Source organism: Anolis sagrei, chromosome 2 (assembly GCF_037176765.1).
Source record: "Anolis sagrei isolate rAnoSag1 chromosome 2, rAnoSag1.mat, whole genome shotgun sequence".
Lineage (NCBI taxonomy): Eukaryota > Metazoa > Chordata > Lepidosauria > Squamata > Dactyloidae > Anolis > Anolis sagrei.
Genome location: NC_090022.1, coordinates 259,905,656 through 260,015,899, shown reverse-complemented (window position 1 = coordinate 260,015,899; position 110,244 = coordinate 259,905,656). Strand labels below are relative to the sequence as shown.

The 110,244-nt window shown below is 39.1% G+C and overlaps 1 protein-coding gene and 1 long non-coding RNA gene across 4 annotated transcripts; one reads left to right on the top strand and one right to left on the bottom strand.

The window, feature by feature from the left end:
- Positions 1–3,644: 3,644 nt before the first annotated feature.
- Positions 3,645–82,090, bottom strand: HAPLN1 (hyaluronan and proteoglycan link protein 1). Of its 3 annotated transcripts, none has more exons than XM_060761737.2 (5): positions 81,446–82,090; positions 38,101–38,226; positions 28,042–28,410; positions 14,044–14,346; positions 3,645–11,257 (listed from the first exon to the last, which is right to left on the bottom strand). In XM_060761737.2, the coding sequence occupies exons 2-5, from the start codon at positions 38,198–38,200 to the stop codon at positions 10,968–10,970; spliced, it is 1,062 nt and encodes a 353-aa protein (XP_060617720.2). In that variant the 5' UTR covers positions 38,201–38,226; positions 81,446–82,090; the 3' UTR covers positions 3,645–10,967. The 3 variants fall into 3 exon arrangements, with proteins under 3 accessions (XP_060617720.2, XP_060617722.2, XP_060617721.2); XM_060761739.2 differs by lacking the exon at positions 81,446–82,090 and adding an exon at positions 47,051–47,140; XM_060761738.2 differs by lacking the exon at positions 81,446–82,090 and adding an exon at positions 38,827–38,972.
- Positions 37,306–52,708, top strand: LOC132767124 (uncharacterized). The gene is made up of 4 exons (XR_009630600.2): positions 37,306–37,409; positions 37,563–37,725; positions 39,436–39,543; positions 48,599–52,708. It is a non-coding gene; the product is annotated as an uncharacterized lncRNA (long non-coding RNA).
- Positions 82,091–110,244: the final 28,154 nt, after the last annotated feature.

Sequence of the window (110,244 nt, the reverse complement as noted above, 5' to 3'; positions counted from 1 at the left end):
GTCAAGGTCTATTTCCCCCAAACTCCATCTGTGTTCACATTTGGGCATATGGTGTATTCATGCCAAGTTTGGTCCAGATCCATCATTGTTTGAGTCCACAGTGCTTTCTGAAGGCAGGTGAACTACAACTCCAAAACTGAAGGTCAATGCCCACCAACCCCTTCTAGTGTTTTCTATTGGTCATGGGAGTCCTGTGTGCCAAGTTTGGTTCAATTCCATTGCTGGTGGAGTCCAGAATGCTCTTTGATTATAGGTGAACTATAAATCCCAGCAACTACAACTCCCAAATGACAAAATCATAATTTTTTTGAGTGACAGTCACTCCTTGTGTTGTCAGACGTTTCCTTGGCAAAGACGTTTTCTTGGCAAAAGTACATGATTTCGTTCATGTACTCATTATGCACAGAGCATATATATATATATATATATATATATATATATATATATACTGCCCTTCTCACCCTGAAGGGGACTCAGAGCGGCTTACTATATATACATACTATATATTATATTATCAACATAGCACAACATTACAAGAATAAGATGGAATTGTCCTTCTGGTCCCTTCTCTCTTCACTCTGGCCCAGAGCAGCAGTAGGTGCTGGGGGCTCCCAACTGATGACACAGGCAGGAGACAAGATGGAACTGTCCTCCACTTGTCTCATTCAGATCAGTAGGCTTAATTGTACACAGTTTAGTGTTGGATTGGGTGGAGATACAGTCTGTAACCAACTCGGCTCTCTAACAAAGAGGTTGAATCATAAACCATATTTATGGAATATTGTCAGCTTAGTTCAAAGATGGCCCAAGGGGTGGTTCACAATTAATTAATATTTCCCATTGTATTGTCGAAGGTGTTCGTGGCCAGAATCACTGGGTTGTTGTAAGTTTTTTGGGCTATATAGCAATGTTGGCTGTATGGCCATGTTGGTGTATGGAACATGGTCATACAGTCTGAAAAATTTATAACAACCCAATTCTGCCCATGTTGGGTTGGATAAGAGTAACAGCCCATAATTCAGTCTTCACTTGACCAATCCACATACTAGAATTGCAGAGAACAGATGGGCAGAAAAACTGCTCTAGTAACTGCTGCTTTGTTTGTGTCAAAGAAGGGATGGGAGAAGGAACCCGTGGGGAAAATGTTACCAAGGCTCACTGTTGCTTATTGAGCAGAAGATCAATCAGGCCCAGCTTCCACAACCTTCATGCATGTAATTTTGAGTTATCTGTATTTGCATAATGCCCTTGACAAAAATGGGATGTGATATTTTGCCAAAGAATGAAATCTATCATGAGAAAGAAATCATTCCATGTCACAATTGCTCCTTTCTTTGTTGCATATCAACAAATCCAATAACAAATACTAAGAAGAAAATGTTTGGTCCATTTGACCTTTCCCAATGTAATTTACCTTTAACAACTGTCAATTTTATGTTTTTATTACCAGGGTGCTATGAAGCATCCCAGTAAATGGATAGACAATTACATTAATAGGCACCTCAGTCAGTAACCCTCAAATAAGTCAAAATGGCAGTGACTCAGACTGTTCTATAATAATGTATTTCAATAATTTGACAAGAAATCAGTAGCTGGGGAAAATAAATACTGCATTAATAAATGCAGGTTTGTAAAATAACAAAGCATTTATTTAGTTTTTTATTTTCTTGTAGTTCTATTAAAATATTGCTTCAAGCAGCTTAACATGAAACTTTCTGTTATTTGTAAGGACCTAATAATAAAAGACTATTTTAATTTACATTTCTGGGGAGCATTATTTCCCTCTGTGGAAAGTAGAAAAAGGGGCAGGGACAATGTCTTGGAAGAGGAAGTGGGTGAGCTGTCCTAAACGCTGTGTGTGATAATGTTTTAGTGCAAATGGATGCTGTTATCCCATAATGGTTCTGAAGATGCACAAGCAAGGAAAGAAATCCTGACTTAATAGCATTTCTAGAAATAATGCTATTGCTGTGAGAAAAAACCTTACTCATGCAACAAACTTCTGAGTTAATCAAACCTATCAGTTCTATTGATGGAATAGAACCAGAGATGACAACCTTGCCATATACTTTGAAGAGCTTCTGAGAGTTGCTGGTAAATAAGGTCTTTCTAGAGCTTTTTGGTAAATGAAGTTTTTCCTTACTAGGATTTTACTGTGCCATGCTGGTACCAAATGAGAGAACCCCCCCCCTGGGCACACAGAGGACTGGGCGACTTGGAAGGTGCTGAACAGACTGCGCTCTGGCACCACAAGATGCAGAGCCAACCTTCAGAAATGGGGCTACAAAGTGGAATCCTCGACATGCAAGTGTGGAGAGGAGCAAACCACTGACCACTGCAATGCAACCTGAGCCCTGCCACATGAACAACGGAGGACCTTCTTGCAGCAACACCAGAAGCACTCCAAGTGACCAGATACTGGTCAAAGGACATTTAATCAACTACCAAACTCACAAATTTTATATTTTGTCTGTTTGTTTGCTTTGTTTTGTTAAAAATGTAATATAACTGACTGGTTGCCCTGACACAACAAATAAATAACTGTGCCATTACTTAATTAATATCATTTTCTGGTGTGTATATGGGTGTTTCTGTATCTAAATTTTGTGGGCCCCACCCCTCCCCAACACCATCATATTTGGCATGTAAATTTTCCTGAAAATTAAAAATGAAACTCAGAAAAACATATTCCCATAACCACAACCTCCAGTCTGCTTTTCTCACCCGCATATCAACTTCCAGGTGCCTGGAAGTGAGAGTGCATCACTTTTCGTTATCATTTTGGCTGATATTTACAGGGTAAGTGGAGAAGTGCAGCCGTGGCAGAAGAAAGGAGAAATTGCCCCTTGATTATTATGTAGTTGATCCCTGCCTAGTTGGGAAATGTGGAAAGATTGCCTTCGATCAGTAACTTTGTTCTTCTTCACTCTGCTTTTCTTGAATCCATAACACTGGCCAACAGAACTTAAATGCAGGTTTCAGGGTTAGTTAGACATCCAAGAATGGCAGGAAAAGGTAAGGAAGAACAGAGAAAAAAAATCTGCATTATAGAGGAGCCCAGAAAATGGTGCTAGCTACTAATGCTATAAAAAGTGCTTAAATGTTTACATCTTGTTCTATGTGTAATGAGTAACATTATATCAAGGGCTCAAACCATAGCATGTATTAAAGCATCACAAGAAATACACATAGCCACCCAGACTTTTTGTCTGTACAACAGTTTCCAGATATTAAAGAAAAGGACAATTTTAGAATGTGTCCAGAATCCAGTTGATTAATCTGAATTAGAATAGACCAATTGAATTAATTGTTGAATTGTGAGGCTAGATAGATAGATAGATAGATAGATAGATAGATAGATAGATAGATAGATAGATGGCTCTAATTGATTGAATGGGTGTGCTCTGGTCAGGACTGACAGTAGGGTTTTGGCTGAAGTCTATTGGTTATTCCCAGTTAAGAGTGGATCTATTGAATGAAATGCTGAATGATCAGTAAAACATAAATCAGCTCCTTACGCATCTTCTCCACATGGTAGAAATAAGATGACCATCAATATTGGTTATTTATCTTACCCATAAACCTAATGAGAGACAAGCCCGACACAGATGAAAAGAGCTTTCCCACTTTTTTGAAAAACAATATTGTTTGTCCAGAAAGAAAGAAGTTCTTTATTTTGAAAAAGATCAACATGATGTAATTGTTGCCATTTAAGGACATTAAAATTTAGATACATGTGAAATACAAGAAAAATGACACAGCGCATTAATTCATTCTTATATGATCATCGTTTTTGTCTTTTTTAGAACAGTAGCACTGACATAAACCAGTTCTAAAGCATTCCCTTCAGACCCTATCCAAGCACAATTTCCTCATAGAAGAATGCTCTGTAAATACCAGTTATGTCATAAAGCTTATGAGTTGTTATTCATTTTAGTAACTGTATAAAATAAATATCATTTAGCTTACTTTGTTTTCATTTTCTTTGTAATGACAACTTTATATTATTTTTCCTACTTACCATGTAAGAAGTTGCTTTTTGCAAACTTATTTAGAAGTACTATGATATCTCTGGAGATATGCGGTTACTCTCACTTCAGTTAGAATATTTATGAGAAAATCAATCCTCTCTTAAATGACATGTTATTTTCAGAGCACAGAAACCCTGTAGTTGTGTTATTTGGATGGGCTATGATTTTGGAAACTTTATCTAATTAACCATATCTAAAACAGGGGTGGAAACAGTAAGGCCTTCCAGCTGTTGTTGGACTAAATCTCCCAGAAGTCCTAGCTGGCATAGAAACAACATATGTCTGCACTTTCCCCATGTCTGATATGACAGATGGAACCCAAACAAAATGGACTACATTATTGGCCAAGATGATTTTTTTCAATGTTTATTTTATGATCCTTTGCCCTAGAAGACTGGAAGATTTGATCTGAAGATTAGTCTGATGATGCAGTATTGATTAGCCCAGATTTGTGGTTTCCAAACTTTCTCCAGATGTTTCAGACTTCAACTCCCAGAAGCCCCAGCCAATTTGGTCAACTGTCAGGAATTCTGGGGCGAAATCCAAAACACATGGCGGACCCATAGATGGGAACCACTGGCTTATATTTTCCCCTTAAAGTCCTGTCTTTGTGCCATAGCCAGTGAAAATGCTATGTTTGGTTATGGCTATATATTGGAGTAGCTCTGAGTTCAATCTAGAAGCTGGCTGGCTTTAGAATTTAGGACATTCTGTGCTAGTGACAGGTTGACAATTCCAGAGAAAATCAATTTCAAGAATTTTTCTAAGTATCGTGTATCTCATTATTGGAACAATTAATTCAGATCAGATAATTCTACACTATAAAATAAATAAACAACATTTTAGTGAGAGATGCTGAAAAAGATTATTAAGACTTCCCCAAAAGTTACTTAAATGTAAAAACACCACATGAGATTGGACGATTTAGAATTTAGGGAGAGATCAAAGTTTAGATGACACTCTACATCAGAAATATCAGGGAAATTAGCTAGTAGGACCCCTTTTCTGATAACACTGGCCTTCTGTGAGCACCTGAAGACATAGCAGGACATTCAAACATATTTTCTAAGTGACACAATCAAAGCCATCTGGATTGTATGTTATTGTCCAGCATCTGAGTGTATACCCCAACAGCATGAATAAAAAGCACGCCATTTTTTCTCCCAGAGTAGCAGTCTTACAAGAGTGTCCAATTTAATTTTCGTTCTGTAAACTTGGAAAAAAGAAAGACTGCAGGGAAGATAAGAGGAACACACTGAGTGTGCAAACACTCTGACAGAAACTGTAACCCCATTCGCTTTTAGCTAAAGTATTTTATTGCCCAGGAGACTCTTTCACTGAGGCATGTTAAAGCTTCTAGTGATGCCCACTACTTGCAGGGCACATGGGTACTATACCTACCATTTGAACTCAAAACAATATTGACACATACACATATACAATCTCATAAAGATATAAAAGTAATACAGTACTCTATGGGAATTGGATACTTTGTTCAGCCCTGAATATTTAAATGGATATACAGGGTGGGAAATGTCCAGCAGTCCTAAGGCCTCATTGTTCTTCCCTGCATCACCTGGAGTTGTATAGTTCCACTGTTGCCACTATACTGGTTCAGTTATACAGAACATGTACCTTGTTTTAAAGCTGAATTGGGATTCTAGGACCAAATATCAACTTCAAAACAAGGACTGAGATCCTGCATCACAGGCTGCAATGCTTATATTTGCAATGACAGTGCAAAATCACTGACATAATATGCAATAGTGTTACAGAAATCCATACAAGATGTCCTGTTGTACAAAAGTGTTCCAATAACATAATAGGGCACCATAAATGGTAGAGACTTTTTTCTGGTAAGGTGTTGGATATCCATGACCTTTCAATGCCCTCCTTTCTGGATCCACCCATATTTCTAGGGTGATAGAAGCACAACCTCATTGGGCAACTTCGTTGGGCCAGGGCAGCCATTCTTGCAAAATGCTTTTCTGTTGCATATCACAACTGTTGAGTAATGGCCATGCTGCTTGCTCCATTTGCACAATGCTCTCAAAAGCACAGCTCTAACAACTCTTTCCCTTCTGGAAATATGATGGTTACACAACACTGCCATTCTAAACATTTGCAACCTGGTAAATTGGTTAATGACATCATTTGTTTCCAAAAGGATGTTAGCCATAGAATAAACTCCCAACAGATCTGCTTTATAAATTAATCACAAACCACACCAGTAATTTTAATTTAAATCAGGCATGCAAGATGCCTGATTTAGGATCAAACCTTCTTTCCATGAGGATTTCAGGGAAATGCTTTAGTTTAAGATGCTGCACACTCTTCACAGTACTTGTTTTAAAGTGAAATCACTCTGTTGTTAAGCAACCTAAATTTGGCAATAGTGGGGACTGAATCTTTTAGGCCATATGTTGCCAGTTCCTGTTGTAATCCTGTATCCATTGTTTAATTTAATGGGACTCATTCCGACACTCAAATTGCACAATATACCCAGTTCATAGCATGTAGCTAAGGTCTTTTTTTCTTTTCTAAGAAAGAATTATGAGCAAAAATTAAGTAGTAGACCCTAGACTGAAAAGGGAACAAAACACAAATGTAGGGAGATCAAAATCTCTTCCTCCAGCTGCATTTTGTCCTGAATCTCCACCTTCCCATAATGTAGAAGTTGAGAAACAAAAACAAAACTCATATGTATATTTAAACTTTCCATCTGGGGTGTGCACTAGAAAATATGAAGGAAAAAGTTTCACTTGCATGCTGTGTATCTAATGCATTATCTTTGGCCCTGATAACCCTGAAGAGACATGTTTAGGATTGCATGTTTATTTACAGGATGGGACCGAGCAACACTGAGTTCAATGAGACTAAATCCTAGGTAAATGCACATAGAACTATAGACAAAGGGCCATGAGCTTTTGCTTTTGCAGTTAACAACAAAACGACAAGAGTATTTCATTGTACCTGCAAAAGATTGAGCAAAACAAACAAATGACCTGAATATAAAAATATGTGTCAAAAATATGTGTGAAATTGAACATGAATGTGTCTTAAATTGAAGGTGACCTTATAGTGCCCTCCATGACCTGGGCAAGATAATTAAAAAAATCCAAATCTAGGATAACATTTGCAGAGGATATTTCAGTCAGATGAACCATTAATACAGGGCACAATCTGGAACTGCTGTTCTTAAGGAAGTAATGTACCATTTTCTTTCATATGATATTGTTATAAATGCATGCATATTTAATGTTCAAGCTGATGCAGAGATTTGGTAGTAATAGACAGTCTCCAAGTAAAAAACAAGATAGGTTTGTTCTTAAGTTGAATTTGTATGTAAGTCAGAACAGATACATTTTTAAAGTATAACTCCAGCCACACGCACAAACACACACACAAAAGCTTTGGATAGCATAGGGAATGCTAGAATCTCATATGATCCCATTTAACTGTGGCACTATTGTCAAAAGAAAATGTTGATCCTCTTGAGGCATTTGAAGTCACCAAGGAAGGCACCAAGCTAACAGCATGAAATTTGAAATGACATTTTTTCAACAGGCTTTTGAAATTATTGTTCCAATTAGTTAATTTTCCAATGAGTTGAGAATCTCCACTCAGGAAATATCTTTTAGACACATTACCTTTTGTGGCAGTACTAGTGCCCCCATACTAGTAAGCTGTGATTTTGGAAAACTAAATATGCATTGATCTGTTTGTGAAATGCACACCCATGCACAGCTGGGTGAAAATCATGTATACATAATCGTGAAACCATATGCAATACACATGCACATCTATGAACAAGGCATATCCATGCACACTTGTAGCATAAATATGGAACTCTGCTTTCTCAATCTTGAATTGAAAGTGGCTGCTACAAATGGTAAGATACCAACAGGATTTCAGCTATTGTATTTATGATGAATGCTTTATTTAGAATGTATCCCATTGTATCCACTGAGCTCTGTTTTCAGGTAAATTATCATAGGGTTCACACTAGCAGTGCTTAAATAAAAGTTACTCCAAGTAGAGTAACAATCTTCAAAATTCAACAAGGACCATCTATTTTCCTTCATCAACAGAAGCCTTTCACACCTAAGTCTCATTTTTTTCGATCATGGTTTGAATCCAAAGACAAAGTAGCAAAACTCTGTGGAAATATCAAAACTTTGCTGGGCTTTTAGCACCACACCTCCCAAAACCGTCACACCACCCACAGCCACACATGTGGTCTGAGAATGATGCATTATGGAGGAAATGAGTAGTAGTTGAACAATTCTGAAGGAATCTTTTGTGAAGGCCATGCAAACTATCTCTGGATCTAAGGTCCTAAACCTTTCTGATCCAATTTTCTTCATTTTTTTTGTAAAAAAAAATATCTACATATGTCAAATTATAAGTTTTTCTTCTTATTAAAAGCAATCAGTCAACATGGCTACTAAATAGAACAGTGCAGAAAGGAATTCAGAATCATATTAAGGCTTATGTTTATACTGTATATTAATCAATGCAAATGCATGTATCATTTCTTTTGTCTTTCCTTCTCTTCTTGCTTTATTCATAAGTCATTTAAAATAACAGTATTGTTGACACTGTTGTCAAGAAGTACTAATATACTGTTATTTTTACTAATAAGGTTAGAGAAAGAATATTTCTCATTAGTGTGCCAGCGTCCTCCTGTGAAAATAATAAAGTTTGCAATCAATCGTCCGCATTCCTTCCACGTAGTAAAAGATTCATTAGATTGAAAGAAGAAAGAAGCTCTTCTAATTACTGAGATCTGCATGCAAGGACCTTAATCTAGATCAGTGGTTCTCAACTTGGGGTCCCCAGATGCTTTTGGCCTTCAGCTTCCAGAAATCCTAACAGCTGGTAAACTGGCTGGGATTTCTGGGAGTTGTAGGCCAAAACACCTGGGGACCCACAGGTTGAGAACCACTGATCTAGATAAAGATAGTGATATAAAAGAATGCCATTTCTTAGCCAATTATCTAAGAGCAAGTCTCCTCTGAACTCACTTCTGAATAGATATTTAGAGGATTTCAATGTGTCCCACTGAAAGCAGAAATATGATAATCAAAATAGAGGAAAGGAGAATGCTGATAACTTGCTTTATCCGCTTTCCCAGCAAACTAACTTAGCCTAGATCTGTATATGTGGCCACAAAAATGGAAATTTTAAGAAGCGTGGAGGCTGGTGAAATTTGAAGAGCCATCCTTAGATGCATTCGGAAGAAGCTTTCAGGTAATATCTAGAAGGTCCGAAATGTTTTTGTTTGTTTCTGCAATGATCACCTGGCCTGATTATTTCATAGTCTAAAAACTGAACTCTTCAAAGATCTGCAGAACCTTAACAGTAATATTTCAAGGAGTCAAGATCAAGAATGTTGGCATAGTTGTTTTTACTTTTTTTGAAAAAATGAATGCTTATAGGCATGAAGACTTCAGTGTGGGCAAAGAGCTCCATGACTTGCAAAGACAATCCCATTCACTTCTGTGGTTGCATAGATCCATAGGTACAAAGGGATTTATGTAAAAGAGTGGCTGCCTCCACTAAAATGAATGGGAACACTCACAGAAGTAGTTGAGGGTGCATCTACACTCTGGAATTAATGCAGTTTGACACCACTTTAATTGGCATGATTCAATGTGATGGAATCCTGGGGGTAGTAGTTTGGTGAAGCACCAGCACTCTTTGGCAAAAAAGAAAGGCTAAAGACCTTTTAAAACAGTAACTCCTATGATTCCATAGCATTGGGTATGGTAATTAAAATGGCGTTAAACTCTATTAATGGTGCAGTGCAGATGGGCCCTGAGTGAAACTGGAGTTATACAGGTAGTATTGGATCATGGGCCACTGAATATACAGATATTTACCCCATCAGTTTTCTTCTTTTGTTTTTTAATCATAGGATAGATATTATGTTTCAAGATTAATCAAATGCTTATCTCCCACACGAGTAACTAAGGAAAAAATATTAAATATTTAAATGTTTCATTTATAAAGACAGTAATATTTTAAAAGCTATCATGAAATCAAGCTGCTATATTTAATACATTTGTGTGTGATTCTGTCCAGCAGTTCATTTATATATAACTGCCCTGAGTAGATGCTAAATGCTGCTTAGCAAAATGGCCTTTAGGAATACTCCCATAAAGCTACTCAAAGTAATGCAATACATCGCAGGTATATTTACTTTGTGTTAAAGACTAGAAGAAATTAGAGTCCATTCTTTAATTATTCATACACACATTTCTACTGCATACATAATAAAACCAGGAATGATATTGAGAAGACTTAACTGTGCTTGTTGGAATGTTATGGGATTATGAGCAGAACCTTGCTGAAGGCATGATTTTAAATAGTGAAACAATTCACATACTGTAGACTATAAAAGACTATTGGTTTGAATTGTGTCCACGTCATTGTTTTTAACTGCTCACAAAACCACAAGGGATGGCAGTTAAAAAGAGATCACTGCAATAAGAACATGGAGATCTCAGTTATTATTCACTGGTCCATTTTAACACGATGCAAATATGTAAACTTATTACCCTTGAGAAAGGTTTTTTGCTTTGAGTAGCCTTACATTCCTTAACTTAGTCCTAGCAATCATCAAGCTATTGCATGCCCCATTCACGGAAGAAAAAGAAATGCTTTGTCAGAATGATGTAGCTTAATAGGTATTCTTCAAGCACATCTTTACCTAGAGCTTCCTTTAAATTATATTAATTTAAAATATCTATGGAATGACTTTTTTCCTTAAAAAATAACCAAAACAAATCAATGGGTTGGTTTTATGAAAATGACTCTTTACAGTAAGTAAAAAAGATTTATCACAGTTTTGGTAATTTGCATGAGTTCATACTGAAACAAAATCCTTCACATGTTCTTGATGAATTGGACATTATTGTGCTCTAGGTACATTCATTGGTATGACCTGTAGCAGTAGACACCATAGAGCTTGTGCTTTTTATCTGGAAAGCCCACAAAGCGGACCGCTGCTTCAGTAGGACTGCAGCGTTTTCTTGGCCTGGAGATCGGGTACCGGACACTGCCATCAGCCAGCCAGCCAGCATCACAGCGGTCATATCCTAGGAGTTTCCAGGCGGCAAACATTTGGCCTACTTTAGCAATCTGTGCACCGTCTTTGAGGCAAGCGTGCACTGCTTCATCATAGGTCAGCTTGGTCGGGTGAATTAGGTAGTAAAAACGGCCTAATAAACACAGAGAAAATAACATAAAGAGCATGAAAAGATAACCAAGGCAAAACTAAAATGATTGGTAAAGGAATCTTCAATGTATAATTCCTACTGTTTTCCTACTATTGCAAATCATATTGATCATTTAAATATATTGTCCTTTGATAAATTGTGAACTTGCACTAAAATATAAACCACACCCCTATTCATGTACAACAGTGGTTCTCAACCTGCGGTCCCCAGATGTTTTTGGCCTTCAACTCCCAGAAATCCTAACAGCTGGTAAACTGGCTGGGATTTCTGGGAGTTGTAGGCCAAAAACATCTGGGGACCCCAAGTTGAGAACCACTGATGTACAATGATGGGACTGAATGAAGAAATTCAGAACGATGCAAATATTAACTGCTGTTAATTAAATATCATGTTTCATCTGATTTGTTGTACTCCCCCTTGGTACCTTTGTTAAATGGTGGTTTAAAGTATACCAAAGAAGAATAAGAAAAATAAGTATTTGTTATATACATACAGTTCCATAAATCAAGTTTTATTCCCATGTGCCACTACATGCTTTGTTTGCTCAATAACTTTATTCATCTTAATGTTACTATTATATTTCAAACATTGTTGCACTTTTATTTGACCCTCACTACTAAAACTCAAGAAAATTATCTCCTGGTATGATTTTTGCTATTTTTAAGTCAGTAATTTGCTGTTTTGATTTGACATAAATTCTGAGAAAACCTCTATTAACTATGATTGATTCATTGACTGAAATGTTTATGTTTTATTTTAGAATTGGTTTTATTGTTATATGTATGGTTGATTTGTATTGTTTTTAAAATGTTGTGAGACACATTGGGTCCTGTTTAGGGAGAAAAGTGGGAGATAAAGAATTATTATTATTATTATTATTGACTATACATGTGGAGAAGGACAGTGGTGGTGATATAATGACTATTAACTCAAATTTCTCTTGTCAAGAAGCTGAAATTCATGATGGGATGGTGAGAGAGTGCACATAAATGCACATAATTAGAAATATCCAGTCAATGGGTAGTCAATGGGGGTTCCCAGCCAGGGGGGCAACAAATTTACTCCAGGCTTTTGTGTGTAGTTATGGGATGATCCAGAGTGCAGAACCAATATTTGGAATTCATTTCAGAATTTCAGATAGCTATTTTAAGTTTGGATAAAAACCGAACACATATTCAATATTCTGTCACATTTCACTATGTCCAATGTTGTTTTCTTCTATTATATAATACTTATACAGCAACATAACATATATGCATGAGAATGAGGCATGAAAAACACAGCAGTTAATGAGATGAAAGCAAATTTCATCATAAGAAGTGAAAAGCCAATATTGGAGAAAAAATTGCACCATACACCCCAGAACCTGCAACAATCATGGCTGGAGTAAATGCTGGATGGGGGCTTCTGAGAGCTGCAGCACAGCATGACAGTGTCTCCATGCTATGGCAATTGGCTAGCCCTTTTTGATCCCACTATATTTATTTATTTTCCACAAATTACACAAAACTGCTGAAATGGCATAGGATGTATATGCATCAGTTTAATCAGCCCCATTTGCAAGAATTTAGCTGGATCAGGATCTGAAAAACATTTGCTCAATGTTTTAAAGTCTGTTTGTTTTGGAAATGCAAACTCAGATTTGTCCAAAGCAAAAGAGATGTTTACTTTTTGCATGTTTTAAGGCAAATAAATTTTGTTGTGCATAATGCCTAGAGCATAAGCAGAGAATGGGAGTATCTCAGTCTGTGGGCTAGAGGCCAAACATCTGCTCTGTAAATGCATTCAACTTAAGACACATGCGAGAGACCCACATCTCAGTGAGTGATAAACCAGTCTGTTGCTGAAAAGCAACGTCTGCTGAACAATGGTCCTGATCTTTTCTTTTGTGTAGTTATTTCCAGGCATTAAAGCAGTTTAGTTTGCCAAATGACAACTTGGCTATTATTGCATTCTAACACCAGGAAAAAAAATGTAATTTCCCATCTCTTTATGCCCCACCTCTTCTCATTAAAGGCAAACCTTCTGTTCAACTTGTATGACATTTCCAATTTCAGTAAAAATATTTCAGAACACACACAGTATTTTTATAGACACTACTTCTGCTTCTTGACCTGCTCTACCCATAAGTCTATAGAAACCTTTTTGGGGAAACTTTAAAAAAACTTTTTTAAAATAAATAAATAAAATAGAAGCCCTGTTGATCTTTGATCTATTTTATACAACCTGGACAGAATCGGAAGAAGTTGTCTTTTTGACAACAATTCCTAAAATGCCCAAACTATCATGCAGGATTTGGAGAATTGCAGACCAAAAAGCATCTGTTCTCAGCTTTGGTTCTGGGAACATTACAAAATAGGTTATGTCTGCCAGACTGTTATTTTATTTCTAGAGAAAGATATTATGGAACACAAATCTTCTTGAGGATGCTCTGATCTGCTGTCACATCTCCATAATCCGCAAGGATATTCGCAACCACCCAAGAGAATGCTGGTTGCTTGTGTTAATTTAAAATGCTACAGATTGAATCTGAAGCCTTCTCCATACAAAGCACATACTTTACATTTACTTAAGACCAGATCTTGCAAAAGTTACTTTGCTGGATTACAACCACTAGAATATGTTTTTGTAGTCCAATTCCCCCACCCCTCCACACATCAAGCTATGATTTTTCTTAAGTAAGTAAATAACACTGAATTCTGCTCTTCCTTCCCTAAAACATTTTCTTTAAAAAAACGGAGGGGGGGGGGGGGATCAGAATTCCTTACCATTAAACTTGGATGTAAAACAGAAAACATCATATCTGCTTAGGTCCTTATCTGAAAAGCCATAATTTCTGATTCCAGGCACTGTGTTCTTCCCACCACAAGGTTCCCTGGGATTTGTGATAGGATATTGCACTGATCCATCACTGAGCCAGCCTGCATTGCACCAGTCCAGACCTAATCGCCATGCTTCATATAACTGGTCAAAAGAAGCTATAACTGCATCTTGCTCCAGGCAGGCTTGCTGAGCTTCATGGAAGTTAAAGTTGTAGCGACCCAGTCGTGGAAAGTAAGGAAATACCATGCCTAAAAGAGAAAACACATGGGTGAATGGGGTGCAAAAGGCTATTAATTACTTGGAAATACATTGAGTCTATTTGCACAACTTATGTCAGAAAAGATGAAAATTACATTTATTATAAGCAGAAACAGAGTTTGAATTGTTACTCTCTACATCTCAGTTGCCTACCTAGCAATAGAAATGTGATGCAGTCCAAAATGTATTTTTGTGCAGTCAGAAAGTAAACTTACTAACTCTGAGTGGAGCTGGGGAAAACATAGAGGTCATCTGCATGCAATGGCAAAAAATAGCCAATTAAAGTTTAATATCTGGGAATATAGGCTGTCAGTAAGCCAGCTGTTTAGTCTGAGAGTTTCGCCTGACTGTCTTCAGCAGCAGGCTTCTTTCCCAGATAGGATCACACCCTTTTCCTGTTGGAATGCCACCAGTTCTTCATGCTGTTCTCAAACGTGGCCTTATTGCCATTTGAAACATATTCTTATTCTTCAAGCCAACTGTTTTTTAAAAAAAAAGATTGGAAAGTATTTATGGATTTTTGAGCAATAAGAAATCTAATGATGCAATGATTTGTGGTTAGAGTTATTAGTAATTTTAGTAGGATTATTTTGCTGAATTTGTAATGGTAAAATAATATGTTTTCTTTTTTCCTTTTTATTACAGAGGGAGTGGGAGGTTAGAACTCTGCTGCATTTTAGTCACATGTCCTTTTTGCTTTGTTTCTCTCTCACTTTTTCTTTCTTATGTTTCCTTTCTTCAATGCATATAATGGTGAATGTATAGTATATTGTTAGTATCAGAAATCAATTAATAGGAAACATGTTCTTATTTTTTGGTTCTGTTGAATGTAAGATAAACACACCTATGCAGGACAAGAGAGCTGAGAAAAACCAGAATGATCAAATAGAGACCATCATCTTGATTGGTAAGAGTTTGAATCAATAGTAATTAAATGAAACATTATTTAAATTCAGTCACATCTTTTGAATCATCTTTACAACAGCAAATATATAATAGCAATTAATTCTAATAGTTACATGAAACCGACATAGTCCACTAGACACCAGGTGTTAGGGACAAGCAACATGGTTTTTTTTGTATGTTTGTGATGTATTTTTGCTCTACTAATAAGTTTTCAGAACCCAAGCCTCACATTTTTGGTATCATTGGCATTATTATTATTTTCTTTTTTAGGACTCAAATACAGAGGTAAAATTGGAAACAAAATTCCTGAGGAGAAGTTTAACTTTCCCCCATCAGTGCATAGTGACTTTAATTCAAATCATGACCACGACACCGTTATCATGTGCCTCCATGTCAAGGATTTATTTATTTAAACTTTTATATCCCAATCTTCTCTACCTCCGCAGAGGGACTCAGTCTGGCTGTCACTGATTTTTATGATGGCTGTCACTGATTTTTCTGGCAGGATATCTGCTACTTTGGCATTGCTTTTCTGAAAAAGTATGAATTGTCCAATGGATTTCCATAGAAATTTGAACTCTTGTATCCAAAAGCCCTAGCCCATCATTCAAATTATTACAACACACTGATTCTCTTACACATGTGGCAATGTAAGAAATCAAGGCTTACCAGCATGCTCTCTCTCTCTCTCTCTCTCTCTCTCTCTCTCTCTCTCTCTATATATATATATATAACGAGTACTGCTGCAAAATTTCTTTCATCACAACCTTTTCTTTCTAAGCAAATACAACCAGTCCCCAAGTTATGAACAAGATAGGTTCTGTAGGTTTGTCTTAAGTTGAATATGTATGGAAATCAGAACAAGTATATTTTTAAGTGTAAGTCCAACCAAGGATTGGTAATACAGCTTCAGTGAAGACACCTTTCCACCATGATAACCCTTCCTGGAGTGAATTTTCCCTATGAGGGGTAGATTTTTCTCACTTCCTATTGTCTCACTCCCATTCTTAACTATGAGTTGTTTGTAAGTCAGATGTTTGTAGCTTGAGGATTGCCTGTAGTTTAGTTTTTACAGGATCTATTCTTTCCATTTATTCAAAATGGCTTTTGAAAAACACACTACTTTAGGCATATAATTTTAGCAGTCACAGCTAATCACTCAAATTTCAAGAACTAAAAATAAAAAAATGCTTAATTCTTTCCAATTCCTGAAAAGTAATCCTGCAATCTTTCATGTTTGATCCTTTTTGCATGCAGAGCTTATGACAATACATACTTCTGTGAACACAGGTTTTGTACAGTTCAGCTTTTGATACCTTACTGGAAGAAATTCTAGAAACAGAAAAACTCCTATTTAAAAGCTTTTCTATTTTTTTAAAAAGAGAGGTACATATAACATATTTTTTGAGAAAATGTGTTCACAACTTAGTATCTGAACTGATTTGGTGCCTGTCACTTACAGATTAGAGAACAAAGGCGGCTTTGGTTTGTACAAGAAACAGCATTACACTGTTTTTGAAATAATGAATGCCCACTTTAAGATCTAATAAAAGTTGTTTCCTGTGCAGTGAGCATTCAAAATGTGGATGTTCAAATCTGAAATCCTACTCCTTCATGTTCCCATTTTGAACCAGGACTCTATGAGCAGGGCTGAATTTAAATAGAGATTCACATGGCGCCTTATTGACTTCCATAGACTCTCTACCTGCCTGAATTTTCCCATAAATTAAAATCTTACATTGGAGAAGAACATAACAAACTTCGAAGGGCAGAATAAGAACCATGTTTAACTACAGATGATATACACCATGCCACATTCTGTACCAGAGGATCATAACCCCCCCCCCCTCAAATGCAAATGAATCGAACTATCCCCCACTCCCTTGTGGACTTTAACGTTAGGGATAAACAAATTCCTTCTGGTGCAGACAACAAGCAATGTGATATGTGTATACCTCACTTTCAATTTTGAGGTGAAGAGATACCTCCACAAGCACTTTGTCCATGAACCAGCACTGATCAATGTCCTGCCTCCCTAGCACTGTTGTCCCAATCTCAACTCCAATTACACTCAGTGAAGCTGCTAAAACAGATAAGGATTACTGTCATCTTGTTAAATTTGGTCTTAACTAACATTGCTGTTGATATATTTGAATTTCTGAAGTCTATTTTATTTATTTATTTCTGCAATCTGTTTTTTGGTTTTATGTTATTTAAAGCATGATGATTGTGACACTTGTCCCTTCATATCTGCAAGTTTAACTTTTACAAATTTGCAAATTTGATTGTTTATTAACTGATTTGATTAATATGTTCTCCCTAGAAATTTAAATGTCTACCATGGTGAGTCTATGGGCAACTTCTACCAGAACCTAGAGATTCCTAAAGAAATATATTTTCAGATAAAGATGCATGACTGATTGCAGACATACCTGAATGAAATTGTTTACCTAGGGCCATTTCAGTTATATTCAATTGAGTCAACAATTAATACAATGGATCTACTGAAGATGAGGCTAGCAACATGATATAGGGAAATGCATTGAAGTAACATGCAGTATAGCTAGAGGGTAAAAAGGTATCAGATAGAATATGTAGTGCTTACAATTACTTGCAAAATGAAAACATTTTCTATCTTTGGGAAACTAATATGCCTCTAAGCCTTTTGTAAAAACTGTGTTGCCCTATAGCTTTTTTTTTTTTTTTTTTTTTTGAACAGGAATCACTTGATCAGGGACCACTCTCCAACATTTGTACCAAAAGGGTTACGAATCAGTTTTTGGTCAACTTTAAATTTTGGTATTGCTATTTGGGGTGCTGATTCGGAAAACTGCATTAGATAGATCACATCAGCTCTAGTTTCTGTTACAGAACATATGCCATCCAGTAATCATCATCTGCTCACCCACATTTAATAAGCCTTGGCACTACAAGAGGGTTTCATGAGAACAATCACTCTTGTTGGAACGGTGTGGCCATGGACCATATTTTAGTTCTTGCAGACCACTGGTGATCCATGGACCACAGGTTGGGAACCACCACCCCAAAGAAACCTGCCTATAGTCTGTGAGGGAAGGCTATCTCTCAGTCCTACCACCATAACAGTCATGCTTAGAGAGGACATGAGATAGGGATAGATGGTAAATGAAGAAATATCTGGCCACTCAATGACTTATCCAAGGGAATTGCTAATTGCAGATGATCTGCTATTTTATATTGTTTTTACATGCAAATGATCGCTGACAGTTAAATAATGTTAAGTACAACTGGAAAGCAGAATCAAACATCTGTTTTGCAATATAGAATGAACACAGACTTATGCAGATAAAGACTTGGCTTATAAATATTAATGCGTCCTGTCCAAAGACATGCCAAGATTTGAACACTGAGGGACACTGATTTTCAATTTGGAAAATCCAGCAAACACAATGGGTTATTTTCCCCATAATCATGTAATTCTATCTTTATTCCTTTAGAGACTGCAGTTACCAGCTGCATGCCCTGACATCCATGTATGCTTTCCAGCATACTGGCAGAAAAGAGCTTAGAGACAAAAATTGTGGGGGGTTTTTTGGTTGAAGAATTGGATGAATTGCTCTCCTCAAACATTTTTGAAAACATTTTCCATATAAATTTCTGATGGGGAAAGGATTTGGTGAAATCCATATGGTTTGCTCAATAGTTTTCCAGCGACTAGTTTTGCTTTTATTGTAACCAAGATTCAAATAGTAACTGTAATTCTTGCAAAGTGTCCTTGAATTGTGACAGTAACACTGTAGTCAAGTATTACGTTTAAGAGTAACCACACTGTATTTACAGTGGGACTTAAATTTCCTGTACCCTAAGTCCAAGTGGAAAAAAGAAACTAACTTTAGCCAGAGTAAAGAAATTGGCTTCCTTAAGTACTAGTCTAAACAAAAAAGTCAGACTTCTTATAGCCAGAGTCAACAGTAGCACTTGCTATACACTCCACCATAGTGGAACCATCTTATGCTGGCACAGATATTTGCCTTGACAAGCATTTTTTCCAACTGATGTTTCTGTAATTCTGGCAAAGAAAATTATCTAACTTCTTCAGAATATATCACTGTCTCCTGTTATCCCCTACCTATATTCATAAATGATATTAGGGGCATAGGAAGCTGTTTTACATTAGGTCAGGCAATTGGATGGTTAGAAATGGAATGAAATTTGTAAATGTGTCATTCGTGATGTGAGAAGGCAATACATCCTGTAGGGAGAATGGTTAAATGCAGTGCAATTTTTGTCTTTTAGGAAAAGCAAAAAGAGCAGTCCTTTTCTTTGTTTTTCTGTGCAAAAGCATACTGTATTTTATGCAAACATACAAAAATATGTTCTGCTCAAACCATTGCATTTTGCACAAAATAGATTCCAGAAAAGAAAAATATCTTTGATATTTTTTATAAAAAAGAATCCGCTTGCAAGCTCACAGAGGGGAGAGTACACTTTTGAACATTTTTATTTTAGAGAGATGGGCCAAAACTAACAAAATGAAGTTCAACAGTGACAAATGCAAGATACTCCACTTTGGCAGGAAAAACGAAATGCAAAGATACAGAATGGGGGATGCCTGGCTCGAGAGCTGTACGTGTGAAAAAGATCTTGGAGTCCTCGTGGACAACAAGTTAAACATGAGCCAACAATGTGATGTGGCGGCAAAAAAAGCCAATGGGATTTTGGCCTGCATCAATAGGAGCATAGTGTCTAGATCTAGGGAAGTAATGCTACCCCTCTATTCTGTTTTGGTTAGACCACATCTGGAATATTGTGTCCAGTTCTGGGCACCACAATTCAAGAGAGATATTGACAAGCTGGAATGTGTCCAGAGGAGAGCGACTAAAATGATAAAAGGTCTGGAGAACAAGCCCTATGAGGAGCGGCTTAGGGAACTGGGCATGTTTAGCCTGAAGAAGAGAAGGCTGAGAGGGGATATGATAGCCATGTATAAATATGTGAGAGGAAGCCACAGGGAGGAGGGAGCAAGCTTGTTTTCTGCTTCCCTGGAGACTAGGACGCGGAACAATGGCTTCAATCTACAAGAGAGGAGATTCCATCTGAACATGAGGAAGAACTTCCTGACTGTGAGAGCCGTTCAGCAGTGGAACTCTCTGCCCCGGAGTGTGGTGGAGGCTCCTTCTTTGGAAGCTTTTAAACAGAGGCTGGATGGCCATCTGTCAGGGGTGATTTGAATGCAATATTCCTGCTTCTTGGCAGGGGGTTGGACTGGATGGCCCATGAGGTCTCTTCCAACTCTTTGATTCTATGATTCTATGATTCTATGAAACATGAGTCTGAAATAAGTGAATATCGGTATTTATATTCCGATGGGTGATCTCTCTCAAACACAAAATAAGCTATATACATCACTTGAAGCATAGTTTCTATAACAGGAAAACTTTGTTTAACAAAAGGGGCTTCCTTATTACACATGCTGTTCTTTTGTGACTTTGCTCATTATGACTTTGCTTGCGAGTCTAGTTCTTAAAAAACTGAAAACATCATGGCTGAAGGGAAAATGCTGTAACATGTGCTCTCCCACTATGTGCTCTCCCACTATGCTACAATCTGTCCTTCTTCTGGTGTTCTGGTTTTAGAATCATAGAATCATAGAATCAAAGAGTTGGAAGAGACCTCATGGGCCATCCAGTCCAACCCCCTGCCAAGAAGCAGGAATATTGCATTCAAATCACCCCTGACAGATGGCCATCCAGCCTCTGTTTAAAAGCTTCCAAAGAAGGAGCCTCCACCACACTCCGGGGCAGAGAGTTCCACTGCTGAACGGCTCTCACAGTCAGGAAGTTCTTCCTAATGTTCAGATGGAATCTCCTTTCTTGTAGTTTGAAGCCATTGTTCCGTGTCCTAGTCTCCAAGGAAGCAGAAAACAAGCTAGCTCCCTCCTCCCTGTGGCTTCCTCTCACATATTTATACATGGCTATCATATCTCCTCTCAGCCTTCTCTTCTTCAGGCTAAACATGCCCAGTTCCCTAAGCCGCTCCTCATAGGGCTTGTTCTCCAGACCCTTGATCATTTTAGTCGCCCTCCTCTGGACACTTTCCAGCTTGTCAATATCTCTCTTGAATTGTGGTGCCCAGAATTGGACACAATATTCCAGATGTGGTCTAACCAAAGCAGAATAGAGGGGTAGCATTACTTCCTTAGATCTAGACACTATGCTCCTATTGATGCAGGCCAAAATCCCATTGGCTTTTTTTGCCGCCACATCACATTGTTGGCTCATGTTTAACTTGTTGTCCACGAGGACTCCAAGATCTTTTTCACACGTACTGCTCTCGAGCCAGGCGTCCCCCATTCTGTATCTTTGCATCTCATTTTTTCTGCCAAAGTGGAGTATCTTGCATTTGTCACTGTTGAACTTCATTTTGTTAGTTTTGGCCCATCTCTCTAATCTGTCAAGATCGTTTTGAATTCTGCTCCTGTCCTCTGGACTATTGGCTATCCCTCCCAATTTGGTGTCGTCTGCAAACTTGATGATCATGCCTTCTAGCCCTTCATCTAAGTCATTAATAAAGATGTTGAACAGGACCGGGCCCAGGACGGAACCCTGCGGCACTCCGCTCGTCACTTCTTTCCAAGATGAAGAGGAAGCATTAGTGAGCACTCTCTGTGTTCGTCCACTTAACCAATTACAGATCCACCTCACCGTAGTTTTGCCTAGCCCACATTGGACTAGTTTCCTTGCCAGAAGGTCATGGGGGACCTTGTCGAAGGCCTTACTGAAATCCAGGTACGCTACATCCACGGCATTCCCCGCATCTACCCAGCTTGTAGCTCTATCGAAGAAAGAGATCAGATTAGTCTGGCATGACTTGTTTTTGATAAATCCATGTTGACTATTAGCGATGACTGCATTTGTTTCTAAGTGTTTGCAGACCACTTCCTTAACAATCTTTTCCAGAATCTTGCCCGGTATCGACGTGAGGCTGACCGGACGGTAGTTGTTTGGGTCGTCCTTTTTTCCCTTCTTGAAGATTGGGACCACATTGGCCCTCCTCCAATCTGCTGGAACTTCTCCCGTTCTCCAAGAACTCTCAAAGATGGTTGCCAATGGTTCCGAAATGACTTCCGCTAGTTCCTTCAATACTCTTGGGTGTAGTTGATCTGGTCCTGGGGACTTGAACTCATTAAGAGCGGCCAGGTATTCCTGGACGACTTCTTTCCCAATTTGGGGTTGGATGTCCTCCAATCCCTCATCCACTCCATCTTGCTGAGGTTGAAGACTCTCTTTTTGTGAGAAGACCGAGGCAAAGAAGGCATTAAGTAGTTCTGCCTTTTCCCTATCCCCTGTCAGCATTGCCCCATCTTCTCCTCGAAGAGGTCCTATCGCCTCCTTGTTTTTCCTTTTTCTACTGACATAAGAATAGAAGCCCTTTTTATTGTTTTTAATGTCCCTGGCAAGTCTGAGCTCGTTTTTTGCTTTAGCTTTGCGGACCTTTTCCCTACAGGTGTTGGCCATTTGTTTGAATTCTTCTTTGGTGATTTCTCCCTTTTTCCACTTCTTGTGCATGTCTCTTTTGTGTCTTAGCACAGTTAGAAGTTCTTTGGACATCCATTCTGGCTTCTTTGCACTTGTCCTATTTTTTCTCTTTGTTGGCACGGTTTGCAATTGCGCCTTGAGTATTTCACTCTTGAGAAGTTCCCATCCATCCGTAGCTCCCTTGTCTTTTAGTATCTGTGTCCACGGAATGCTGCTCAGCGTTTCCTTCATTTTTTGGAAATCAGCTCTCCTAAAGTCCAAAATGCGGGTTTGACTTGTCTTAGTTTCGGCCTTCCTTTGTACCTCAAATTGCAGGAGCACATGGTCACTTGCCCCTAAGGATCCTACCACTTCGACCGCATCGATCAGGTCCTCCGCATTTGTTAGGATGAGATCAAGAGTAGCCAATCCCCTTGTTGCCTCTTCTACCTTCTGGACCATGAAATTGTCTGCAAGGCAAGCGAGGAATTTGTTGGACCTTGTACTCTTGGCCGAGTTTGTTTTCCAGCAAATATCGGGATAGTTGAAATCACCCATGACTACTACATCTCTTTTCTGTGCCTGTTTGGTCAACTGTTGGCAGAAGACTTCATCAAGATCTTCCTCCTGGCTTGGGGGTCTGTAGTAGACGCCTACAACGACATCTTTTTGAGTCCCAGTTCCCTTGATTCTTATCCAGATGATTTCAAGCTGGTTTCCCAGATTGCTGTCTTGAATTTCTTCTGCAGCATAAGAGTTTTTGACATATAAGGCTACTCCGCCTCCTCTCCCCTTTGTTCGGTTTCTGTGAAAGAGGTTATACCCCTCGATATCTACATTCCAGCGATAGGAGTCATCCCACCAGGTTTCAGTGATGGCTATGATATCATATTTGTGGTGTTGTGCTAGAAGTTGGAGTTCGTCTTGTTTATTTCCCATGCTCTGTGCATTAGTGTAAAGACATGTGAGCCCCTGGAATCTTCCCTTGAGCTGTTTAATTGGGATTATTGTGCTTTTGGTACGTGGTCCTTGTTGTGTTTGTGCAGCCCTCCGTTTAGCCTTCTGGCGATTCCCAGACATTATGGGTAAAGTAGCGTTCGCAAGGCTGTTGTCCCCCTCCCCCGGTGGACCTAGTTTAAAGTGCGTCTAATGAGGTTTGCGAGTCTGTGAGCAAAAAAGTGTTTTCCTGCTTGTGTGAGATGCACCCCATCCCTTGCCAGTAGGCCATCCTCCTGGAATAGCAGGCCATGGTCGAGGAAGCCAAAGCGTTCCTCCTGACACCATTTTCTAAGCCAGTCATTGACCTGTACTATTTTTCTGGCTCTTGTGGGTCCGTGTCTTACAACAGGGAGGAGGGATGAAAAGACCACCTGTACATTACATTCTTTTAGCATTGCTCCTAGAGCTCGAAAATCATTTGTGATCTTTTGAAACGTATGCCTTGCAGTATCATTGGTTCCTACATGAATCAACATGAGGGGAGGATGGTGATAGGGCTTGAGGAGCCTGGTGAGCCTCTGAGTGATATGGTGTATTTTTGCCCCCGGTAGGCAGCATATTTCTCGAGCCATCCCATCTGGTCTGGAAATGACAGCTTCCGTTCCTCTAAGGAGGGAGTCGCCTACTACCAAGACCTGTTTACTTTCAGGAATGACAGCGCCCCTTTTGTGCAATGTGGTGTGTAGGTCTCCAGAGAAGTGATCCTGTTGGTGTGTATTGTGTAGGTGAGAAGTGATGTCCTCCTCTTCGACATCCCCGGTGCATTCGTCAAGGACAATCCATTGAGATTCATCCGAGAGCCTATGGTTCTCCTGTATGTGTTCCTGTTGCTCATGGTCTATGGTTGGGGATGGTACACCTGCAGGATTGTGCAAGTGTGAATGTTGTGAAGTGTTGTCCCTGTCAGGGCTATCCCCCGCACACTGATCAAGGATGAGCCACTGATCAGTATCTAAGCCATTCTGATCTTCCCCAATATGTTGTGTTTCTTGGTCAGGTGCTAGTTGTGTGAGAATTTGGAATCTATTGTGTAACTGCAGCTGAGTGGAGGTATTCTGAGGAGGCTTCTGGGTCCTATGTGTCCTTCTAAGGGTGACATTTCTCCAGACCTGAGGGTTGTCCACATCTGAGGTGCTGTTCTGTTGAGCCTCCCTGTAATGTTGGTGTGATATGGGCTGCGTGTCTAGGCCAGTGTGGTGAGTGGTGTCTAAGAAGAGCTCAAGTTCCTGAAACTTTAAATACAACACAACTCTGAAAATTTTGGCAGTATGCATAAGATCTTTGATCAGTTTGCTCATAAAACACAGAACAACCTCTTCATATTATAATATATTGTATGTATATATAATAGCTTAGAAAAAATGTATATTGTTCTGTTAAGTGAACTCAGGAATGATTAGCTATTGTGTCCAACTGAGAACTGTTTCTAAAAATAAATGGTTTTGTCAATCTGCCAAGAACTATTTTTGTCAGTCATGTAACTAGGGAAAACTGGGTATTGATTCAAACATTTGTCACTGGTTGTATTTGCTCCATCCAGCAAATGAAAGTCTATGTAACATAGATTTTAGTGTCCTCAAAGAAATGGGACAATGTTTTATGAAAGAAAGGTTATGCATTTTAATATAAAACTTTTCATTTAAAATATATTTCAAAAATTGAGTTTACAGTACAGCGCAAAAAATGATTAAGCATAGGAGCATAAACCTTATAAGGAATAAGAAAACAATTAGTCAAATGTGTCTTACTAATAAAAACTAAAATGTTTAATTCTTAGCATTGCAATGGTTACCACATAGATGATCTAATGGGAACTCATCCTTTATGTACTAAATTAAAAATTGCAAAAAAAAAAAAAAAAACCCTAATAATCACGAGTTCCCATAAAACATATAGTAATGCAATTCACTGCAGGTTGAGTATCCATTATTTGTAATTCCAAAATCCAAAACACTCTAAAATCCAAAATTGTGGCTGAGATATTGAATCCCCCCCCCCTTGATATCTGATATTGAGTTCTAGTAGTGAAGGCCAAATGGTCTGTTTATATTTCCATAAAACACACATTGTTTCATGTATAATTCCATGTTTTCCTCTTTTTGTAGTAATTTTGCATTTTCTTTTTAAAAAATCATCATGTCTGTAGGCTATTTCCACAATCAGAGATGGCAAGCCTTGAATACCAGTTACCCGATAACAGCAGAAGAAAAAAAAACTATTCTGTTCTCTAAGCTTCCCATATATTTTTGGCTCAACATTGTGGGAAATAGAATACTGAGCCAGATAGGGCTTTAGAGTGATCCAGCAGGGCTCTTCTTACTGAGTTCTTTTTCTAATTATTTTAATAATTAATAGCATGTCTGAAGCAACCAATCCTAGGGAACAATTTATAGAATCAAGAAACAGTGTTCCAGTGCCAGCATAAAGAAATTACTCTTCTTCTACTTTGAAGGCATAGTCTTTTAATCTCAGCCTTTTTTTTTCAACCCTTGCCCAATAGCTGGGTTAGGAGCCTCCACAGCAGTATTGCTGCTTCTCTGGCAATCTATTCAAAAACAGCCCCTCTAGTCCTTTTTCCCATTATTCTATATCCTATCAGTATTTGTCCCCCCCTTTCCCCAAAAAACAATCTGAGAATTAAGAATGATGACACAAATTACATTTTTCCTTATAGACTAGTGGGTTTTATTTTTGATATCAATTGTCATAGATCCTCCTGCCCAACTGAAAATAGCCATATGATAAATGTGTTAAATAAACTTAAGATTGAAGAAAAATCCTGAAAACATCAGAAATAGACACTGGTGTTAGGAAAAGGGAACAATATTCTATCAAAATGGGTTCCCCAAATGTAGTACAGTATTACCCTAGACCTTGGACCTCTTCACATGGCCCATGGGGATCGTGTCAGTGAAAGTGAAGGCACGTGGGAGGTCTTGTGGCACCCTGTGCACCCTCCCTCCTTCCCCCATCACACGGTTGGGACAGGACAGAGCATGTTGGCACCCTATCCCTGTCTCTATCATATGGGAGAAAGGGCAGAAATGTGCAGCAACACGCTGGGTAGAATTAGAATTGAATAAATATAATTTCAATACAGACTGGCTTATGTTGATAGGAGTAAATTATAAGTGTAACAGATAAATATGATCATATCCATCACCTCTCTTTCTCATCAGTGAAGCTATATGAAGCATGTCAATGTTAGAATAAAATAAAACAGTATCAGGTTATATGAAACTCCATGAAACTCAAAGAGCTGCATACGTCCAATGATTTGAACTAAATTACATACCACATATTCTTTAATGTTCAGTATGTTGTAAATGTGCTTAAACTAGTACATACTTATTTGCAAAGGAACATTATAGCATCTTTGAGCCTAATTGAAAGAGGTTTGTAGCATAAACTTTCAGTGATTGAGTCAGTTTATGTTACAAACTTATTTTGGTTAGTCTCAAAGGTGGTACAATATTCCTATATATACCAATCCAGATTGATATTGCATTATAATAGTACGTACCTGGTTGGAGTTCAAGGACCTGGCTGAAAATGGTATAAACATGGTTAAGTTCACACACAGATGAACTTCCTTGAAATTGTAAAACCAAATCTTCATCTCATTCACAATCAAACAGAATACTTCTGCACTATTAATTTACAGTTAGCCTATATTGACACAAATTGTGCTATACATATGCATTTACAAATAATTTCCCCCTCAATTTGAGTTTTTGTTCCTTTAAAGACATTAGATTGTGATAAGATGGTTAAATAAAACAAGTCACTTCAAGTTCACTTCAGTTTTAGTGAAATAGTATGACTTAGGCAGCTAACCCAGAAAGTGCAATTTGATACTCACTTACCAAGGAATAAACCTTATTAAACTCAAGGGAGCTTGCATGTCAAGTATATCGAGGATTTCACTCTTAGAGTGGTAAATATGTTAATCTTTAAACAGCAAGGATGAGAATACTACAGCACAACTGAAATTGCCTAAATTCCTCTGACTTATGTAAGCAATGGCCTACTTCAGATGCACCTTATTGACTAGTCAAATTCCTACAAAAGATCTTGCAATAATGAATGCAAATCTGTTAATGATGGTGGCATCACATCTTTTGACTGATTCAGGAGAGGAGTCAGATCTTGGCAGACTTTGATAAACTAAGAAGAAAAGAATCCCATGACAGTTTAACAGTCTCAAAGGCAGTATGCCGTAATAAAACCATTCTTCCATTGCTCATTTTATTAAGTATTTTCCTTTATGACAGGATTGCTTACCTTCTAAATTTAGGGCTACAATGGCTGTGTCATCTTCTAAGCCTTCAATAACTTCACATTTATATTTCCCATAATCTTCCAGCATTATATTTGTGATTACAAGAGAGACATCATTTTCAGTGCTTTTCTTTAAGGAGACCCTTCCTTGGTAATTTCCGTAGCTCTTTTTGTGGTATCCCATTTCAACATAGACATCCATTTCTTTGAGGTAATTTGAGGTGAGCTTGGTCCACTTGATCCGAATTTTATGAAGGCCAAAGTCAGATGGTGCATGTGGACGGTAAAATTTACATGGCAGTGTAATATTACCACCTCGCTGTGAAAAGACTTTACTTTCTTCTGCTTTCACAAGAAGGCGAGGTCCATTTTCTGATTGCAGATTGAAAAGAAAATACACATGAATTAGTATGAAGCAATGCATTCAACATGTGTAAACAGGAACATTCTTGTGTAACCATAAGTGAATGGCTATAGGCAAAAAACAATAAAAACAATGAAGCAGCAAAGTGATTTTTATTATTTGCCAACTACTTTAGAGCTTTGTAAGTTTTATGTTTGTATTCACATGCATTATTTGCAAAGGCATTTGGTTCTATGAGATAGCAATATATGTGAGTCTTACCCTAATATTTAAAGTTTAATGAAAAATATATAATAGTTTTGTGACCTCAATGGAATAACAAAATATCTCAACTCTCTGAAGTCAAAGTACATATTATGCTGAGGAAGAAAAGTCCTATAACAACAATGGTTGGATCCAGACAGGCTTTTATCCCAGGAGAATCCACACCCACCTAAGAAAGCATGAGCTTTCTGGGGTGGGTATCCGGACATTCTTGCGGGACTAGAGAATGTCTGGAGGCCCTTCCCCATCTCCCCAAGCCCCCAGACCCATTAGAAAAGTAATAAAAACGTACCTGGCCTCCATTACAAGCCTCGTCCAGCTCTCCCGGTGCATAGAAATGACATGCCAGGAGAATGGGGGGGGGGGCAATTTTCCTCCCTCCTCCCCTCCCCTCCTCTCGCTCTCCAGCGAGGCTTGTAATGGAGGCCGGGTAAGTTTTTATTACTTTTCTAAGGGGTTTGGGGGCTTGGAGGGAGGTGGTACTACTCCCACAGTTTACTGGGCTTATTTAGCCCAGTAAACTGTGGGAATACTGTATGGACTGCAGTATTCTGCAGTCCAGAACTGGAAATAGTGGGTTTATCCCTGCGGAATGAACCCACTATCTAATTAATTTGCTACAAACCAGAGTTTTCCTGGTTTGTAGCAAATTAATTCAGGACTGTCCAGAACGTTGTCTGGACAGCCCCTCCTTTGTTGCAGCCCTTTGTTTTTCCTGAAAGTACAAATACAGGGTGAGGCAGCATAACTTCCTTTTTTAAAATGCACACCATTCAGTCGGTTGAAGACGTAGTGGAGTGCTAGTGGTTTCATTCGAGAGGCGGGAGTATAAAGTTTTGTCCTGACACAGTTCAGTTGCCATCATGCGTTGGAACAGTGAGGAGCGTGCTTTTTCCATTGAGGCCTACTTTTCGAGCGGATTTGGAGTGGCCAGCCTGTTCTCCAGATTTGGCCCCTTGTGATTTTTTTCTATGGGGTTTTTTTTTTGAAATCCCATGTTTATGTGAACTGTCCAAGGACCCTACAATATTTGAAGACCAACATCCAGAAAGAAATTGCCAACATAATGCCTGCTATGCTGGCAAGAGTCATGACAAACGCCAGAAATCGGTTTACTCAGTGTATGGAGAAAGGGGGACGTCACCTACCTAATTTGATGTTCAAAACTACGTAAAACAAAACTTTAGGTATGTGCCTACATTATAAAATAAAAAATAAAAATTTCTGATTCATACAAGGGGTTTTATTAAGTTTTGAATAAAAGAAGTTATGCTGCCTCACCCTATACAATAACTAGGAGCATGGCAATGCCACAGATCTTAGGCTGAAATGGGATATGGCAAGGTGCAAGTACTCTTCTTATGTCTGGAAGGAGCTGTGATTTGAGGAACATCCCCAGCAGTAATCTTAGTAATGGTCGCTGAAAACTTCTTGGACATATCACTGGCAGCAGGCCTCGAATCACAATACGCTAAGACCATTCTGGGTCCAAGGAAGATATTCTAATGCCAAGGTAAAATCAGAAGTTATTAATAGAAGTGTCTTTCTCATGTCACACAAGAACAATTTGATTTGCAGTTTCAACACTGACTGCTGCAACTCTCATGAAAGTGAGTCATGTTTAATTAGGATAGAGTCATAGATTGATATGAGGCACAACTTATGGCTCAAGGCTCAATCATTGGCATTTCAGTTGAGTTGTGTCTAGTCTCCACTATACCACCCTTATATTGTCAGCAGATTAATCATATGTATATGAAGGTCTCCTATGTTTCTGAGAGCTGTTTGCCCAAATGAATGGGCAAATAGCATTTCAGACAAACATATAGACAGAACAAACACTCTAGTCTTCACACATCCTAGAAATTAGTCTCATATCTATCCACTATCCCATTTTGTAAATTGACTCAAGCTATGGTTGGGCAGCAAAACATATCGAATGCATTTTTTTTTAAAAAAAAATGAATGTTTAAAAGAAGAAATCCACCTAAAAGCTTTTTCTTTCATTTCAAATGCCTCTTACCTATAGAAGCATGATATCCATAAGAGATTTCAAAAGCCAAAGTGAGATAATAGTTTGAGTATTAGACTAGGATTCTAATGGTTCAAATACCTGCTTAGCCCTGGACGCTCACTGAGCATTCTTGGACAAGCCACACTCTCTGAAAAAAATAGCATCCTCTTTAAACACACTGTGTCAAGAAAACCCTATGATAGATTCACTTTGGGGTTGTCATAAATCAGAAATGACTTGAAGTCAAACAACAACAACAAGAGATTTAAAAAGCTCAGTGATAGCCATTTTGACATGTTCAGAAGGGTTAGCTTGGCCAATTGCTTTTATCAAAAGCCTTGAAGTCTGAAAGGCCTTTCTGAGCCATAAGTATTTTATCATAAATTTCTGCCTGGAGACAAACGTAGAATGCCCAGAGCTGGCGGGACATGGCAGGCAGCCCAGTTGATAGAGTATCTCTTTTCTCTGGAAGCCTTTTGGTCCCTATATTTTTCAAGTATCTCAGATACAGATATAACTGTTTCTTGGAGATACTGAGGAAGTGCATTTCCCAACATTCACAAGCAAGAAAATCAATGACTTACTGAAGCTGAAATACAACTGAAAAACTGTGGGGGGTTTTGTCATTGTTGTTTCTTCATTTAAGAAAAAACATACATGTGGTTCACACATGTTATACCTAGAAGCTGAGTCAAACTGAAGAATTGGAACAGGAATCTAAAGAGGAGACACACTGAAAGGGTGTTCTGTATTCTGTTACAGAGACACAGTGATTGGAGTTAGGCAGCCAGATTAGCAAGGAAGCAATAAAACAGAGCAGGAAAAGGAGTCTTGATGGGAAGGAGTGATGAAAGTAGCTTGATTTGTTTGAGGCTCAAACTACAAAGAGTTCAGAGCAGTTTATAAAAGATAAGAACATTCCACAGTGCTCAATTCATGTACCAACACATAGACATTGAAACCTAACATTTCTGGCCATGATGAAAACATTTTTGTTGAGAAGTAGTAAAGTTGGACATATTTATATAGAAGACTTCTTGTAATGACAGAAGTTGGACCACTGAAACTTTAAAAATTAAGAAATGTCCAGTTTAAGCATGAATGTTTAGTGAGACAAATCTCTAAAAATTAATGTTAATACCATTTCAGCATTAACTTTCTGCATATGTATAAGAGATAAGATGATATGATACTTGGGAAGGAGGTAGACCAGTGTCTGCTAACTTGTTCCTGTGTCTTAACAGCTTTAGGGCTCCTCCACACAGCCATATAACCCAGAATATCACAGCAGATAGTCGACAGTATGTACTTTGAACTGGGCTATCTGAGTTTATACTGCCATACAATCCAGTTCAATGTGGATTTTACACAGCTATGTGGAAGGGGCCTCAGATATGCCAAAAATACAACCAGACCTAACTCCCATGCGAGATGTCTGGCTTTTTTTTTTTTTTTTGGGGGGGGGGGTAGATTTACATCAGTCTATCAGTGCTGGATACACCTTTGAAGATTTCTCATTCTTATTTTGGAAACATAGGGCATGAAGGACCTGCATGTACACCACAGGTTGCACTTTTCACTTTTCTGTCTAACACTCTGATTACCAGGCCACATGTCATACTGGACAGATGCTATACCACAACATGTGTTCACACACCTAACACCTCCTAATAGTGACTTCAATAGGTGGAACACATAGCTCAGTCTGTTTTGGATTTGTGATGTTGATGCCTGAATGAACCATCTCTTTCCACTCACTGACTTCTGACAATAAATGTACGGATGATTGCCATTTTGAAGCAATTATTGCTTGAGGTGTATTATGCTCTCTCAGTGGGTCCAAAATTATATGACGTCTGATGAGGAAATACAGCATGGAATAAATGTATGGAACTTTAAAATTTATTGTGTCGATATTACAGATAAGTGGTTTTTTGCAAGTTGCTAATAGAATATTTAGTTTGTATGAATATTTAAGTCTGTTAGTCTGACAAAAACAAAGTGGCAACATTCACCTTGCAACATAAACTCTTTTCTTCTGCTTGGCAGTGAACAAACCAAAGGAAGCATTGATATATTGCATGTGGGACCACAAAAGAATCATAAAATGAAACAGAATAAAAAGCTAATATATGAAATACTCACTGATACCAGCTGTTCTGGCAAGTAACCAATATAGCACCTAAGGAACATATAGTTTCTATTTTTCACTGCTTTGAAAATTAATGTTCAGCCTTTGGGAGAAGTTGAAACTGCATTATATCGCAGTGAAGATGCCCCCTCCCAGTTACTCTCTGTTGTGTTTCTTCATTCTAAAATATATAAATTCCTTTTCTAATGCTATGTTACTTGCAATGAGAGCCATGGTTTGTTTGGCCTCAGTTGTTAACTTCACTCACCAGTGCCATGGAGCCTGTTCCCATGACTTTCAATCTGAATTCAACTCCTAAGCGCAAAGCAGTTGCTATATCTTGAAAATATTATAGTGATCAGAAGAGTGCTGCAAGATATCACTAGCTATTAGGATTGTCAGGGCTCAAGGCACTCACAAACTATGGTTAAATTAGATGAATCACTTAATTTGTTCATGATTTTTCTGGAGCACTTGAGTATATGGCACCCAGTCACCTGCCTCAGCCATGGAACACATGTAGAGGCTACAAGAAGTTAGTTAATTCTTGTACATCTCTTGCCATTGGCAGTCCCTCTCTGAGGTGGAGCCTCTCTCCTATTTGCACTTTTTGGCATTTTTTTGTTCTGCAACTGAGAATATTTTGGCATTAGTTGTAAGCTCAGTGAAAGCATTTTGTTTTCATTTGGGTCATACATTAGGTTCAATTCAATTTTTTCATATAAAAGAGAGAAATAAAATATGTTCCCAAATTCTATTCCTTACTCGCTAATCATGTCACATACAAAATTAACTTTCTTTACATTATTATCATAGATTATTGCCAGATGTGGCCTCTGCTAAACAGTGTGTTAGCTGGAGATAAAGGTCATATGGAACAGAGCTGAGTCTAAATTAAATAGATGCTATTTGTAAGGACAACAATGGGTGGAATATGACAGAAAGAATTTTTTTCATAGGAGGCAAACTGTTAAATTTTGTTAGGCTCCAGGCTATGCTTACAACATATGTTTAAACACCCTGGTTTAAAGAAGTGTTCCCCTAATGTTTAACTTAAATTTTTACTCCTGCAAAGCCAACAGATCAAGTTTGGATCTTGAAAAAAGCTTATAAAACATCCCTGAAATAAGATATAAAACATCAAAGCATATAAAACAATATACACAGAACATAGGAACAAAGCATACTGACAAAAAGACAAAAGGCGGGCCGCATGTACATAAAATGATTAAAAAACTCCGGGTGAGATAAGGGGGCAGAACTAATTGTAAGGGAGAACTCATAGGGAGATAGGAAAATAAGCAAACCTAGGACAAAACATTGGAGGAGCACTAGCATAAAATTTATGTGGCTACTCTTTGAAAGCGCAATGGCAGAGCCAGGTCTTAAGACTCTTTTTAAAGGTTTCCAAGATAGGGGCTTTCCTAATCTCTCCGGGCAGTGAATTCCAGAGTCGGGGGGGGGGGGGGGGGGGCACAGAGGAGAAGGCTCTCTCCCTTGTACCCACAAGGTGAGTCTGAGAGACTAGCAAGGGCGAAAGGAGGTTCTCGCCCGAAGATCAAAGCGTACGGGCTGGTTCATGGAGAGAGATGTGGTCATGAAGGTAGGCGGGTCCCAAACCATTTAGGGCTTTATAGGTAAGAACCTGTATGTTGAATTGGGATCGGAAGATGAACGGCAGCCAATGGAGCTCCTTAAACAGGGGGGTTGGCAGCGCCCTGTAAGTTGCCCCAGTTATTAATCTGGCTGCCGCCCCAAGAATCCCCTCCACGTCATCAGGATGAACAAGGTGGAAAGAATCCCATAAGGTCGAACAGACAGGTTTCTCGGTTACCTCATCTGGCATTGCATTTAAACTGGAGTCCAGCTCTAGGCGTAACTGAGCAACTTTGCCTGCAAAATGGCACATGAAATTGCTGCACTGAGTTGCCAAGTCATCAGGAAGCTCCTCAACCTCAGGAGGTTGAAGGAGCTCCCCAACAACCTGGAACAACTCCGACGGTCTATTTGCTGCAGACGCTATGCGAGCAGTCGAGAATGTTTTCCTGGCTGCTTGCAAACCCATGGAATAAGCCCTAATAGCAGCTTTAGCCCATGCTTGGTCAGACACACCCTAATATTTACTCCAGATGCCCTCCAGACCCCTCCTCCAGTGCTTCATCACAGCCAGCTCCTCAGTGAACCAAGGAGTCGGTGTGGTTCTGTTCAATGAGAGGGCATGTTCGGGAGGAATCATGTCAATCGCCCTAGACATCTCGCTATTATAGAGATCAACAAGGGCGTCAAAAGGATCACCAGTCTCCAGGACAGGAAGATCCCCAAGAGACCTCAGGAATCCCTCTGGATCCATCAGCCTCCTGAGGCAGACCATCTTAATGGGCCCACCACCCCTGCGGAGGTTAGCGGGTACAGTTAAGTCTTAAGCTGATCAGATGATGGTCAGACTATGACAATGGAAGAATGTTTTGCTCTTCCACTTGACTGTCCCACCGTCCACAAGAAAAACAAGGTCCAACATGTGTCCCGCTTGATGCATGGGACCAGATATTACTTGAGTCAGCCCCATGGTCATCCTGGCAACCATGAAATCCTGAGCTGCTCCTGACAATGTGGTCTCGGCATGAATGTTAAAGTCTCCCAAAACTGAGACCAAATCTGCTAGCTCAGACAGGGAAACTGCCGGGTCGCAGGGTGGGCAGTACACCAGCAGGATCCCCAGGCTGTCTCGGGTTCCCACTTTCAAGTAGACACACTCGAACCTTTAAGATTGCAGAACGGTGCATCTGATCAGAGCGATGGACTGCCGAAAGATTACCGCAACCCCACCTCCCCGCCCCCTCGACGTAGCCTGCTGATGCACACCGAAACTTGGGCACAGCTGGGTAAGGTTACCCCCCCCCCCCAACAACTCATCCAGCCATGTCTTGGTGATGCATGCCAGATCTGCAGCCTCATCCAGTATCAAGTCCTGAATGACAGATGTCTTACCATTGATGGATCTGGCATTCAGAAGCAGAATTTTGAGTCCAGGGGGTATGCCAAGGAGACTATCACACCTAACCTTCTCCAGGGTCACAAGTACTCTGCTGCGCTTCTCCCTGGGTAGAAAGTGACCACACTTCCTCCTTCCCCACACCACCTCAATGGCCCCCGACCTATTTGGAACCCCACCCCCCTGATGGGCAGACTGAATGGAATTATGTTATCTTCTATGGAATGGAACTATATATCTTCTGCTAAAATGTGCAAGATGTGCAAAAAAAAGTGGTAGAAACTGAAGAACACAGGTCAAATACAGAGGAGGAACAATCTGATTAGAGGTAATGGAAATTATGTAAAACACTTCAGTGGCCTAGCTATTTTTAATTATAGTTCCACCTTTTCAGTCACCTAAACTTGCTGTAGAATCTTTCAAGTCTTTCCCTATAATATGATGGAATAATATTCCTTTCTCTCCCGAGCTTCTATGGCAGTCATATCTAATTTAAGATTTGCTTCCTTTGGGTATACAGTGATTTTTTTATTAGTGTTCTAAATAAGGTGACTTTTTCCCCTGAGAAACACATGCCTCCCTTTCTTTTTCAGAAGCCCTCTGCAATGAGGACTTCTGAAAAATGAGACACAGAGCTACAGCTACAACAACCTTGTTGTTTGCACTGAATAATTACACAGGTATTGGGAAATTACTATTTTGCACAACAGCTCCAGCACCATCCTTACAGAATTCATGCTGACTGGAGAATTTGGGGAGTTAAACTCCAAGAAACTAATTCCTCAAAGCTTTAGTTTTAAACGTTAATTTTTATATTTGAATTGTAAATTCATCATTGCTTTATTGCTGGAGATGCTGCCAAAATGAATTTCAGCTGCTGTAGGTTTGTTAGCAGCTCTTGGTTACTTAATTACTTGAAGCTTTAGTCCTTCTTTACTTCATTCTTTTTTGGGTTGCTTGAAAAGGATAATTCATGTTAAAGAACAACCATTAGTTTTCACAAAAAGCGAGACAGTAGTTTACTTTCCACTGAAGTGTCAGTGTCATACAGACAGGTCAAAGTAGTTTACTGTTACAACTGACATTCAATAAAAGTGCTGCTACCTGAAAATATGCTCTTTTCAGTTAAATCTGTCTCTCCTGGATTTTCAAGGTAAGATCATGTTATAAGTGTATGATGAAACATTTTCTGGGCCAAAACATAAGTTACAGGCATTTATATATTTTTAAAATATCCTGTTTTTTTAAAGGTTTATTGTATCAAGCAATCTATGATCTTTTGCAGGCATGAAGTGGTAAAGTAATGGTCCAAAGGGAGTGTTATCATCAAAACAAGACCAATCAAAGAAAGAGCATAAATGCCTTTACAAAGTCTACCTGTCTTTAGTGTGATAGTTAACATCTTTCCTCAAATAAACAGCATGAATTTATTTCTTGTGTCTACCTCTGCTACATTGTCCAATTTTATTTTTGACCTTGAAGACATAGTCAAGCATGTGAAGATGTGGGGCTCTTGAGGTACCTGCTGAGAGGACTGGAAATGCTAAACCCTTCCTCTTGTATCAAAGTGTAGAAAAGCGCACGTTCGTGGAAAGTGAGAACACCGGTAAAGTGGGATTGAACCTCCAAACTTATATGGCACCTATTGGCTGCATAATTTAAGTTGTTAAAATTTAATACATACAAATGAGAGAAAATATTGTTTTTCATTCTTCCTGTCACTTTTGCATTAATAAATGCTTTGGCTTGCTTCATACAGGATGACCCTCAGCTGCTGAAGCTGGAACTGAAAAAGAGCTGCATTATACTGCAGCCTCAGAGCTTCATACAGCCAACCATAACCTAGGATTGAAATGGATATACACGATTATGCAGAGGCTTCATACTCTTTTATATATGTGGAAATGCAACTCCATAGTGAGGTAAGCTACTTTTTATATTGCTTGAGTTGTTCATTTTTAAATACTATGTCTAATTAATTGGTTATCAGTATGTGATATGAAAGGTTTCTATTTGATATGCTGTAGATAATATTTATTCTGCAGTAAGGCAAGTGCATTTCATAAACCAATTGCTTATCTACTGCATGCACTTCAATTTTAAGCAGATAATGTTTCTGACTGAAAAATCAGTGCAGGATTGCATACTGAAGAACTGCAGTTAAAATATTGAAGCAGAATTGCGAGTTTCAGTGCTCAGAGTATATTAATGCAACATAACAGCAAAGGCAGCCAATCTTTAAAGAAAAAGTAGCAAAACTACAGCATCACATTTGCTATTTAATTCATTTTACTTACCATGGATGTGAAAAATTCTGTCACGCTCCAGTGTGAAGTTAGCAACATAAGAGTCAGCCCAGCAGAAAGAAATCAGCACCAGAAAAAGTAGACTCCTCATCTTTTGTAGCCCAAGAATCTTCTTCACTGTGAGAGTACCACATACAAAGAAGCTGGTGAAATGTGCAAATCTTAACAGTGATGCAGTGCACAACTTGTTACAGCCCCATCATTCTCTCATTGCTCTATGAAGATTTAACCCACTCTGCTAGATAGAAAACTTATAGCAATGGGTGACTTTTAAAAATAAATAAATAAATAAAATAACTTCTTTATTGGGGTGCAGAAGACAAGAGTCTACCTGTCACTGACACTTTACCAGTTCGGACATGAAACTAGTAATTACCCTGTCCAGAAAAAGTGCACAAGTAGATGTTCATTTTTTCTCTTTAAATCATAAAACAGAAATTTGCAGTCCCTTGGGTTCTTAAGTGTTAAATGGATTTTGGTCTGGGGTTTTTTTTTGTTTGTTAAGTATTCTGAATTTATTCTAAGTATTTATACCCAAGTGATGATCATGAACAATAACTCAGATGCAGTATATAATAATATGGTTTTTCTTAAAAAACAAAAAAACAAAAAACACCCACGTTTACTTTGTAAAGAACTATGATGTCTTCATCAATCAAGGCAGCATAGAGGCTGACCTGCAAAGGAATGCAGTACTTTTGGGGGAATTACACTTACCATTTTAAAGTCTAGTCTACAGTGCAATGTTGAAAACCATGCACAAAGTAGGTTAGAATTGCATGTGCTGCCACTGCAGTTGCCCTGATTGATTTTTCATTCATTTCTATCTAGAATGCTGACACTGTAAATAGTGTGCCAGGTAGGGTCTCTGCAGTCAGCAAAGCTGCTGAGCGCTGCAGGGGGAAATCTCTGCCAGCCCTCAGACTAATAATTAAGCAAATGAAGACCAAAAAGAGATAAGCAGGCAACACAAAATGCAAGAATCGTGATGCAGAAGGTACAGAATATCAGGCTCTTTGGAAGCATCATTTCCAAGTCACCCCCCCCCCCTCTCTCGACCTCTTTTTTCTTTCAAAATGTGCATGAAATAATATCTTGTGACCAGAAGAGACACTGCAGACTAAAAAGAATAGGGGTGATGCAGAAAATGCACTGTACCTTGCCCACCACTTTGGTTCATGTTGAAATTAGGGGAGATACAACACAAACACAGAGAGCAAAGTCATTCCTAATTTTGATTTTATAGGCTGTGTTGTTTTAAATTTCATCTGTTTAATAGTTTAATGCATGAGCTACTATTTTCACAAGGAATTACTTGTTTTGCAGTAGCTGAAAAGGCTGTTGCAGCTATAGCCTCTGGCAATGCAACACTATCCTGAGACAATCTATGATGTTGCCCTGCAGCAGGAGCATGTCAGCAGCATTGCTGTCCAGGTAAGAATCACTACAGCTCACACCAAAAGGAAATGATGAAGGTAGGACCTCAGACAGTTTAGCATGCATTTTCAGCAATGTGGAACAAATATCAGCATAACTGATGATGATACTTAATATTTGGAAAGATACTTAATATTTATGGAAAATTTACTGCAGAGCCCAGTATGTTTCCCACAACTGAGCTCTGGGAAACCACAGATAAGGGTTCTGCAGTTATGGGAACCCATATCTGTGGCTTCACAAACTTACGCCTGCAGAAAAGTAGTCTTTCTAGGAATTTTCTAGGTTCATCTAGCTAATTCTATGGTATACTTCCCCTCAAAGTCACCACTGGCTTGCAATAGAAGATCTCACAAATTCGTAGAGAGGGCATCTCTCTAAGAATCTCTAGGTCCTTCAGTGCAACTGTATGGTATGCAGTGACTGGAAGTGAGGTGACTCATTGGTATTTGGTCATATTTGCAGTTTCTCATAACTGTGGTCCAGCTTGGAATATACCTCATGTGGATATGGGGGTTGTACTGCACAAAATGTAATTGACAGACAATGTAATGATCTAGACCAGCAGTTCTCAAACTGTGCTCCATGAAGCCTTTAGGGCTCTGTGAAGCCACAGTCAGGGGTTTCGCAGGGAACCTGCAGGCTACTCCCATTCCCCCCCCCCCCCCACATATGAAGTCCTTAGTCCTGGGAGTCCCACTGCCACTGTGTGGCCTTCAGGCCTCCCCAAAATATGCTGCGTGGGGAGCCTTGCTGCTGCCACTGCCATGGCCTGCAAGGCCTCCCTTGCATGGCAGAATGGAGGAGGACTGGATGACCCCTGGGGTTGCTCTTGTTGTTATTGTTGTTGTTGTTGTTACAAAGGCTGGGTAGCCATCTGTTGTGGGTGCCTTGACTGTGCTTTTCCTGCATGGCAGAAAGGGGTGGAACTGGATGGCCTCTAGGTTGCTCTTGTTGTTGCTGTTGTTGTTGTTGTTGTTGTTGTTGTTTTTGTTACTACAAAGACTGGGTGGCCATCATTTTGGGGTGCTTTATTGTGCTTTTTCTGCATGGCAGAAGGGGGTTAGACTTCCACCGTAATATTGTTAAGTTTATGTTGGTTAAAATTGTACTTCATTTTAAATGCTGTATTGTTCTTTTTTTCTTTTGCACTACAAACAAGGTATGTGTAGTGTGCATAGGAATTTGTTCATGTTCTTTTTAATTAGTTCACACAAACATTCTCCACCCATCTGCTACAGGCCTGCCCATCTGTCAAATTTTAAAATGCAATGCAACCCCTGTGTTCAAAAGTTTTTTGGGGCTTCATGAGAAACTTTTCCTTCAAAAAGGACTCCATGGCTTTAATAGTTTGAGAACTGATCAAGACACACAACCAACTAGCACCATCATTATCATTCTGCCTTTTTGCCAATTTAGGTCTCACAATGCTTTATAAAAGTTTGAAACAGAATCAGAGCTGACCAGCCTAAAAATATCTCTTGAAACAAAAAGGTCTTCACTTGCTTACAAAAGGGGAGCAAGAAGTGTACCAAGGGGATCCCAGAGTCTAGGAGCAGCCACCAAGAAGACCCTCCTCTGTGTTCCCACTATGAAAACAGAAATTACCTGATCATGGGACCTTTATGGCAGCAAGGATAAATCACAGGGGCTATTTTGAGGGATTTACCTGTTTTGAGGCAGGAAATGTTTGAAATACAGAGAACTGGGAGCCTGGGGAAGAAGTGGAGCCACTAGGGCAGTGGTTCTCAACCTGTGGGTCCCTAGGTGTTTTGGCCTACAACAACTCCCAGAAATCCCAGCCAGTTTACCAGCTCTTAGGATTTCTGGGAGTTGGAGGCCAAAACATCTGGGGACCCACAGGTTGAGAACCACTGCAGTAGGAGATTTCTTATTGTCTTTGGGCTGTGTTTTACAAAACCTTGCTTTGCCCATTACTACCATATAGAGGAGCTGGGTAAATGTATGTGTAAACCTAGGGTAGAGACCTGGAGAATGTGAAAGATCCAATCACTGGTAGCTTTAAACTACCTTCTGTTTAGACCAGGGGTCCTCAAACTAAGGCCCGAGGGCCGGATGCGGCCCTCCATGGTCATTTACCCGGCCCTCACTCAGGGGCAACCTAAGTCTGAAATGACTTGAAAGCACACAACAACAAAAATCCTATCTCATTGGCCAAAAACAGGCCCACACTTCCCATTGAAATACTATTAAGTTTATATTTGTTGAACTTGTTCTTCATTTTAATTATTGTATTGTTTTTAAATTTTTTGCACTACAAATAAAATATGTGTTGTGCGCATAGGAATTCATTCATATTTTTTTTCAAATTATAATCTGGCCCTCCAACAGTTTGAGGGACTGTGACCTGGTCCTCTATTTAAAAAGTTTGAGGACCCCTGGTTTAGACTATGCATAAACATACATTTGCCAGCTTTACAACCTTCACAGATCTTGGAAATAACGTATTACATGTGGCCATAATACCTAGAGGGTCTTACTTTAGATCATTGTTTTTCCCTTAGCTCAATGTTGAAGTTCTGAAAAAAATTGCAACATTGAAAGTTGTCTGAATTTCACCTAGTGGCTGTTTTAGACATTTACACGAATCTGTTATGCAGTGTTTACAGGAGACCCTGGCAGAAGATACTTCAACTGTACTTTCTAAAAAGAGAAACTAGTCTGTTTAGTAATCCTTGCAAATTCTGATTTATTATCAGTATATGTTTGATTTTATAACTATTTTATGTACCTATATACCCAGGGTCACTCAGGCAAAAGAGGTCCTGGGTGGGAAAAGCTTGTGAAACCCTGCTTTAGAGTAATGAGGCTCAGTTCTATTTAATATCAATGTTAACATGCCACCCTTTTGTACAACCCACAAAACTTGTTGATTACTTTGACTTGTTGTGTTGGGCCATTCCACACAGTATAAAATGCTGTAACTACATTATACCACTATGATTTTGCTTTAACTCTCATATTTACATCCTATTGAATCTTGTGTATTGTAATAAAGCTCCCTGGCAAGGACTTCTATATGTCCCTCCTTAAACTACAAAATCCATGATTTCATAGAAACATCGAAATTAAAGTGGTGTCATATTGTGCTGGATGGAACATCCCCTCCCACTTTTTGGTATTCTCTCAGCTGATTGGGGGCAGTTTTATTACTTTTGTGTGCCCCCCCCAATCCCCTCCCCACAACAGCAAAAGTAACACATTAATAATATATCACTAATAGCCAATGTAACTTTTTTCCAAACTGGAATAATAAACTCTCTATCGCCCATCCAATTTTCAAGCTATTTTTGAGGACAGTTGTACAATAGTTCTAAAGCCTTATTTTGATGGTGTTTAGGGCCTAGACCATCATGGCTATCTTTGCCTAGTTTGTCAAAAGAATAGGATTTGCTCTTTCAAGATAACAGTACTAAACACTACTTTGTCTTAGGTGATGCAGGTTGTATTTATTTTTACCATTCTCAAAAAATTGCCATGCTCTCAGCAGACTGAAACACAACTAAGAAAACATATTTGATGACATGTAGTGCAGAGTAGACTGTTATTTGAATACAAGAATTTTCCATCACAATCCCCTCTAGGAAAAGTTTATTTTCTAAATCTGTGTAATTGGTTTGGCTTTTCCAGTAGGCACACTGTTCAAAAGACGTTTCATTTTCTATTATATGCACTGATATTTATGCCAGGGATGGACACAGTGGGTTTGGAACACAGGAAAAGTGTTGGCTTCAGGGACTAAATGAGACCTGCTGAGTTAGATCTGTTACAACATATGTTTGTTTATCATGGGAATATTCCTATTTGAATCGACAATGAGCAAGAGCTGTCCAGAGATCTGTGTCAAAGCTGTCCCTTATTTCTTCATACTTTCCTGCTTTGCCTCTTCTTACTCTCAGGTTCTAGAATCATAGAATCAAGGAGTTGGAAGAGACCTTGTGGGCCATCCGGGTCAACCCCCTGCTAAGAAGCAGGAAAAGTGCATTCAAAGCACCCCTGACAGATGGCCACCCAGCCTCTGTTTAAAAGCCTTCAAAGAAGGTGCCTCCACCCCTTTCCGGGATAGAGAGTTCCACTGCTGAACAGCAATCGCAGTTAGGAAGTTCTTCCTAATGTTCAGGTGGAATCTCCTTTCTCTACATTGATATAGCCTTGTTTTTATCTCTTCTATCTTCTCTCCTCTCTTATCTCACCCTGAGTTTTAACATTTTGTCTTGCACATGCGGCCCGCTTATTGTCATCGTGATTGTGGATATTGTATTTGTATATTGCTCATTGTATTCATATGTTTTTATTTATTTTACTGTGTTGTTGCTTGTGTTTTGGTTTTATTTTATTGTAATTTGTTGTTTGGGCTTGGCCTCATGTAAGCTGCCCCGAGTCCCTGTTTATTATTATTATTATTATTATTATTAATAATAATAATAATAATAATAATACACAACCTTTTCTCTTCTGAAAAAAATATCATTGATGAAAATCCTTACCAGCTGTGCAAAAAGCCTCTTATTGTATACAATATCAAGTTTTTATGCAAAATAATTGTTGTACAGAAGCCCACATGCTTTGAAAAAATACATTATTTCCTGCACACAACAATACTTGACTTTTTCCCCTCTCACAGTACTTGGCTTTTTTTTTTCTCAACACGTTATCTTCAGAAAGGTTTTTTCTCAACACGTTATCTTCATAAAGGTTATGAATATTCTTTGCACATGTAAAACACAGTTGCAGATGTAGATGCTTACAGTAATAGGTTAGTACATATACATTGCTATTTACATGCACAAATGCACACCAGATATTGCTGCTTGCACCACAAGTGTGAGAGCAAGTACATTTCAAGAAGGGGATAAGAGTTTGAAAGTGTGTATGCAAACTGTTCTGGAAACTATTAGTAATAGGCTCAAATATTTCATCTGCTTATTTATATTCTACTAAATTAAGCTTTGCCAATTTAAGCTCCATTCCAGCTCTTGATATATACTGTCATAAATGAGTATGCATCCTGCCAAGATTAATGCAGTCCTTTCAGACATCTAAACTCAGGCCTACATCGAGTATTATGCTGATGGCAGCAGCAGGACTTTCTTTTCCTTCTCCCTTCTCTATAGCCACACCTCAGCCAACTGAGCACTTACTCTGGGTTGTTTCTTTTCCAGAGTAAGTTTTAGATAGGTGTTGGGATTCCAGCAGAAGGGTCCTTCAGCTTGTGTGTCTCAGTTCATGTGCTCAAGTACCAGGATATGTTGCCTCCAAGGAAAGGGATTGCTTATCCCTCTTATCAAGTATATATGATACTCCAATATGTTTTCATGATTAAATAAACCCCCCATGAGAATCACAGAAGCTTATTCAAAGTGTGCACAAGAATCTAACTTAACCATGTCTTTAAAAAAAGGAAACCAGAATTGTCTTCAGGCTATAACTTCGAAATGTTTGAGAGCAGAAATAAGCAATGCAAACAATCAAGGGCAGTGGATTTCAAAACTTTTCTTTCCAAGATCATTTTCATATAATTTTGGCTAAGAAACAAAAGAGGAGCAGAGATAAAGCCAAAAAGAAGAGAAAAGTTTTCAAGATAGTATTCAATAGTACTTAAAAACTGGGAGTTTATTTTGGGCTGTCATATAGCCAATGTATTTTCTACTAATAGGTTGGACTCCTACTAGTATTACTCCTACATTTGTCTTAGAGAAATAATTACCTTCTGAAGTGTGCTCCCACCCTTACTGTTGCTAGCGTGCTACCCCAATGGCCATTTGGTGACCAGGGAAGACAGCCAGGTAGGGTCCCAGGATTCTTTTTAAGGTTTAGGTGGCAGACCTCTTATTTCTTTTATGCCTGACTGCAAAAACACAGCTAGTTGCCACCTGGTTGCCCCTTCTGCCACTTAATGGCCAGAAAAGTAGATTACATATGTATATGGAGGAGGAAGACAAATTCCATTCCATCAAGAGTCCAATCTTACTCTGTCTTGCTCCAGTAGCAACAACTTACAGCGATCACTTTAGAGAATGCTCTATCAGAACATATTTGGCCAGGTAAATTTTGCCACTGGAACAAGGCAGTACTGCATATTATGCTGGCAAATACAAGTTAATTGAATGTACTAGCGATATAGATTAGATCACGTTTATAAAATTCTGTGCATCAGATTGCAATCATTCATTTTCTTTTGGCACGATTTTGACCCAGACATTTGGCATATATGTTTGTCATGTCTTTGATGGAAAGATGATCCCTTTCTTTCAGAAAAGTAGTCTGAAGCTGAAGGGAAAAGCAAGGGCATGATTTTAAGTCAGTGTATACGAACCCGTTGCCCACTTTCAATGCCTCAAATAGTTAACACATTCAAATGTTAATAATGGAATGATAGTCATACCCTGCACTTGCTTATTTTAAAAAAGCTCTATAGTTGTGTATTTTGTTACTAAATTAAACATTTTTTAAAAAAATGTAAATTCTCTACATTCCTGATTCATAGATCACAACAGTACAAGTAAATAGGATGAAGTTAGTTTTTTTAGTGATGAGCAAAGCTATTAAAACTGACAGCCTTTGTTTGATGGCCCTATTATCCTACTGCCTGATTGTTTAGGGATTTCCCTGATTAATTATTGCATGAAATATAATATTACCTTGTCTCCGTATATTTAGTCATAGCTTGTGTGTGTATGTGATGTGTGCCTTCAGTAATTTCCAATTCATAGCAAACCTAAGGCAAACTTATTATGGGGTTTTATTGGCAAAAATTGTTCAGAGTGGGTTTGCCTTTCCATTTCTCTGAGGCTGACTTACTCAAGGGCACCCAGTGGGTTTCCATGACTCAATGGGGATTTAAATCCTGCTCTGGAGTCATAGTTCAATACTACGACTACTATAGCATGCGGGCTCTTAACTTTAGTCTTTATAGAACATTTTGGCAGAGTTATTCTCAAGTCCTTTTTCACAGTGAGATTTTGCAAACAGAAAATAATTTCTGTGAATTTGAGTAAATTGTTGTAGGATAAGTAATGACAGAACTCAACAACAGTTACAGTGAATGGGTTCATGAAAGAGCAAGTTACAGAGATGGTCCTTTTGCATTGAATGTAAATGAATGAATCTTGCAGCCAGACTGATTCTTTTGGGAACAATTTCATCAATGTTAAATGTTCTTTTAGAATTGGCTCTTACTTCCATAATGGGTGCTAGGAGGAAACTTGGCTATGTTTTTCTTTAATAATTTTTGTTCCCATACTATTCTTATGGGAACTATAAAAATAGTAATTATTATGAACCATGTGTACATTTTTAAATAATAGCCTCATGAGGAATATAAATGTCAGGTTGAGGTTAGCTGAAAACTTTATTTGGTCAGGGATTTTAAAACAGGATTTACAATATAACAGAATAAACTTGAAATTGAGGAAAAATGAATGAAGGAGAAAGTGAAACTGGAAGATTAGGTCACATAGCAGAGAGATTCAAGTGCTCATACATATCCAGTCAAATTTGTGGTTCTAATTCCACATCTTTCTTCTTACTGGTTCTTCATCCCTATGTTAGACAAGTTTAACATGACCTTCTTTATACTGGGAAAAGCTGTACCACTTGAATTCCAACAGTGTATCTGGTTAACATTTCCATTTGATTCACATTTTGGTAGAGGAAGAAAGTTTGAAGAAAATAATCTGATTTTTTTAAATGCAGTTGAAAAACAAACCTGAGAAATCTTTCAATTCACTGTTGACACAGTAGGAATGTGCTTTACCTCAATAGCATTAACGTTTTGTCTTATACATTACAATTTCTGCAGCTCTCTCATTCAATTTAGGAATTTTTTAAACATAAAAGGACAAATATCTCCTTGCATAATAGAATCCCATGGATTTTTACTCAAAAGTTCCCCTTCTCCTCATATGTAATAGAACATATTCCCAAGGGAAAGATTGATGACAGTATTTTATGATACTAGTGTTTGTTTTTTGCAGTTTCAGGGTATTTTGCTCTATACTGTAAAGCCATATTGTATTGAAATGTGTAAAAAAAAGTTGTAACACAGAATAAAAGGTCTCAAAACAAAAAGCAAAGCAAAACAACAACAACATACACCAGTATCAGAAAACAAATACTGGCAAGAGAACATATTCAATATTTTCTATTGATTATTATGGGTAGGAGAATATTTGAATAAAAATCCATGGGATTATACTATAAAGGAGGCATTTCATTTAAGGTCATTTGCTTTTCCTGGGAAACATTTGTTCTTCTAAATGTACATCCCTTAATATCCTGATCTCAATATTTTAATAATTTTCCTAAGGAATACATTCTGTGAAAATTCTGCCAGTGAAAATGTCAGGCCATGTGTCCCTACAGTTACAACAAAATGAAAATTTTGTGTTTAAGAATGTTGTCATGTGCATAAAAGCAGAAGAGAACAAGAATTAATGACTGTACTCTCAGTCTCTTCTTTCTATTAAAATCTAGTGTGATAACATTCAACTGTGTTTTAAACAATCTATAATTCACAAGGGCAGTGCTGTCTCGAGCAGGCCTGCACAACTTGTGGCTCTCTTGGTGTTTTGGACTTCAGCTCCCAGAATTCCTAGCCATTGGGCATTCTGGGAGTTGGAAGCCCAAACATCTGCAGGACTATAGGTTGTGAAACTTGGTTTAGACTTACACGGTCACTTTATTGACCAAGACCTAAACCAAGCGAAGATCTGAAAAAAGTTACTTTTTCTAAAAAAAAATATTGCTTGCATTTTGCAAATATTGCAGCCCTGCTATGTTGGTTTGAAATGTTAAATATTACAGAGTACAGTTTCTTTCCATTTATTTTAGTATTTATATCTCTAATCTGAAAGGCTTCTTTAATGATCAGAATACTGCCGTACTATCTAATATCACTCCATACATTTCAAAAAGTACTTCTTCTATCCACCTAAGTTGTTTTCAACACTGCAAGAGATACATTAAATAGTAAATGATCATTATGTTCAGATAAGATTAAAATTATCTTCCTAATTCTTTTTTATTCAAGGAAAGAAGGCCAACATCGCTAATATTCAAGGAAGAATTCAAATCATTTTAAGCATTTTCAAGCTACTTATATACATTGCATTCTAATAAGCCATTAATCACGTGCATGGAGGGGAATCTTTGTGATTGGATCTCATCTCTTCTTTGTGAAGTTGGAGGAGAAAGAGGAGGAAAGGGTCTCCTACATCTGTGCCATCATTCCCATTGTCTGAAGTTTCCACCAGGATCACTTTATAAGTCCAAGACTCCACAGATGGGGAAGGATGTCTGTGGGGAGACAGTCACACCATCTCAGAAGACCACAGAAATTTCACAAGAGGGGCAATACAGTCTGAAACTGTGGACCTTTTCAGCAGTTGTCTTTTGCGTGGTGCAGGCTCCCAATAAAGCAGTGGAAGAAGGCCTTACTGTGGATTCAGAGGAGCTGCCTCATCAGAAAGAAAGAGAACGCCACAAAGAGACTTGGTGTTAATCAAAGGTTCACTGATAAATGAGACACAGAAGGTTTAGTGCATGTCCCATTTTTCCATTTCTTACAAAGAAATAATATACTATATCTCATCAAATGAAATTCCAAGTGCAAATAATATAAACAACAAATTGTCTAGAGTGTCATCTTTAATGAGACAAAACATTGTCAGTGATTATAATTTTGAAGCCAACATGTGTATGACTCTCTATGTATGACTCTCTATGTGTGCATGCGTTTGTGAGAGAGGGAGATAGTAAATGCCTTTGGTAACCTAGAGTAGAGTAGAGTAACCTTGCTGAAAGGTATTTCTTGAGCAAGCCACTAGTGGGGAGTCAATGACTCAGGATTCATCTTAAAGGTTAACACTAACAAAAATTTGTGGACACCACTCCATTTCATGAGATACAATAATTCATGATTAAGTATTGCTCTCAAAGAATAGCTGTCCATATCTCAGTAATTTCCGGCAACAGCTCTTATGACCTCATCAGATGAATGGCAGCTGGTGGTGGTGGCACTCAGGTTCGTATATTGCGTGGGGAATCCAGAGCCCCACGTTCTGCATCACCTGGATCCAAGTGAGGGTGATCACATGGAAGGGGGGGAGCATGAGCATGTGTGTGTGGCTTCCCCCATAGATTTTATGGCAACATGGGAGCTCTCCTGTGTTGCCCTGCCAGCAGCATGCACTGGCTCTTTCACCCACAAAGCCAGCATAGTGTCATGATGGGCTGGCTCCGTGAGTGACTGGGCTGAAATTGGTGCATGTTGCCAATTTTAGCCATTTCTGATGAGGTTATTATTAGTCCTGAAGACCAATAGTAACTAATCAAAGGTACTACTGCATCAGTTACACAGAACCAGAGTATGTAATATTCTGATGACGTCTTTGTCCTTGTTCTTGCACAGTTGAACAAGTAAGCTTAGATTGATTTACTCTAACCTGATTTAACAATAAAGGAAAAGTTCATTTCAATGAAGGAAGTTGTACAAGTTAACACAAAACTCGTCAGATGTAACAGAGAACATAGCACTGGTAACAGAGTTTCCATTTATGTTCACAGTATAGGCAAGAAAGGTTTAACAGACTCAGCAGTCATGACTGCCTGTTCATTAGTAGAGCTCCCTTTGTAAGCCTGGAAAGATCTGACACAAACTTCAACATTTAGGGCTTATTATTCAAGTACCACTAAAAAGATATTGCTATCCTAGCAGCAAAAATCAGCATGATTCCTCAATGAAATTTGTAACCATATAGAACTTTCCAGCACCATCTGTTTATTTAACAACTCAGCAGTTGTTCACCAGACATCCTATTCTGACCTTCAAGTGATGCTTTTAATCTTGGACAGTAAAATTAAGCACAAACATCTGCATTCCAGGTAAACAAAACACTGATAATGGGGAAAACATGATTTGGGAGAAGCATTGATATATATTGTTGTTGTATACCTTCAAGACATTTTTGATTTATGGCAGTCCTAAGACAAACCTTGGCAAAACTTGCATGGAGCATGTCTTGAAGGTATACAACTTCCTTTGAGCTTGATAGAAGTGACTTACCAAAGATTACCCAGTGAATTTTCATGGCAGAGAGAATTCAAACTAGTCTCCATAACTATAGTCCAATGCTCAGACCATTGTACCACACTGACTTTGGTATTTACCTTTATGTATTTCTTGGGCTTATTTAGCTGCTTTTATTCTTGGGTTCAGCTAAAATATTATGTTCATGCTGACAACCACCATAATCATTGACCGCTAATCACTCCATTGGCTGTCTTGTGATGACAGGATTCTGGGAACGATAGTCTAAAAATAACATTTCCAAGCTCTGATTCCTTACATGATTATTGAATGCCTGAAAAAGGATCTATTATAAGAAACAATTGATAAAGTAAGTTGCTTTAAACATGAGAATGATTCTACAGTATTGATGAGCACTGTAATAAGAACCGTTAAACGTACTAGAATTACTGTTCAATGTGCTCATGCAATGGACAATGGTGTGAGTAATTTGACAATTTCGGTGCTCAGAGGAATCTAAAATGTATTTTTATAAGTAGGGAAGCATTGGTAGGGCAATAGGAGAAGTAAGTACTGTAAGTACTTGCCAAATTTAATGAGATTCTTAGAACAAACAGAGTTTAGGAGGAAAGTCTTGGAAAACTGCCTGTGACTCCAGAGCAGGCCTGTGCAACTTATGGCCCTAGAGGTGTTTTTGACTTCAGCTCCCAGAATTCCTAACCATTAGACAAATTAGAGTCCCAAACACCTGGAGGTCCACATATTGTGCAGGCCTGCTCTAGAGGAAAGTGTGCAGTCATTTCTTCATTCTCCTGTGGACATCTCTACTTCTTTTCTTGTTGCCATGTTCCATGCTTGGTAAAGTCAGGGCAGTAGGAAAAAAGGAAGATTGCATTCCAGATGGAAAGACTCAGCCACTCTGAGACTGCAGGGCCTGAGCAGGGCTGTAGAGGATAGAATGACTTGAAGGTGTCTGATTCATAGTACCGTAATACTTTTAAGTCAGTTTGAAAGATATCAACAATCACCTTTACCTTTCCAACTATACTAGCAAATCAGAATTGTACAAGATCTGGGCCCAAGTCCTTATGCAATAAACATGTGAAAAAAGTTATTGGTGCTGTTCAGTTGTCACCAGCACAATGTTAAGTCTAAAATTATTTTACTTATGCAGTCTTTTCCAGAACGTGTCAAACTGGCTAAAGACGCATCAGAACACCTCAGCTGGCAAATACTGCAGAAGAACATTGCATCTGTTTGCAGTGAATGAGCCTCCTACTGTGGTCTTAAATACTTTTATATGTAGCAAATGGCACCAGCATGAGAAAAATTATAAGGCCCATTTTTGTGGGTAAATAATTCAGTCATACAAAGTTCCACTGAGGAGGAAAGAAAATAAATGACCTGTCTGGATATGTCAGACAGAAGAGAACTTACCTGAAAATACTAAGTTGGTAAAATGAAGTTGTGTGTGTCCCCGTGTGACTAAAAAGGACCTTCTAGACATACCATGTCTGTTTCAAGGCTACTTCTTAGCCGTAAGACATCTTCAATAGTAACATCAAAAACACTGAACAGTGAAAGAAATGCGTTGTCTGCTTCTCTGTGCTACTAAGAGCTATTGTGTGTGTATGTGTGCGTGCGTGTGCTAAGCTTTAAGCTTCCATTCATATTTTCTCACACTTCTTTTCCTATATATCAAAACTATATTGAGAAATAGTTTGAATTATATGAAGCTGTTTATTTTCTGTGAAATGTTCTTCATTTATCTGAAATCTTTTTATAAATTGTTGTGCATGTTGTTTTAATTATACCAGCTCAGTAAATGCATCTTCTAAAATGCACCCCAATTTTAGTCTTTTGGATATCTTATAAAGAAAATTGGAATGCAATAAATTTCTGTTATCATGTTAAATGTATCTTCACATATAGGAATGCTATTAACCTCAATAGGGAAGATTAGGATGTTTATCAAATAACGAAGTATTTACCAGCTTGTAGGCAACTGGTCTTTGTAAACATTATCTGTTTTTACACACATATTCCATATTTTAATCTATTTGACTCTAAACAACAGCTTTGATCTTAGCAAACTAAATAAATTCCTCTGCAACCAAAATCATGTTGTCTGATTTTATCTCTTAGAGATAATTATTATTTTGGAAAGATTTTGGCTCATTGTGTACATTATGTGCCTTCAAGTTGCTTGTTGAATTATGGTAACACCATGAATAGGGTTTGAATAGGAAGATTTATAAGTTATGAGTAAGCAGACTGGAGGGGAAAGCTGATCCCGAAGACCATGGATTCAACTGAATAGTCCAATCAAGTATTTAAAGTATATAATGTAAACAGGTTTACATGCACATACTTCTTGTTAATAATAAAATAACCAACCGTAAGCCTTTTAAATCTTATGTATGGATCAACTTCAACAATTCAGAATTTTGGATGCATGTAAGGGAGATTCTGAGTGGATAACAATCATTCCATCTCTCCTCTCCCCAATTTCTTGAATATCTCAAAAGGATACCTTAGTGCATGCATCATTTAGTAGTTTCACAAGTGAGTGGCAATGAAAATGGGAAATTTCTTGTTGATTTGTTCCTGTTCGAAAGAGACAATAGGTATTTGTCTGGTTTCCTATGCCATGTGTCTTGTGAGACTTCGCTGACAACCGGAAATCACTTCATCACATAGTAAGTTGATTGTTCTTTATGTTAACGTTATTACCCATTTGAGTAGAGTTGTATGAAAATTTGAAAGATTTTTTTTTTTTTTTTGCATTTGCAAGACAACAGACTGCAGGCATACATAGCTTTAAGGCACTTTGCTATTGAGTGCTTCACTGATACGGTGCTTTTCAATTATACAGTACAATGCCATTTTGTTGCTCATACTAAGTCTGTTTACAGCAATTTTCTACTTTGAATCTCAGAGTCATATTCTGGCAATTTTTAAAATTAGTTTTACTTGTGCATCTTTTTTTAGGCCTGGCACTGTTGCACACTTAATGCATGATAGCATATATACGTTTTTAGGTTCTTATGTACAGTAGCAAGTGAAGGAAAAAGACTATGATGTACTTTAAGGCTTAATTCATTTTATGGTAGTTGTCTGAATCTTAACTTGCTGTATTAGCAATGAAATTTGTTCTAGTACCGAATAATGTACTAACTGCTGAGACAGTTACATATGCTGGCACAGCAAAAAGATAAACTAGTACTAATTTGTAAATTTGCTAAAGGCTCAGCAATTCATATAAATCTGCATTAACCATTAACAGCATAATTGGTTTACAATCTTAAAGTACATGCATTAAACCTCACTTGAGTCAAAATGCTGACCTGATTCAAACAGTCATATCTTTGCAAGATATAAATGAGATGCAAACATCTTGTTCACACTTTGCTCTCATGAATAAGTATATGCCTGGCACAGCTGAAGTAATTTATGTTTAATAATGTTGACTTCTATGAGTTACTCTAACGTCCAGATGGCAACTGAGTTTTTGTTATTTTTCTTCATAGTAGTATAAGATGATTTTAATAATGAATGCAATGTTTTATATGTTTTAATGTGCAGATAATTTAAATTTTTAACTTAAGTGTATACTAACTGTTGTCCAAGGGCATTGAGTAGTTGCTATATGTAAAGCCACTTTGAGTCCCCTTCGGGGTAGAAAAAGGCGGGATACAAATAAGAGAAAATAAATAAATAACCTAGGATTTCTGTGGCCAGGCATCACTGCCTGTTTTAATGCCTGATTGGGATGCCTGCTTTGCCTGGCATCACAACGAAAAGAGAGGGGCAGCAGGGCTTATCGGTCACCCAGCCTACATCTCCCTCTCTGTGACACTTCTTCATTAGACAAGGGAAGTGTCGCCATTCTGTAGAAGACCCATGCTGACTCCATTGGAGCCAGCACAACATGGACAGGCTCCCATGTTGTGGGGAAAACCTCCAAAGATGCTTTCATCACAGTTGGAGGAGGGGTCTCCACTGGAATCATAAAACATCCCCAAGATAGGATGAAAGTATCCTAGGAAGCTAAATTTAACCCAACCTATGAGGCCCATAGATCTAATGAACTCAATGGACTTAAAAAAGACTGATTAAAAAGACAAAAACATTAAGATTTTTTCTTGTTTTTTCCAATCTTAATTTAGAGATCCATACACATTTTGTTTATCCTAAAATATTTTCTGTGAGCCCTCAGTGTGATTGTGCTATTTGCCCAGTATAAAATTAGAAAGAACAGGATCTCGTACTTTTCAATCTGTCCGCATGAAAATATTTTAATAGATCCTATTAAAAATGGCCACCACAATTTTCTGCAGATAAGTTTATGCAGGGAACCATAATTAGAAATGGCAATTGCTGCTCTGCTTCTCCTCAGCCCCCCTCAAATGTGGGGAAGGAGAGAGGGTTATCATTTGTTCTCCAGTTTGGGCCAGGGAAGGGCGATGTGGTGGGAGCTCCTCATTGCTGATCTTGTTACTGCTTCACACTGAGTTCCTAACAGAGGCAGGTTGACTTCCTTGCTCCCCCCTCCCCCTTTTTATGGACTATATTCTTGTTCTTTTTTTTTCACCCATATTCACCCGTATTCATTTCCCTACCTGTATTTGCATAGATGTAGACATTTAAGATCAGCAATACAATCCACCGACAAATAAATAGATCTTTTCCTTCTCTTTTGCTCTCCCTATGTTTGTTCCATTTATGCATTTTTAAAAGGAGAGGAAAAGATTTGTTTGATATACACCCATAACTTTTACCTTTGACTTATTCATATTCCCCCAAAACATGCCCTCAACTTATATATGAGTTGACTTACATACAAATATATACTTTGTTATATGTGTGAAATTCATCTGTCATATTTTAGTTAGATAAAATATTATTAATGTATTAGTTTCCTGTGCATCTGCAGCTATGGCTGACCCTGATTCTTCAGAGGAACAAAACCAAAACAAATCTAATATGCAGAGAAGAATCCTTCGATCAAATAACTTAAGCATCATATTCACCAGCTTACCATGTCAAGTAGCAATTTCCTACAGAAAATGAGTCGCAAACTCACTGTATTTGTATCCCTGTTTTTATTGCTATGCTACTCAAAAGCAACCTATTCTGACAATTTATTGTTGTGACTAGAAATGGGAAACATCTTCCTCCTTCTGCAATTTCTAAGATATTCAAAACACTGTTTTTTGGACTAATAAGCTTTTTCACCTTACACTATAATTTTGGGTAGACACAGTGGATGCTGAATGCAAGAAAGAAAATGCAATATTAGTCTCATTTTCTCTGCTCCAGTTTGTGTGCACTCATCCAAAACTATGAATAGAACTGACACACATATATGATTTATTAGCATAGAAGCAATCTCATATGCCTTTTCAAAGGTTTCTCAGTTGATGAGAATCATAAACAGCAATCTATTTTGATGTTCCTGTGCGGGTTCCTATGGCAGTCAGCTAGCCACTGGGAAGAGAATGGTGGGCTAGATATAACTCTGTTCAGCTTCAATGTGTCCATTCTTAATTTTGTATGTGGAGGCCAGGATCTCTTGTTATACATATGGAATATTAATGTACACAATTCTATACACACATGACCCTAAGAAGTGATTTTAAGATAAGGCTGAGGCTTAAAATGCACATGAAGTGATAGATGTTGCTTGCTTTACACATGTATCTTTACATCTCTTTGATCTAGAGGAATATAAAATTACTTTTTTTGGAGATTTTCTTGAAAGAAATGAAATGTTACAATTTTATTTTGTGTGATTATAAAGCTATTAATGTCAAGCCAATTTCTTCTTCAAAAATGTTGTAATTACTGAGTGCCTGTCCTTGTGTGAATACACGTCTATTATCTGAATTATCTGAATGATCAAAATATGTATCTACAGAAGAAGGGAAGAAACAACTGAGGGAGGAGAAGATGCCCCATGAAACAGAACACATGGTAAAGCAGCAGTTCAAGGCAAAGCATCAGAAAAATACTGGAAGAAAAGAAACTTCTTTGGCTCGAAGCTAGAGGATTTCCACCAGATGGTTTTCAGGGATGAATTCCAAAATCCATTGGAATACTTTGTATAATAATGGCTGTTTTCATAAATCTGAAGACTGTACACTTATTTCAGATCAATCTGATTAGAATCAGCATGACAAACTTTATTTAAAATACCTGTTAAAAATTCTATGGACCGCAGTTGTGGACTTTATGTTCATAGTCACAAAAGAAGAGAGTGTCTCTTTCTCAGTGACAGAATGCAGAATTTCAATGCAGAAATTGACTAAAGGTCATTGATTTTGGAAGCTAAGTCCAAAACACCTGGAGGTCTGGAGTTTGGAAATCATGGGACTGGGTTTTACAGAGAAATGGCCTGACTATTCTGTAATCCTAAATCAGTAGGGAATTATTTAACTTTGAATAAATATTCATACATTTTTGTGCCATGCTTAAAAATAACACATGGACAGTCACAGTGCAAGTACATCAAAACTAAGGGTCCCTCCCCAATATGCTATGCTGAGTTATTTCTTCTATAGGTGTTTGAACAAAATTGGTTGACTCATTAAGTAAAGTAAGGTTGTACAGTATGACAGTCCTCAGCTGTTACTCTGAAGGCAGCCCGAAAGGATAATGGATCATGTTGGGAATCTTGTGTGTAGCAAAGAGGTTTGATTTGATGGCTCATAGGACCCATTCAAGTTCAGTGATCATGCTGACTAGCCATATCCTCTACTTATATTTGTAGAAAAGCAAAAGACCACAAGTTAAATCTTGTTTCTCTAATTAAAAAGGGATTTCAGTGAACAAAACTGAGAAAGGCCTCTCTGTGTATGCATCGGTTGCACATTTAAAAATATCTAAAAGCAACAACAACTCCCCCCCCCCCCCCAAAAAAAAAAAACCTTGTATAAAACTTTGAAGCTTCATTTTTAACAACTGTGGATTTGGGGTTTTTTTTCTTTCATATGGACCAGAATGTCTATCTTTGTGTAGGCAGTGGCATTGATTCATATGATCAGGGATTCCATAGAACAGGGATTCTTGATTTGGCAGCCATGTCACTACATTTTTGAACCATAGCCTCATATTTAAGAAATGTTGATTACACTTTAGAAAAATAGAACATAAATTCTAGAAACAGAGTGAGGAAAAAAGTAGTCAGAGAAACAGGGTGAGTGGGGATTCTAGGCAAACTGCCAGTATCCTAAAATTGTCAAATAACCAAGTGATAGAATTAGATATGACATTTGTTCTTCCTCTTCACAGTTATGTTGATTGCATTGAAGAACAAGTTGTCCCTTTCTTTAAGACAGTCATCTATTTGCTGGAGGCTACCACATGCGTACTCTCAGATACAGATATGATAGTTAATTGGGCCCACTGCAACCCATTTCTCTTCTCTTGTTTTTTGTTTTTATCTTAATTCAGAGCACAGACATCAAATGCAGCAGAGTGACAAGTTATATGTAAGAGGTGTGCAGGAAACGTCAGGTGTGCTTAACTGAACCATTACCATGTCCAGAGGGTAATGGTGTTCTGTTTTGAGGTGGGTTTTTTCTGTTTTTCCTCATGCTTTTCTTGCAGAGAAGGTAGGTATTACTGCTGGGGTTTTTCCCCCTCCAGAAGTGAAATGATTTAGTGGTCTAGCTAAAACTAATTTATTAGTGAATTTCACACATTTGATTTCTTCTACTAAGATTGTTCAGGGAGCTTTCTTGCCATCTCTGCTCTGATTTTGTGTTAGCTTTACTTTTTGCACCCACTTTAGCAAGGTGGTATTAGAGATTAGCACAGAATGATAATACTAGCTCAGCCAGGTGCATCCCAAATGTAAAGAGATTAATTGTATGAGTTTTCACTACAGGAGATACATCCTTACTATGTAAATGGTGTAATATATTCCTCCTTGACCTTGAACAAATTTGCTCAAAAAAGAACTAGAGACACTGCAGTGCAGATTTGTATCATTCCTGCTGAATAACCTGAATAAGGTTAAAAAATTTAATATGTGTGCATACTGGAAAATTCCAGCATTCATGTATAAAACAAATGATTGCCCTCAAGATGCTGAGGGTCACAAAAACATGCTCGTGATGTCTACATGTGGAAATTCTTACTGTTTTTAATTGTCTCTTCTTCTGTCTAATGATGTCTAAATGACAAATGGCAGAAATGTTTATTTTAAGACAAAATACTTCAACCTCAGTTTACCCCCTGTAACCCCCAATTATATTAGCTCTACAACTTTGTTGATGTTCACACAGAGAATAAGTGTCTCTTTCCACATTCTATTTCTAGAAACTCCACTGTGGGATTTATTTTCCTGATACAAAGAAGGGCAAGTATTTTGAATCAGTAAATAATATTTGCAGTTCCTTATTTGTATTATTTTGCTATTTCTCTTGCCTGGCAGCAATTCAGAATATACATGTCTAGCTGATTTCTGTTAATGAAGAGAAAGTTTAAGCATTGTTTATGTCCTAAATAGAAAGCTTTTTTATATGGGAATTGTCTCCTACCAGCACATTGTGGCATGTACACATTCAGAAAGGCATACCAATCAGAGTTATCACATGCCAATCAAAATGTTGCAGAAGGAAACAGGGACATATGCAGCCAAGCAACATCAGAGTGTGGTCAAGATGACAAAAATTATCAATGACGATGAACATAATCTAGGAGAGACTGAAGCAATTTGCTTTTGTCTGAGCCTACTGAAAAGGACAAGATTTCTGCTCCATCCTCAATTCTTCTTCCTGTTGAATTAACTGAAAGCAAACTACCTGTGGGCTTTGAACTCTGTTATAGCAACTGAAGTAAGCTGAGGACAAGGGGGGGGGGTGTTAAGAGAGAGAAACTGGCATGTTGAAAAAGCAGCTGAAAAAGTGGGATGCCAGAGGGTTACCCTGTACACACATGTACATCTCTAGAAATTTGAATCGGAAAATCAACCCAAGAAACATGGGTTGATTTTTCCACAGGTAAATGTGAGCACTGTACCTTAACTCTTACAAAGAAAGGAATTATCCCTTTCTTTGACAAAAGGCAAGAGCTTAGCCTGTCCTGGGAGAACCCCAAAAAAGCAGAAATCCCCTCTATTCTCTTTGATATGACACATTTTCTCACCCTTTTGAATGCCTGGGTGGGGAAATGTCATGGTGGACCCCTGAGGCAGCACTGGTACTTTTCTCGTTTCCATAGAATAATGCTCCATGTATCCACGGGTCATATTAAAATTCATAATTTTACCTCTCAAACTTGACCTTGGCTTTTACACGAGGTTGCCTTATACATGAATAATCAGGATTGTCATGCCAAATTGGAACAGTTCAGAGGTATGCCATCACTACTCAGGTAAGTTGTCCTAAATTGATATTTTATAATTCACAGAAAGGGAATAAAAAAATTATTATGTGTTACTTTCATCACCACAAAACATGAAAATGAAATCTGAAATATACATACAAATATACATATGCTGCTAAAAACACAATGTATAGCAAGAAGGTACAATCATCTACAATCTCATTGGATTTTTTTTTTCTTTGCTGGGACAGAGTCAGCTGGAGCCCATCATATGACACAGGGCTACTTCTGGCAGGGCTCCATTGAGGTCGGTCCTGGTAGTGTGCTGGCATATGTGAGGATATGTGACTACCTATTGAGGAAGCCAGGGACATCCAGGAAACATAGTGGGATGGCAACCCACAGCCAAGTATGGTAAAGGGATCAAGTTGAGTGCTGCCCCATGGCTTTCTATGCTGTCCCTTGTCTTCTGGACCTCCATGTGATGAGATCATTAACATTTCAGCAAAAGGGGTGCTACAATGCATGCAGTATAACCAGTCCTCCTCATGTTTATTGAACTGGTTGATGTGAAGGAAGGAGCTAGGCAAATCTTGGTAACAGCAAATCACAACTTGGTGAATTTTGCCTAGGATACTAAACTAAGGCTTGTCTCTGATAGAAGAGAGACAGGAATAAAATGATAGAGAAGAGCTGTATAGAAGTTTGGAGACTTGCAAAATATAGAATAGTACAAGGGTTAATGTTTGATATACTAGTAAACCTGTATCAATAAACTACTACTTATTTGTTCTTGTTTTACAATTGTGTCCAGCTGTCCTTGTGAAATTTTGATAGAGTCTGGTTATGCTTACTACAGTGAATCCACAGAACAATTCATCCATTGGTCCACATTCAGGGCTCACTTTAAGTCACAAGTACCAGATCTATGGAAAGTTCACTAAGTGGAAAGGAGAAAGTAAATGGCAGAATCCCAAGATTCTGGAACAACAGGGCCAGCCTGGAGAGGATATCCATCACAGCTTGATTTTGTTTTATTCCAATTCCTAAACCAATAAATGTGCATAGTACTGTAGTTTTAAGTCTTTTGGAGTCATTTGAGTTCTGCGGGGCTTCTCTTAGGTAAGATAAAGTCACAATCAATATACAGATCATGGTGTAGGGAAATGCTTTCAGCTTCAGAGACAACCCTGATTTCTGAAAAGTTCTCATGGACCACAGAAAATACTAGCATGTTGGCATTATTGTATCCCTTTTGCAACAGCAAAGAAAAGATACTGGTTTTCCAGTATCCTGTGCCAATTTGAGTATCTAATGGAATTTTTTAGGATATTGCTTTCAATAATGTTACTCATATATAGCTAGTGCCCACCTGCAATTTTGAAACTGTGCTTCTACATTGCATGGCAATGCAGCTCCCTTTTGTTATTTGCTGAAGTTGCAAATTCTGCCCTAAGAATGCTTAATCCCAGTAACAGAGGGTCATAGGGCAGAAAAGGAACTGTATCTGAAATATTCCTAGCATGGCCTGATAAGAAATGCTGCCATAATGCACACTAGCAATTAAATAGAAGTCTGTACTTCAAGGATATCATCATGACCTTTATAGTCCTGGAGTTATCTATTCCATGCAGCTGTATCTCTTTTCCTGCATCATTTGTAGTTTAGGAAGAATAAAGAAGGCACCTATACCAGGAACATTCCAAACAGGCTCAGTCAGATAATAACACCAAGTAATCCAAATGTGTTTACCGTTACTTTGATGTTAAGCCATCCTTATAAGAAGAGTTGCTGTTTTACCATTGAACAACACTGAATGTCCAAATAAACCCTGCAATTCCAAAATTACATGCTAAAGCATTTCACCAAATCCTCTTCTTTCATGCCATCAGCTCTTGATTAAAAAATATAGTTACTCATTTGGATAATAAAACTTCTATGCATTGTACACCACAGCTGACCTCTATTTATTTTTATTTTTCTCATGACCTACTGTGACTTTCACATTAGTATCTCTAACAGGAAGCATAGCCTAAATTTAATGTGACATTCATAGTAGCATAGGGATTTTCAGTCTCTCCAGTACTGAAAATCTTGTTCAGGAGTTAGGAACATAAAGGAGAAATTGTGGTCTTCCTGCTTGCACACAAGGGTGAAGCAGCAGCATTAAATATTGGCCAGACACTTCTCAAGAAGCAGTTTCTTTTCTAACTGTAGATAGAAATAAAGGCTGAAAATTGTGATCATATACTTCCCTACCCATAATGTAATGCACTTCATTATCTGACATTATCAGACATACGTTTTCAGTCAGTGACAAAAGTCAAACTCTCTTCTTTTTCTTGCAAATTGTACAATTGCTTAAGAAGTATTTTCACCCAGCATCCACCCTTCTTCTTTGCTCATTGATTCTGGGGCAATTTCAATAACACTATTTTGCTTTCCTGGCGATTATGATGCTTCTAGAATTTCCTCAGGACTATCATCTGCACCTATATCAAGAAGTCCCTTTGGTTGCTTAATGCCTGTACCTGAAAAAGGTTGCTACAGCGAAACAATGGTTGAGAGGATACCATTAGCCTACACTTTTGTTGAATGCTGCTAGCTACTTTCACTGCATCATTTAGCAGCTAATGGCTTCTCTGGGCTTGTCCACATTAGTAAAAAAAATCGCATATTCACCCCAAATCTTCTGGTAAGCATTTGGAGTTTTTGGCCATTAACCTGACTTCGATTATCTGATAGCTTTGTGGCTTTCTAGATAGCCAGACTGGGTCTGTTTTGGAACAATCTGTTATCCTCATGCACACTGCTGATCATTGCAAGGGAAGGGATGGGTTATACATGTGTTGCTAAGACTGCTACTAACTGGCCATTGAGCATGTGGCTATCACACTATTAACAAGAAGGAGGGCATTGCCACTTGTCTCCACATAATCACACGTATGCCTTATTATGATCTCAGCAGATGCAACAAGCAATGACTAGGTGTTTGCAAGGAGCTCCTTGGCCAGTGAGAAGCGGTGGTGGTAACATACAGACAAGAAAACAGTCCAGTAGGGCCAATGCTGTCTTGGCCCTCCTGGACTGCCTGGGCACAAATGTGCCATCACAGTCAAGCCAGGTTCATTTAAGTACATAATACTCAGGACCAGTCCTGGATTAAGTGGCCAGTGTAGACACAGTGTATGTCAGCATGGCAATGAATCTGCTTCCAGTTTTATCCTGAATTTTAAAAGAACTTTCCAAAATAGTTCCAACACTTTTGATAGCTCCTTAAATTTCAGAGTAAGAGCCAAATCAGATTCATGATCTCACAAACAAAAGAAAACTAACAGCTGCCATTGTCTTCATTTTTTCTTCCGGACGGCATGATCTATCGTCATAGTGGCTGTCCTTCCAAAACATTGGTTATTCAGTACCTTATTCTGTATGGGTCTCAGCTTGGCCCTTTGCTGTGCCTCTTGAAACTCCTTTCAGATAAAACAATACCTCCTATGTCTTTTTAAAAGCCAAAATAAAAACACCATAATGGAATCAGCATTTTCAGCTTTGAAATGTTTTAGCTTTTAGGATAGCATCTCTCCTTGTGTCAGAGAGAACCATTCTTTTCCTGACAGAGGGAGACCATTATCCCATGTAAATGTTCAATTCATGTTGTGTTATCTCCTAATTACTTCTAGTTTTTATCTTGACAGCAATCCTCTTTGAAGAAGTCGAAGTGCTAACTTTGCATCAGTCTGCTACAAGGAAGCAATATAACAATGACTGCTGAAATAAAGCAAATCATGCCATCATTTAAATTAATGCTGCAATCCAGAGCTAAAAAGCAATTGAAGGAGAGTAGAAATGTTCATTAGACATCAATAATGCTGCTAATATTTTTGATTCAGGGCTGCATTCATATTGATAGAATTATAATGGCTTAAGGGTGAGGGTCTTTTTTAAGCGAGAGGCTCTGGGAACCCAAATTTGGGCACAATATCCTGCATGATATTCAAGTACAACAGCCATCATCCCTAGCTAGAATTACCTACGATAGGCAATGTAATCCAGAAACATCTGGGGGCATATACCAGATGTATAATTTATTATTTAGGTATAATTTATTATCTAATTTGAATTCATTATAATATCTCTCTGAAGGAATCTTCACAGGCCGGAAACATCAGCACTGAAATTCTGTTATTTTCAAGGTTCAAAACAAGGCCTAATTTTGAGCAAAAAAACTGATATAGTTAGATATGTTATTGATTTGTTCGTCATTGTACACAAAACAAAAAACAAAACAAAGCAAAACAGTATGCAGGGTTGGCAAATATTGCCAAAACTAGGTTGTAATATTTCATACAAGGCCAGAAATAACTGATGTGGGAAATTTAGTGGATGGGGTTTTTATTTGTCGTGTCAGGACAACCAGTCAAATTATTACATTTCTAACAGTGGATGGGATGATCCTGAGTGAATGGTCTACCATATGTCTAAACAAGTAACTGTGGTGTCATAAACAACTTTTACAAGACACGCCATGGAATATATGTATAATGGCAACTGAAGCATGAACTGGGTTCTGCTCATGCCGAGAATAAAGCCTCAAGTGCAAATCCCCATTAGACCAAAATATTTTGAAGAAGATTTATGTTCATTTCACATAAACAACTTTAAAATGAAAACATCAGCTTATTTTTAAAATTTTAATACACTACTTTGTAAATAAATTGTATGATTTTTAGTGTTAACTGCTTTGTCTTCTCCTTTGGTAGAGAAGACAGCCCAATTACAGTGCCATATAATCCAGTTCAATGCAGTTCAATCTGGATTTTATGAGTCTACACTGACCATAATGCAGTTCAAACAGCAATTTATGGCAGTGAAGATGGGACTGAAATGAGATATAAGTACATATAATGATAATGATGATGCCATTTAAAAACACACACACATAAATATTTTAAGTGTATATCTTAAATTGTTGGAAATCCAGAAATATATATATATATATATATATATATATATATATATATTAAAAAAATTAATTACAGCTATTGCATATAAGCTACCAGTCTTTCTTTTCTATTGAGTTAGGCAACAAAAACGTATACCACTGGGTGGCAGCACAATAAGCACTATGTTGTGTGCCATCAAGTCATACCTGTAAATGAATTCAGCATCTTAAAAATGGGCCATCTAGAATTTGACTAATTATCACATTGAACCAAATCTAATGCTTTAAATCAGATTTAAAGCATTAGAATCTGCATTGTATGTAGTAAGAATCATTCAGTCATTCGTTTTGCATGCCTACATTCTTTTAAAATGAATACAGGCAGTCCCCAGGTTACGGACAAGATAGGTTCTATAGGTTTGTTCTCAAGTTGAATTTGTTTGTAAGTGGGAACAGGGACATTTTTAAAGTGTTTGATTTGACGTCTGTGTGCCTGTTCAGAAGATTTCACCTCGCTTTCTGTTCCTGTGATAACTGGATTTTGAAAAATTTGGCTTGTTGTGGAAACAAGGATTGGTGATAAAGATTAAGCGGAGACACCTTTTCCCCATTATAACTCTTTCAGGAGTGAATTTCCCTTCCTAAGGTTAGATTTCTCTCACTTCCTGTTGTCTCACACCTGTTTGTAACTATGAGTCATTTGTAAGTAGGGTGTTTGTAACTCAGGGAGTGCTTCTACTGTAATATTTTCAGTTATTCTACCTATTTCCCAAAAGTTGGCTTTGATGCTGTTCTTTAAACATGAGTATAATCTTCATAATAAGGAGATGATGTTTGAAAGGCAATATCCTGGGAAATAAAATAAATATTTTCTCATTATAATACCATATGTTGAACTTTCTGAAATACTTAAAGTAATAAAAATTATTATTTCCATGTTATGTTCTTCCAGCACTTTGTATGCAGCACTATTCTCAGTCAACCCAATCAAAATATTAGTCATAACCAAAGAAAGGTGCTGGGAGAACAACTTTTCAGAGCTGAACATGTCCAGAAGAGACCTTTGATATGTTGGTTTTCTCTGAGAATTATGTTGCTAGTGCCAGATTTTTGTACATCACACTTACTCCGACGTAAGGGAAAATCTCACAAATAGATTGTGTGCATGCTTCAGGGGTGAAGTATGAATTATTGAGTAAAGACTGTCATTGAATCCTGTGGAGCAAGGATAGGTTCTTCTGTGTATAATCTTGACAGCTGTGCATGCTGGGAAAGTTTAATAGGGTTTCTGAAAAAAACTTTTTAGAACAAGCAAGTCCATTCTATAATCTTCTGAAAACTACCTCTTTTACATTTTTAACATCACTTTGTTTATCCATCCATTGAATTTATCTCCTGCATTTATTATAAAACCAATTCCCATTCTAATGTCCTTTAACATACTTTTCCCATCTATTAAACAACTTCTTGCTAGCAATACTCATAATTATGTTTAACTCCCAAGTATAGCTATATAAAAATCTGATACTGTCATTTGCATTATTATTCATGAAGCTGGTGCTTAAATGAATAGGTTTGCATTGTGATGTGAGGTTTTCGGAAATAAGCTTCAAAACAGTAACAGTTGGTGCCAGCCTCTAGCCATGCAAACAATGAGGTACCAGTTGTGAATCAATGGGAAATAATGGCCACTGTGCAAAGAACCATAAGTCAACAATCGTGTACAGCCCATAATAATGAGCTGTCAATCAGAGAGAAGAACAAAAACAAGTTCCCTGGTCAGAACAGTTTGTTTGCAGATAAAATCAATATACATATCATATGCAAGTATAAGCACATGCATGAATAGGATTATGTATCACAAACTCTATGTTTAGATAGTAAAAAAGACCAAAAACTGCAGGACAAGAATATCAAGAGAGACAGAATGCATATTAAAAGGTCTCATGTTGTCTCTAGTATCTCCAGACCATAACTTTGAATGTTGCCTACTTGAAAGCCTTTAGAGCTGCAAACATTCTAAGTTGCTGTCCCAAATGTCTAGCTCAATATAAAGCTGTTTCCCATGTTTCTAAATAGTAACCAAAATCCATTACTGCAATCTTGTTTATTCCGAACTGCTTTGAGCTCAGAGAAAATGTGGGATGCAACTTCCAACTATTTTAATCCCATTAGAAAACCCCAGAAAAGTCATGCCATTCTCTCTATTAGCCTTTCTTGGCCATTTTTCCCCAGGTAGCAACAAGCCACACCTAAAAACTGTCAGGCCATCAAAGGCTAATCAAGGTGGCCAATTGAAACAGACAAGAGTTCTTTCTCCCACCCTGGACCTTCCACAGATATATAAACCCAATTTTCCTAGTTTCCGACAGACCTCACAACCTCTGAGGATGCCTGCCAGAGATGCAGGTGAAACATCAGGAGATAATGCTTCTAGAAAATGGCCATACAGCCCGGAAAACCTACAACAACCCATTAAAATCCAATTTTAAAATCAGTTGCTTAAAAACCATTTCAGGACACCATTCTATAATTGCCTCATTCCACTGCCCCAAAGGCTTGGTCCCACAGCCAGGTCTTCACTATCCTTCTGAAGGACAGGAGGGAGGGGGCTGATCTAATATTGCCAGGAAGGGAGGTCCATAACCGGGGGGGGGGGCAATCACTGAGAAGACCCTGTCTCTCGTCCCTGCCAAACATAACTGTGACAATGGTGGGACCGAGAGCAGGGCCTCCTCAGAAGATCTTAGTTTTCACAGTGGTTCGTAAAGAGAGATGCGTTCGGACAGGTAAACTGGGCTGGGGCTATTTAGGACTTTAAAGGCCAAAGCCAGCACTTTGAATTGTGCCTGGAAACAAACAGCCAGCCAATGGAATTGATGTAGTTGGGTGCTCCCTATATGCCACCCCAGTTATTAACCTGGCTGCCTCTGAACCATCTTCAAAGGCAATCCCATGTAGAGCATGTTGCAGTAGTCTATCCTGGATGTAATGAGAGCAGGGACCATCATGTTCTTGTTACCATAATGATCTATCCTTCTTGACAAATAGAGAGACCCCAGTTTCTGAACCATCATCCATCCCTGCAAAAAGACATATTGCTAACATATTGCTGTGACAAGATAATGATCTCTTGTTATAAGATAGAAGGTTAAGATGACATTTTCTAAGCAAGAGGAAAACTTTCTGTGTGCCACGTAAGCAATGATGCAGATTATATCTGCTATAGATAAAATGGTTTTGCGTACATTTAATGGAAAGCGTCATACTGCCCAAGGCTTTTTTTTTTATCCTACCCAAGATTTCCATTCTTTCAAGTACACCACTCTACCATTTTCACTTGTGAAACCAAATCTCTTCTTTCTATGCATGAAATCTAAAACCATAGATGTTGGTCTTATTATCTGTGGAGTCATTTTATCAAGTGCAATTTCAATTTGTAAGCTTAATTTTTCTCATAACAGAAGACATTATTGCTTGCCTCCATCATTACCTCATACATCATACCAAGAGTTTATTAAAGCAATATTTCACATCATTCTATTAAAACAAAATGTTTTCCAAGCAGTCTATAAGAGGCTTTGGGCAGACTATTCATACTGCCTTTTTACATGTTTGGGTTCAGTGCATGCAGTCATGTTCAGGATTTCCACTCTGTTGTACTAATTAAAGGAAAACAACATGTTCTGAAGCTTGGTGAAGGATGCAAGGGGAGTTTTCCACAGTGTTTCATTTATTTTCAACAGTTCCATTCATTTCCCCTGGAATGGACTACATCCAGAGTTGATCACACTTGTGCCAGGTGCTTTGAACAAAGTGTCAAGAATTTTAGAGTTGGTAAAGATAGAATCAGCATGGTGTTGTGGTTTGAGCATAACTAGGACTCTTTTTGTGTAGAGCATGCATGGACAAACTTTGGCCCTCCAGGTGTTTTGGACTTCAACTCCCAGCATGCCTAACAGCTGGTAGGCTGTTAGAATGGTGGAAGTTGTAGTCCAAAATACCTGGAGGGTTAAAGTTTGCCCATGCCCTGTGTAGACCAAGGTTCAAATTCCCCACTTGACCATGGTAATCCATTGGGGTTCTTGGGTGAGTCATACATACTTATCCCAAGAAAACTTCATGAAAAGTTCACTTTAAGTGCCTTATCACACCAGAGCCTAAAGAGTAAGCAAAGAATATTCATTCCAATTGAAATTCTGTGGCTGCCTCTTGCAGAATTCCAAAGCTTGTAGTTTAGGGGAGATGCCTTTAAAATGCTCAGCCAGGGAGGACCTGGATCTCATTAATTCTGCAGGAGGCAGCCACAGAATTTCAGATGAAATACTCTTTAAGGTCTGGTGTGAGCCATGTTGTTTAAATTTTGTTAGTATGGATGCATTGTTGTTGTATTTAGGCACTGAATATTTGCATTTTATGTTTGGAATCCACCCTGAGATAGAGCAGAATATAAATAAAGATTTTTTATTATTATTATTTGAAACACAACAAGATTAGTACACAGTGAACAAGATGACTATGCTGGCTGTTGTATTGGATCACGCATCGGACACTTTCCAAGTTGTTTTTGTTGTTGTTATTATTATTATTATTATTATTATTATTATTTTACTGACACAAAAACACTGTATGCCATAGTAAACGAGATATATATGCTGGATTTCGTATCAGAAAAGTCGAACACTTTCCAAGTGTTTAGGACTGTGTGATGTATTTTCAAATGATGCATGCAGATCCAAGTAAGATGGCCTTTTGCAGTTGACAGATCATGATTTTGTCAATGTTTATTGTTTCCAAATGCAAGCTGAGATCTTTTGGCATGGCATCCGATGTGCCAGTTACCACTGGGACCATCTGCACTGGTTTATGCCAGAGCTTTTGCAGTTTGATTTGGAGGTCCTGATAACAGCTGAGTTTGTCCTGTTGTTTTTCTTAAATGCGACTGTCACCTGGTATAGCGACATTAATAATTCAAACTTTTTTCTTTTCTACAATTGTGATGTCTGGTGTATTGTGTTCCAAAACTTTGTCAGTCTGGATTCTTCTTCTTCTTCTTCTTCTTCTTCTTCTTCTTCTTCTTCTTCTTCTTCTTCTTATTATTATTATTATTTCGCCTTAAATTGAAAATGACCAGAAGGCACAAAGCAATATTTATCCTTTGCTCTGATGTAAAACAAGAAATTTATCCACCCAATCTATCCTTGCTAGACTTGAGGGGCAAAGGAAGGTGAAGAAACATTTACTACAAGGTGGGAAGTACATCTATAGTGCCAAGAAGCTCCCTCTAACGCTCAATCTACTTTGTATCTTAAAACCGTTAGCTCTGATCCTACCTTTTGGTCAGTAGAGAACAGGCCTGTCTTTTCTTCATTGTGGCAGCCTTTAGGGTATTTAAAGAATGTAATTACCCCTCAATCTTCTCTTCACATGGCTGAACATGTCCAACTCCTTCTACTTATGGTATTTTGTTCTTTTATCCTCACAATCTGGCAAAAGGAACCAGGGTGTCATTGCAACAGGGAGAAAAAAGGAACTTGGAGTCTAGGACATAATGTAAAGAGAGTGAAGCTTCCCTGCCCCTCTCCAATAATGAGGGAATGGGGAAAATACTATTAGAAACATTGCCTTATTTTTCGTGATTTAAAAAGGCTTGTGAAAGCTGGCATATTAGATAGCTATATCTAGAACCTGGGTCAAATGTGATGCTTTACTTAAAATATTTTGTCATGAGTTAATATATTAGAAACGGCAAAGAAGCAAACCATTTGCTGGTACATTCAACCAATGTTGTGCTGATTTTTAGAGGGGATATTATTCTATTACTAATTTTTTAAAAAGTTAATTTGGCAAAACTGGCCAAAACGTATGTGTGCATGTATGTACTGTATGTGTGTGTGAATGACAGCCATGAAATACTGTCATATCCACTAGGTGGCATATGATGACCATGGTTAATATAGTATACTGCCACAAAACCCCCCATTCATAGCATAAATAAAGACTAGCATTATTAATTTATACCATTGCATCCACTCTTCCTCAATATTTGTTTAGCCAGCTGTTTCCTCTAATCCTGCTTAAACACCATTGATTAAAATCCCAAATACATTCCGATTTTTTTTATCCCAAAGAACATTTTGTTTCTTAAAGATGCTTTTTCAAGTACCTAACTCTACTTGAACTGCTGACTGTGGAGCCAGAATGTCTAAACATTCTTTAGAAGAAACAAGAGAAGTTTGTGAAGTGAATATGATCTACTAAAACATCTTCCAAATTTCTATATTTTTCTCTATACTTTGATAGACTATCTTTTTGATTTTCACAGGAAGGCTCTCACACTTTGATAAACTTAAATCAACAAATACGGTACTCAAAGGGGACTAAAGTTCTTCCTATGTAATAGAATCTGCCATGTGTAGTGCACATGAAAAGTTCTTGGTTAGTGAAGTTTCTCCTAGGTAGAGCTTGGAAAGTATTTTTTTTAAAGTAATCGGTTACAGTTTGACTTCAAGGCTTGAGACAGAGTTAGCGACCATTGCAATTTTAAAAAGCAAGTTGGTACTTTTTAAATCTAAAATAAATGGATACTTGATACTTTTAGTTTCCTAAAAATATTTTAATACTATAAACCACTAGAAATAGAAAACATATCACAAGGTAGAGCCATGTGATTATTGTAGGTATAAACATAATATTGAAAAGTTGTTCTTACCCCACAAAAGGAATAATTCCTTAATGAGATATAATCACAAATGTATTTATACTTTAATTATTGCAGAAGGAATTCATTTCAAATGATTCACTATATGTTACCAGTTATTTGCAAGTTCTGCCATTAGAGTGTTAACTTTAGCAGAGATGAAGGTATGAGCTCTTTCTGAGGTGGGAAGGATGGGAAGGGGCATGTCCAAATTCAACCTTACATTGTCACCATTCACACACCCCTTTCTTCCCAAGTGCTAGCTATGGGCAGGTTTATTTCCCTTTCCAATACACATGTATTCACTGTAGTTCTTGGCTCAGATAGCTGCAACAAAAATTTTTTGTACAAATATTTTCTCATTTATGAGTTGCAGACTTTTCCGTAATATGTTTTATTGACATCTGTGCTAGGGGAAAATGCTGGGTGAGGAAGGATTTCTCATAATCATATGGTGTTCCCATGGCCAACAGCATACGTTGTCAAGTCTGATAGAATCCAGATTCATTGCTGCAAACCTCTATACTAGATAGCCCATCCCTGATAACTGAGCATAAAACAAAAATCACCTCCACCAAACTCCACTTATTTCAGATAATCAGAAAGGGCATTAACCATGCTGAGCATTGAAGAAGAAAAAAAACAAGCAGAGGAGAGATGCAGTTACTTTTAGCACTGTAGTAATGGGTTGTCATAAAAATTCTTGATTCTTTTCACAGCTGACTACAGTCTAAATTGTTGTTGTATAAGATCTGGCTACCCTCCTGAGTGCAGATTTTTCTCCTGATTATTTCATACCATGCATTTACTCCAGTATGTGTGGAATAGCCACATATTTCTCTGTTTGCCCTCTTTCTCAGCTGTGTATTGTCTTGCATATCAGCTCTCCCATCATCAAATCCTAATATTTTCTACAACTTATCACCATGTGGTTGTTGCTGGATTACCATGGTTATGTATGTAATTTACTCATAAATATTAGGAATAACTTATTGACGGTAAGACCTGTTTGAGAGTGGAATATGTTGTCTTGGAGTATGGTAGTGTCTCCTTCTCTTGAGATTTTAAAACAGAGGCTGATGGCCATGAATTGAGGAAAGAGTTGTTTGACTGTATAATTCTACGTGGCAGGTGGTTGGACTGAATGGTCCTTGTAGTTTCTTTCAACTCTGATTCTACTCTGTTGACCCCACTTGCTCTAAATCCTAAGTTTTGACCCCTTTATAACCTCATACAAGCATTCCATCAGCCTTCTAGCCCCCGAGACCCATCGGGAAGAGGGGAAGGGTCAAGGAGAAGGGGAGCAGCATCTACACTGGTGCCAGGCAATTTGCAGGACTAGTTCAAGAATCACTAATAAGTGAAGAAGCAAACTTGATGAGAAGGCATTACCTTCCCTTAGTCCCAGATCTTACATTGCTCCCTCAGGCAACGCCAGAGCCCCTAATTCTCATGGTGATAGCTACAAGAACCCTAGAGACGCTTTTCCTCTGTTCTGAAGAACTTTCTGACTGTGAGATCTGTTCAGTAATTGAACCCTCTGCCCTGAAGTATGGTAGAGGACCCTTCTATAGAGGCTTTTAAACAGAGGCTGGATGGCCATCTGTTGGGGGTGCTTTGAATGTGATCTTCCTGCTTCTTAGCAGAGGGTTGGACTGGATGGCCCAAGAGGTCTCTTCCAACTCTATGATTCTATGGTTCTACGTGTCACTCCCTGCCCCTCTACTGGCAGAAGCTGCAATTACAAATGCAGCCTTTTACACTCTTTTCCTTTTCCCCTCCTCTCTGTCTTCCTTCTTTTTTTGGAATTGGGCCAATTCTGCTCTCCTCCCTGTGTTGCATCTACCACTCTCCCTGTATTATCTACTACCAGGGCTTCTGTTATGAACATGGATGGAGTGCAATGAGGGATGTGCCCAGTTTAGTAATGTGATGGGGTTGGTTTTGAACTTTGGAGGTAGCAGCAACAAGTGAAGGGTATATTAATTCTGTCCCTGTGTTTCAACTGTGAAATATTTTGTTACTTTGGCCTAGCAACCACTCCCCTCAGTACACACATAGTCTCATGGATCTTTCCACAACTCGCTCCCATCAAGACCTGGTGTAACATGAACAAACAGGATGGGAGTGGTCTTCAGTAAAGGTACCAACTCAGATTTTGATGAATGAGCCTGGTTATGGCTGAAATTGGAGGACATGACAGTGTATGATTCACTTTGTGGCAGTTACACCAGCATTAAATGAGAGACAGAGAATTCATTCTTGCTCCTCGATTTGCTTTGCAAATGCCAAGGAAGGTGAAGATCAGGAGCGTTAGTGCACAACTGCTAATAACATGACTGTTCAGCCACATTCTTGAAAAGCAAAGATTCAACAAGGGACACTAATTCAATGTCAGCAGTGCCTCTTTGATGCTATCTTGGTTCAGGATTGAGCTAACCTAGGGCCCTTCTACATATGGCGAAACCCTCGGAAGTAACCGGATTAAAAGGAGGGATGTGTGCGGCTAAATGATATTTAGCTAAAGTGTTGGCAGAATTGGGTTAACAGCTGAAAAGCACATGTTAAAAAGGTGTGCTTAAAACCTGATTCTGCCTGAAAAATGTATATCTCTGAAACTCTTGACAGTTCAGCTGTATATCCCTGCAGTCATGCAAAACATTTTCTTTTCCCCCTTGTTGACTGTTCCAGTGTACATGCACTTTTGAAAAGTTCAAAATAGCTGATCAGGCTGTCACAAAATAAGGTCACATACACACAGGTGGCTCAAGGGAAGCACAAGTGGAAAGCAATTAGAACTCTCCGAAACCCTTTCTTCTACATTTTGTAATATTAAACAGAACCTGAATTAAAAATGGGCAAAGAGAGAGATAAAAAGTTGTTTCTGTTTACATTAAGATATTCACATGTGCACCTATGTCCAGTGCATAATGGAGTGATTTTTTTTAAAAAAAAACTTCTGCTGGATATCCTCCTTCCAATCTCAATCTTGATCTGATTCAAATGATTGTTATGAGGATGGCCGGGGACCATTTCCCAGAACTGACAGGTCTGTGTGTGGAATTGCTGTCAGGTCCCGGGATCTTTTGCCTCAGATTTTAAATGCACATTTTGGTGCTGTCTGGAAGTGGCCCTGGTCAGGCACTGAGGAAGAGCCTCTCTCCTCTCCTCTCCTCTACTCGAGCCCATTTCTAGTCACAGGGGAAGGTATTCCAGACCAGTTGACACACTTAATTCTCTCAGCCCATTTATGGTTACACCTCACATCTCAGAAATAGTTCACATATTCCCTTAAACCAATTGGCACAATTAATCTTGAAAACACCAGTTCTAGCAGCATTTTATTAGGAATGGAACAATTCACCAGAGGTCAATCTGAACTAAAATAAACCTCATAACGTTGAAAGCAGTGTTACTCAGGCTGGATCTACACTGGCAAATAATCCAGTATATGATCCCAGATTATCTTCTTTGAACTGGATTATACACTGCTATATAATCGATCTCAAAGCAGATAATTTGGGACCAGAAACTGAATTATATGGCAGTGTAGACGCAGTCTCAGAAATTATCAGGAGAGGCCCTTCTCTCAGGCTGGATCTGTACTGCTCTACATCCCAGGATTTGATCCTAGAACATCTGCTTTGAACTGGATTATATGAGTCTTTTACTGCCAGATAATCTGGGATAAGCAAATAATCCAGGATCAGATCCTGGACTACAGGGCAGTGTAGATCCAGCCGGAGTCCCATCACCATCAGGAGCATGGTTGGTGAGAATACAAGAGAGTGTTTTCACAGTACCTGCCACTAGATTCTGAACTCCCTTCTAAGGAAAATCAGAAGAACCTTCTCCCTGTTGTCCATCTTCTGTTAACAGGCTAAAACTTTTTATTCAGGCAGGCTTTTAAAAAAGAAATTTTAAAAGACTGGTTTAAGGGGTACGGTATTGTTTGAACGGAACTGATGTTAATAGCTTTTTATCTTTTTAATTACATTTTATTTTTTACTCAGGTCTAAATTGTTTTAATATTGTAAAAGGTTTCATTCTATTTCAATATTTTATTTTTGTATAATTAAATTTTTTTTTTCATTTACATTGTGAGCTTCTTTGGGTCTCAATTGGGGGAAGCAGGCTATTAATATTAATATCTGGCTCCCTCTCAATTGAGATCCAAAGCAGCTGACAATGTAAATGAAAAATATATTAAAATATACAAAAAGAACATCTTTTCTGGTGGATTTGTTTTGTTTTTTTAGTTATTTATGCCTAAATTAATTTAATCCATGCTAGATTCCTTTTTTCTAAAAAAAATTATTGTAGCAGTAAACATATCCCATTATAAATTATATAATGAATGTATTATTTATAATAATTGTTTCCTCAATGGCTTTTGGTTACCTTTTTAAAATAATTTTAATCTGCCTCATCTGAATCAGAACACAGCCACATGCCTGTGAAAATTTTTACAACAAGCATGTTTTTCTCATTAGAAACACAAGCATAAGAACATTATATTCTGTCTAAACTTGGGCATAAAGACTCATTAGTAAGACAGGCTCTTGGCACACATGTGCCACACAGCAGATGTTTCTTCATTGCATTACTGAAGGTTTTAACATTTATTTCTTTGAAGAGAGCACAGATCTAGTGCTGCATTTAGGGTTATTGTTTACGTATTTTGCAACTCTTGACAGTTCAAGAGTATGTAATTTAATAAGAATCTGTGCTCACTGAACTAGGGAGAGCTGTGCCATTTGACACTGGCTGGAGATCTGCCTCCACTAACAGAGCTTATCCACAATAGCATCTCAAGCTTTTTTTCACCATCATCCTGACGTAAGATCATTGTTTGACTGTTGCTGAGAGAAAGAGAAACCAGGGAGTTTTGTGTCCTGTCTCAGCAGTTTTGGAAACAGAGGTGATAGAATATAAATGCCTCCTATTGCTCAAACACTGAATGAGTTCCACCACTGTGACTCTTATTCTCCACAGGGCTTAACCCATAAAAACGGAATGCTTAAAACAACCAAAAACTGGGCCCCATTTATACTGCCATATAATGAAATTTTAGAATGCAGTTTAACTGCATTTAATTGCATTATATAGCAGTCTAGACTCATATAATCCAGTTCAATGCAGTTAAACTGCATTCTGAAATGGCATTATATGGCAGTGTAGATGGGACCTTGGTGAAAAGGAGATTTCACATTTACCTGCAGTCTCAGAAAGTGACCAGCTTGAAATTATATCATTCAAAAAGACAGGCATGTGTCTCATTCTTTCCTTGGAAAATAACAGAACCAAAAAGTAGTTAATTTTGGCTGCATTTACACCCAAATGAATTATAATTCTGAGAATTAACAATGAAAAATATTTAAAAGCACTTTGCAAATATACACATAGATAAATGTTGCTAATGTACAGAACTAAGGACTTCATCACATTGAGGCCAAGAAGCAAGGGGACAGTGGGGGACAGCAGGCAGTGTAAGGCTTCATCCCCTTATCTTTGGTGGTCGTGGGATGCCTTTCCACAGTGTTTCCCTGCTGTCATGGGCTTCCTCCCGCTTCCTCCCTGGCTTTTTCTATGAGGAATCGAGTGTATACCCGACTCCTCTGAGCTCTGCTTCACTGGGCTGCCAACAAACACAGAACCCAATGGAGCCCCACTGGAAATAGCCCTGCGTCATTTGATGGGCTCTGGGGGACTCCATGCCAACAGCATGCTGCCAGCACAAAGAAGTGTAGAGAAGGCACTTATTGATCTCAATGTGATGGGGTCCTAAATGAACCAAGCAACAGTTATCCTGAAGGAACTAGAATTAGTTGAAATCCAGGTCTATAAATTTAACAGCATATTCTTTCAGTTGATTACTTTCTGAGCAAACACAAAATGTAGCTTGAGAAAAAATGTGTATAATAATAACTTTCTTGGACAGTGAATTGCAAGACATACTGTGCCATATCATGCAGAATTTTCCACATGAGAATGACTGAAACTCATTTTGGGACTACCTTTGTTTTTTACAGTTCCTGAAAGTACTTACATATTGCACGTATTAAATATAGTTATTCGTTTTCCATTAAATTTTTGTCACAAATTGTAATGCAATTTGCAATATCTGAATTGTTCAGACTTCCAGAAACTAATTATTTTTAAAGGCACCACATTGAAACTATAACACATTCCTTTCCTACATACGAAATTCCTCCCAGCAACTTCCAAAATATTTTCCAGGTATTTCAGAACACATGTATATGTCCACAAACTTCACTGTACCTCTTACCTACAATGTGTAGCGAACAACAAGGAAAATAGTCATGAACATGCAATTAAGCCAATCCTAACTATACATTTTGGAATGTGAATTCATGATGCAGTTCATTTTATAACTTTGAGATAATGATGCTGTTGATTGACTGTTGTCATGTAGAGAAAGTTCTGAGATTTTCAGAACATCTCAGAAACTGTTCTCATTGAAGCTGTATTCAGAAGGAACTCAAGTGTTGTTCCAAGAACAGCAAACATTTAAGCCTGTGGTCTTTTTATGTCCCATGGTCATGTTGCATGCATAATATGGATTTGCATAGAGGTAATAGTTTGTGATCTCATGAAACTTTATCAACTGCAGGGGACCAACTGAACTTGTTGGAAGATTAAGCCAGAAGCTCCTATCCTTGTCAAGGTTTCCCCTATTTCTGTCTCTCTTAGAAAGACAATTACGGTATAAAAATAATTTATCTGAGAATCATTGTAGCAGATCACCTTGTTGACCATATGTTTCAAGTGTTTTGATGAATTGGACCCCCAATTCCCTCAGTTTTGGGCTCTCCATGTGAAGCAAGGATTGGTAAATGGGAGAAGAGGACGAATGAACAGTTAGTTTTGGATTTTAGCAACTCAGCTGGCATAGGTGCAAAATTCCAAATATTTCTACCAACAATGTGTTGTCAAAGGCTTTCATGGCTAGAATCACTGGGTTGCTCTGAGTTTTCCAGGCTGTATGGCCATGTTCCAGAAGCATTCTCTCCTGACGTTTCACCCACATCTATGGCAGGCATCCTCAGAGGTTGTGAGCCAGCTAACACCTCCAAACAAAGCATTCCCCTCAGGCAGGAAACAGCCAGGCTTTGAAGCTGCAAGGCCATTCAATGCTAATCAAGGTGGCCAATTGTGACATTCACACTTGCCTCAAGCAGACAAGAGTTCTTTCTCCCACCCTGGACATTCTACAGATATATAAACCCACTTGTCGCGTTTCTAACAGATCTCACAACCTCTGAGTATGCCTTCCATAGATGTGGTTGAAACGTCAGGAGAGAATGCTTCTGGAACATGGCCAGCCCAGAAAACTCACAGCAAGCCATCCCTACCAACAGTTGAAATTTCTTATGGGACTCTGTTTCTTTCCCATTTCCTTCAAGTCTGTTTTTGGACTCTCTAGACTTGTGCAGAACTACTCTTTCCTTGATCCATACTGGTTGAGGACAATAGGATGTATCTCCATACAGCTGGAAAGGAAGTGGGTTGGGGAACCTGCTGTCTTCAAACTAAAGGTACTTCAATGCAGTTTGACCTCGCTTTAACTGCCATGGCTCCATGCTATGGGATCCATGCGAGGGGGGTGTCAGATAGGTCACCAAAGACCATCAGAAAATACAGTATTTTCTGTTGGTCATGGGGGTTCTGTGTGGGAAATTTGGCCCAGTTCTATTGCTGGTTGGGTTCAGAATGCTCTTTGATTGTAGGTGAACTATATATCCCAGCAAATACAACTCTCAAATGTCAATGTCTATTTTCCCCAAACTCCACCTGTTTTCATATTTGGGTATATTGAGTATTCGTGCCAATTTTGTCCAGATCCATCATTGTTTGAGTTCACAGTGTTCTCTGGATGTAGGTGAACTACAACTCAAAAACTCAAGGTCAATGCCCACCAAACCCTTCCAGTATTTTCTGCTCGTCGTGGGAGTTCTGTGTGCCAAGTTTGGTTCAATTCCATCATTGGTGGAATTCAGAATGCTCTTTGATGGTAGGTTAACTATAAATCCCAGTAACTACAACTCCCAAATGACAAAATCAACCTCCCCCCGCCCAACCCCACTAGTATTCAAATTTGGGAATATTGGATATTTGTGCCAAATTTGGTCCAGTGAATGAAAATACATCCTGCATAGCAGGTATTTACCTTGCAATTCATAACAGTAGCAAAATTACAGCTATGAAAAGCAATGAAAATAGTTTTATGATTGAGGGTCACCACAACATGAGGAACTGAATTAAGATGTCACGGCATTAGGAAGGTTGAGAACCATTGAACTAAGGGTACTTTAATGCAGTTTGATCCCACTTTAACTGCCACGGCTCCATGCTTTGGAAGTTGGAGTATTGTAAGAGCTTTAGACTGCTTTATCAAAGGGGGCTGGTACCAACCAAACTATATCTCCCATGATACCACAGCATTGAGCCCTGAGATGCCTTTCCACTTTCAGAGGCTTTGAAATAGTATTGCTTCGGTTCTAATAAGCAAGGAATGAACTCAGGAAAGAAACTGGTGGAAAGGAAATAAGACATTTAGAAAGGGTAGACAGGCAACAACAAAAAACTTACAAGACTGAATAGAAAAGTTTCCTATCATCATCTCCAAACTCCTCCTAAAGTAAAGATAAAAGTAAAGGTTTCACCTGACATTAAGTCTAGTGGTGTCCGACTCTGGGGTGGCAGTGCTCATCTCCATTTCTAAGCCGAAGAGCCGGCATTGTCCAGACACTTTCAAGGTCATGTGGCCAGCATGACTGAATGGAGCGCTGTTACCTTCCCGCAGAAGCATACCGCTTCTACTCTCATTTGCATGTTTTTGAACTGTTAGGTTGGCAGAAGCTGGGCCTAATAGTGGGTGCTTACCCCGCTCCCTGGATTCAAACCACCAACCTTTCAGTCAGCAAGCTCAGCAGCTCAGTGGTTTAACCCGCTGCGCCACCAGGGGACCCCAATTCCTTCTACAAAAGGTTAAATGCTGTATCAATGTTATGAAATGGAGCCCCTGGTGGTGCAGTGGGTAAAAGCGCTGAGTTGCTGAACTTGCTGACCGAAATGTTGCAGGTTTGAATCCGGGGAGTGACGTGAGCTCCCACTGTTAGCCCCAGCTTCTGCCAACCTAGCAGTTCCAAAACATGCAAATGTGAGTAGATCAATAGGTACTGCTCCAGCAGGAAGGTAAAGGTTTGCCGTCATGCCAGCCACATGACCTTGAAGGTGTCTACGGAAATAGAGATGAGCACCAACCCCCAGAGTTGGACACGACTGGACTTAATGTCAGGGGAAAATCTTTACCTTACTAATGTTATGAAAGGCTCCTCAGCAGACAGGTAATGATGGAAATAAATTAGCTGTAAAGAAGACAGAAACTCCATCATGCTATATGACTCCAGAGCTTGAGAATGTTTTTGGACTACAGTTTTCAGAAGACAGGTCTCCTTCCTTCCTGCTCAGCCAAGGCTCTGGCAAGGGGCAAGGAGGTTGGCGACAAGCTCCTTCGTCACAGCTCTGGAGGTGAAGGAATGCGAGGGAGCCTGTGAGCAAGCCCCCTCCCTTCTTCCTCAGCCAAGGCTGGAAGCCAAGGCTCCCCAGCCCTGGATGGAGACGAGGGGCGCAGGAGCCTCCTTCCCTTGGGCTACGGAGGAACAGCCACCGCCTGCCGCCTCTGCACAAGTGACTTCCCCAGCCTCAGAGGAGGAAAGGAGAACTTCTCTCAAGTCCTGGGAATCTCAAAGCAAACGGGAGCCTTCCATTGGTTGAGAGAGGAGCCGCTGGACCGAATGTGCCCTTTCCCTGAGCTGCCCATCCCATTCCTTTCGACATGGTTTACCTTTCGCGCTGCTTCAAGGTGAGGATGCTGCCCCGCCAAAGAAAGAAAGGTCTCGAAACAGTTGGGGGCTTGAGAAGTTGGGGTGGGTGTCCTCAGCTTCGTCTGTCTCGGGTTTGTGTTCTCCTTTCCTCGCAGGCTAAAGGTGCAAGCCAAGTCCCGAGGCGAGGATGAAGTCTGAGGGTGAGAAAGCGCGCCGCCTTGAGTCCAATGGAAGCCCCACGTCGGATAAGAAGGCGACGGCGAGGAACAAGGGCCCAGTGGTCAGAGCTCGAGAGCAGCCGCCCTCCAAGGAAAGGAAGGGATGGGATGGAAGAGGAGCGAGTTGAGTCCCAGAAGCGCGCACCGGGCAGCGTCTCTCCTCCTCAGGCAGCAGCAGCAGCAGCAGCCTCTTTCTCCTCTTCTTTTCTCCTCCTCCTCTTCCTCCCCTCTGCCTCTCTCTCTCTCTCTCTCTCCGCCTGAGTCCCTCTCTCCCCTTTCCTCGGGGTCTTGTGGAGAAGGCGCCCTGCCCTTCTTGGCTCCGGCCCTGAAGAAAACACCCCTCACGCCACCTCCCGCCCCACGCCCCGGCTTTGACCACCGACTGGAAGAAGTTGTCAGAGTTTCTCTCTGTTTGTGTGCTTGAGACTCTGAAGGGATGCCTGGCAAGGCTAGGAGGGAGCGACACCTTCGAGAACATGATACTATGCTCAAGCTGGGCGGCTCTGCTCTCCTCCTGGCGCCCACCTCCTCCTTCCTTTCATTCTTTCCTTCCTTCTTCCTCCTCTTCTGGGGAAGGTGTGTGTTTATTGAAAGTAAACGGTGCAAGCAAGGGGAGAGATGCCTCTCAGGAAAAGAAAGTCGAAGTATTCACAAATCAAGGAACTTGAAAGGCACTACAGACCTCACAGACCTCTGAGGATGCCTGCCATAGATGCAGGCGAAACTTTAGGAGAGAATGCTTCTGGAACATGGCCATACAGCTCGGAAAACTCACAACAACCCAGCACTGAAGACTAATTCAACCAGCGGAGTCAGCCATTGCAGAACACTTGATGAACCAACCTGAGCTCAGCATATTATTTGAGCACACAGAAATGCTGGACCACTCTAACCATCATGTCAGACTATGCAAAGAAGCCACTGAAATCCAGAAGCATGTGGACAGTTTCAATGGAAAGGAGGAAACCATGAAAATGAACAAAATCTGGCTACCAGTATTAAAAAGTCTGAAAAAACCAGAACAGTAAATATAGAGCAAGACTCAAACAGCAGTGGAATTCCACACAATAATCAATCAGGGCCAGCTAACACCTCCCATCAAAGGATTCCCCCAGGCAGCAACCAGCCAGGCCTTGAAACCTGGCTGGTTTCAAGGCCATTAAATAGCAGGCCATTAAATGCTATTCAAGGTGGTCAGTTGCAACATTCACACATACCTACAGACAAGAGTTCTTTCCCCCATCGTGGACATTCCACAGATATATAAACCTCATTTACTTAGTTTCCACATACCCTCAACCTCTGAGGATGCCTGCCATAAATGTGGGTGAAACATTAGGAGAGAATGCTTCTGGAACATGGCCATACAGTCCAGAAAACTCACCTCAACCCAGTGATTCCAGCCATGAAAGCCTTTGACAACACATTAAAGTGGGAGTATTCACCTTTCCAGCCAGACCCAAATCCACCTCTTTAGAACCTTGAAGGTATGAACAGAGGAGTACAAACTTTTGGGCTGATGTCCGAGTTCTTCAGTGTATTTCAAGAATCAATCGTGGTCAGCGAACACCTCCCAACAAAGGATTCCTCCAGGCAGCAACCAGCTAGGCCTTGAAACTGCAGGCCATAAAATGTTAATAAAGGTGGCCAATTGCAACATTCACATGTACCTCTGTAGACAAGAGTTCTTTCTCCCATCCTGGACATTCCACAGATATATAAACCTGACTTAGTTTTCAACAGACCCCTCTACCTCTGAGGATGCCTGCCACAGATGTGGGTGAAACATCAGGAGAGAATGCTCCTGGAATATGACCATACAGCTCGGAAAACTCACTGCAACCCAGTGATTCCAGCTGTGAAAGCCTTTGACAACACATTAAAGTGGACCCAAAGTCACCTCTTTAGAACCTCGAAGGTATGAACAGAGGAGTACAAACTTTTGGGCTGCAGTCCAAGTTCTTCGGTGTATTTCTGACTTTGCTGCAAAGTAGATTGGAGTGTTTGGGGTCACTGAGCCTGGGAACTGGCCTGTTATGCTGTCTTTGTGCCTGAAACCACATACAATATATATTTTCTCAGCTGTGCCTAGCCAGCCAATAAGTCCAGGAGGTGACCTAATTGGTGTGGGACTCTGATGCTATCTGCCTAACTGTGCATGATATGAAACACACATTTGGAAAAGCAAAAAGGGCAGTTAGCAATCCTTTTTGTTGTGAAAGAAGAAGAGTTCATTGGTGAGGTACCAATAAATAGCAAAGCTTTTTATTTCCCACTGCTGCAGTGAAGGTTATAGAAAAACAAGGAAACTCCCCTAAGTAGGGCCTATAAGAAGGGAGTTCAGCCCCAGTACATCAGTCCTGAGCCAGGGATGGACACATGCATTTATGACAATTTCCTCCCTTCTATTGCAATATTTTGCAAGATTAGTAAACATAACCCTTCTGGCATTTTTTTTTTAAATTGAGACTTATTTCTCAATTTCTCAGATCATTTTGCACTATGAAATGGGGTATGCTCACTTACTGTATATACTCGCATGTACATGAATATCATGTATAAGTTGAGAGTTGGTTTTGGGACCAAATTATGCATTTTTATATGACCAATAGATAAGTCAAGGGTCATTCCACAAAGAGTGGAGAGTACCAGCTCCATCTCGAGGGACCAGCCACTCTTGGCTGCCATTGCCATTTCCCCACCCAAACATTCAAAAAGGCTAGAAGTATGGCCAAGGAAGCTGGCAGTTCAGGTTCTCCAAGGATGGGCTAAGCCCTTGCCTCTTACCACTCTACTCAGAGATAGTTTTTGAATGTGAGTTATGGTAGAGTACTTATGCTGACAGATGAATAAGTCTACCCAGGTTGATTGGATTGGTATTTTGGCTAAAATTTCTAGACTTATACATGAGCATATAAAGCAGCTATCTGCATTCTGGTAATTGTTCACATTGACATTGTGACTAGGAAGGCCCCCCTTTTATAGGTCCTCATTCAGACCTTAAACCTTCTGTGTTTAGATGAGCCATCTTTACAAAAAGTAGTTTTTCCATCTTGCTCCATCTGAGAGAACTTGCCTCCAATTATCCCAGGTCATTCCCATGCCAAGGTTCCTGAGATCTCTTAGCACAGAAATGTTTCAAAAAAATAACCGGTGTCATCCTCCCTTTTGCTTACTTTGAACTCTAGGTTCTAGAGGAACAGTGTCTGCTGCCTTTTCATCTCTCTGTGTCTCTCTCAGCCTCCTTCTTTCTCCCTTTGTCTGTGTGTTCCTGCGTATAGCAGCACAGAGGGCAGGACACTGGTGCTACAACCTTTTTAGTTGCTTGCTTCCTCCCTCTAGATCAGGCAAGGGCAAACTTCAGTCCTACAGCAGTTCTGCACTCCAACTTCTCCAATTCCTAATAGTCTGTTAGGAATTGTGGGAGTTGACGTCCAAAACCCCTTGAGGGCCAAAGTTTGCCCATGCTTGCTCTAGACCATGTAGTGGTTGGGACATACCACTCAGGAGTGAATAGGCAAAAATTCTTCAAAGAAAAGCTACCATTTTCCTCACTCACTCCTCTGTATGATTAAGCCCAATTCTTCTTTGCATACAACACCCGAAGAAAGAGGAAATGCCATGCTTAGGGTCTGAACAGGGATGTAAATCTTCATAAATTTCATTCATGCAGGCAAGGACAACTAATTTTATCACTTTCCTCCTTGCAGTGAGAATATAACCCAACAACTAGTTGTTTTTCAAAGACTATTTACAAAATTATGCACACAACTGCATTTCAAGAGTTTTGGCATATGAAATAATACTATTTCCCTGAAGGAAAATTGGTTTCCGCACAAAAATGTTGCATCTTACACAAAGAACATTTTAATGCCAGTGGGCATAAAAATCCACAGGCATTTTGTGTGAAAAATTAGTTCTGAATCTGTAAACATTTTTACCCATCTACAATTCTCTTCTTCGGGGTTTCCTGACATTCAATAAAACTGTTTTTCAGCAATTTGTTCAATTTTTAAAATATTATTTACATCCATAAACCTGAGAAATGTCTACCTGGGCATTCCCTTTGCTTTGTTTTTTTCCAGCCTCTGGTGTAGGGCAGTGGGAAAGGAGAGAGATTGCTATTTGTTGTTGCTGTTGTTGTTGTTGTTTTGTGCCTAGTCCTTTCCGACCCAACACAGGGTTTTCTTGGCTAGGTTTATTCCTTTATCTGTGTCTGAGTGTGACTTCACCAGGCTCACCCAGTGGGTTCCCATGGGCCCAGCAGGGACTTGAACCCTAGTCTCCAGAATCGTAGTCAAATGCTCAAACCACTATATCACACTGACTCTTAGATTGCTATTTATTGTTCATTTATTTATAGATTGCATAAACTACTCTGCTGTGAAGATTTCCTGTAGTGTTCAATAGATTGAAGCAAATAAACACAAAAATTAATATCATTGACTGTTTGGTGACTGCTTTACTTAGTTGGCTACCTTTCCTTCAAAGTAAAACTGACAGTGTTAAGCATTCTCTCTTCCAAATATGTGTTTAATGTCATGTGTAGTTAAAGGTGAAATATGAAAAAGTCTAGGGATGTAACAGTTTGGAGTTACCTCATGTCATCTTGTCAGAGAGAGACAAATATACTGCATCTTCTGACTCACTAGTGGAAAAAAGGATGCCATCTGGTGATTTCAGGAATATGGTACAGTTCACACATCATGTATGATTTTGAATTGAAACTTTCATTTAAGACATCAGCTTTGGAAAAAGCTCTAAAAGTCATCAAATTGTCTTACTTATTTCTATTCTCATGCCACTGGAAAGTGAGTAAGATGAGAGAAGAGATCCCAGGATTGGAAATGTACCATATTCACTAATGAGATCCAAATATTGACCTCCTGTATTGTTCAAGCTGTTACACCCCTTGCCTCTTTGGCGTGCCCATTTCTAAACTCCAAGATTCTGTTTGACATTCGCTTAGAAACCACACATTACTGCTATAGTCTAAACCCAAATCATCATTTTTCAGTAAAAATGGTAACTCACTCCTGTTGCAACACACTATTTATAGTAGTATGCACTGCCTAGATGTGAACACGTACTGTTCTTGTTTGGCCAGAAATATGAGGGGCTTTGGTCAGATCCAGAAGCAACATTTTGGTCACAAACACCTATTCTATTGAACAAAAGAGTCCTTTATAAAGCTACAGGTACAGCTTGAAATGTCCATATATATATGTAGGTGTAGTTACTTGGCTGCCTCACACCCTAATGTCAAACATGCTAGGAACATTCCAAAAGGTGTTTTTTTGCCACTAAGCAAGAGAATAGGATTTAATAAGATTAAGGAGTGCCTGAAAATTTATACTGTTTTGGCAGTAAACCCATTACAGAAAAACATGCCACATATTTAGGCACATATACTATCTTTTCTCACTGATGAGTTTCACTGGAAACCTGTTCCATTTTTCAAAAGAATCACCATTTCCTCAGTGTTGATTAGCTAGTTGATTAGCTCCTAGCAATGCTATCTCTGCACTTCTTTACAAAAAGGCAATGGGTGGGATTGAATGACTGACTGTTGTCAGTCACTGAACCAACATTTAATTTCTTCCTAACAATTTTTAAAAAAATACAAAGCAAAGTTTTAAGACAGCAAACAAACATATAAAAACATGTAAGGTATTAGATGGGTTGGGCATGGTATTGATAGACACCATGGAAAACAACATTGGATATAGAGGTATATCTATCTCATTAAATAAGCAAAGAAATAAAAAGCAGATGTCACTTCACAGCGATAAACAACTGCACAAACTTCTGTTTGATGGCATAGTTTTATCTACTGGTTTCACATGGAAGATCCTATGAACATCCGATTTAAAGTGTTCACCCAAAGTTTTCACCAACAGAATGTATACTTTGAAAGGTAAAGTTTGAATATGATAAGCAAGTTTGAAAACTGTAAACTTCTTCATGTATTGAAGCTTCATCAGGAAGTTTCATTTGGTTGTGGTTTTCCATCAAATATAAGCTTTGATGCCAAAAGTATTTGTAAAACAAGCCTAGTTCTGACTAACTTTAATAAACAGTGGCTACTGCGTTAAAGGAGACTACTGTGAACTCAGTGGATTTGCTTCCAAATTATGTGTATTTAGAATCAACCACTTGGTCTGTTTGAAGTTTTACTTTACCTGTCCTAACAAATAGAGTTATTTGCATCAAATAAATATTCCGGTTTCCAAGGACATATTTCTACTAAATTGTGCTCAACACTGAAATTAATCCACAGATGTTTTCAAGCATGGCAGTAAAAGCAACTCTTCTTGTGTTTATCTCTTGTTGTCATGCAAATGTGAATATGAAATAGAAGGCAGAACAGCACAATGTTTACATTAAATGTATATTATAACCCAAACAGGCTTTATTCCCAAAATTCAAGCATGGGTAATGAACAAAATCTGCTGATCTTGTGATAATAGACAGAAGACCCCTTTGATTCCCAGCATGCTTAATTGATGTGAAGTTGGGCCACATTGGATAAAATATGTTCATTGATAAAATATGATGAAACATGTTCAAAGATTATTATGAACCCGACCAATGATAAATCAGGATCAAACCTAGCACACATAGCCAACATGACCAATTTTGATTACTAGCAGGAATTGGAGGGAACTGACCTTGAATTTGGAGAGTTGTAGTTTACCTACATCCAGTGATTATTGGGAACCACGCCATACATTTTCTAATCAGAGCATTCATAAAAAAAATGAAAGCAAACAATGACTATCATTTTACAAATAGCATTACAATACAAAAGACCTAGCCCGGGTATCACCAGGTACCTAAGGTAGTAGTTAAATAATAATCATAATGAGAAATGAAGTGGATTTTCTTATTATGAGAAGAATGGTCAACTTTCCTGCTACTAATTTAGACTGAACTTATTCCTTGTTCATCAGAGAAATGTATGGGGTTGTTTGGTGGCTTTTGAAGACTGTATATATAATGATTAAAAATTGCACGTTTTGTTGGGGAGAGACTGAATGCCACTGGCAAGTGGTTGAATACAGTGGAAGTGAAAGACAAATCTCTCTGTCTATCACATCCTCAAAATGTTCTGGATGGCTGAGAAACCCCTAAGGCTAGTTTATTGGATGGCATATAGGGCAGCAATTTGATGTGGAACTGAAGGGAGCTCTGAATTATCTCCAGCAGAATGATGGATTTAGCCCCTTATCAGTGCTGATTGCTTAACATCTCATCTGCATAAAATAATCAGAAGGCATATCTCAATTTTTGCTCTGGAGGTCAGACTTGTGCTGATACCATGCTGAATTCTATCTTTGCAAGAGGGCTTAAAAGAACATTTTAAGATAAAATGTAAACATTTACATAAGTCACAACTTTGATGAGGAAACGCAAAATCTCTTTGTCGTTGTTATTGTCGTTTTAACAAATTTGCTAGATTCATTTGTTGTGACAAATTTGGTAAAGAAAAGAAATTAAAAACTTCCACAGAAAAGCAAGCAAATGAGGAAAGACCTATAACGTGTAGAAAGAAATATTCAAGACATGATAGTAATAAAGTGACACCTGTGTTCTATATATCCATTACAATAAAAATAAATGTATCCCTTCACAATACTATGTTTTCCCAGGTTCAAAACATTGCCTCATGAGTGTTGAAAAAAGGTCAATGTCACCCAATGCCAATTTGGAGAAAGACACACACATTGGATAACGTTTTTTTCCCCTATTCACATTGAATTAGAAGAAGTTCTACAAGATGAAGGAGGTGTTGTGCCAGGGCTGATGTAAAATAGCTACAAGATTATTTTCTCAAAGTCAGTCCATGAATTCATGGCTGAGGAAGATCCTGGAAAACCAGATCACACATGTTAATCATTGGATCATATCTGTTCTTGTTCAGGTTAAATTCAGAATTGTATGTAGAAGGTTCAATGAGAAAGTAAATGGGTTGTGATGGGATAAATAGAAATACACTGCCTATTCTTGCAGCAGGAATGACTGCTCCACTCTTCCTTGCCTCTACAGCTTAGTATATTCATGCTTGAAGCCACAATCTGCCAACATTCAGGTAATGAAAGTGACTCATATGCTCCCTGGCATGTGTCAAGAAAGATCCAGTCATTAAAATGCTTACTATGGCTACGTTCAAACAAACATTACAAAAATATTACAGTTCTTTGCACTTTGGAATGTGGGTTAATGTGAACAAACTCTAAATGAGAACAACCTGTAGTTGAAATATTCTATAACTTACCATTGTAATTAATTATAATTAATGAATATAGTATCAGATGTGGCTTACACCGTAGGTGAAAATAAAATACAATTTAATGTATAATGCACTAAAAAACACAGCCAATCCTCTTAAAAAAAACCTTTAAATATTTTAAAATATATAAAGTCAAACCCATTCATTAAAAACACACACACACACACATATTAGAGTGCTTCAAGTTCCTTTCGTCTCTCAATTTAATTTAATGGAATGGAAACAGTCAAATGTTAATGGTTCATTCACACCTGAGCTTGCAGTGAAACCTAGTGATCTCTGGTATGTTGGACTACAGAGCCCATCATTCCAGTCAGAAAGCTGTATCTGGAGGGCAGAAGGTTGGGTGAAAACTTTTTGCAACATCCTCACCTCCTGACACCTTATGCCTGGGGAATAGAAGATGAAAGATTGCTACTAGTTGCAGAAAATAGAATCATGTTATTCACTGTGTGACCTTGGACAAGCCATTCTTTCATAGCCTGACCTACTCAAGACGGTTGCTGTGATGATAAAAAAGAGAAGAAGAGCCAAGTACATCCTCACTAAAGGCAAAATCAGGAGGTTAATGTTTTAAGTAAGTGTATAAAATACAGGCCTAAATCCTATTATTAGTTTGGACTAGAGGCATCAGATCAATTGGATTTGCCTATGTGTTCACTGTTGAACAGTTCATTCAATATGACTATGCGAGATGGGACAAAGCAACAGGATGCCAATTAAGAACTGTAGTTTATGGTTAAAACCTTGCATAGCTTTATCTGGAAATATGGTCCAGTCAGCATACTATTTCTGAATAATTGTAAATTTGACTCAGTTCGTGATTAAGCATCTTGCAGCTCCAGTAAAGAAAAATGCTTAATGGTTTGATTTGCATCTCGTTGGTTAGTCCCAACTAGAATGGACCTAGGCCAGACTACACAGGGCCTCTTCACACAACCATATAACCCAGAATATCAGGGCAGAAAATCCCACAATATTTGCTTAGAATTGAAATAAATGGCAGTGTGGATTCAGATAACCCAGTTCAAAGCAGATATTGTGGAATATTCTGCCTTGATATTCTGGGTTATATGGTTGTGTGGAAAGGCCTCTTGACTGATAATCTGGGGCTGACCTGCTGTGTCGTATGCTAGATCGGCCTTGCTATGAATCACACAGGCACTTCCTCAGACATTGCAGAGGTGGAATGGGGTCCTGCTTGTCCAGCGGCACTAAATGTGATTCAGAGCCGCTGGATGGCCACCCTAATTGGTGCCTCTCACTCTCCATGTTGTGGCCATCTCCAGTCATGAATGCCATTTTGTTTAGTCATGCCAACCAGGGCAATGGAGCAAGGAGTCTATCCTCCACCCCCCCCCCTCCATTCCCAAAGTGTCTTGTTGCCCCAGCCAATGTTGCTCCAAGCAACAGTTGGCAGATAGAACCAGTGTTGTGGTTGGTGTCACAAAGAGTGGAAGGGAATGGGGACTGCCATCTGGTGTTCCTGGGCTGCCGGAGTCTGGCATGGGATGCCAGTGGGAACAGTTGAGACCAGTTCCATTTTGGAACCTGTTCAACTGTTCATGTAGGACCAAAGCCTGGCAATAGTCCAGAATTTGGACCTTCAGCTGACTTTGGTTAATGTGGGGCAAGGTGACATTAAGGTGGCCTTGCCCTATGACACCCCAGATCAGCTCCATGTGGTGCTTGGCCACCATGGACCTCATCCAACTCTACACCAACTTAAGTGGCCAGTGTAGCCTCCACTCAGTTAATTGGTGAAGAGCAAATCAATGCACAGATAAATCTCTCTGATTAAATCAATCTACTTGAGTCAGAAGTAACAATAAGATTTAGCTCAAAGTCTGATTGATTGATAGATTTGTATGCATGCTTGTGGCACTCATCTATTACTGTACATACATTGTGCTCTCCCCAGTGCTTGGAAACTCTAAGCAAATACTAATGAACACATCAGTAAGAAATCATACAAATGAATGCATGCTCTCCAACATTTCATAAATAAACACTGGAATACACATTATCAGGCAATACCTGATTGTGGTCAAGATGGCAAAAGCTATTAATGATGAAGACCACTTAAGCAAGGAGAGGTTGCTGCACTTTGCTTTTGACTCATAGAATCATAGAGTTGGGAGAGACCTCATGGGTCATCTGGTCCAATCCCCTGCCAAGAAGCAGGAAAATCACATTCAAAATACCCTCAACAGATTGTAATCCAGCCTCTGTTTAAAAACTTCCAAAGAAGGAGCCTCCTTCACAATCCAAGGAAGAGAGTTCCACTGCTGAACAGTTCTCACAGTTAGGAAGTTCTTCCTAATGTTCAAGTGGACTTTCCCTTCCTGTAGTTTGAAGCCATTGTTCCGTGCAGCAGAAAACAAGCCTGCTCCCTCCTCCCTATGAGTTCCCCTCACATATTTATTTATACATGGCCCTCATCATGTCTCCTCTCAGCCTTCTCTTCTGCAGACTAAACATGCCCAGCAATTTAAGTTGCTCCTCATAGGGCTTGTTCTCCAGACCCTTGATTGTTTTAGTCACCTTCCTCTTGACACATTCCAGCTTGTCCATATCTCACTTCCGTTGTGGTGCCCAGAATTGGACACAGTATTCCAGGCATGGTCTAACCAAGGCAGAATAGAGGGGTAGCATGACTTCTCTGGATCTAGACCCTTATGCATGCCAAAGTCCCATTAGGTTTTTTAGCTGCTGAATGACATTGTTGGCTCATGCTTAACTTGTTGTCCATGAGGACTCCAAGATCTTTTTCATATGTACTGTTGTTGAGCCAAGTGTCCCCCATTCTGTACCTTTGCATTTCATTTTTTCCTGACTAAGTGTAGCATCTTGCATTTCTCCCTCTTGAATTTTATTTTGTTTATTTTGGCCCATCTCTCTAATCTGTTAAGATTATTTTGAATTCTGCTCCTGTCTTCTGGGTTATTAGCTACATCAGGGTATCGTTCATCCAACATAAAATAGGCCAGCAGAAGGTTGGATAAACGAAAATGTTAGATAAGAAGGAGGGATTAAGGAAAAGCCTATTGAATGTCAAAGTACATTATGATTCTATAATTTAAGCACCAAAACATCACGTCAAATTGACAGAAAAGGTAGTTCAATACACGATAGCATTATGTAGTAATTACTGTATTTACGAATTTAACACCAAAACATCACAATGTATTGAAACAGCTGTTGATCCAGATGGGAGGCAGTCTGTGTTGGATAATACAGAACCTTGGATGAACAAAGGTTGGATAAGTGAGACCCTACTGTATCTCTACACAGACTAGAGGGGAGCCTTCCACACAGCCCTATATCCCAGAATATCAAGGCAGAAAATCCAACATTATCTGAGTGTGGACTCAGATAACCCAGCTCAAAGCAGATATTATGGGATTTTCTGCCTTGATATTCTAGGACAGGGTTCCTCAAACTAAGGCCTGAGGGCTGGATACGGCCCTCCAATGCCATTTACCCAGCCCTCGATCAAGGTCAACCTAAGTCTGCAACTACTTGAAAGCACACAACAGCAATCCTATCTCATCAGCCAAAAGCAGGGCCACACTTCCCATTGAAATACTACTAAGTTTATATATGTTAAAATTGTTCTTCATTTTAATTATTGTATTGTTTTAAGTGTTATTTGCACTATAAATATGTGCAGTGTGCATAGAAATTCATTCGTATTTTTTTTCCAAATTATAATCTGGCCCTTCAACAGTTTGAGAGAATGTGACCTGGCCCTTTAAAAAGTTTGAGAACCCCTGTTCTAGGATATAGGATAAAGAGCCCTGGGAAAAAGCAAAATCTTACTCTGCTCTCCTTGAGCCCTTCCACACAGCCCTATATCCCAGAATATCAAGGCATAAAATCTCACATTGTCTGAGTGTGGACTCAGATAATCCAGTTCAAAGCAGATATTGTGGGATAGTCTGCCTTGATGTTCTGAGATATAGGGCTGTGTGGAAGGGCCTCTTGCTGCACTCTGAAGTCAGTTTGCAGCAATGGAAGCAACCTGAGGACTAAGGGCCCTTCCACACAGCCCTATATCCCAGAATATCAAGCAGAAAATCCCACAGTATCTGGAATATCTGAGCCCACACTGAGATAATGTCGGATTTTCTGCTCTTATATTATGGGATATAGGGCTATTTGGAAGGGCCCAAAAAGAGGAGGAGGAGGAAGAGGAGGAGGAGGGAGAAGCTGGGGCTGAAACACCGGGACTGCAGAGAATTCATTGTGAATGACCCCGTTAATTTAGGACAGGAGTAAAAGGAGGTTGCGTCTTCGGGCGGTCAAATCTGGGATGGAGGGAATGCGAGGGCAAGGAAGGGTTGCTGGAGGGAGGGAGGGAGGGAGGGAGGGAGAGAAGGGGCGGCGTGGCTGGAAAACCTAAACCCAAAGGCTCCCTTCAGCGGGCCCGAGGCGGCGGGGGAGCGTCCACCCTGCTGAGCAAACAGGCGGCGTTTATTTATAAGTCCGAGGCGCACATATAGGGCCATTGATTCCAGCGGCTTGGCCTGGCGAGGAAACGGCTCCCTCTTTCCACAACAGAGCGGCCTTTGAATTCGCGCGGAGCCCCAAAGGGAGCCAAAACAACACGCCCTCGGGAAACTGGAGGGGTGGCAGGGAGGGAGGGAGGAGAGGGGCAGAATGGAAAGGAAAGGAAAGGAAAGAGGAAGCGAAGGAAAAGCATCGGTGAAGCCCAAAGGAAAAGGAACGGGAGTGAAGGGGAAATGGAGACATCAACGTTCGGGGAACTTTCTTTTTTTCTTGGGGGGGGGGGGGGGAACAGTCGGAGCAGGTTACAACAGAAAAAAACAAACAAAATAAAATTAATATAAATAAAAATCAATCAGGGCCAGCTCACACTTCCAAATAAAGGATTCCCCCAGGCAGCAATCAGCCAGGCTTTGAAGTTACAAGGCCATTAAATGCTAATCAAGGTGGCAAATTGCAACATTCACACATGCCTCACGCAGAAAGTATTCTCTCCTTATGTTTTGCCCACATTTTTGGCAGGCATCCTCAGAGAGTGTGAGCCAGGTAATACCTCCCAACAAAGGATTCCCCCAGGCAGGAAGCAGCCAGGCTTTGAAGCTACAAGGCCATTCAATGCTAATCAAGGTGGCCACTTGCAGACAAGAGTTCTTTCTCCCAACCTGGACATTCCACAGATAGATACATACATACATACATACATACACATACATACATACCTCTCTTGTCTAGTTTCCAACAGACCTCACAACCTCTGAGGATGCCTGCCATAGATGTGGGCTATATGTCTCCAAATCTTCCCTGGCCACCTTGGGATCCTGGAAGTTGTAGTCCAATAACTTTCCCCACTTCTGGAAAGGCAGAATGTACTGATGTTAAGGCAGGCATGGGCAAACTTTGGCCCTCCAGGTGTTTTGGACTTCAGCTCCCACAATTCCTAACAGCCTCAGGTCCTTAAGCAGCTGAGGGGGAAAAGGAAAGGGCCTGAGACTGTTAGGAATTGTGGGAGCTGAAGTCCAAAAAACCTGGAGGGCCCAAGTTTGCCCATGCCTTAGTTAAGGGCAGAAAAACTGGCGTTAAGACAGTGTCATGGGGTTCTGCTACACTGTAGAATTAATGCATTTCGACACCAGCTTTAACTGCCAGAGCTCAATGTTATGGCATCAAAGGAATTGTACTTTGGTGAGGCACCTGTACCTTTAACTGAGAAGGCTACAGATCTTGTAAAAATAGATCTTCCCAGGATTCCATAGCATTTGAGCCCTGGAAGTTAGGGTGGGATCAGAATCCATGAATTCTACAGTGATGCATCCACAGTCCAACATTCAAACCGCTATATCCCTAATCAAGGTGGCCAATTACAACATCCACACTTGTCTCAAACAGAGAAGAGTTCTTTCTCCCACCCTGGACATGCCACAGATATATAAACCCCATTTTCCTAGTTTCCAACAGACCTCACAACCTCTGAGGATGCCTGCCATAGATGTAGGTGAAATGTCAGGAGAGAATGCTTCTGGAACATGGCCATACAGCCCGGAAAACTCACAACAAGCCAGTGATTCCGGTCATGAAAGCCTTCGATAGTACGCTATATCCCTCGCTGACTTTCCAGCCTCGAACGAGAAAAATAAGGGGCCGAGGCTATTCAGGATCGAGCCTTTAGGTGGCGCTGTCGGCTAATCCAAGAGACTCCTGCGTGCTTTCGCAGCCCAACCAAGAAGAGAGTCACCTCGCCATCTGTCAAAGGCAGAAGACAGAAAGGGAATGGAGTTGTCTTGGTTCTTTCTGCCTCCCTTCCCCTTATCATCTGGCTGCTGGTAATACCACTCTGACCAGGGATCTGCATAGCAACCCTGCCATAAAAAGAAATGCAATTCATAAGTCAAGGCATTTTGCCATGTGCTCCCAGGTGGCTAAATTGGGTAAGAATTGAAACAGCTTTAATGCAGTAGTTCTCAACCTGTTATTTATGTATTTATTTATTTACCATATTTGTATGCCACCTTTCTCAGCCTGAAGGCGACTCAAGGCAGTTTACAGTTGGGCAACAATTCAATGCCCAGATAACGTAAAATACAATTAAAAACATTTACCATCTATATAAATAAAATGTAATTTTTGTTTGTGGGATTAACATAACTGAAAAACCACTGGACAAACTGACACCAAATTTGGACACAATTCACCTATCAGGCCAAGGAGTGACCATCACTCATAAAAACACTCAACACAGCAGAAGAGACTTAAAAAGCCAAAAAGCAAAAATTACATTACAACGCATGCACAAAACCACACATACACACACACAAACACACATATACACAAATATGTACACACACAAATACACACACAAAACACATATACACAGACTGGGCCACAGCAAAACCACACACACACATATATATGCAAACACACACACATACACAAATATATGCACACACATACAGACACAAAACACACATACACAGACTGGGTCACAGCAACGCATGGCAGAGGATGGCTAGTATAATATAAAAATAAACCATACAAAGCCAATAAAAACATATAAAATATATATCCACAGCGTGTTTATCCTATCAGGAGTGAACCAATGTATTTGAGAAAACACAAAGTTTGAAAACTTGGCATTCCATTAAATGTCCTTTGAGCAGTAGCTGACCATTTGGAGTGCCTCTGGTGTTGCTATAAGAAGGTCTTCCATTGTGCATGTGGCAGGGCTCAGTTTGCATTGTAGTAAGTGGTCTGTAGTTCACTCTTCTCCACACCCGCATGCCATGGACTTCACTTTGTGGCCCCTTTTCTTCAGGTTGGCTATGCATCTTGTGGTGCCAGAGCGTAGTCTGTTCAGCCCCTTCCAAGTTGCCCTGTCTTCTGTGAGCCCAGGAGGGAGTCTCTCATTTTGATTGAGGTTTTAGCCTACCACTTTTGGTCTCTTGCTTGCTGAAGTGTTCCTGCGAGTATCTCTGTAGATCTTAGAAAACTATTTCTTGATTTAAGGTTCTCAATCTGTGGGTTCCCAGAAATCCTAGCCACTTTACCAGCTGTTAGGATTTCTGTGAGTTGAGGGCCAAAATATCTGAGGACCCACAGGTTGAGAACCACTGCTCTAATGCATTTGCCTACTCTTACTTATTTTTGGCGTCATGACCACAGAACCTGCAGGCTAGACTTGTGCAAATTGGCTTCAAAGAAGGCATGAGAACTTTGCTTCTAGAAGCAGGGAGTAGAGGATTTGGTAGGGATATATTGAGTATGATGATCAGATCATGATATGAATAAACATAAGAGTTTAAATAATGCACCAGTAAGGCCTTTTCGCGAACCACCCTGAGAATTTCAGGGGGGGGGGGGGGAGCTGAAGCCCCTCAAGCCCCCTCCCCCTAGCTACATGCCTGTTATTTATTTATTTATTTATTTGGTTTACTTTTACCCCGCCCTTCTCACCCCGAAGGTGAGAAGCCCTGTCCCTGCTGTTTAAGGTATTTTTTTACTTCTAAATTATTTGGGGCAAAGATGTATGAACTTTCCTATCATTTATTATTGTCCCAATGTCCATAGTAAGATATTAGTAGGAAAATCAGGCAGGGCCTTTTTAGGGGCTGAACCCTGACTATGGAAGTTACTCCATAAAGAAAATAGATCTTGGCTTTGTGTTGTGTGAACTGTAAAACATGTTTTATTTAGGCTCTTTTTCAACTGAAGCTTGACAGTTTTATTCTCATTTCTGCATCTTTTAAAAGTTTAGCTTGCAAAACCAAGCATTCTTTTTGAGGGTGTTGTGTTCAGAAAGGCAATTTATAATTATTTAAACAAACAATTGTAAATATGTAAGCATCCAGCCATGTAATCCTGGTGTCACACATGTGACACCTGCCATAAATTGCTCCCTTTTGATTGATTAGGGATGTGCTGTGAAGTTGCTCCATTATATTTTGCTCTACCAAACACATATCACCATAAGATATGGGGCCCTCTTACGTTGGTTGAAAGCAAAGTATTCTAATGTTTCAAAGGACTCAGTGGAATAGACATGAGGGGAGAGCTTTTAGCAATTCTGTTTGACATTTTAATTTCACTTTAGATACATTTTGCTGTGGCTACTGGAAAGCCTTCTGTCTGGCAATTGATTTTCTCTGATGTAGTCTTTGGAAGAATGTGCAAGAATATCTGGTTACTCTCACTTCCTAGCAACCAGGGAATTTATTATGTTTTCTTGCTTTTCATTTGCCCTTGGTCCCAATTGATTATTTTTCCAAACAGCATTTTCCTCCTGATCACTAATGAGTGTGATAAATAAGCCTACGCCCCCAAACTATTCCTTTCAGCAGCCCAATAAAGGTGTCCTTTCCATTCTACCTCTTCTTATTTATTAGTTTATTCAGATGACTTGTGGTTCTACTAACAGTGATCTCCCTTCTCTGCCTATAATAGCTTTGAATTGTAGTCTTTAAAAAGCTTAAACATTACCCAAGAAAATGCAAGATCTCAGAAATTCTTAAGTGAATTATTTAACGGGGGAAAATCAGTGATATACATGTGGTATTTTGCATTGCAAGGGTGTGGGGAGTTCAATGCTTTCTGACTGTTTTGCCAATTACTACTAAATAATGGTTGTTAGAATGAAATGGGGAACTCTGACATTAAGTGATAACAGCAGTTCAGATTTGAGAAGCAAATCCAGGTATAAACTACACATGTTACACCCTAACATACATTGACACAATAGTGCATTGGTGCCTTTTAAAAATGTACATTTGTTTAATACATACTTGTGAGGCAAAATCCCTGAAATATTACTAATACATAATTTCTAAAATGAAGCAAGTATCCAATGTGATATAGTGGCTTGTGTGCTGCGTTAAGGAAGTGGTCTGCAAACACTTAGAAACAAATGCAGTCATTGCTAATAGTCAACATGGATTTATCAAAAACAAGTCATGCCAGACTAATCTGATCTCTTTTTTCGATAGAGTTACAAGCTGGGTAGATGCGGGAAATGCCGTGGATGTAGCGTACCTGGATTTCAGTAAGGCCTTCGACAAGGTCCCCCATGACCTTCTGGCAAGAAAACTAGTCCAATGTGGGCTAGGCAAAACTACGGTGAGGTGGATCTGGAATTGGTTAAATGGACGAACCCAGAGGGTGCTCACCAATGCTTCCTCTTCATCCTGGAAAGAAGTGACAAGTGGAGTGCCGCAGGGTTCCGTCCTGGGCCCGGTCCTGTTCAACATCTTTATTAATGACTTAGATGAAGGGTTAGAAGGCAGGATCATTAAGTTTGCAGACGACACCAAATTGGGAGGGATAGCCAATACTCCAGAGGACAGGAGCAGGATTCAAAACGATCTTGACAGATTAGAGAGATAGGCCAAAACTAACAAAATGAAGTTCAACAGTGACAAATGCAAGATACTCCACTTTGGCAGAAAAAATGAAATGCAAAGATACAGAATGGGGGATGCCTGGCTCGAGAGCAGTACGTGTGAAAAAGATCTTGGAGTCCTCGTGGACAACAAGTTAAACATGAGCCAACAATGTGATGTGGCGGCAAAAAAAGCCAATGGGATTTTGGCCTGCATCAATAGGAGCATAGTGTCTAGATCTAGGGAAGTAATGCTACCCCTCTATTCTGTTTTGGTTAGACCACATCTGGAATATTGTGTCCAGTTCTGGGCACCACAATTCAAGAGAGATATTGACAAGCTGGATTGTGTCCAGAGGAGAGCGACAAAAATGATAAAAGGTCTGGAGAACAAGCCCTATGAGGAGTGGCTTAAGGAGCTGGGCATGTTTAGCCTGAAGAAGAGAAGGCTGAGAGGGGATATGATAGCCATGTATAAATATGTGAGAGAAAGCCACAGGGAGGAGGGAGCAAGCTTGTTTTCTGCTTCCCTGGAGACTAGGACGCGGAACAATGGCTTCAAACTACAAGAGAGGAGATTCCATCTGAACATGAGGAAGAACTTCCTGACTGTGAGAGCCGTTCAGCAGTGGAACTCTCTGCCCCGGAGTGTGGTGGAGGCTCCTTCTTTGGAGGCTTTTAAGCAGAGGCTGGATGGCCATCTGTCAGGGGTGATTTGAATGCGATGTTCCTGCTTCTTGGCAGGGGGTTGGACTGGATGGCCTATGAGGCAAATCTCCCTCTGAATAAATCTTGCCAATAAAACCCCCTTTTAGGTTCACCTTAGGGTCCCATAAGTCGGAAGTTTATTTATTTATTTATTTGTGATATTTGTATACCACCCTTCTCAACCCTGAAGGGGACTCGGGGCAGTTCACCGTGTTGGCAACAATTCAGTGCCATCGATAAAATAACAGTATAAAACATCAAAATTGATAAAACATTACTCATTATTAATCACAGCACATAAACTAACATCGCATATCACACAAAGACATAGCTGAAGCGACTTTAAAGGCACACAACAACAAAACAATTTATATTGTAAAGGATTGTGTGAAATAGATCTAGGAGTGATAGTAGACCACAAGCTGAACATGACTCAACAGTGTGATGAAGCAGCTCCTCAATTCTGCTTTGGTCAGACCTCACCTGGAATACTGTATCTCATTCTGGGCACCACCGTTTAAGAAGGCTATTGACAAGATAGAAGATGTCCAGAGAAAGGCAACCAAAATGATCAAAGGCCTGAAAGTGAAATCCTGTGAGGAGGGGCTTAGGGAGCTGACTATGTTTAGCCTGGGAAAGAGAAGGCTAAGAGGTGACAAGACAGCCATATTTAGAGGCTGGACAGTCATCTGTTGGGAATGCTTAGATTCTGTTTTACCGCATGGTAGGAAGTTAAACTGGATGGTTTTTATGGTTTCTTCCAACTCTATGACTAGGAAGGGATAAATTAAATCTCTCAGTTATGGACTTAAACAACTCCCTCTGCATTTCCCATTCATGGTGTATAAGGTTGTGCTGAATTCTGTATAATGTGCCTAAGTTATTGATTCTTGACCTCTTTGACCTTGTTGAGACTACTGCATTAAAATCACAAGGAATCATTCCTTCTGTGTCTAAGTTAATTCTTCTCTGATATATATATATATATATATATATATATATATATATATATATAATAAAGGAAGAAACAATGTCAGATCAGGAAGAGAATTTTATGTCATAGAAGAACTAGGAGAGGGCAAAGAGTATGTAACTGTTTCCGCATGTTAAATTCTTCCTCCCACTTGTTCAGTATGTGGGGATCAAATTGACATAAATCCTTGTCAGTGTCTTTGGTGCCAGTGAGTACTGAATACAGAAAATTGAATGGGCGATCCTTGTCATAGCAAATAGCTTCCATGTTATTTATTTATTTAAGACATTTATAACTATATACCCAGACATTGTGGAATGGTCACACCAAAAAAGTTGGGATGGGGAACTGGTATTGTTTTGCATAACACACTTTGAACCTGCCTCTACAATCTCTCTTCCCCACCTAATTTAAGTATCTCTTTTAAGACCTTGGAAAGTAGTTTTCATAGGCCTATGAAAAATCTTAAAGGAATTTAGTGGTGTTGTCAGTGTTCAAGAGCACTTGATAAAACCATAGGGAGTCTATTCAGGGTCTTGCATGAATGAGGTTGCACTCTGTGTGCTCCTGAATCTGTGTCAAGCTTGATGTTATTTCTCTGTGGGTTTGCAGGCCTAGTGTCTATATGAAAAGTTTTCTTTGTTAAACTGCACATGGATCTTTTGTCTTGAAATAGAAAAGGCTATTTTTTTATTTGTTGCAGCTGAGAATGCTTGGCTCAGCAGTATGGCTCCTGATCCAGGCATCAGCCAACCTGCCTGCTGGCTGATGAGCTCAATTCTGTTTCTACCTGACCTCAGAGAGAACATGGAATGACAGATTTGGTCTTTTATGTGGGTATAAAAGCCACCATGTGGTTCTCCTGCCACCTGGTGGTAAGACAGTTGCCCCCCGTTGCCCCCAAGCTGGGGATGAACATGGTCATCTACAACCGCAAGGTTCCATAAGAGGAACCACCAAAATTTGATTTCATCAGCCCACTGGTCACTTGTCTCCCGCCAGCTTGATCTCACCTTCAGAAGCTGCCACCCCAGACAACCAGGTGATATCTGATTGGCAGGATCTTTGCATTAATCCCCAAGCGTGCCAAAAGCTACCACAGTGCTTGCAATGAAGAAACCTCACTGTGCTGGCTAATACAGCACCCACAGACTTTTTCTTCTCTGCCACAGACCACAAATACATTCTCTGTGAAATTGGTAGTTATTTAATTTTGATGTTTCCTGGAATGCTACTATTTCAGATAAAGCCACAAGCAACTTTAAATTCTGTTCCTAATGTCGTGCCAAATTTCTGTCACACTGAAAGATGTTGTTGTTGGGGTGTCTTAAGGTGAAAAGGGGAAGCAAAAGTGCCCTCTATGCCAACTGCTATTCCATTTCTGCACATTAGGGAATTTGGTAAAGTACAAGAGCAACATTCATTTGGCACTATTCTGGCCTTTGTGCCGCTTTCAACTCCCATATGTTTCCCCCTGGAATTACACTACAAGGTTCACAGAACAGAGTCGGGAGCAACTGCTATTGGAGGTATATTTTGAATATCTCGAAAAGCTGCAAACATGTAGCTATTTAGTTTGTTTGTAATTGTATTCTTACTGCTGGAAGTGAGAAGGTTCTTTCTTCATGTATCAAAATAATTTTGTTTGACTCAGGTATTGTGGAACTTGAGAGGGGATCTGAGGTTGCATTTACTGTTCAGGGAGCAAAATATCTCAGGAAGTAAGATAATCTGGAAAGTAGGTCTATGTCTTTTCTTTTAGGGTCTCTGTTTCACATCACAACACAATGCCATTTCAAGCCAAAAGAGATAGCAGGTAGCCATGGGTTCATTGGTATATTTTCCCATTCTCTCCTTGAAATCCAGTCCTTTCTGTCTCTTAATGAATACCACAAACATTGTATGGCCATTTTGGTCCTTAATTTGCTAGAAAACTAGACCAAAGCATATTTATTGAACAAGTGTATGTGTGCTTAACTTACAGAATACCTGACCACTTGTCATGCTTAATGGGGAGTTGGAATAGTATAATATTTATGGACTTAAATACTATTGAAAGCTTTTCTTTCTAGATGTTGGATACAGCAGCTTCCTCAGATATCCTTTGTGGACTCACATCCCAAATGGAAATAATTCCACTAGCTAAAGGGTACATGTCAGTTTTATAACAAATTTTGCCCAACCTGATGTTCATTATGTGCACTTGGACTGCAGCTCCTAGCATTCCCAGTCACCATGGCCAATCAGAAATGTAGCAGGTTGAAAAAGACGTTTTTCAACTATGAAACTTTTTGAGATCTTTTTAAACACCCTTCCGTTTGTGCTCTTTCCAGCTAGTGTTCCTGCACACAGCATTATTAAATCAGTAAACCTAACATCAGCAATGTGTGTAACTTATAAAAATGAAACACTATAAATGTGAGCTCTCTCTGCTACGACAACTTTCAAAGGTGTATACGGTCTCACCCTTGAGCAGATAAAAGTGTGTTTCTTCACAGGGCTCATAACACTTTTACCATCTAGTATAGGCAAAGCTAATAGCTGGTGTTTTGAGAAGATAACAGAGATAACTCTTCTCTACAAACAAGAAATTGATCTCAGAGGGTGGCCCATGCTGATGCACAGGGAATAAACCCAATTCAGTCTCAAAAGTAAAAAAAGGACTGTTAGTTCCTGTAAATGCTTGGTAAACTGCTTGGATAAGAAACCAGTTCTATACCATAGTCTTAGTCTGAAAAACTCAGTTTACCTCCCTAAACCTCAGATATCTCTGGTAAAAATATAAGACCACAAAATAGGAGGGGACACCTGAGTTCTATTCCTAGCTGAGTGAAAGTTTGTGACTTCATGCTAGGCTTGGATGACAGTAAATGTTTCTTCTGCTAAACTGAGGACATGCTTCCCTTCACTCAATGAGCCATTTGAAAAACCCGAGCATACTTGTGGAGTTTTATTTTGATCCATTCGACCCTGCTGTGTATAAAATAAGAGTATCTTCAATCACCCCATTCATGAGAAGGCCAAAGAGACTTATAAGGAGGTTCTTTTGAGTAGCAGTTGTGGCTCCTTATATATACCAGCTGCTGCTACATCCTAATAGCAGTTCCATGTACAAATGCCACACCACACTCCAGGTAAAAGTAGAAATAACTAGAGCACATGTTATACTTTGTAGAACACTCCCAATGATTTCAGTAAGATACTCCAGAGTGTTTTAAGATGAACAGCAACCCCCCCCCCCCCAAAAAAAACCCAAAAACCTAAAGAAATCAGAACCAACTGAACAAATAAATCACTTTATACCACCAAAACAATTTGCCTACTTGTTTCAAGCCCCATGTGTCAAAGGAACACATCCTAAATTTCTCCTTGAAAATTATCAAATTTCTATCTAGTATCACACATTAAGAAAGTAGCTTTAAGTTGATTTATTGTGGAATCAAGGCAAAATTTACAAGTGTAGGATCATCAGTTGAGAAAGTCAATGTCAACTGATACTTTGCATGGGTGCAACAGGAGCTTTCACAGATTGAATATCATGAGTGCAAATCCCTATTGAAGCTTGCCCAAGTTTTAAGATCTTTGGGTAAGGTCTTTTTCTTCGCTTCACTATCACAGGAGCATTTAGGGAGGACACAGGAGAGGGGCTTCTTAGTGACTGCTCCCATGGTATAGAACTGTTTCCCATGGGAAGTCTGATTGACCCTCTCTCCTTTTCCACTAGCAAACAAAGATATTTTTATGTAGCAGAGCCAGTGTGGTTTAGTGGGTTGGATACTGGACTAAGGTCTTGAAGATCAGGATTCAAATCCCTGCTCAGCCATGGTAATTCACTGGATGACCTTGGGCAAGTCATACTTTCTCAGGGTTTGTCTACATAGATTTAATAGGATGCACTCTCTGATTTCAGGATTTGTAAATTACCTGGTATTTTTAAGTGATAACAGGATTAATAACTCTGGCCTAACCACATGTGAAAGTGCTGTGTCACTGTAATCAAGGTGTGGAGGGTGATGTAACAGGAGAGGTGTAAAAGTTGTGTTCTCCTTAATGTGTATTGATGAGGGACGGGCGATGGTTGTTGGAGAGAGTTGGACAATTTCTGTTGGAGTGGAGAGAGAGAGAGAGAGAGAGAGAGAGAGTAAATTTTGTATATATATTGTATATGCTTTATGTATTGCTGCAACTAAAAAGAGAAAAGCCTTCCTGCATGTTTTTGGAACGAACAACTGTGTCTATGAATTCTTTTTCCTGCAGAAGTCCACTACTTTTATTTCTGGGTCTCTGGTTCTGTAACTGGAGTTATTGGAGTTCTTTCCACACCATGTGTTGTTTTATTATTGTATAAAACCTCTTACAACCTAGAAGTTGCCCCTGACTACCTTCGTAATGTTCAGGGGCTTCTGGTCCTTATTGTGAAGTAAGTTGGTTTAGCCCTGTGTTAAGGAAAGTCAAGAGTGAGCTGGAGTTTAGCCACAAGTTTGGAGCATCATGGACAGAAGGACTGGATCCAATGTGGATTCGTTCATTGTCCACATAGACCACTGTCACAATATCTTTTTCCTGTACTTTTCAGTACAGAGGAAAGAGACAGATCAGACCCATACCAAATTGTCACTGTCAGCTGGTTACAGTGTTTTCTTTGAGCTGCACCTACTTGGCCAGGAAGAAGATTGGGGTGATTGGGGAGGGGATCCCTGGTTCCCGATCTCCGGTCCCCTATCTGCACAATTCAATTCTGGGCACAATTCAAAGTGATGGTTTTGACCTATACAGTCTTATATAACATGGGTCCAAGTTATTTGAATGACTGTATCTCTCTTTATGATCCCATTGGGCCTTCTGGAGAGGACTTCTTCCCTCACCTACCACCTTTTCCAGCCTGTTTGGTGGGATCAAGGGAGGGGATCTTCTCAGTGGCTGCTCCTAGACTTTAAAAGTCTCTTCCTAGAAAGACCACGATAGATCCATGCTTGCTCTCCTTCCAGTGGCAGGTAAAAAAGAGATTTATGCACTGCCAGGCCTTTACCAATCATCGAGGGTTGGCTTTTAATGCTATATGGTCCTCCTTTGAAGATTTTTAAAGGAGTTGAGTGTCATTTTTAAAACTCATTTTAACATTACTAATGTTTAATGTTTTAATTTTAATGTTATGTTTACACATTTATGCTGATTTTTCTGTTGTTTTTAATTTGTATATTTTAAATATGTTTTTAACTAATTTTATAAGGACAAAGGCAGGCTATAAATGAATAAAATAATAATAATAATAATAATAATAATAATAATTGCCATCTTGCCGTGCCATTGCAATGCTTTGGTATATCAAAACCAGACATCAGTTTTCATTTAACTGCTCAGTGGTCATAATTTGTTCAAATAATGACATAGCTGCCTGTCTTCTTTGAAGTCAAAAGAATTGCCCAGGGAAAGTTTTTGCAGCCATCACTTCTAGGGTAATATTGTAACTGTGACTGGTTTTGCTCTACAGGCAATATCAACTGGCATTGTCTTGAGAAATGATTGTACTTATTTGTTTGCTATTGGAGTGTTATGGATTATTTGATTCTCAACAAAGGAAGTTCACCCTGTGCAAATCTATTAAATCATTTCTCGGGAGCTTTCTTGCTGATGTTTAACCATAACATAATGTTCCTCTGTTTTCAGAGCAATATTTTTATCTGAACAAAAAGCCATCAGATAATCATTGGAAAATTACCTATTGAGATTAATGATTTCAGGATTGCTGTGAACGCTGGGATTGCTGTGCCAGTACCACAGTATTTATTAGCAGAATACTGAATGGTAATCTTAATTACTTCCACATCTAGGTTTGTCTCCAGGGAAATTACCAGGAGACAGAAATATCTTAAATTACTTGTCAGGAATGAGAAAAACATAGCACTGTTTTTGGGGTTTTTTTTTTATATCTCAGTCTATGATTTCTTATGTTCACGAAATAAAAAAAAGAATGGATTGGATGGGCCTAAGGGCCCTTCCCCCCGTATGTTGCTACATGTATTTTGCATGCAGAAATCTTCCAATCTTGGCATACTTACAGTAGAGAAAGGGGATGTGTCAGGGTCTGGAATAGGGTGTGACAGTATTACATTTAGTCCAAATTAACTGAGTTAGAGTCACTCATCTTCTGTAACACTGATCCTCTCTGTTGGCGGAGGTGTGGTGGGAGGGCTACTCTTAGTCACATGTGGCTTTACTGCCCTCAAGTTTCATATTTCTGGAATGAGATCTTTCTTTTAATTGAGAAAATAACAGAAGAAAAGAATAACACATAACCATGAGTTACTTTCATTAATTTTTATTCATGGATGCACCCCAAATTTGAAGAACAAATACTTAATGCCATTCCTGATGCGGATGCAAATTGCACAGGATTCAATTCTATTTCTGGTTCAGTAGAATATCAAACCTAGTTTAAAATGAGAAATAAACTACCATTGGACTTTATTGCATGAAGCTGCTGTCCCATGGCTATTACTGATAGCAGCAACATGCCATCACAATTCTTTTAATTTGTACATATATATATATCGATTCACCGATCTGTGGTCTCATAGCTGCACTTCCAAATAACCTCATAATTCCACCCTCCCCATTTAAAGCAATATTCCAATTCCAACTAAGGATATTAAAAACTACAAATGAAACTTAAAACAAAGAGTTACTGCTTTAGGAATAGCAAGAATGAGGTGGGAGCAGAGGAGAATTCCACTTTTGGCACCCTGACACAGAAGCAGAATGTGTCATGGTACCAGTTAAATGATGGAATTGTTATGCAATCTGAAGCCATTGATGGGATTTCCTTCAGTAGCAAGGAATTGGTTTATTTTGGGTACGAGGCAGACCGTGCGTGGTGTTGTGCAGTAGGTTTGCCTCCTCTGTGCAATAAAGTCTAAAGCCGGATATCTCTGAGGTGAGATAGTAGATGATGACTTTTAGAAAGAGGTTCTCAATTTTCTGAATAAGAATAAAGGTTTACATGGTATTCCTCTTTCCCATTAAACATTTTGGGAGGAAGCTCTTTCAAAATGAGGTAGAGATTACTCTCCAAAGATTTTAAAAACTTGTAAACTGATCACACTTTTGAACTAATTCTTGGAGAACTGTAAACCTGATGTTCTTTATATTTGTTATATTTTTCTGCTCTACTGGTTAACATTGATTATTGGGTATTTTCTTGACTTCATAACAAATTGTCAGCTTTTGTTTAATCAGCCAATAAATATTCATTAAAGAAATCCTGAAACAGATAAACAAATGGAATTAGTATGTATCAAAATGAATGTGTAACTGCTACTGCAGACCTTTGTATTCCACTATTAAATTGGTTGATGTGAGCTTCAGTTGTGCTTAACTGAAGGCTATGCAGGAGGGAAGAACACAGTGTCATGCTGATGCTACAGCTGCGGATGCTGTTGAAGTTTGTAAATTCCAGTTTTAAGAATACAATTTTAAGACACTTTCAATATCTGGACGACCATTAGGGTTCAGGTTCTCCTTTCGATTGGTCACCTTTCTGCCTTCTACTCAGATTCTGTTACTTATTTATTTTGTTGCTGCTGTCATCAGTGCTTCAGTGCTAGGGTTGTAAGAAGAGAGTTGTTCCTTGCCATTATCTCTGGCATGTATGACACTACCAAGAAGCTAGTTGCTAACTCCAGTTGCTTGTCCTGAGTAGGTCTGTTGAATCAGTGAGAAAATAGTAAGAACACCTAGAAGTTCAATTAATAGAAGTACAATTAATTCAATGGATCTACTCTAGATGAACAATTGGATTTTTCTTGTATGATCCAGGCTGTCTGTAGATACTCGGGATGCATCTACACTGTATTTATTATTTATTTATTGTGTATTTTGAGCATTTATATCCTGCCCTTCTCACTTCTGAAGAGGGACTCAGGACAGTTTACAACAGGCAGCCATTAGATGCCAATACAATACATTAAAACCACACTTACAATTAAACATAATTAAAATAATAACATTCAATTTAAAACAGTTTAAAATCATAGTCACAGTAGACTTAATCATAGTAGACTTAATGCAGTTTGATAAGACTTTAACTGCCATGGCTCAGTGTTACGAAATCCTGATAGTTGTACTTTGGTGAGAAATTATTATTATTATTATTATTATTATTATTATTATATTTATACTCCGATTTATTTTTCCCAAAGGAGACTCAAAGTGGCTTAACATAAAACAGCACAGAATTTAAAATATACAAATATACAAATATTAAAACAGAATTAAATATAAAAAGTATTAAAAATTCACAGTTAAAAACCATTCAAACATATTCAATGCATAATCAAAAGTTAATTCAGTTTAAATCCATAAAAACATATTCAAAAGTAAAAACCACAGCATCCCCTGACTTGATTTCCAAAACCTTCTTTGAAAGCCTGTCTGAATAAAAAGGTTTTAGCCTGCCACTGGAAGGACATCAGGGAGGGGACCATTTTGGCTTCCCTGGGAAGAAGGGAGTTCCAGAATTGAGGGGCAACCACTGAGAAGGCCCTTTCTCTTGTTCCCACCAACTGAGCTTGAGATGGAGATGAGACTGAGAAAAGGGCCTGTCCTGAAGATGTCAGGACCTGCACAGGTTCATACAAGGGGATGTGGTCAGCCAAATAGCCTGAACCTGAACCCTTAAAGATTTTAAAGGTACAGCACTTTAAATTGTACCCAGAAACAGACTGGCAGCCAGTGGAAATGCTGCAATGGGGGTT

What these genes read in the sequence shown, in the direction of transcription:
- HAPLN1 (XM_060761737.2), bottom strand. Translation starts at nt 38,200, where the DNA reads ATGAGGAGTCTACTTTTTCTGGTGCTGATTTCTTTCTGCTGGGCTGAC. An exon ending in TGTAGCCCTAAATTTAGAAG is followed by an intron (nt 14,347 to 28,041) that starts GTAAGCAATCCT and finishes TTTCTCTTTTAG; the next exon opens with GCATGGTATTTCCTTACTTT. An exon ending in TTTTACATCCAAGTTTAATG is followed by an intron (nt 11,258 to 14,043) that starts GTAAGGAATTCT and finishes TGTGTTTATTAG; the next exon opens with GCCGTTTTTACTACCTAATT.